General features: G+C 38.4%; 1 protein-coding gene across 14 annotated transcripts; it reads left to right on the plus strand.

The window, feature by feature from the left end:
- The first annotated feature begins 29,996 nt into the window (after positions 1-29,996).
- EFR3A (EFR3 homolog A) lies at positions 29,997-111,920 on the plus strand. 14 transcript variants are annotated; one of them, XM_074577846.1, is made up of 26 exons: positions 30,003-30,057; positions 35,089-35,142; positions 41,150-41,239; positions 51,345-51,421; positions 53,194-53,321; positions 55,294-55,444; positions 64,256-64,377; positions 68,102-68,251; positions 74,053-74,190; positions 78,930-79,008; positions 80,011-80,146; positions 81,745-81,909; positions 84,030-84,144; positions 86,030-86,081; positions 89,409-89,581; positions 90,026-90,101; positions 92,784-92,945; positions 94,142-94,273; positions 94,797-94,864; positions 96,037-96,164; positions 101,247-101,335; positions 105,398-105,446; positions 106,570-106,673; positions 107,645-107,694; positions 108,929-109,023; positions 110,726-111,920. In XM_074577846.1, the coding sequence occupies exons 3-26, from the start codon at positions 41,227-41,229 to the stop codon at positions 110,728-110,730; spliced, it is 2,457 nt and encodes an 818-aa protein (XP_074433947.1). In that variant the 5' UTR covers positions 30,003-30,057; positions 35,089-35,142; positions 41,150-41,226; the 3' UTR covers positions 110,731-111,920. The 14 variants fall into 14 exon arrangements, with proteins under 14 accessions (XP_074433943.1, XP_074433941.1, XP_074433947.1 ...); XM_074577840.1 differs by lacking the exon at positions 110,726-111,920 and having other exon boundaries at positions 30,000-30,057; positions 108,929-110,176; XM_074577849.1 differs by lacking the exon at positions 41,150-41,239.
- Positions 111,921-116,077: the final 4,157 nt, after the last annotated feature.

Below are 116,077 nucleotides of genomic sequence, written 5' to 3' on the forward strand. Positions count from 1 at the left end.
ATCTCGATTTCAGGGGAAGGCTGTCTTGAAATGCCTGACAAATAACCCATTGTATTGATATTCTGTCAGAGCCTTCCACTGGTGAAGATACAGAGGTAAAACAAATAAATCCCTTCACTAAGGAGCGAGCCGACGTCAATATGGTACAGAACGTTTGCAAGGTCAACTCCATGCTCTCTACAGGCAGGTCTGTTTATAACTGCTGTGTGCAGAACCAAAGCTCGCTGTCGATCCCCGTGTGCTGACAGCAGATACTGTCACATTGGAACCCAAATAACAAATTGTGCCAAGCATTCTTCAAAGGGAGACCTGTATTCTTCAGGGTTAACTAGAGAAGAGGAAAGCAATGTCAGCATGGAGGCGAACATTAAAACACACACTGGAGAAGCTTTGAAGATCACTTGGGCTCTGGGAGCGCAGAAGTCCAGAAGCCACACTGCTTTTTCCATCACTTTTCTCTTTCCAAAGAATTTCCATTTCTCTAGTTGTCGTTCATGCTTTCTGAACCCTTTGTTATATTGTTCCGTGCCTAAACTGGAAGAATCCCTTATCATAACTTTTTAGGATCTCTCCACTCTGTTTTTCCCCTTTCAAGCTACCTGAAGAGGGCAAAATTGAAGTGATGTGCTGCTCGAGGATGAGTGGATCCCCTATCATGTGCTGGATAACTGCTTCTATCCCACAGAGACAAGTTCACCCAGTGAATATACAGATTCAACCATGTGCGAGGCTCTGTTCAGCTACCAGACACTCACTCGTTACCTTCCCCACCACCCTGGAGGAGGCTGAATGATGTTCCCAGCCTGAGAGGTGTCTGTTCCAAGGGAAGGGGACACCGCAACTGGGTTGAGGGTTCCCAGTGACTCAAGAAAGCTGACGATCCTCCTCCTAGGACACCAATAAGCAGGTTATGGGAATCAGCCTTAAGCCCTGAACCCTCCCGAGCACATTTTCAGATCAAGGATAGAATAAATGATTCAGGCAGAGAGCAGATGTTTAGGCTGTGGCTGCTTAGTTTGAAAGAGAGAAAGACGTTTTCCTCTGTCGATGTCGATAAGGTTGAGTTGTTTCATTCTTTTATTTGAGAGAAACTAAAAGCTGTTTTGAAATGCTACCCCTGATTTGCGGTGGCACCCGCTGCTCTGCTGAGGAGTAGTCACGACCAGCCAACTGCAACACATTAACTGGGTAGGGCAAAATGGGCAAAACTATCAACCTCTGCTGTATGGAAGAAGTCAGTGTACACCTTGCGAGCCTTCTTCTCTCATTAAATTAAACTAAATTAAATCAAATCACCTCTGAGCTCTAGATGCTAGAAATGTGCACAACAGAGATCTATCTATGCTTTAAATTCTGCATGAAGTGCGGATAAGAGGAGTGTGCCTTTGCAGCTCAGTTTCATTGATGTGTGAGCTGGTATTCATGTCAGGTTTTCTTTTAAGGATACTTGAATGACTCTATTTTTAGATTTTACTGTGATCTTACTTCATCAGACATTGCATGCATAATGCATCATCAGCAACAAAAATTTTAATCATAGCATAAATCAGCCAAAAGATGCTAGGAGAAATCAAAGTCCAAATCGCTTTGCTTGAGGACTTGAGTAAATGGCTTCTGCTTTTTAATTCCTAACTTCAGAGAGGCTCTAATGGGGGACGCTCCCCAGATTTGTAGCTGTTTGGGGAATGTGTGTTGCAGGGCCCCTCAGGTTCAGTCCCAAAACAAGAAACATCATATTTCAATCTGAAAGCAGCTTTTACCTTTACCGTTTTTGCTAAAGAGAAATCGAGACCAGAATTTGGGTCTCTCATCTAAATAATTCAGATAAAGTACCGCTCCTGATTGATGGCAGAAAACCACTTGCTGATCATTCACAAATTCCACACCAAGAAAGAAAAACCTGCAAAGTAATTTCAGTGCAGTCCCCCATGACCCAGCAAGAAAACCCTTCACCAGCACAGGAGGCTCAAATACTTCCAGTTTCATTTCCAGCAGCAAAGAGTAATTACTTGGGGCTGTGTCCTGTTATTAATGTGTTAAGGAAATAGAATTAAAATCAGGCACCTTACAGAATACCAAAGAGCCCTGAAAGGGAATTAACAGACCTGTTTTTCAGCTGGGAAGGCTTTATACTTTTTGTTGCTGGTTTTGTTATGGACAACCCATTTGATCTATCTCGACAGCTTTAAAAGGTGGGTCAAATATGTTATTTGTGCAGGGCAGATTTGGGGAGGGAGGGCACATTCCTTTTCCTTGCAGGTGACATTGATGTGACAGCATCAGCCATTTCAGCTAGACAAGGGACTGCTTGTGCAAGCAGATGTCTGCTCCTTGTTTCACCCTCTCTGGGCAGCAGAGGCAGGACCAGCTCATGACATGCTCCGTAGAGGGACGTCCTGGGCCTGAAAGGAAGCGTTCAGGGATTCAGGCAGCTCTTGCTGTCTAAACAGACGCTCCAGGTTGGATGGATGAGCCAGATGTTGACAGCAGGTTAGCAGCTGGACCTCTCCATCTTAATGGGACGAGTGTCAAGTAAAGGTACCATTTAATCTGAGGGCCATAACTATGACAGCCAGAATATTTTTTCCTGACCTCAGTGACTTCATACAGTGTTTTATCTTTTACAGGGAAGAGCTTTCTCCTCCACAATGTCTGCAATCTGGAAGAGCCTTTTCCATTTCTCTGGTTCATGGTTCCATCACATTTTATCTTCAAGTTATCTCTTTCCTTTGATTAGGCCTTTTATTTCTTTTTCTCCTGGGTTATCTATCTCTGTTTCCATAGTATATAATTGAGCTGCTGAATATTCATTATTAGTCCCTAGAGTCACATAAAGATCTCCAGAGCATGATAAAATCCTCCTTGGGTGTGTTTTGGTTAGATTAGAGCCAAAGAACTAAATGGAACTGGGAGATGCAATACCTCCCATTAGTTTAAAAAGAATTGGAGAGGGAACATTTATCCTCTCATAAGGGAAAGGAGGGAAGGAAAGAGAATGGGGGAGTGAGAGGGAGGGGGGAAGGAGGAAGAAAGAAGGAGAAAGCAGATTAATTCAGTCCAGCCACCACGATGTGAAACCCCCTCTGCCCTGATGCCATCGTGTTTACTGAGGGTATTGCATCACTGCTTGGTAATGATGTCACAACACACAGACTTTCAAAGCAGCCGGGATAAAAACTTCAAGCAATTAAGTTCTTAGTCAGTGAAAGATACCTGTCAGAAGCATGCCCCCCACCATAAGCAGAGGAGCAGCAGTGCTCAGACAGCCCAGCTATTAATGAGAGAGGAGGTTATATGTGCCTGAGCAAAGCATCACGTATTATCGCCCTAGTTAGAGGCATGATTTAGTTCCCGGGGGATCCCAGCCCCACCAGGGCATGAATCTGTGTCAAGGGAAGGCTGCGTGCAGGCTGCTACCCTGCCCGTTTGAGCACCAGCAGGCGGATTTCCCCAGGCTGGGTATGGAGGCAGCAGGGAGAGCAGCATTCCCACAGGGCAGTTCAGAGCATCTGGAGGTCCCGTCCTCAGCACCGACTGCTTGATTTATCCTTGATGAATTCCCCATCCGATCCCGCAGCCTATTAGCTGAATAAACAGATCAGGAAAACACGTCAATTTGGAAAACCAAACCCATCTCTTTTTTCTTAATAAAATGATCGGCATGATAGAGGGATTTGAACAGTTTTGGATTTGTCAGGCAAATGCTATGTTTGGCTGTGGTAAATACTCCTAATATTCTCATTTAGTAGGATTTCAGTTTGACCTTTTTATACTTTGCACTATATGAAATACCCACCTGTGTCTGTGGGGACACTAACCTAGGGATATAACGAGTATTTAAAAGCATGAACAGGAGAGAATGAAAGAATCCAGCCTTTCTAGGAGGGCAGAAGGGCATATTCCAGAGCGGAATACAGCTGGACCAAAGTTCCCTCAAGTGCTGGGTAAAACTGAACCTGATCTTTGTCTTTACTCTCTATTGTAGTGCTTACACCATTGAACCTTCTGATGTCTTTGCCCAGGCTTTTCCCCTCAGCACAGGCCATAACCTCATGAAGTTCAACAAGGCCAAGTGCAAGGTCCTGCACTTGGGTCGGGACAATGCTCGTTATCAATACAGGCTGGGGAATGACGTGATAGAGAGCAGCCCTGCAGGAAAGGACCTGGGGGTACTCGTGCATGAAAAGCTGGACATGAACCAAAAACTTGCTTGCAGCTCAGAAGACCAATCACATTCTGGGCTGCATCAAAAGAAGCGTGGCCAGCAGATCGAGAGAGGTGATTCTCCCCGTCTACTCTGCTCTGGTGAGACCCCACCTGGAGTACTGTGTCCAGCTCTGGAGCCCTCAGCACAAGAAGGACATGGACCTGCTGGAGTGAGTCCAGAGGAGGGCCACGAAGATGGTCAAAGGGCTGGAGCACCTCTCCTGTGAAGACAGGCTGAGAGAGTTGGGGCGGTTCAGCCTGGAAAAGTGAAGGCTCCGGGGAGACCTTGTAGCGGCCTTCCAGTACCTGAAGGGGGCCTATAAGAAAGCTGGGAAGGGGCCGTTTGCAAGGGCATGTAGCAATAGGACGAGGGGCAATGGATTTAAACTAAAGCAGGGCAGGTTTAGATTAGACATTAGGAAGAAGTTCTTTACAATGAGGGTGGTGAGGCACTGGAACAGGTTGCCCAGAGAGGTGGTGGAGGCCCCATCCCTGGAGACATTCAAGGCCAGGCTTGATGAGGCTCTGAGCAACCTGATCTAGTTGAAGATGTCCCTGCTTACTGCAGGGGGGTTGGACTACATGACTTTTAGAGGTCCCTTCCAACCCAACACATTCTATGATTCTATGATTTATCCCATCAAGGCCCTGTGCAGTTGGCCAGTGTGCTACATGTGCTACAGTTATGTTAAACTCACCATGAAGGCTTGCAAACAGCTTCTTACATTTGTATACACGAAGTCCCACGTCAAACCTTTGCATTTACAAGTGCAGACATGCAGTATTTACATACTGAGAGGCAAGGACGGGATATATCCCCATGATCATCCCTTTCTGTGCATACCCAGAGCGGTTTCCAGCACTTCGAAGCTGTCTGTCATGCAGTTAAAAAAAAAAAAAAAAAGAAGTTTAGGAGACATTGTCAATTTGTCAATTAAAAAAAAATGAAGTTGTGTTATAAAAGTCATATTAATTGCAAAGCAGTGCCTTACAGATGATGATCTGTCTGTATGACATTTCATTTGCTGCCTTAGAGAGTTTTCAGAAACAATATATTTTAATGAGTCACTGTAATGACTTTAAATCAAGTTGGAAAAAGATATTTTCTGTAAAAGGCTACTTTTAATTGGGAACGTGAGATATTATTCAGGAAATATCAAATATCTGTTGCTTGTGTAATGATTTTTTTACAAACCTAATGCAAAACTTTTCCTTGGTAACTGCTGTGTTAATGGAAAATAGAAACCCTGGCCCAAGAAAATAATTGTTATTCTTACATTTTGAATTACAAAGGGAAATAATTTTCACTCAGATTCTTTACCACGTATCTTTAGAATCTTTCTTTCAAAAAAGACAAAATTAAAAATACTAAATGTCAGAACAAGTCTTCTAAAAAGCGGCAGTGCCCATGGGCTCATGCTGCTTGGCTTAAGCACCTTTTCTTCAATTCATCATTGGTTACACTGTGTCTGGGCTCAATGTGAAGCCCATGACAGAATGAATGTCATGAATTTAATGAAGTTATTAATAATAAAATGGGGTTTTTTTCAGTTATATGATTTCTACAAGGTGAGCATATATACTGTTGAGTTTTCAAAAGACTGTAAGAGGAAAAGGCAAGTGGGCAGGAAAAGCTGTGCAAAAGAGCAACATAACGGACCGTAAGAAGGACTGAGGAGAAGGAAACGAAAGGATATAACCACCTGCCTTACTGGGAGATATCCCAGTAATCAACTACTGAGACCAAGGGACATGTTTTTAGAACAGAAGCCTTCTCCGGGCTGAGGTATCAGAGGTAGTCAGAAAGCAGGAAGAGGCTTTCCCAAAGAAAAAGTCAGATAAAAAATTCATGTCGTTTACATGTTCTGAGACACCCTTTTGGACAGAACTGTGTCTCCCCAAATCTCCTGCAGCAACCCTAATGAAAAAAGCCTCTTAGCTTCAGGAAACAAAAGTTAAATGCATTAAATGGCATGATACAAAAATCCATTATGACTATCCTACACTTCGTTTACCCTTTCACCTGGAATTTTGCTGGCCAAAACCAGAGGTGCCCAGAGCTAGACATTTAGCTGGTCTGTGAGGAACGAAAGCACAGAATTTCACAAAATGGCTGTAGTTTTCTCTTTCTGTACTGGACCAGGCATAGCTATTTGGTGAAATTAAAACCAACTTGGAAAAAATCCTGGGGTTTTTTTCAATTTTCATTATAAAAATTTTGCACAGATCAAATAAGGCAACAGACATGTTACAGAAGGAAGCAAGGAAAGCACTTGAGGTAATTGTGTACAAAGTGTCCAGGAAGGAAAACAGGAGTCAGGATTCTTCCCAACCTCTCAGGAAACCACTTTGCACTCTGAAGCATTTACCAGTGTTTCTGAATTGATTTCAGTGAGCTTATTTTCATGAAAATCTGCATAGGTTTGGTCTTTCCAAATGATCCGTGTTAAATTTAAGTAGTAGAGCAAAAGACTGGTGATTCAAAAGAAAAAAGCAAGACAAGCAGGGAAAATTAAACATTACATGAAGTATCACTCTGATTCTCTTTAAGAGATAATTAAACTCAGGGTGCTTTTTGAATCTATGCATTAGTAGTCACATGAAAGAGACCATTATGAAAAGTATTGAAGTTGTTACAGAATCAAACAACAAAAGGAAAAAAAAACCAAGTCCTGAGACTTATGAATTGGAATTGCTCACAGACATCAAATCTCTGAATGAGCTATAATTAACTTCATTTTTCACCCACATGAAAACAAATAAAGTGTATCTTGAACTATTATACATAACCAGTTATAAAGGAATGTATTGTGGAAATGTAATGCATGGTAATTGCTTAAGTGTTGCTATAAATTAAAAAAAAAAATCAAACTGTGAAAGACACAGACCCCCCCCAAACACTTTGGTCAGGGAAGGTGGTTCTGTCGCTTTGTCTGATCTCGCTGCACCCAGATGCACATGGTGAATATTTATTTGTTCATGGCAAATACCCAAATAGGCAGCACTCGGTGCTGGTGTTTCCGAAGGTGGCACTGTGGAGCTGAATCAGACCTTCCCTGGGGGGCTGAGGACTGCAACTTTGACAACCAGCTTTACAAATTTTCTGAACCATAAAACATGGTGCATCATATCTGCCATTGAAGAAGGTCAGGAAGGTATGGAAAATTTTAGAAAAGGCATAGAAACTCAAGCTCCAGTGACTTCTCATCTTTAAAAGCCATGCAGTCGCTAATCTATTAGCCAAGTGCAGAAGTGCAAGTCCCAACAACCCAGGCATGTTCCAGTTTGGATAATTAAAGTCTGTGTAACTAAAACCCGTCTCCTGCTTAAGTGGACATCATCTGTGTGCCACCCTTTTCTTGGCCTCCTTTAGTACACTTGCTTTCCAGGTTTCCTCTTCTGTTTGCATCTCTTTGTTTTGAATTTCTTTCCCCACGCATGTGTTCACTTGAGTCTTTTTTCCATGCTGAGTTTCATTTTGTTATTTTCAGCTCCGCTTTGAATGAGTTAGATTATGCTCATGCTGTAGAGCATTGCCAATCTTGTCATACCATCTGTTTCAAAAATTAGAAAAGAAGTTGAATCCCTTAATGGGATGAAGTAACTGTACTTTGCTCTGGGAGTTTTCTTCATGGGTTATGTTTTTTGTTCACTTGTTGATAGTCCCATCCTTATGGCCCAGTGATTTAAATACCATTATGTTCTGTGCCATTATGCCTCCCTGAAAGCTTCATTTTGCCAAACACTGCTGACACTCCATACAATTCAATTTATTTTTCACTTCCAAACACAAAAGTCTTTACAGGTTTTCTAAAAACTTAAGTGCTAATGAAAAACAGCATGTTTTATGAGATGACAACTAGGTTGTTTTTCTACCGATATTTAAGGCCCTATAGATTTCTGCATTACTGCCTAAAACAATAAAAGGAAATCATTTTAGTATTCCTCTTTAAAAATGCTTGTGATTTTTACTTAAGCTGAACTTTATTCAGGTTTCTTTTGTGCATTCAATTGCTCCTGCCTTCAGTAAATTAGATCTGGGGGGTTTCGGAAGAGTCAGTGAGCATGTGCTCATCTACCCCCCCGGCAAACAAATGGAAAGCCCGCTGAAAAGAGTAAAATAAGAGGCACAGCAGCCTGATTAAAATGCGGCTATGGGAGCGAGTCAGAATTGTTCCTCCCCCGTGCACATCTGAGCATGAACTCGTTACGCATCGGTTACACTCCATCTTCCTGCTCATCTCAGCAAACCGTCAGTAAAGGTGAGCACGTAGGTCTGGAACAGCTAGACATGATCAGGATGATCAGGATGGGCATGTATAGTACAATTATAAACTATACTTTCTACTAATACAGTTTTATGTATATATGAGAGTAGGTTTTTTTAAAAAAAAAATTCGTTAATTTCAGCATTTTCTAGTCACTGATTTGGACCTGGTTTCTCCAGAGGACGGTATTTTCTTCACCTGAGGGAGAACAAGGGAGAAAGCAGAGCAGACAGAATCCTTCATGGCATGGGCTTTTCAGCAAAAGGGACACCAGGATATTTTCAAGTCCATGAATAATCTATTTTTTTCCCTGAGATTGAGGAAGAGTAGAGCAGTGTCAGAGGATTAAAAAGGAGCTGAAGACTTCCACTGTTGTGGGAAGTCGACGCAGCAGCTGTTGACAGATTTCTCTGTTTCATGCCCAGCCACAAGCTGCTATTGATGGGGAGCATCACAGGTCTGGTAGTCCTCACTCTCTGCTAACTAGGTTTATCTTCAGCACTTTAAGTTCTCTTCCTTCAATTGACTTTTGTCTTCTGCTGGACTTGATGGAGCTCTTCTGGGAAGATGGAAGCTGGCTGTGATTTAAGTGTAGAAACATGTCCTAGAACAGAAAAAGAGAATAGCTAGAAGCAAGTGAGTAGTAGGGGTCGGTGTTTTCTCCTGAGCACATAAGCTGTCTGCAGTCAGCGGCCCTGCAAAGCACTCATGGTGAGCATGGCCTTAGCGCATCACCTTTGGACAGCCGTGCATTTCTCTGTTCCCTGAAGCTGGGCAAGAAAAGTCACTAAACAGTTCTTATTTCCATCCTACCCCTTTGCTTTATGCAGGCAAAACAAAGATTAAAGTTATGGGCATGGATCCATTTTAAAAGAGTCAAGAGAACTTACAAGAGTAAAAATAGCAGGCTTTTATGGTATCATCTTCCTTTGCAAATCAGTATTCTTGTATTTCTTTCAAAGGATAAGGTACAAAAAACAGGATCAGAAAATAATCGTGTCTATTAGGAAGGATTAGGCTACTGCTTCAATTCAAGAAACGGTTTTTCAGATCAGATCATTTTTAATAAAATGCTTGTTCTTCCTTCAGCTAATCTCATCTCCTAAGCCCTGAATTCTTCTCTTCTTTCCCAAACTTCTTGTTTCTGTGGGAGTTTTGTTTGCATAAGGACTGCACATGTTCACACGATTTAAGTAACTTTTAGTTTTTTATATTCCTCTTTAAGATTAATTATTTATGTGCACTTTTTAGAAACTTTCAAGTTTGCTGTTACTAATTTAATGCATCTTTTCTTCTCTGGATCCTTTTGATAGCGTGTTGTTATGCAACTTAATTCAATGCATAATGAAGCTACATTTTTTTCATCCTAATTAGCCATCACATTTTTTTAATAGCCTACAAAATAAAAGTGACAAAGTGATTTATTTTTCTGAGACAATGACCAAAATTTTGGTACACATACTCTAAGCCACTGTTTACCCTTAAAGCACAAATCAGCCTGTGGCACTTTATTATGTTACCCACACAAAACTGTAATGTGATGTATAACACGCAAAGAATTTTGAATTCCTGCAGTGTCATATGTTTTGGTAACAGAATAAAATTATGATTATACCATAGACTTCATGCTAACTGAAAGCATGCATTTATGCCTTCCCCACGGCAGGCTCTGCACTGATGGAAAATATTCTTTTATTCTGTTCCTTAAATGAAAGTCAGCATAGAATTCAGTACTCAAAAAAAATCTGTTGCTGCTAGGACTTTCTCAGAAAAACAATGTTATTATGAGGATCTACTCAGGCAGCAGCTTGATTAGTTTAAACATCAGGTCCTCAAAGTTCTGAGCTCATGTTTCTTTGTGAAAGAAATAAGCCATACACGAATCAATTTTCTTCTGAACACGAACATTGTTGGTCATTTTTAGATAGCCTCATCAGCCTCATCATTGGTTTGGGTTTGTTTTTTTGTTTTTTTTTTTTTTTTTTATTTTGTCCAAGATGGATAACTAATTTGAAAGTATGTGAGAGCAGTAAATTGCCTGAAAATACCTATTTATGCCAGTCAGTCTGTGATGATACCTGTTAACCTTTGCTGCTTTAATGTCTGTTGGGGAAAAGTCCAGCTCAAAACAAGGATCAATTTTTACACCAAAACAGTGAAATTCAAGAAGAAAAAAAATCATATAAAAAAATAAAAGTGGTCTAACATCATCAGGATGACTTAATTATATAAAAAATACATACAAATACATACAAGGCTGCCACCCATGTTACTTTTTTGATGGTAGCAGATGAAATTTAAGAGATTCCTATCCCTGCTACATCCCCCTCCTTGTTAAAGCATCCAAATGTGGGTTCCTACCTCTCAGCAGAGGAAGTGACTCGGTTGCCCAATCCCAGTTTCATTTAAGATGCTGTACTGGTTTTGGCTGCGACTGAGTAACCACTGCTGTGTTTTGGATTTGTGACCAAAACAGTGTTGGTAACACAGGGTTGTTTTAGCTATCGCTGAGCAGGGCTTACACAGCGTCAAGACCTTTTCTGTTTCTCACACCACTGGGTTCAGCTGGCCCCAAATGACCAAAGGGATATTCCGTACACACCATATGACGTCGTGCTCAGCAATAAAAGCTCTGGGGAAGAGAGAGTAAGGCGGCAACATTCAGAGTTATGGCGTTTGTCTATCCAAGTAGCTGTTATGCATGATGGAGCCCTGGAGTTGGCCTGCCATAGGGAAGTAGCAAATGAATGCCTTATTTTGCTTTGCTTGTGTGCACAGCTTTTGCTTTACCTATTAAACTGTCTTTATCTCAATTCACGAGTCTTCTCACTTTTACTCTTCTGATTCTCTCCCCCATCCCAGTGGTGGGGAGAGAGCGAGCGGCTGTGTGGGGCTTAGTTGATGGCCAGGGTTAAACCACAACAGATGTCCTGGCATATCTGGAGTACTCCCGGGATGTCAGCATGCGGAGGTCTCCAGCAAGCAGTTTGCCCAAAGTGGATAGGTCTAACGTGAGGGTTGTCAATGGCAACTCTTTACAAGACTTGTGTGGGCAGCCTGCGGAAATGGCAGAATAATTGTACTTTTGCAGATTTGTAATAGCAAAATACAGTGTTACTTGTCCCAAATTCTGATTACATTTATCAAAGGGGTGGGGAGGAGGGAGGAGAGGAACTTGGCAACGATCACATTGCAGAAAGCAATCCCATCGAGAGGTGGAGCTGTACGCTCACTTTAGAGTTAGCAGTGGTACCTGATGCCCGGTGCTGGTTAGGAAAGAGGGGTAGGAAGGAAGTGTTATCCATCTACAACACGGCTGTTACAATCAAACCTTTGACTTCTTTCCAAGAGAATTACAATACTTTTTGCCCTACTGCCGCCGACAGATTTCATATCCACTCTCACAGAGAGATTTGTACAGTATCAAGTGTTCATGAATAGATTTTCCCTTGTACTTCACATCAGTTGTGGTTATAAATTCAAGATGACCTCTGAACCCTTCTTTTCAATTAAAGTGGCAGATGTTTTTACTATCAGTGATGCAAAAATTGAACCTCTGTTATTGAAATGACATTCCATAAGCATCTTGGCTCAGTTAAGCGTTATAGGCAGCTGTTTTACTACAAAACTTAGACATAGAAGGCTGGTCTTTAGGGATTTAAGTCACTATATTTCCCATGAAAACTGGAAGTTATTCTTAAAACATAGTGGATATGTCATTTGGCCTTGTTTGAACCAATGTCCTGAGTGTGATACTGAGCAGTAGATATGCTTCTGTCTTATTTTGTTGAAGACAGGCTCCTAGGACTGGATAAAGCATTAAGTATTCTGGAAAGATCGAGAAGAACTGGAAGCCACAGGCTGGTCAGCCTCACCTCAATCCCTGGGAAGGTGATGGAGCAAATATTCCTCAAAACCACCTCTAGATATATGAAGGACAAGAAGGTGACTGGGAATAGTCAGCATGGACTTACAAAAAAGAAATCATGCTTGACCAACCTAATTGATAGCGTTCTGTGACAAAATGACTAAGTGGTGGACAAGGCGAAAGCAGTGGATATAGTTCATCTTGACTTCAGCAATGCTTTTGCATCATCTCTTCATTGACAAACTGATGCAATATTGACTAGATAACGGACACTGAGGTGGAATGAAAACTGGCTGAACCGCTGGGCTCAGAGTTGTCAGCAGCAGTATGAAGTCTAGCTGGAGGCAAGTCAACAGGGGTGTACCAGAAGGGCCAACACTTTTTAAAAACTCCATTGATGATGTGGATGATGGGTCAGACAGCACCCTTCGCAATTTGCAGATGATACAAAACTGGAGGAGTGGCTGATACATGAGATATGTGTGCTGCTATTCAGAGGGACCTCAACAGTCTGCAGAAATGGGCTTGACAGAAATCTCATGAAAAAAAAGGAAAATGGAAAGTCCTGCACCTGGGAAGGAATAACCCCATGCTCCAATACAGGCTGGTAGCCAACTGGGTAGATAGTGGCTTGGCAGGAAAGTCTCTGAAGACCCTGGTGAACACTAAGTTGACCATGACACAGAAATGTGCCCTTATGCAAATAAGGTCAACAGCCTCCTGGGCTGCGTTACACTGGAACAGGTTGCCCAGAGAGGTGGTGGAGGCCCCATTCCTGGAGACATTCAAGGTCAGGCTTCATGAGGCTCTGAGCAACCTGATCTAGTTAAAGATGTCCCTGCTTACTGCAGGGGGGTTGGACTAGATGACCTTTAATGGTCCCTTCCAACTCAACACATTCTATGATTCTGTGATTACAAAGAGGGTTGCTGAGGTTGGCCAAGGAAACTGAACCCCTCCTCTACTCAGACCTTGCGAGTCACATCTGAAGACCTTGGTCCAGTTCTCATCTCTCCAGTCAAGAGAGACACTGAAGTGAGTCCAGCAGAAAGCCACAAAGATGATTAAGGACTGGAGCACCTGCCATATGAGAAGAAGCCGAGAGGGCTGTGACTGTTCATGCTGCAGCAGAAAAGGCTCAGGGGGATGTTATCAATGTCTATAAATACCTGATGGGGGCAGGAAAGTCAGAGCCAGAGTCTTATAAATAAAAAAATATTGGAAAAAATATTTTCCTTGAGATAAATTAATTTCTTGCCAATTAAAATAAAAAATAAATAAATACTGATTTGAGTAGTGGGAAAAAAAAAAGACAAAGTCACAGCACGTCCTCCGCCCTGGGGCTCCCTCTGCTGCTGCTCCCTCCTTGCCTTCCTCCTCCTCTGCCTGGGCCGCCTTCGGCCCTTTCGCAAACCTCTTTTCCCCCCGGCGCCCCCAGCTTGGCTGAGGGGCTCAGCTGTGTCCTGCGCTGGGGCCCTTGGAGCCGGCTGGGACCGGCTGTGTCCGGCGCGGGGCAGCCCCGGCCGCTCCACACACAGGCCACCCGGCACCCACACTGCCAGTGCCTGGGCACGGACACCCCTTGCGGTACCATACATACTTGTCCCCTTTCCCTCAACAAATGCAAATATACTCTAAATCATAGAATCACAGAATCACAGAATCGTTTAGGTTGCAAGGGATCTTTCAGATCATCAAGTCCAACCATTAGCCTAACACTGCCAAGTCCACCACTAAACCATGTCCCTCAGCTCTGCGTCTACCCATCTTTTAAATACCACCAGGGATGGTGGCTCAACAACTTCCCTGGGCAGCCTGTTCCAGGGCTTGATAACCCTGTCAGTGATGACTTTTTTTCCTAATATCCATCCTAAACTTCCCCTGGTGCAACTTGAGGCCATTTCCTCTTGTTCTATCGCTGTTACATGGGAGAAGAGACCAACCCACACCTCACCACAACCTCCTTTCAGGGAGTTGTAGAGAGCGATAAGGTCTCCCATCTGCCTCTTCTTCTCCAGGTTGAACAACCCCAGTTCCCTTGTAAGACTTGTGCTCTAGACCCCTCACCAGCTTCATTGCTGGTGACAATCACTCAGATATTGTTCAACATTTAGGTCAATGCCCCAGAGTCTGAAAAATCTAAACTGCCACCGACTGCCCCTGGCAAGAGGCATTACTGGGTACGGAACTTGCAAAGAGGAAACTAAGGAACAAGATTCTTCCTTCACCACACTTCTTAATCAGATACTGAGAAACAAGTTAAACTTGGCAACAGTGTATTAAGTTAAACGGAATAGACTGCAGATCATCTACCGAAAGAGGCTGACTTAACATCTTGACGATTCAGTTTTATATGAATTGTTTTCAGATCGGATCAGCCTCCAAAGAACATGCATACAACATTTTCTCTCGCTGCCTACTTCAAGATCAGTGTCTACTTGGGGCATTTAGAGATCTGATTATGATTTCATTAGTAAACTATTTCAAAAAGTACTTTAATTGGCTCATGAAAGGACTCCGTTGGAGGCAAAGTGAAGCAGCATGCATTGCAAGGTATAATTTGTGCTACAAAATATGGTTTCTGTAGTTTGTAATGTCCTTAGTTTCACAATACGTGGAATTTCTGGAAAAGTGGGTTGTTTTGCTATATTAAGGCAGTTTGAGCTGCCACAATTAATAGGTGAATTTTTCTAGGTATTAAGATAAATGTTCAGGATCAAGCTCTAGGAATTAAAATTCCTTCAGTTGTGAGGCGGGTTGACCCTGGCTGGCAGCCAGATGCCCACCCAGTTGCCCTTTCGCTCCCCTGTCCTCCTGAGGGGAACGGTGTTCAGGCTTCAAAAGGAATGTAGCAATTCAGAAAACAAGAATTCATCTGAAGCTAGGAGGGATGGACCTCCGAGAACTAAAATCTTACATAAAATATGAAACGAGAAATAATGTAAAATTACACTGTGGTGAAAAGCAGGCTGTGTACTAAGTGCTGTGATTTTAGACAACTCATGGTATTTTGTGTGCCAAAGCGCTGACAACTGGATTTTTAGAAATAAAATTTCACATAAGAAGCTAAGTCTCTGATTTCCACGCATAAAAACTTGAAATGAGACACAAGTGTAACTTCAAGTCTCAAATATCCAAAGGAAAGAAGAAAAACCTAATTCTTGTTATTATTGCTTAAGTCTTCCGTTAAGCCAGCCTCCTGGATTGGAAGAAGCAGGAAAATAAGTGGAGCAGATGAATACATTTTTAGTGCTTGGATTGCTGATACTATGTGTGTGGTAACAGGCCAAGATAGCAGGTGGGAGGATGGACAGTTTGCAATATTATCAGAACATCTTGCTCCAATACCAGTGCTTTGCATCAGTGGATGTTCTTTATAGAGAATGTAACAACTATCGATCCCATTTGGAATATGGGGAACAGGAGAACAGATGAAGTGTCGTGCCCCTAAACACACAGTAGGGCAAGGGCAGAGTCCCTGCTCATGGAGAATGCATCTATTTATGACAGAGTAGTTTATACAAACTAGATTTTTCAGCTAGCCAACAAGTTTAACAGGAAAAGTAAATTTGCAACAAAATGTGCTTATATAAGCTCTATTTCCTGCAGACACATTTATTAATCAGAACTGGAGAATGTGTAAAAACATTTCTGTAATCTGTGTAAGATACATCGTAAAGTAATGTAGGAGCTAGGCATCAGTGTCTCAGCATATCCCTAGAGATCCGGAAATTAATAGCTATATTTATAACTGAATTATATTCAGAATCTTAGCAATGGCAAGGGATGTTGTGTATGAACTGAACCATATTGTTATTCTAGTGAGATACTGCCTCACTAAAGGAAGAACAGAAGTGGGTCAGCCCTACCAAAGGCAGAATCTATGTCAGGGAGAGGGCTAGTCTTATCCCTTAATCATTTTTGAAACTTCAGTTTTCTCCCTTGTGGGCAAAACACATGGGGATTCATGCTGTGAAATGCAAATACTCAAAGACCAGCGACTCTTTCTTGCTTTTTGCCTCCCAGTTCCAAATGTACCTCACAGCCTGGGGACACAGCCTCCCGTCTGTCCCTTCCTGCACTTCCCTGACTCCCATCAATCCCATCACCCTTCCAGTCCCTGAAGGGTGGAAGTACCGTCGAGAATGGTCTTGCAGAGTCCCTGGTGCCTGAAACCTGCTGACAAAGATAAAGAGAAGCTTTTGCAGGATCAGTAGAAGTGGGTGACAAAAGAATGGTACTAACATTCCCTTCATCCTTTATGTTCCTCTCACCCCAGCTTCATCTTCCATGGGTCCTCTCCCGAGACAGAAGTTCCCAGAATAAGGGGATTTTCTGCGGTGCCAAAACACTTCACGTAACGCTGAACTGTGAGTTAGTGTACTACAAACGAGGAATCGTGTACCACTTACCATATATCTTCAAGTGTCCTATTCACTTCAGCAGATGTAACAATGGGTCTATAACAATTTATTTTATGTCTATAGTACAGCATTTGTTAACGCATCCCTCGCTATCCCGTATCACCTTGAACCTTAAGGGGATTTCATACGTTAGGGGGAAAGCTGTGTAACAGGTGACCTTTTTGAGCTATTTATCATTTGGAATGCAAAGTCACAATACAGCAGCCTGGGTGACATCAGTTACTGGCCTCAATTCTGTCATCATTAGACTGACAGCTGCATAGCAAATCGACCATCACGTCAACTAAACAGTGTGGCTGTTCACCTGAGATTTTTGTTTCCTATAGGAGTCTCCTGATCTGTTGGAAGTTCTTCCTCAGCAAGGCATGACATGGGAATGTTAGTAGGTTACCTTTCCAGCCAGCCATCACAGCTGGGGACACGGATGGGAGGAGATGCTGGGGCTGAGATAACACTGAGAGAGCAGCACTGAGAAATTATTCCTAGTCCTGAGGTTCTCCACCAACCTTTACCTCATCTCCTGTCTCCTTCCTTGTCCCTTCCATAATTTCACCCAGCTACAGTTTAGCTACTGGCATCACAATCATCTATGTAAAGAAAGCATCTTTTCAAGCTCTTCTGATCAGAAATTTTATCTGCCAAATGTTTCTAAGACAAGGAGAGTTCTGGGAAAATATTGCTAAAGCTCAAGTTGGACATGCAATTACATTAATCCATTCCTAATGAATACTATGGGAGAATAAAAGCAACCTAATAGGAAAAACCCACAAAATGCTACTAGTTCCACCTGCTCTGCAGAGCCATTTTGAAGCTCCCTAACAAAAGCCCAAGAGGTTGAAGGTGAGAGGCTGATGAAGTCCTTCAGTTTCTCAGTCTTCTTTGAGTAGAAGTAAAATTAAAGATAAAGTCAAGATAATTGTCATACAACAGTTGTTTTTTTTTCTCAATTTCAACTTCTTCAAAGACAGGTTACTGCCTCTCATTATTCTGATTTGTAAGTAAAGTTGCTTCTTGTCACTATACAAAGCTCCTGAAAAAAACTGTTCTTTCATTTATTTTTATTTATCTTTTTGCTTTAAGAAGATTTGCCCTATGCAAGAGAGCAAAAAGATAATCTGCTGCAAGCCAAGTGGAAAGGTACAATTTTATGGACCGCTTCTCTCTGGAATGGGACTGATGAGGTAGGAAGCAGTAAGTCTCTTGCTCAGGTACAGCACCAGAGCTGGGAGGGGAGAGAGGTTTCTGCAAGCCTGTTCCTCTAAAAAGGTCAAATAAGGGGACAAAGTCTTTCCTTCAAGATGGCTTTGATTATGTGACAGCAATGCTTTCTGCCCACCCTTTGAAAGAGTGTACAAAAAATACAGGGAATACTGAAGTATCTACTGAGCCAATAATAAGAAGATGTAACATTACAGTGACTGAGTAATCACATCAGAAGTTTGTAATCAATGACAAACATCTGGAGCCCTCAGCACAAGAAGGACATGGACCTGCTGGAATGGGTCCAGAGGAGGGCCACGAAGATGATCTGAGGGCTGGAGCACCTCTGCTATGAAGACAGGCTGAGAGAGTTGGGGTGGTTCGGCCTGGAGAAGAGAAGGCTCTGGGGAGACATTATAGCGGCCTTCCAGTACCTGAAGGGGGCTACAGGAAAGATGGGGAGGGACTGTTTGCAAGGGCATGTAGCAATAGGACGAGGGGCAATGGATTTAAACTACAGCAGGATAGGTTTAGATTAGGAAGAAGTTCTTTACAATGAGGGTGGTGAGGCACTGGAACAGGTTGCCCAGAGAGGTGGTGAGGCACTGGAACAGGTTGCCCAGAGAGGTGGTGGAGGCCCCATCCCTGGAGACATTCAAGGTCAGGCTTCATGAGGCTCTGAGCAACCTGATCTAGTTGAAGATGTCCCTGCTTACTGCAGGGGGGTTGGACTAGATGACCTTTAATGGTCCCTTCCAACCCAACACATTCTATGATTCCATGATTCCATGATTCAATGATTCTATGATCTGTCTAAAGTTAGAAGTAGGACAGGTTAATCTTCTGCATTTTATACATTACTGAAAAAAAAAAAAGGACATAGTCCTTGCCATTAAAAATTTTATTGTTAACACAATAAAAAACGTGTTTCACACAGTTGCCTTTCACTTAACAATCATGTATGCAAATACCAGTTGTAAACTAAGGACTCTTCTCGCTGCAGATTTTGTAAATAGAAAGAGAACAATGCCGATGACCACAGCCTGCCTGTGTGGGATCCCAACATGTTTCGATTCCCTGACCGTAGCCAGATCAGACATTCAAAGCAATGAATTCTTTGGACACTATCCAAAATGAGCTCCTGCATTTGGAGGTAACAGTATTGCCTGAGAAAATCATACCGAAGATGGCTTAAACTGTAAATGTTATGCTGATAAATCTGGTGGGTTATGCAGATCAACTATAAGCAGTAACAACCGACAACTTGATCCTACACCTGCAAAGGCTAAACCTGGACCGATTTATTTGCAAGCGTATCTATAGTTGCAAGACTTCTGGAGACGGTCAGAAAGTGCCCGAAATGGGTCTGAATTGCATCGTGGTACAGTATTTTTTGGTTGTAGACATAGGCTTCTCTGCACTACACATGTTGATAGTTGTGTTTTGTTTTGAATGACTGATTTAATTTTTTTTTAATTATTATTTGCATATTATAAGCAAAGCAAATGTTAGTATTAGGCCTAAGTAAGAAGCATTTCCCATTAGCAATTTTCTCCTTTTACTCTAGAATATAGATAACAAGATCCATCAGGCATAACATGAAAGGCCAGCTGAGCACAAGACAGAACTTCCACTCCATCAAGCCTTGTGAAATCAGCTCTTCTGTTTTCAAAAAACATAAGGAGATAGTACTGTCGTCCATGATGAGTCATATTGATGCAACACACAACGGAATTCTTTTCCAATTGCAGAGTGAATGTCATCACAGGTTCCGGAGAAGCTACCATGATACCCAGAAAGGGGAAGGAACAAAGGAATGAGGGAGGGAAAGAGGTGAATCTGACAGATCTCTCTACAGAACTGATTTGAAATTCTGAAGATTTGATTAATATTTGTAAAAGGAAAACAGAATGAAAATCAGATGCATCTCACTTTGGCCTTATTCTGCACAATCACCAAGGGAGTGATTATGTGGTAAATTAGATCCCCAGTCCTGTATCTTGACACCACAGAAGCATTTTAAATGGGCCTTTGTGTAACATTATGAAAGATTTTAATAAAGTCCTGAAGAAAAACCTTTAGCTCCAGGTGACCTGATTTTTTTCTTCACAGACTTTTGCCACATTGCATGCTTGGTATTAAAGTCTGTTTTGCCTTGGAACCACACACCTTAATGATGCATACAAAACACTGCACACCTGTAGTAAAAATACAGCACACAGTAAAAGATTTCCCAGTTGGATACCATTTTTGTCACAGTTCTATCAATGATTTGAACAATAAAACCATTTTAGTGGGAGGAAATAGATGACTGCTATTAGACTAACCCACTTATCCTTCCATAACTTAAGAGTAAAAAAAATACATGATATTGGAATAGTTACAACAGAATATACTACTTCTAGGAGTCTTCCGAGATAAAAGTAGAGATTTTCATTTACCTGGTTCTTTTCTTCTGAAGATTCAAAACATTACATATAGCAGCAGCTTGTGAATGAAATTGTCATTTTTCTAAAGTCAAGGAATCTCTTTCAGCAGGATCATGATTTCTTTCTGTTTACAGTCTTAATGGAAAGAGCATCTCCAACACTATGATACCAAGGATTAAAAAAATTATCTGCTGTTATTGCTGCAGGAGTTGGTAACTAGGTTTGAAGATCAGGCACAGCAATTCCTTTCATCAATGACTTTTTGCTGGGAGAAAGGAGTCCCATTATTATTTTAACTTAACTCATTTTTTTTTGTTTGTTTGTTTGTTTTATTTTCTTCCATACTATGAGGATTTGAATCTAGAAGATTAAAAATACATGCAAGCTCCCTTGCTTCAGAAACTCTGAAGTGGAAACTCTAAAGCACTGCAGAATAAGGTTTATTCCTCAGAAACAACAACTTGTAGTTATTTCTGAAATGAAAGTCATTTCTTCTGCAGGCTATTTCAAAAACCAAAAATAAAGCAACTATCTCTTTCATGCTTTCTTTAGAAGGACATTCATAAAGCCAGCAGAAAATAGAAACAATTGGAATACATAAGCAATTTAGAGGTGCTTGTTTAATCTCAGTAATTACCTATTCGGTAGAGAGAGGACTGGTTAGAAAGGGCTATAGGTATTTTTCTATTAAAATTTTAAAGAATTTCCTGAGGTGTGCTAAACACAGTATAAAGGTCACATCTGTCCTTCTGTCAAAATCATACCAGGATAAAGAACGTGGTCAAGCAACAGATAATATTTTCTACATAGCAGTCACAGCAAAAGAACAACTCTGAACTAAATTTTTACTCACATGTACACCATCTTGCTTACTTCAGAGAACTTCCCTAAGGCAAGGTGACGTGAGAAATCGACACTGTCGGTGATTTTCTGAATAGCATTTCTTGAAGTGGTTTTAGAAGTCAGCAATGCCAAAAAGCTGCATATTAACACTGTGCTCTCTTTACATTTTCTGCTTGTTTGGGTTTTTTTTAAGTCAGATGACTTAAACTCGTCACTCCTTCACTCTCTTATTGGGCATCCTAATCAGCTTGGAAAAGTCAGACGAATTTGAGAATCCCACCTGCTCCCAGAGAGCAGAGACAAGGTTTATCGGATTAAGAAGTACGTGTCAGGACATGGCACTTGGCTGTGCAAGTTCCAGATCACTTCAGGCAAACATCGGTAAATTCCAGTGCCTAAAGAAAAGGCATATGAATGACAGACGACATCAGGCTACTTTACTGACAGCAGTAACCTAGCTTTGGAAATGCTGGCCTTGCTGGCTGCCACCTTTTTCATCAGTTTTGGCCTTACGGAATTTTGTCTTCAGTGTAACATCTCCTGGGAATCCTTAATTAAGGACATAACGGCTCCCAGAATCGGGTTGTAGGCATGCAGGACCAGCCAGCGTACTTGAGAGCAAATCTGAAACTAGTGTTGATAGCCACGGATGTCACGTCAGGGCATGACCTCTTCCCCGGCTGCTGAATCCAACACAAACTAGATAAAGCAGCGCCTTTACCACAGTTTCATGTTTATAAACTTGGCATACCGGCATAACTAAATGTATGAAAAAGGGAAGGGAAGGGAAGGGAAGGGAAGGGAAGGGAAGGGAAGGGAAGGGAAGGGAAGGGAAGGGAAGGGAAGGGAAGGGAAGGGAAGGGAAGGGAAGGGAAGGGAAGGGAAGGGAAGGGAAGGGAAGGGAAAGGAAGGGAAGGGAAGGGAAGGGAAGGGAAGGGAAGGGAAGGGAAGGGAAGGGAAGGGAAGGGAAAAAAATTAATGATATTAAAGTTGGGAAATACTCCCTAATGTATGTCTTCAGTGACGGCAGCTTTTATTCAGCTTTTCAGCTCTGAAGGCAAAACTCAGCTTGCTGGCAGTGGCAATGTGGGTGGCAAACGGGTAAGAGGAAAGCCGGTAGGAGATGACTGAAGAAAAACATGAGAAATACATGCAAGGGCTGGGAAGACCAAGGGGCTGTGAGGGAAGCAGGTGAATTTGGGTGGGCTTTTGGTGAGGGATACTGAGTGATACCAGCATGGCTCTGGAAGGCTCTGACATAGACAAGGGCACAGGGTCTTTGCCTCCACCTATCCTCCTCCTCTCCCACCATCTCCCATACTTAGTCTCCCTCTTCTTGCTTTAGTTCCCCTGAACTATGGGACTCCCCACCTCTCCCATAACCCACAAACTCTTTCTTGCCCTTAGCAACATTTTTTCGCATTTTTCCAGGAAAGAAGCAACAACATCCACTCCTCTCCACCCATGTTGCTGCAGAGGGATTAAGAAAGGAAAAGAAGGACTTTAGTGGGAAACCACTGGAGCTACTAGAAGTGGGCAGGTATTGACAGTGACTGGTTCTGCAAGGGGCCTTTTCATATAGCAGCAGCAATTGCCCTTCTTGACAAATATTCCAGAAAAAAAACCCAAGTTTTCTGCATTGCAAACTCTATATCCCAAACCTTAATCTCTCTCTTCCTCAGTTCAAACGAGGTAAAAGTGTCTTATCTACTAATCTCAAAAAGGTGCTGTGTAAAGCAAACGAAGACATTACACTTTGTGAGGAACTCAGATAAGTATAGATGAGCACTAACACAAAAGTCCACAAGGAAATTAAGTTTCAAAAGCAAAATCTGAAGAGGTAACAAAAGCTCCCCTGTAACACATAGAACAGCGATGAGCAAACAAATTAGAGAATAGTTCCTCATTTGATAAACACTAATTGGTATGTACCTAAAATGTGGCAGAAGTCCAAGTAGAAGCAAATGCATATGATCAGGTACCTGCGGTGCAAAATTGTGCTCGAAACGGAGGGAAAAAATTAAGTAAGCACACGCCACCTCCTGGCATTTCTTAAATAGAACTCAGTGATTTATTTATGTATTTCCCACATTGTAAATTTGCAGAAAAATGCAAATCTGACATATATGCCAAATAATTATGACTAGAAAAAAAGTAGAAAAAATGTTGCATCTATATTGTTATTTTCCAAATTAAATCTACCAGGGGTTTTGCTCCATATAGCACTATTTCAAAATTGACCTAAAAAGAAAGAAAGGGTTAAAACATTATAAACCAGCTGAAGTCCAGTTCTGGACTTACCTGTCCAGGTAAGTGTCTGTGAATTTATTTTTTAAAATAAATGAAATTATGTAAGTTGATCCCAGTTATTTCTTAGCTACCTCTAACCCTCGCACTTCCAGTTAACCAGTACTACTTATAAGGATGAGCTAACAGTGGAGGGGCAGTGGGACTCCTGTGCCTCCAAATCTGTTCCTAGCACAGGAGAGGAGATGCCGTAGTGAGCACAGATGACCCCGTGCATTTCAACCAGGGGTGACTCCCAGGCTCCTGTCTCCTAATGCCACTCCGTGTGTCACCATGCCACTGGCTCCTTCTCACAGTTCCGGTGTCCTCTTTATATCCCATTCTTCAGGCTTTTATCTCAGCGCAGGTCTTCTTGCCAAACTAATACTACTTCCTGTAATGGGAAAAAAACCTCAGAAATGTTTTAGGATAGAAAGAGATGAATCTCCTACTTAGTTTTGATACTAGAGCTTAAAATAGTTAGTATTTTACCTCTCTACAATTTCCTATTACAAAGTAACAGCTTTCCATATTGTAATTTTATGTCCATTTTCGCTAAACATATTCCTGCCTAAATTTTTTGTTTATTTTCTGTATTCGCTTGGAAGTATTTTTAACATCCTAAAACAGTAGGCCAATTGGCATTATGTCAGCACAACTCAATTCATTTCAGATTAATCCTGACAATTTACACAAGCTAAGAATCTGGCCCACTGTGATAGGAAATTAAGTCTTTTTTCTTTCTCAGCAGAGGCTCTCACTCACAGGCCTTTAAGAAACTTATTTGGTTATTTTAATGGATCTGACATGTCTTTCTCCAAAAGGTATTAAGAGGAAAAACATATTTTTTTTTTTCCTGTGATCAGTGGAAGTAGTGAAACCTGACTTCCCATGGGTGTGCATCCCACGTACCTGTACCTCCACTGCAATAATCTCAGATCCTCTCTTATTTTCAGCATGACCTCATCCATCCCCTAATACTTTTAGTAGCAACCCCCATTCCCTCACTGCCATCTGGGAAGAAGGAAGCACACGTCAGGCCTGGCTTGGTGTTGTATCTGTGCGGACTGTTGTTGGTTGTATCTGTAGCACAGCACGCCTGAGAGCATAAGAAACTGTTGAGTTCCTGCGATGCTTTTTTCTCTCAAGTGAGGTCACTATTCCAGTTCGCTTTTGCCCAACCTTTTATAGATTTTCACAAACCCTCCAGTACCGTTTTACCTTTGAGACTTCTATTTGTGTCTCTCTGTGTCTGAAATTGGCCTGTTGATCCCCAAATTATTAGGGACCGACCAGTGTGATTGCAAAAGCCTTAGAAATCAAGGAAAAGGAAACAAAAAATAAAATGCATGGAACCTAATGTGCATTATTTGTTATCAGTATTTTAAATATTCTTTGCAGCAAAACTGGAGCATTCCTTCTTTTCTATAGGGTTTGAATTGTTTCTCATTAAAAAAAAAAAAAAATCTAGCTGGGACTGAAAATGGAAGAGAGTAATTAGATTCTATTTTTGGATGCTGTGGTAATCATAAATTTTAACATTACTCTCCTATTTTATAGCAGAGGGAAGAGAATGCTTCAAGTGAAGATAAACAGAGTGCGCTGAGCTACATCAGCAGCTCAGTGGAACGGATTGTGAACTTGACTAATACATAATATCAGTGATGTGGAGTACGTAAAACTGGTGTGATCAACTGGGACCCATACACACAGCCAGCTCTTTACAAACACCTGAGGAAATCTGAGTCTCACATTCAGTATTTGAGGCATCACATCGACACCCACTCTGTGTCGGTGAAAGTTCTGTACTTCATTCCCCTTCTGCCCCCAGTTGGACAAGTAAGTTAAATGTGAATAACACAGAACTCATTTAAATATAGTATTATAAATCCACCTACTTTACAGAAGCACTACCAACTCTAAAAATAAAATTTATCAAAATTGCTCCAATCTGCCAGAAAAATTATAATTGTAGACCTTCCTGAGGCCAGAGGAAAAGATGAAAATTATGTAATCCAATGGAATAAGAATGTCTCTTTCTCTGTTTGAATAAACTTGTTGTACTCTTTGACCTTAGGACAATTAATGACTTTAAACACAAGCATCTGTGAATCATTTATATTATAAACTACTTGTCTTCAAATACATAAATGTCTGTGTGTGTGTATATATATATCATATGGGAACTTTTCTTACACACATCAGGATTCTGTAATATGAATAACTTTAATTTTGATGTGGAATTTATTCTCCATTACATATGGCCATAGTTTTGAAAAGTATTTGGGGATTTTGGATGCAATTTTAAGATTCTTGTTCTGAGACATCTGCAAGACACTAACTTTTCTGACAGCGGCTGCTCAGCACTTTCTGAGAATTTCTAAAAAAAAAATGTTATCATTCCAATCTATTTTTGCTGTCCCCCTGACAGCTGTCTTCCTAGTGAGCATAACTGTCACTGAGAACTCTCGCTTGAGAAGAAACTGGGGGGAAAAAATCTACCAGAACTACTGGATGGTTTGAGGGGCCAAATTCGCATGAGCTCTCTGCTCTGCTTTCAGGGCTGGTTAATATCATCAGTTTGCATCCACTCTGCTTCCTGCCAAAATGAACAATGATGGAGTAAATGTCTTAACACAGGCCCTGAGTATTTTATCCCTGCAGTCTTACTATGCTTGGTAGAAACATCTTCTATCATCAACTACATTTGGATGTTCATAAAACATTGTAATTACCACCCACTCACAGAATCAACCATACACATATGAGGTTGGAAAAATACACCACTAAATAAGTATTAACACAATGATTATTTAATTGGCAACTGATTATAAAGACAAAAATATTTCAATGAAATGCATGTGAATGCTTTTCTTTACTGGTGACTCAGCAAGCCAGGAAGTCGCTGCTACGAAAAGTAGTTTTCTCACTATTGACAGCCAAAATTCAGCACACGGTGGTGAGCAGCTGTAAATCACTCACCAATCCAGCCTTTACTCGTTTCTGTTGATGAGTACTGTACATTTCCTTATCTGTTTTTCTTTATCTACAACATTTTAAACTTAACTGTATCTTTCCTACACAGATAAAAAAGTAACGTTAACTTTCTGCCATTCCTGCATTATACTGTTGTTGGGGTACATCAATTCCCCTGGGATTTTTTTACTTAATTCTTTTTCTTTAACACTCCTTGAAAAGAGTTCATACTCTTACACCATCTAAGGCTAACCAATAATTCCTGTTACCCTTTTGAACCTCCACTAGCATTTCAAACTAAGGTACTTTTTGCTGCTTTCTGCAGACACTGAACACTTGATGGTTCTTTTATGTGAATTAGTAATCTATTAGAAAATAGAACTGCTACTGCCAAATTACTAATGCAATTCATGTTTTATTATTGGCTACTAAACAGGACAATTCTGTCACACGCTTTAGATACTTCTAGAGTGAAAACTCTAAAAGCTGTACCCATGGAATGATTATTGTTTTTTTAAAAAAGAATTACAGGCAGGTCAGATGGGACACAGAGTTTTGTGCTTGTATGAACAGGTATGATCTGGAACTGTCACTCCAGAAGATTTAGGAGATGTTCAGGCAAAACTGGCCAATCCACTTAGATGGGCTTGGGATGAGGGGAAATAAAGTCAGTCAGTTTGGCTGCAAATTAGCCGCACAGCAATTTCATATGTGTGCAATTAAACTTGTTCTTAATCTTATTGGGTAATTTGACTGTCACACCAGATGCAGTCAAAGGATCAGGTCCATCTTTCATTGAAAGTAAATGAAAAATTGGTGTTGAACAGAAAGGTGGCTGTATACTCTTCTGACGTCCTCACTAAAACGAAAAATTCTTGTATTCCACAACGAAATTTGCTACCCATGACATAACACATAAGGAAGCTCACAGAGACCAACACATACATATTCATAGACTACAGCTGTTTGCTCTGTTTTGAAACTGAATTAGGAAAACAGTTGTTTTAAACAATAGCACTACAATTATGCTAAGGGCTTTACTGACTTTTATTGAATATTAGATACCACATGGTTTATGTAATAGTGTCATAAAATAGGCCTGCTCTAAAATATATCAACTCTCTTCAAACAAACCTCAATCCCAACACAGTATTTATTCTATGATTTGAGATTTGTAAGTCTACTCCATATTCACAGATGTCTGTAACACAATAAAAATGGAGGAAAACATTTAAAAAACCCTCAGTGAATAAAAGGTATTCATCCCAGACATGGGGGCTCTACCGTTGGACAGGTGAAACTTTGGTTTTAGACTGTTTTAGTGTTTCTTAAACCAAAAGAAAAATAAAGAAATCAGGATGTTACCCAGAGCGTTACCATTAAATCTGTGAATAGTGGCTGAGGGAACACTAACCTGGCTTGCTGCCTCTCTCATTCAGACAACTAGTAAGAACTAGTAGCTTCACTATTTGCCAGCATTTTCCTGAAACCATATGGCATGATAAGTACGGTGGAGCCTGCGCTCCCTCATGCACAGCTAATGGAAAAATGAGACAAATAGCTTGAATGAAACACTTCAATAGAGAGAGTCGGAAGAATGATCTTTGAACTAAAGCTGCATCTGACGGAATGAGTTGAGTTGAGACCATGATAATTTACATATTTTTTTGGCTGATGAAAAATTTATTAAAATTTTGTTCTATATTTCAGAGAAGAACTAAGAGCATTATTATCACCAGCTATACTTAAAGGACAAAGGACAAATGTAGCTACACAGAATTTCACAGTCCTGACCATAGTCGGCTGAAATATTAATAAATTGCACTCTAATCTCAACAGGTTATGCTTTATAAGCAGTGACTCAATACGCATATCTATGGAAGGCAGACTGTTCACTTTTTGTTATTACTTTCATGATGTTTGGCCCCCAGGGTTTAAAACCATAAGCTGTATTTCAGAAATCATATAAACAAATAAGAAGGATTTTAGTTTACTCTTTTAACTCCCCCAGTTGCACCCACACGTGATAGTCTTGCCAATTTTCCCCAATTAACATGTTTTGGATACTGCTGAAAATTGTGAGACGTGGAGTCATCTCACGTCCCCAGTTTCGCATTTTTAGGGATTATTTTCAAGGAACACAAGTCAGAAACACAGATCCTGTTTCTGCTACTGGTGAAAGGAAGGAAAATAGTTTCAAAAAGCCTAAGAAAATCAAATGCTAGTTTTTCACCAGATGTAACATAAGCAGACCTGAAGTCAGTGAAATACATAAACTCAGATGTGGAGAATACCTTATACTCATCCACCTAACTTGACAGCTGGACTGGCATGACTTCCTTCAGTGGCAACTATCTACAACAGGAAACAAACTTTTCCCCTTGCCTGTCTAGAAAATCACCCATCAAAGACATGAGATTTTGAAGCTGGTACTATTATTTCAAGGAAAACGGATTAAGAGATTATGCTGCTTTGGATCAGAAGCTGTTTCACGTGATTTCCATTTGGGTTATTCATTGCTGTCTGTACACAACTGAACGCTGGTCTCAGCAGACTCACCAAGACCAGCTCGGCCCCTTCCTTCAGTCCCTGGGTAACTGGAGCGCAGCACAACTGCAGCTCCTTCCCACTGCTCTGTTCTGGCTAATAATGGCAGAAACACACAGACAGACCAAAGATCCCAGGGAAACTGTGGATGCCCTATCCCTGGAGGTGTTCAAGGCCAGGCTTTGAGCAACGTGGTCTAGCAGGAGGTGTCCCTGCCCATGGCAGGGGGGTTGGAACTAAATGATCTCTAAGGTCCCTTCCAACCCAGAACATTCAATGATTCTATGATCTTTTGCCAGCACACTGTTGTGGGGTCCAACATTGACTTCGCATTGTTTAAAGAAAGAAAAGTCCTTTCCCCCTGGGGCACACCACCGTCCTTCACAGAGGCCACCACCTTTCCTCAGACACACTGCCCCTCCGGACCACTGCCACAGGAACAGGAGGGTTTTAGCGGCAGCACAGCCAAATCTCCCTCACACGGAGCCTCCCCATCAAGGCCCCACCTCCCCCGGGCTACCACAGCGGCTGCTTGGGCTTCCTGGAGCCGTGGCCCCCGCCCGGCAGCGCCAACCACCCGGTTCCGCCACGGCGGCCCACCGCCCTGTCACAGTGGCCACGTGACCCGGGGAGAGCGGGAAGGTGCACGCGGGGCGGGGCGGGGCGGGGCCTGGGGGCGGGGCGATCTGGCCCCGCCCCTCTGCCGCAGGCGGGTCTGCGCCGCAGAGGCTGACGGGAGTTGTGTCCGCCCGCTGCACCCCTCTCCCACCCAGCCGCCTTGGCGGCACCTCGCCCTGGGGCGACTGAGCTGTGTCCGGGGTGCTCCTTCCCCCGTCCTGACTCCTTGTCGTTGGTCGTGTGTGTGGGGAGGGATGGGAGGAGGAAGGAGGAAGGAGGAGGCGCGGCCCTTCACAGAACTACAACTCCCGGCGTGCATTGCGCCTCCGGTAGCAATGGGGGGGTGGGGGGGAAGATGGCGGCCGGTCAAGCGAGCCGGAGAGGTGGCTGAGGTGAGTCTGCGGCAGCCAGGAAGCGCTCCCTTTACTTGTCTTCACTTTCCCAGCCATCTCCTTTCCCCGTTATTCCGCTCCCTTCCCCGCTCTCCAGGGGCGGAGGGGCCGCGGCAGTGGACGGGCGCTGAGGGGGGCGGCGGGAGGGAGGCGGGAGGCCAAGCCGCAGGACATGGCCTCAGGCCGGACGGGCCCCGGTGGGCGCTGCTGAGCGCCGTTGCCGGCGGGCAGGCTCCCGCCCTCCCTCTGGGCGGGCCTCTCTCCATAGAAGTTGCCCCGGGAGGCTTGTGGTAGCGAGCGGGACCCCCGGCCTTCCCCAGCAGAGGACCTGGGGTCCCGCCACCCTCAAGTGGTGCCTGCACGACGCTCCTCCGGAGGTAGAGGCCTTCTGTGGGGCGATCATAAGTCAAAACCTTGTTGTCAGTAGTCAGCTGTGCCTGATATGGTCAGACATCCCTGTGGCATCAGCCTGAATGCAGCAAAACATGGGAGGACTCTGGCTTTGGGATTTCCCCAAGCTGGTGTCTTCAAATGGACCGTAACACAGTGAGGTTTTGCTAAGCGTTAACCGAACATAATGCAAATTTACAAAAGGACTACACTGTGAGCTTCATCTTTTACTTTAAAGTTAATTGTGCAGCACCACGCCTTACTTCAGATAATTGAGGTGTACATTCACAAATCCTGTTACTGAGAACTAATTTGGTACAGCTTCTCTTTCGTTAAGCTGGATACTTCTAGGGAGGTATCCCATGGTACTTTGATCTGAGATACTAGGAAGGCAAGATCCTGGTGTAGATTGAGAATTCTCTGTGCTCTGTTGGAGAATTGATGGGAGAGCCTGTAATTCAGAACCAGAGTTTTAATTCCTATATCAAAATCAAGTTTGCTAGGCCAGATGTTATACTTTGTAAAGCTATGTCAAATGTTTGCTGTGCAAGTTGATTAGGTAACCTAAAACCAGAGTAACAGCCAAGGCTTTGGGAAGCTATAGGTAATCCACTTCCTGGAGCCTTTGTAATGCATTCAAAATAATCTGAAATGGTTTCCTGAGTAACTTTAGTATTTAGGGCATCTTGCTGGAAGACTTGCATGGATTCTCTTAAACAGGTGGTAAAATTTCCCTGAGAAATTGATGGTTTGGAATTGAAGTCTTGATTGTAGTGCCCTGATACATGTAAAGGCTTGTGCATGTTATATTTAAGCCTTTTAATAACATTTTAAATATTTGTCTAAAAAAATGCTGCTAGAATGGGATTAATTTCTGATTCAGGAAAAACCTCACAAAAATGGGAATTAGAATGTACTTTGTAATTAAACAGCTGTTTTAAAATTAAATATTTAAGTTTGGCATCCTGTTATGAAAATGTTGTAGTTAATGTTGAACGGTAACTTCTCTACTTCTGATCCAAACTTGTGCAGGAGAAAAGAAAAACAAATTTTACATTACATACAAGTGGATGAAGGCATTAGAATATTAATCAGACTTGGCAATTGAACTTCAGGTATAATGAAAGGGGATTGCACTTCTAGTTATAAAATCTGAATTGTAAAATGTACAGGTTAGAAACAGCTTTGGTTGGTATCAGTGACTTAACTGCCCAGCCTAACTCTGTAATGAAGTACTTGTAAAAATTACTGTGCTGTTTTTAAATAACTTTGAGATTTATTTTTTTTTTTGAGTAAAAGCAAGTCATGTTTTCTGTAGTTGGAATAGAGCAAAAAAATATTAATCTGATGGATTTTTAACCCACCACTGGCATCATAGGAGCATTGCTTTTGATTTTACCGGTGAAATGGATGTTGGGTTAATCTAGCCTTTGAGGTGGTGGGAAGGGTTGCTAAGGAACACTTATTTAATGTGCAGGCTTTTTCTTGTCCTAAAACCATCTGCTCTTAGAATTCTCTAAGGTGAGCCAGGGCAAATGTCCTTTTAGATGGGCCTGTTTAGATGAACTCTCCATCGTGAGAGAACAGGGTAGCCTCATTAATACAGCCATGCTCGTGCATGGCATTGCATCTTTACCTGAGAAAGCTAAGCCAAACTGAATCAGGTACTTTCACAGAGTTGCACTATGCTAGGTAAATCCATTTTGTATTGCATGTTTTTGATCCTGGGAATTGTAGTTGGAGCCTAACTGTCTGTATTTAGGAATGAGCGTGTGACTTATTAATCTTGCATTGCATTGGCTGTTTGCCTACCTTCAAAACTAAAGGCACTGATTAATTTTTCAAATAGGAAGTATGAGTGGGGAACCAAGTGACATAAAAACTTAATGTGCAGTGTATTTTTAATTTTTCAGCTCATGCCTGCCCAGCCTTGGTTGCCTGACTGTCAGAGGTGCTTAAACCTGTACTCTTCTTTGGCTTAATTTGGAGGAATGGCTAGGTGCCCAGCTGGCAATTTCATTTTGAATACTCAAAATCAAGTTAATCATTTATAGTGTTACATAATAGAATAGCATAATGGTGGATTTACTGAAAGAAAATACAAAACCTCAGGTGTGCTGACCTGTATTTCTTTACCTTTAGCACAAGGGTATATACATTTTTCCGTTTTAGATCTTTTACAGAGTTTTAGGGCAGACAGGAAGATGATGTCTGCTCTTCTGTTTGGCTTTCAGTGCCATTTATGGAATCTTGTAATAATAAGAAATAGTTTCTGCTTATAAACTATACTTTAATTTCGGATCCCAGGTTATTTAAAGTAATGACAAAAAAAAAATCACATGTAAGCATACAATTGGAGGAATAAGATGATCAGAACTAATAAGTAGAACAAAGTCTGTTTTTCTTCCTGTGTTAGTGCTGCTTGAATCTGATAGAACAGTAGATTGACCATGGATGTCCTTATCCTAACCAAATTGTGTAGAATCTCCTTGAAACTAAACTGAAAGTTTTTGTTAAGAAAAATGACCCTTTTGTGTCATACAAGTGTTGATCTACCTTTTAAAGTACATTCACTAGCATTGTACTTTTATTATAATTGTGTTTAGAATTACTATTATATCCTTAGGAACACAAAATAACTTAGTCCGCCGCAGAAAAGTAGACGTGACTCTTATTTATCTCTTTAAAATCCAGGAGTCAGTTGCTTTGGTGCCAGAGACATTGTATAGGTACATAACATCCTTAACTTGCTTCTGGTGATCTGTCAAATATCACAAAATTATATGTAAAATCTTAAACAGTAAGCATTGGACTATTTAGGAAAACTAAATTATATCTCATGGTTTGCCATATCTCGTTTTTTTGTGTTTTTTTTTTTAATTGTAGCCAAGTTCTACTTTATCAAATTCTGGATTTATATTTTTTCCCCTCTCTTTATATGTAAAACTTAATTCAGTGACAAACAGCAGAGCAGACTCATGGTGGGAAGCTTCTTATTTTATTTTAGTTCTGCTGTAACAGATATCAGCATCTGTGGACTAAACTTTGCCTTAGGCATAATGAGCCAGTGACTGAACACTTTATGGAGAGGAAATTGTGTAGTCTGTTCTGTTGTAGAAGCCAGGCCACCTCCATATTGAATTTTTGGTTCTGTTACAGACGATAAAATGATTAGAAATCCAGTGAACTATTTAAAAATAAACCCCAAAATCTTCAATTTGAACACCTGTCTTAATTGCTTATACAACTGTTCTAGTAATTTCTGCATTAATATATTCTAAAGTTAGTTTACTTTGCTAGCAGTAATGGTGGTAATATTCTAGCAAAATTTATTGAATTCCTGATTGCTAGTGATGGTCAATAAAACGTTCTGAGTCTCTGGCACTTGACTCACTTGAGCCTTTCATCAGGCTCTTTGCATTTTTATGTTCTGTCAGTAAATCTGTCTTCTGTAATCTCTCAGCTAAATTCTTAACTGCACTCTAAATTACAGATTTCATTTTTCCATGTGTCTGCCGAATATCACAATCCACAGGACATGTTTCCTTTTATAAAATTACGCTGCTTCTAAACTCTGTCCTTGGAGAGGGACATACAGCCTTCTAATAGGATAAGATATTTTAAATAAATTACTTTGAAGCACTATTTTTAATCTTGGTTGCTATCATCAAATTGGAACCGTTGATTGAAATACATATACAATGAGAATAAAGTTTATTTTTAGCAACTGTGAACACTGCTTTAGTGTGTGATCATTAACCATATGTTTGTGACCAAATAAAATATTTATTCTCACATTATCAGTGTCTGGGATTATAGTTTTTTGGTGTTTGTATGAAAACAACTATTAGCTGGAGTTTTTTTATTTATTTTTTTTATTTTATCTTTGAACACAGCAACACAATCTCTTTAACTGAGATTTTTTTTTTTCTTATTTTGTAAAAGATATATTTAGAGGGAGGTTGCATTTGGCAGTTAATAAAACCCAAATGCACTGGTTTAATATAGAAAAATCTTAAAATTATTTGCATTTTAATACTAATTAATTAAATGGTAGATTAAGCTATTTTTATCGCCAAAATAGATTGTAACTTAATTTGAGTTAATTGTGTGAAAATATCTAATTGGATCAAAAAATCTTTGAGCAGCTATTGTTTATAGTCATTTGCTCTCTGATCTAAAAATCTGTATTTTCTGATACTGGGAGAAAAATGTCATAGGAAGTGCTGCACACAGATTTTACAGCATCGTTTTTCTCTGTATAGAGCAGAGACCTTTCACAGGCATTTTAAGGAAGAAGTGCTGTGATTTATATTTGAAGTGGAAGTATCCTGTAAAGCTGTACACCATTTACCGTCATGAACGGTGGCAGTTCGAGAGGTCATCCCAATAAATACACAGGAAAATGTTTGCTCAAGCATCAAGTGCAAGAACAGAATGACTAAATTTGAAGAACTGGAGAAAACTGCATACAGTCTGGTCAGATAAAATGATATCTGGGTTTCTGTGGTAACAGCCTCTGATATTGGAGCTGAAGTATGTGACTTTGGCTCATTCTGCATAAGTTTCTACATATATTTGGCTGTAAGTTGTCTAAAGCTATCGTCTTGACTGTTTTTTTTTTGTTTGTTTTCTTTATAGCTTATTGTATTTTTACAAAATTGAAGACAGATTCCTGCTTAACAATGCCTGGCAGTAAGTATTGTTACCTTAAGTGTGTTAAGACAGTATTTAGGGGTGTTTGATATTATGATGTGTTCTTTGGGGGCTAAAGATTCTAACAAAATTAGAAAGGAATAAACCCAAATTATGATACTTGCTGTCATTTTTAAGATATTTAGGGTCTCGGTATTATCCAGCCTCTACCTTTGTAGATCTCTATATTTTTTCAAAGGAACCTAGTAAGGGCTCTGCATTTTCCGTTTCAATAAGAAGTTCACAGTTTAACATTGATGAATTTTGTGATTTACAGTACATTCTGGAATAGTTGTATTCAGAAAATAAAAAGATATTTCAATATAGCTATAATCCCAGCTTTGGGAAATTACAAATATTTCTTATAGAAGATAGAATTACTATTTAGGATATAAAGTGATATTATCTTTAAAATTCAAAATTAAATGAGATTTTGATGTTTCTAAGAATCAAATTATTTACCTTGAAGAGTAGTAAATTTCTCTAACACAAAGGCTGAAATTATGAAAATGTTACACATACTAATAAATTATACTATGTTATAATACTATTAATTGCAACTTTTTTTTTTTATTTCTATTTAGAGAAATCCTGCATGGTCTCTAGTAAAAGTTACTAACAACAGTCTCTAGATAAAGCAGAGTGCTTTATCCAGGGGATAAAGAAGTCTTCATAAAGTTACAGCACCAATCATATTGAGTGCTCTTTAATTATAGGTTTGTAATGAGTTTCACAAATGTTTAATTTCATGAGCAAATGTTTGAGCATTTTTTTTTTTTGGGTGACTTAAGATTTGTTGTAAGCTGTGACTACAGGGTACTTAGAAAGGTCTTACAGTAATTCTAGGTTTTGTGTTACATGGTCACACTGACACAAGTGGCTATTCTATATCTGTGGAAGTACTTTGATGTGTTGTGTTGTTTGAACCACTGTCATGTAAAAGACCATATTTAGGTGCTTTCTGGTTTTGTGGTAAGTAGTTGAAATTATTCCTGTACATAGACACAAGTTTTTGTAATAAAATAGTGGCCAATGTGTAAGTGTTATATTGTATATTTACAAGAGAAGCAGCTGGCATAAATTATTCCAACTGTACTGTGGTTCAAGTTTTGTAATGCAATGAACTACGGCTGTGTTTTTGTTTGCAGTGTTTAGTACTATTAACGCCTCTATCATGATACTCACTTTTGCTGTGCAGGACTGTATGGGTTTTTTTAAAACAGTTAAATGGGAAAAGTAAGATACATGTTTTTTCTAACCCAGGTATGCTTATGTTCAGGGACATTATTAACGCTGTTTACCCTAATGCATGTAGAGTCTCCATTACTACAGAGTGAGATGGAACTTAAAGTAGACCAAAACAACTGGTTGCAATATTTATCTGTAGTGAGACATTGAGAACTACGCAGTATTTATTTCTCTTCTGTGTATATTAGATGTGTTTAAGTGTGTGGGTGAAGGGAAGGCAACCTAACAGATGTGTATTGTATTGTAATTCTTATGAAATAACTGTACTTGCTTAATATTTTCCTTCCAAAAATTGTGATGAAGAACAACTATGCTTATATTTTAATGCAAGCAAGCATCACTTTGTGGCTAGTTGTACGTTCTGTCAGTGTGCGTAAGGACAGCCTTCAAGACTTCAACTTTGTTGCGTGTGAAAGGGTTGGCTTCTGCCTGCTAATTTAGGCTTCTTTAGAGATACCAAAGGATTCTTTTCAGAGCATATTGATGAAACAGGTTGCTTCTATTTAGTGTTACTTTGAAATCTTAAAGCATTTCTCCTTGAAATCTGAAAAGCTCAGTTGTTTGTAAAGGCTGAGACCTTTTTTTTTTTTTTTTTACGTGGAGTTCTCTCATCCCACACATTGTTGCGTCGAGCATCTTTTGGAATAAAATGTGGAAAAGGCTGTTAGAGTGATTTGTTTTCCAAAAATGTTTTCTGTCATGCTAGAATGAGTTCTTTATAAACCAAGTAGAATAATAATATCTAGTTAGAAGGAAAGTTTGATGGAGTTCTGAGGTCATACCAACCAACTCCCTTTTCCAGTGTTGTCCTGCTTACTGTCCTGAGTCTCTGTATCAGTTCCTGGTAATATTTTTTACCCCTTTTTTTGCAGTACTTAGGGGACATCTGGGTCTAAAAGTGGTGGTTCGGAAGGTCAGGAGAGACCAAGATACTGGTATTATGGAAAGACTGGACAAGGAAACTTAATGAGTCTTTCCGGGGACTTTAGCTGTTCCTAGAGGCAATTTAGAAGTCAGCCTTGAAGTTGTTGTATATAAGAAGTGTATTCTCCTGTGAACTTTTTATCTCCCTCGATGTTATTTGTCCAAAATATAGGCATGTAGTCAGAACTGGCATGTGGTATTGAGAGGGAGAGAGATGAACACAGTGAGTTAACCAAAGATAAAGTTCTTCTCATTTAACCTCATCTCGGTCATGTGTGGGGGTCTCTGCGGTAGTTTTTTGTTACATATTGGATTATCTGATTTTCTATTGAAGTTGCTGTTTAGTGATCCCATTTAAGCATATGGGAATATAGCACTGCATTGAGTCCTTAATGAAATAATGTTAAGGTTTTAGTCTCAATACAGTAATAGCCCATATATAACAAAATTTTCAATCCTCCTCTCTTAATCTTAAGGTGTAAAAGCGCTTGGTTTTGACTAGTCATGGCATGGCATTTGTATTGACATCTGGTCTGAGGTGGAAGTGTAATGCTATGTAATTGCTGCAGCACTTGTAGCAACTTTGCCAAAGCATTGTTTTTCCCTGTATTCTTTGTGGCTATAACTTTTATGTATATAGCTCTTCTTGTGCAAATAACGTGGGCGTTGATGCAAGATATGCTTACAAACATGGTGTCTTCATCTAAAGTTGAAATGCAAGCTCCGAAATGTTGAGAAAGCAAATGTGCTTTCTCACTGCTAATATAATACAGTAGATTGATTTGAGCCACAGCTATTTTATTAACCAGTTTAGCTGCTACTTATCACAATGAAACCATGGTTTAAATGATTAATTAGTCCTTTTATTTAAAAACAAAACCAAAAAACTTGTAACCAGATAGCCTTTGCAGTACAGGCAGTATGGGTGGTTTTTTTTTATTTGTCACAAGTTTGCTCTCAATTTCCTGTTCAATAATTTGTACAGTTAATTTCGTTTAACATACTTCTGTTACGGAACATGGGTAGGTTTTGGTAGTTTTTTTTGTTGGCTGCATTTGGATTGAAATGGTACAAATGTTTCTGTTGAGGAAAAAAGCATAGCTAAATCCTATACCAAAACATTTGTTTAAGACTCTTTTCTTTTTGGACATTATGTTTTGGATATTCACACTTAATCAGATGCTTGAAACACAGTTTGGTAGATAATGAGTTTTTTCAGAAACAGCTAACCTACTTACTGGCTGAATTCCCTGACTTCAATTAAATATTTAACTTAAAGGTAGATTTTAAACTAAAATGTAATTGCTTGGACTAGAAAAATTGTGTGTGATACAGATCAGAACACCTGCTGACTGTAAGAGTGTATTGTAGTCATATGTGTGTGATTTTTTTTTTCTTTTTTTTCTTTTGCTTTTCTGTGGTTCTTACTTATGCCATTTGTATACCTAATTATAACTTTGCTTTTCAAGGTTTTGTTAATAATGATTGTTATGTTAAATTGATTTTAGCTGCTGATTAGCATGTTCTCGTATGACTGATTGTAACATAAATAGAGAGAACAAATAAATAAAAATAACGATTCTGACAAATGTAATTTTCCCACATTCTTCCTGTGAATTACTGCAGCAAAATTTAGAAATATGAACATCCCCTATGCTATTCTGTCAAATACTTGCCAGTTAGAAGGAGAGCACTCTGATTTAAGAAATACAGGTATCGGTTATGTGGAAAATCTTCCATGATTTGGCCTGTTCTTGGTTATAGTGAAGTGGCTGTTTTGGTACCTTCAAAGTACTTCTCCCAAGTATGCTCAATGCATTGATTGCTTTTCATTAAGCTACCTAACGGTTTGTTTCCTCAGCTTTCCAGGCACCATATGGCGCTTTGCCAGTTGTCTTTGCAGAGACAGCTAGTCTGCAGTTGGTGTGTACTGGTGGCTTCCCTAGTTTGGGTGAGGCAAAAGTGAATAAGGAAAGAACAATTGAATAGTGGTTCTCTTTTTTCATATATATTTTTTTGGTTCTTGGATGTTACTGCTTTCAGTTAAGTTTGCTTCATGGTCTTTAAACAAGCAACCAACCCATCCCTCCTTCTCAGAGCAAAAAAAAAAAAAACAAAAAAAAAAACACAAAACACAACAGACGTTTAAAAGTATAATTTTGTTTTTGAATAAAGCTTCCTTGCCAAGTGTAGGAAGGAAAATAGTACTTGATATGGAATTTGAAATGAGTGAATTCTTAACTCATATTTAATGTTCTTAATACATTTTATGAGGCAGATAATGGTCCTCATTTTGGGTTTCTTCCCTCGCAACAATTTTTGGAAATTCATTTATTTGTCTTTTGCAATTGTAGTTTTTATTCTGTATATAATAAGTAAGTAATAACAAGATTCTTAATGAGAAGGGAATATTTATTTCCCTGTGAAATACAGTTCTAAAATACCCATGGTGGCTGGAGATATATTCCTAAATCTGTCTATATAAATATTTCATGGGCTAAGCATCCTAATGTTTTTAGTGAAAATTAAGCCATAGTTCTAATTAATAACTTTCCCCATTCTTTCTATCTAGTATACTTTTTTCCTCATCTGGAGTGTGTTTGTCATGTACCCTTGATACTTTAAAACCCTAAATGGGACCTTCCACTTAATGAAGCAGTTTTTGTAATTGCTTTAATTTATTTTATATGCAGTAGAAACCTTATTAGTTTTCTGACATATTGTTGACTACTTAGAACGCTGTTAAAATAAATACTTTATAATCCTATAAAATGTTCATATTTTGGCTGTTACAGAATGGGGGAGTATCTTAAATCATTGTCTGCTGCTCTGTTCTAGTACTTAAAGGATAAGAAACACAAGCGGCCCTGGATCATGTCCATCTTTCAGCTACTAACCTAATCAACACGGGAACTTGAAAAACAGCTGCCAAGGGAATGTCGTGGTTTGGGCTACCTTTGGCAGTTTGCCATTTGCTAGTCCTAGGCCAGTAAAGGAAAGGAACTGTATTTCAGAATATCCGTAACTATTATAATACTATGGTCACAAAATATATAATTAATTCTTTACGTAATAATATACAATAAATGCTTTCAATATGTAAGCACTTAGATGCAGATTTTTTTTTCATCTGATTTTTAGGTGATTGTCTTTTCTACACTGAAAAGAAGTAGTAACTTCTCCAGATGTATTCTTTGATTAAGCTAAAAACCCACAGGAAAACTGTAGCTTTTTGTACATCTGTTTATTTCACTCACGATACTCTAAGTAGCTTGGTGTGCTAGTGGTGGCTTCCATATTCTTTGATGAATCTGCATGGATTTTTTTAAGACTTGAAAATTTTGAACAAGTGCTCATTTTGTTGTTTTCTGTTGGCTGTTAATTCTCTTTATGGACGCATCATCCTAACCCCATTTGGGAAAGAAAGTATTTAGGAGCAGTTCCATAGAAAGTGAAAATCACTCGTATTAACACGTTGCAAATAATGTCTAGTAACATCTTTAAGAATGTTCCTCCTTTCATTCCTCCCATTTGGTTTGGAACACACTTCAGTATAGCCCAGAAATGAACAATTTTGTTTCATGCATTTCTTGTCAAAACCTGAAGAATTTATTTTTTCAGCTCTTGTCATTTATGTGTGCATAATCTGCCCAGATTATGCATATAGGAATACAACATAGGAAATCGAATGCTTTGGAGACGAACTTAATTCTGTCCCCATCAAAGCCTTTATGTGTTTTTTTACGCTATACATGGATGGTTCACCGAATGCTAAAACATAGCTTAATAGCTTTTTCAGGTTTTATTAAAATGTGGCTGTCATTGTTATTTACAGAAATCACTTTGCAGATGGTTTTCCTGTCAGTCGATTAACCTTCATGTGCAGCATTGTTTGATATTGATTTCTCAATCATGGGACGAAAGGGTAAGAAGGCTCATGCTGATCATGCATGCAAGTGTCCTATTTTTTTATGCATGACAACAAAGAAAAATTGATTTTTGGGAGGGGGGTAAGTTTTCCGCTGTGTGTTTAAAAATGCATGTGTCTGTGGAAAGACCAAGAAAATTGCATTTAAAAATACATTGGTCTTCCCTTTACATGGTGTATGGACTGACTTTCCCATCATTGACCGCTAGGATCCCCCGTGGCTCTCTAGAGAATCAGGTACTTTGTGAATTGCTGAAGATGGACGTTAGCTGTGTACATGACTCTTGGCTTTCAGAGTGTGCTATTTCATTTCTAGAAAGTTACATCATTCAAAATTAGTTCATGCAGGAATTAGATGGGAAGAGCAGAAAGTCGGATTAAGTAGATGAATGAGACTCTTCCTCATCTACTAACTTGTAGATTTCGACTAATGGTCGTGTTCAAAGGTGAACAGCTCTGGATTTTGCTATTTTGAAGATGCTTCGCAGAACAGCCAAAGTTCTGCTTGATTCTGTAGTCTGGAGTGCCTATCTATGAAGTACGCTAGCAAATTCTGTTTGTAGCTGATGTGTTCAAGGCAATGGCCTGTGACTTACTGGTAACCCAGCTGGCTCAAACCATACAAGCCTTCTGGTAGAATACAAGCCATGTAGAGGTCAGTATGAGGTTTTTCTAACATAAAGGACACGCCATAATTGTTTACGTTGCAAAAGTTAATTATGGAGTTCTTGTCTTCCACATGTTTATTTAAGAATCTGGAGACTAGTAAGTCATTTGTAAACTAGGAAGCTTCTTAATTGGCCTAAGTACAAAATATAAAAAGCAAATTAGTTTTCTTGAACAAAAGTTTAAATCAATAAATGTATTTGTGGAGAGTGAATATTGCAGTAGTGTGACTTGCATGCTTTTAATTCAGAGCAGAAAGGTTTCATTGTAGGTAAAGAACTGTCTAGCCTTTGATAATTTACATTTGCAAATAATTGAGCTCATGAAATGAATGCTACTCAAGTACTGGTATTTTGTGTTTAAGAACTTTGGCTTCTTTCAAATATTGAATTGTTTTTCTAAACTAGAAACATGGCACTAAGAATTAATGTTTTGTAAAGACATGCAAAATCCCCAATAATTATGTGAGAAAAGGTAAATATTTGATTTAAAAATAAACATTTTCTTTGTTCTTTTAAAATTCAATGGCTTTTTAAAAAAATATATTTATACCATATAAAGTCTGAGTAGAATTCTAGACCCCAAGATCTTAAAAAATCATTGGTGCCTGTATAACTCAGCCTTTGTTTTCATGTCTGACTTGAGAATTGTGGTTCTAAACTGTACTTGGACATGTTACAGTATTTTGCTGATTAAGGTCTGTACTTTGGCTTGAAATGGGTACCCCAAGTATTTAATTGTGCCTTGAGAATGCTTACGCATTCCTTCGTAAGAGAATGAGTAAGGAATTTCAACTTAACACTTATCCATGGCATTATACTAAATCAGTACTCTTTCCTGATACTTTTTCTAAAGCTGTTAGTATGTAAGGAAATACGTGAAGATAAATTTGCGCAGATATTTTGTTGGTCTCCTTCTGTAGTTCTAACAAATATGAAATAATTTATGTGATTAGAACAGATTCTTTCATTTTCATTAAACTAGAACATAACTGTTTAATGATTAGAAAAGGACTTTGAGATGCTGACACCCTACTTTTGAACTTAATAGATAATAAAATATGAATAGTTACTACAATATAATTTATCTGGATCTGATACAGTTGAGTTAGCAGAGTTCTCTTGTCTTGTAAGACAAGAAGCTGCACTCTTTTGCACATCCAGGACTTTTTCTGTATGTGTGCGGTGTTTTTTTTAATGCATTTGTGATCTGTTACTGACACTAGTTTAGACATGAGCTTAAAGTTCTTCAAAACTGACAGAACATTATTTTTGCAAATTTAATCTGATGTTGGAATTGCAGCATGGTGAGAAGCGCTGGTTGTGGGGAAGAATGCTTGCATTGCTGTAGAGACCAATGAGTCTGTGTACCCATGGATGTCCTGTCTGGTTTCTACAGAGAGCTGCGACACCGAAGACTTGCTGGTTAACAATATGTGTATACATCTAACTACTTCTTTGTGTATAAATAGAAAGCTGTCTGTCTCCTAGACTGACTATCTCGTAGACTGACCAGTTTAGTTTGGTGGCAGTAGCAAAGGGACATAGCCTTTAGGTACTGAAGATGCACAGAAGACCAAGCAGCTGCATGTGTGTTCCTTGTGTAATCTGTGGCTGATTAGAAATTAAAGGAGGGCGGAAACTGCTTTTTAATTAGCTGGGACATGTGGTTCTAGATAGGCATATGTTCTACCCTTAAATCTCACTGTTATGAAAAGAAGAAGAGAATTCAGAATTTTGTAATTGCTGCTTTTCAATTATTCTGGGAAACCTGAATTCAAGCTGGAGCACTTTTTAGAACTAATGGGAAAGATAACAGCCGCAAAGATATTTTATAATTCAGATTAACCTAGAAGGAGGGGTTTTTTAGTGTAACTTCTGTCTTTCATATCTGTGTTTAAAACTGTTAGTATTGAAAAGATGTTGCATGAACTCCTGCTTGATTGTTGTAGCACAAAGCTGCTCTTACTAGATGATCTTCAAGGTCCATTCCAACCCTAACAATTCTATGATTCTTCTTTGAGGGCAGGATGAATTAGGTAACGCTGGCTGCAGAGAAAAGAATGGAGTGTATGGGCAGCTCTGACAACCTGTCAGAGCAGGTCCAGAGGAGGGCAACGAAGCTGGTGAGGGGTCTGGAGAACAAGTCTTGTGAGGAGTGGCTGAGGGAGCTGGGGTTGTTCAGCCTGGAGAAAAGGAGGCTGAGGGGAGACCTTCTCGCTCTCTACAACTACCTGAAAGGAGGGGGTAGCCAGGTGGGGGTTGGTCTCTTCTCCCAAGAGGCCGACGATAGGACAAGAGGAAACAGCCTCAAGTTGCACCAGGGAAGGTTTAGATTGGATATTAGGAAAAATTTTTACACTGGAAGGGTTATTAAGCATTGGAACAGGCTGCTCAGGGAAGTGGTTGAGGCACCATCCCTGGAGGTATTTATAAGACAGATAGACGTAGTGCTTAACGATATGGTTTAGTGATGGTTTTTGTCAGAGTTAGGTTGATGATCGAACTTGATGATCTGAAAGGTCCCTTCCAACCTAGGCAATTCTCTGATTCTACGCAGTATTCTGAAAATTGCGTCTCTGGGTTAGAGACTAGGTTAGGGGCAAGGTGAAGCCAGGTCTTGAACAGGGTAGTCTGTCTGGTACTGGGAGCTTCCTTCCATGCCAGGATCATCACTGTGCTGGGGAGACTCTGTTCTCCTGTACCCACAGATCTTGGGGTGAGACGGGTATTTGGACAGGGAGAGACGGATCATAGTATTTGCGTTAAGTAGTGAGAGAAGGAGGAGGCTGCTGCAATATTGTCAATCTTTCTTTGCTGTTTTATTCCAAATGAAATAGTGGGTAAAGGATGTCCTGCTGGCTAAGTGTGTTACTGGATGAGGCCTTTAAGTACTGTGGGGATTTTGTCAGTATTTGTTAGGAATCTGCTCCGTTCTCTGCTACTGGTCTGGGTGGAGGAATAATGCCAGTTCATCTACTTCAAAGATTATGCAAAGCACTACGAGCCTCCTTTTCCCTCCCCGTCTCCTGTAGTCCAGTACTTTGCCTATGTCCCTATTTTTCACTGATTTGTGAAGTCAGTATTTGCTTAAACATAGGAGTATCATGACACAAACCCTGGGTTTTTTTCCCCTCTTCTGGGTTTATCATGTAGAACTCATTTCCTGACTGCAAACCCAATATTGAAAGCAGGAATGAAACCTGGACTTCACGCAATTTTTTTACTGTGAACACGTTATCAGTGCCAGCTGTGATGGGGAGGGGTCAAGGAGATTTATGTGGATGTGTCTTTCCAGGTGTCTTTTGAAGTCAGAGTGACCAAATTTCCCTTTTGGGTTGCTTTAGTGATGAGAAGTAAATGACCTTGTTATGGCCAGCTTAGTAGAAAGATAAGGACAAGAACTGAGAAGCAAAATTCGTAATAAGCCATAGAGCTTCTTTCACTGGAATCAGTTTAATTTTAGGTATTGTTAATGCTATTAAAAATAGAGAGTGCTGGTACTATCTCAGAGCAGGAAAGGAGGAGGCGGTGTTGAAGAGAACCGAAATGAGCAAGTAAAACAAAGTTACTATGTGAAAACAACAAAGGTGGGAGAAAGAAGAGACAGTATGGAAACACTGCAGGCGGTGGAACTTGTGAAAAGAATGCAACTGGAGAACTTGATGTAATGGAAAACTTCCTTTTAATGGATTAGAAGTCTTTAAAAGGCACTGTCCCAAAGATAATATCTTCCCGGGGGATTTGTTTTAATTGCTAATGGTTCTGAAAAGAATACTTCATTGAAGAAGCTTAGTGGTAAGCCTTATTTGACTAGATTTTTCTCGTTCCCGCTTCTTAAGTAGTAGCTTGACATGCATTGTCCTTTCTCATTTTCACAAAAAGCTTATATTCAGATTATTTTTGCATGCTTTTCACTGTAGCATGCTATGCATCTCTCCATGTCGACTCAAGTACAGAACAACACACCTTGAGTCATATTGCACCAGAACAAGCTTTATAATTAGCTTTACTCTAAGAATAAATTCTTGGGAGAAAGTTGGGTTTTTTCAATTATTATTTTTTTTCATTTGTTTCAAATTAACTGAGCACCAAAATATTTTTTAAAAATAAATGTAAAATTGCCAAACTTAGGTAGTAGATGGAATTTTCCACATTGGCCGTTACTGAGGTTCTGCTGTCACAGGGGTCAGAAGTTGACATCAAGATGAACATTGTGTTCTCAAGACAGGAATTTCACTGCATGTTGGACCTTTTCTTTGCTGCATTTTGGTGGAGAGCGGCTAGAAATCAGTTCTTTCAAAGTCGAACGGCAGTAGGGCGGGAGGTGGAGGAGAGGCTTATCTGGGGCTGGGACTTCAGGCTGTGTCAACGATGAGTCCTCTGTTCTCTCTGGGAGTGCGTTACAGGGACGCTGCAATGGCTGATGAGCATGTCCCTACAGCAGCCGTTCTTTTTATAGCAGGTTGAATAATATTTTTAATTAACACCCTTATATGGTCAGAATAATTTTCTTGTTCCAAAATACTTGATCTGTTTTTTTTTTTATAGTGGAAGGGGAATGCCCTTGGAAACAATTTTAGTTCTGAATTAAATGCGTCAACTGATGTTAATGGTTTAGAACTAACCCGGTATTGTTAGTGTAGTTGTTGAAGTGTTATTTTATGCACTTTTCTCTGGATATTTGGAAAAAAAAAATCATTTTGTTTATATTTCTCATCTTAGATATAGGAAAATAAGTAAAATTAAATGTATAGAAGTACTCAATTTTTACATAGTAATATTTTAAGTACATTGAGCAACCAAATGTAATTTTAATATTGCACAGTTTCTTTCCTGATAGTAACAAAACACACATTTATCTGTAGATTTGAACTTTTATGATAATTACGCTAATATTTATAGAATAGGATATTTATTTTTTTTTATGAATCTTGGAAGATAGACAGCAAAGATATGGACAACTATATTCAAGCTTGGGACATAATACAAATATTCAGTGAGTGAACATGAAGTCTTCGTTCAGGTTGTTAGTGTTCTGCAAACAGTAGACAACAATATTAGGCAGCATGAAAAAATTTTGGCAGAAATTCTAGCATTAGATAAATAATTCGATCCATTTGCTTTCTGTTTTGCTGGGTTTTGATAAAGAGGAAAATAATCTGGCAATTTTAAGCTTCATGGGCAGACCTTGGTGTTTTATGTTTAAAGCCAGCTTGAAGGTTTTGGGTTTCTGTAATTCTGTATAAGTAAGATGTAGCAGTGAATATTCAGATAAACTCATTTGAAATAAAACTTTATTGTAATGTGTATTTTTCTAATTCGCACTGTAGGGTTTCTTTAAGTAAACTACGTGGCGATAGTTTCTGTGCAGCTGAGTGTTTTCACTGAATTTATTGGCAGTAAACGCTAGTTTATTAGCACTAGTCCCTTAAGTCTAGAATTGGTACAAAATTGTTATGCAGTAGAAATTATTAGTTATGAGTTTATTAAAAACAGTACTTTATATAACAGTACTAAACTCCAGGGTTTATTAAAATAGCTATATGAAAATCCTGTATTTGTGTTACCCAAGTGGATGTAATGTAGGAATTAAAGCGATAAAATGATGAGAAGTAGTGGGAAACCAGAAAGTGACTTCAGAGTTGCTTAACTCAATATTGATTCTCTGCCTGATGTATCATAATCTGTGTGACTAAGGATGCTACGGATTTAAGTTCTGTAATCCTTGCTGCTTAAATTCTGAAGTACTATTAGAGATAATGTTAATTTCATTAACCTATTAAGTTTTAAAGTGCTTCTCTAATCTTGGAGATACACTCTTCTGTTTAAAAAGCCTTTTTGGTCAGCAGTCTGACTTAAATAACTTTTTTCTGATTATTCTTCAACAAGATCAAGTGAGTAGGTTTTGCTAAAATATTTATCACTCTGTGGTGATATGTGGCAGCTCACTGAACATAGCTTTTTTTTTTCTGAAACTATACCCATATTTTGCATCTAGTCACAGAAATAATGAACTGCGTGTTCCAGGGAAGCTGATGTAAGGAAACGGGCTCTGTGCGGTTTCATCTGATGAGCTGTGAATCACGCATTGACAGTGTATCTTTTCTTTTCTCTTTTCTTGTGCCTGGCCTCGTTAACAGAATTTGATACTGAAGTTTTTCACGTGTTTGGTGGCTTTATGTAGATGTCACGGAGCTAATCAGATAAGCTTACAGTATCGCAGAGCCCTCGTGTGAAGCAACTGCTTCTATGCTAGTGTGAGAGGGGAAATTTCCGAAAAAGGAGAGAGTCCCAAATTTCTGAAAAAGGAGAGGATGAGGCAGTATGTTCAAGTTCCAACTGTTGAGCAAGAAAAAACCTATGATTATAATTCTGCTTTTGAACCAAGACCATGTATGTGTTTGGGTAGGTGAAATTACCATTTTCTGATAACGTGGACTGTTTCTTCTTACTGCTGTTGTGTAGAATAAGTGTGTGTAAAAAGAAGTACCCGTACAGCTGGTAAATATGTACAGTCTTAACATGGAAAATGCAGATTACAGGACTCCTGTAGCAGGAGAGAACATGCATGTTTGAACTTGGAAAATCCCACCATTGGAGAAGTAAACAATAAGTATTTTAAAATCTTTGATGTTGACTATCATGTAACAGTGTGAACTTCTCTGTAGATAATGCTTTAGCCTTTATATTTACTTGTATAATATGACGTAAAGATGTCTTCTAGGGGGAGACCATTAAAATGCAAATTTTGCCTGACATTGAAAGGGAATTGCCATAGGATTTTTCGTCGATAAAACTGCATAAAATGGAACAGGATCTTTTTACCTGGCTTAGTGACTGTGTTCGGTAGACCTACAAAACAGCTTATTTGTGTGAAGTGAATGTGTTTATTTAGATCAGCTTTTCTCTGGGTTCAGTTTGGATTCAAGAAGTAGAGAATGTGTTTTCAGTTGCTCAGCTTCTATCCATCTTTTACAAATTCATCTTTTCTGGTCTACATAGTGAGATGTTCCTTTCTTTTATTTTATTAAGTTCAATCTATTTTTAATGTATATTGTTAAGACTTGATTTTTGTGCAGGGTTTGGTTGTTTTTTTTTTTATATTCATTTTCTTTTTAAATCTATTCCTATGTTCCTATATTTTTATTAATCTTTCTTTGTTATATCAAAACACTAAACAATGATTAATAGTTTTTCCAGAAAATCTGTCTCATGACTGTTAATTGTTTTGGGTTTTGCTTTTGGCTTTCTTTTTTTTTCTGTGTTCTTTGGAGAGCCTGTCACTTAATTTTTTTTCTGATCGTGTTGTGTTTAAATTTCTCTACTCAAAAATATCTTTGGAGGCTGAGAGCTTTCATCAGTTAACTCTTGCTTTCTCATACTTGAATGTTCTGATTAATTTAGGAAGTTCTTTTAATGACATTAACATTCATATCAATTGTAGTTTTATATTTTGATGATAGAGAATACTTTGAAAAGTTTGGTTTAGTTTGGTTTGGTTTTTTTCATCTAAACTGTGCTATAATTAAATACATAACAATGTAAAGATACTACTGAAAATCCAGGATGGGGAGAAGAGAAAATTGTCAAATTTTATGCAATATACTTATTGTTAGGCCTTTTTTTTTTTTATGTCAAAATTCACTGTGTGCCATAAACTTGAAATGCCGTATTTGAACAATATTGAGTTTCCATTAACTGAAACCATCTGGTAAGGCTGACAGAATGAGTTGGTACAGTTACCTGATATTTTTTATCCTTCTCAAAGGAGTAACTGTAGCCAGGTTTTATGTTAAATTTATGTAATTAACACAGTTTTAAAACACCGTTTGAGGATGTAATTTGTGGGTTTTTGCAAGGATTTTCCCCTTCTGCGTTAAAGTGGGGGTTTACTATCATAGATCTAGCTTTCATAATTGTTTTTGATTAAATAAATTGCAATAATTAAATTGTCAGACTATGAGCAGAACATATTTTTTTTTCGTCCAAAAGACAAGTAGTAGTAGAAAACAGGTGGAATAGAGGGAGGATGTCTACTCGTGTAGAGTCTTGTAATAAAAACAAGTTGTCATGGTTTGGGCCATGTGGGAAAGTCTTTGTCATGAATCTCCCAGATGTTCTGATAAATATGGTTAAAAAACCCTAAGGTAACTTGGGTATCTTAAATAAATACTAGTGTATTTGTCTAGTATTTCTTCATAGCCTGAAAAATTTTGCAGATAAATTGTAATCATCAGAGTTACTGGCAAGATACCCTTTATTCTTTTCCCTGTTTTGATTTGCAGTGAAAGCTTTTGCAGCTTTTACTGCTGTTAGCAAAGTGTTTTATGATTTTTTGGAGTACATAAATTGATACCTTTGATATGATATTTATAAGATATTTAGCTATTTTGAATGCTCTAGGTGTTGAGATTTGAAAGACCAGAAAGCCACTGATCTGCATGCATACTTGATATATTATTATTCAGTGTATTGTTTTCTACTTAGTGACTCGTGTGCATCAGAGCTGCTTAATGTTGATCTGAGACCTGACCGTTGAGTTAGTCTGATAATACGTCCACTGAAACATTTAAAACCCAATTTGCCAAAATATTTAAATTCCTTGGGAATAAATCTGCTCTGATAGAACAGCTGGGTAGATATCTAGAAACTTTTAGTTTTCTTTCTGTGCCGAGTTTTTACTTCAGGTGCTATTTTTTTAATATAAACTGGAATTATCCCAAAGATCTAGTAGTCCTGAGTGCTAAAAAAACCAAACCGTACTTTGTAGGTTTCTATCTTTTTAGAGCAGGCAGTATGACTCTTTTTAAATGAATAAAATTGCAAGTTACATGTATTGTTCTGATTATATGAGTACAGTATTAGTAGTAGAGCAGAAATGAGATAAGAAAAATTCCTTTCTCCAAGTGAGTGTCTTTTGTCCAATGCCCAGTAAAATAGCAGGATAACGAAGGGAGACCTTGTTTTGTATATTACGGTTTATATTGCTTTAGAGCGATGCCTGTAGAACAGAAGATATCATAGTTGGCTCTTTTTTTGTAGAAAAGTGAACATAATGCACGTTTAGTTATGGTTTGAAATGGTCATTCTTGAATGAAGATAAAACAGCAAATGAAGTGGCGTTGTTTTAATATTACTAAATTATGAAATTTCTTGATTTTTCTGCATGTTTTTAAGTATGGCGGGATAACAGGTATGTTTCTAGTACCCAAGATGCTTGCATATTTTCTCATGTATAACATTATAATAGTAGTTTTGCTTATTTTATTTCTCAGTTATTTTCAATTACCTTAATTTTGCTTTATTGCTGATAGTAACAGGCGGCTGAATTCACTATACCTTTTTCCTCTTGCTTGTCAGCTAGTCACTTCAAATGAAGATACTGGAGTTCCTAAAACTTAATTCTAAATTCTGTTGGGTAAATCTCCTTGCAGGAGTGTGCTGTTGCTGTGCTGCTTTGCGACCTCGCTACAAGCGCCTGGTAGATAACATATTTCCTGAAGATCCAAAAGTGAGTGATGACTTTAAAATTTTAAGGGATGGCCATTTGAAAATTTTTGGTTAGTAACTAATGCTTTAGCAATTTTTTAAAATTTTTTATTTTCAATTTTAACATTTTACTGTAAATTCTGCTTTAGCGCTTTATAGCTTTAATAGAGGTTAGCAGAATAATTTAGCTGGAAAGGGAACTCAGCAGATCATCTGTTCTAATTCCCTTTGCAAAGCAAGGCTCTGCATATTGAAAGTGAAATTGTTATCTTTTGTTCAGAGAAACAGAGATTTAATTAGAAACACAAAGACTTGTTTTGTTATGTGTGCAGGTATGAACATATTCTGGTTTTCTGCAAAATTTTAATTTTCTAACTCTTGACATATTGACTGTGTAAGTTATTATAGTTCTGGTAGAGTGTTGTGATCCAAAGACGTGTTTTATTATTGTTGGTTTTTAATTTCTCCAGTTATTAATCTCCAATTTTTTTCATTTCACTTGAACATTCTTTGAGCTGTATTACAGCTCAGCTCTTACTCTCTGTGAAAATAAGTAACTTCTGCGTTAACCATTTAGTAATGCCTTTATCAATACATAATCACACAGTGGTTCAAACTAATTGAGAGCTTATATTTCTTCTGCTGTATTTTTTAAAATGTGTTACCAGACTTCGTTATCTTTTATTATAGTAGAAGTAAGTAGAACAGCCAGCATTTGTGTAACGTTTGGCTTACATCTTATAAAGTATGTGGGCTTTTCTTTAAAATATGTGCTACTTACTATATTAGTGTATGTTACTAGCTTCAAAGAAAATGTTTTCTCTGTATACGGTATGTTGAAAGCATGGAATGATACGGTTTTACAGATTTATTTGTTTTAATCTGCTTGTTTGATACAGGTGTAGAAACACCTGGAATTGCTACATTTGTAGTCTTGTAGCTTTAATTTCACTCAGTAGCTGGGAGTTGGCACTCCTTAGTCTCTGCTTTTCTTAATATTCATTGGCTTGGTGCAGGACACAAGCCAGTCCATGATGTTGCACTGAGTCACAGGCCTTTTCTAAAATATAAGAAGACGTGCTTGATAAAATGCATTAATAATAAAGAGTGTGTTAAAAGCTTCAAAGTCATTTATTTGAAAAAGACAATGTTTTTGTGCACTTCTAGGGAAAAAGGAAAAAAGAAGACAAAAAGCTTTATCCTTCTTACCTGATAGTTATAATTACAACCTCATCTGAGGGCATCCATATCGCAGTTCACGTTGGAACTAATATGTTAATCTTTGTTCTAGTTCTAACAACTAGCCTTCAGGTACCCCTATGTCAGCCTTGTCTAAGATATGACACTGATGAAATAAAATATTTAAACTACAGTCTTGTTTCTATATAGCGTCAGAATTATGCATGAAATATACTTTTTTGGGGGGAATGGGAAAAGAAAAAAATTACATTGTACCAGTTGGGAAAAAGTGTGTCTTAGAGCTGATGATATATCTCACTAAATACTTTCTTTTGGAGTACTTGTTCCGCCCCCGCCAAAGAAAAAAAAAAGATGGGGGAAGATAGTTGCTTAATTTCTTTAAAAAATATTTGACTTAATTTTTTTTATATTACTGATTTTTGCAGACAAGCTATTGACAATTTTGCTCAAAAGTTTTTTGGGTTTTTTTAGTAGCTTATTCGCATCTGTATGGCTCGGATCATTAAATGTTGAGTAGACAGAAGGAAACAAACTTCAAAAGCTTTATACTTTGTGTAAATTTTTTTATTCTGTATTTTGTGTGTCTGTGTTTAGGATGGTCTTGTTAAAGCTGATATGGAGAAGCTAACTTTCTATGCAGTTTCTGCACCAGAAAAGCTGGATCGAATTGGCGCTTACCTGGCAGAGAGACTGAGCAGAGATGTCGTCAGACATCGCTATGGGTAAGAAAATAAGTCACAGCATAAAAATAGATGCCAGGTAGATGCATTTCATTATTTCTTCTGATTGCATTTAGGACATAAGACCAACCCAGTCCCTTTGTGGTGAGTTAACCTTGGCTGGCTGCCAGGTGCCCACCCAGCCGCTACCTCACTCCCTCTACTTGGCAGGACAGGAGGAGAAAATAAGATGGAAAAGGCAGTAGATTGAGATAAGAACAGGGAGATCACTCGTCAATTACTGTCATGGACAAAACAGACTTGATTTGGGGAAGATTAATTTAGTTTATTGCCAGTTAAGAACAGAGTAAGATACTAATAAATAAAAACAAAGCTAAAAACACCCTCTCCTCACTCGCTGCCCTTCTTCCCACGCTCAACTTCACTCCTGAATCGTCTACCTCTTCCCTCCCAAGCAATGCAGGGGGACAGGGAATTGGGGTTGCGGTCAGCTCATAACACTTCATCTCTATCCCTCCTTCCTCCTCACGCTCTTCCCCTGCTCCAGCGTGGGGTCCCTCCCACAGGATACAGTCTTTCACAAACTTCTCCAACATCGGTCCTTCCTACGGGTTGAGTTCTTCACAAACTGCTCCAGCATGGATCTTTTCCACAGGATACTGTCCTTCAGGAACAGACTGCTCTGGCATGTGTCCCCCATAGGTCACAGGTCCTGTCAGAAAACCTTTCCAGCATGGGCTTCTTTCCATGGGCTTCAGCTCCTGCCAGGAGCCTTATCCAGTGTGGCCTTTCCATGAGCTGCAGCTTCCTTCAGGGCACATCCACCTGCTCCAGCGTAGAGTTCTCCACGGGCTGCAGTGTCGATATCTGCTCCGCTGTGGTTCTCCATTGGCTGCAGGGGGACAACCTGTGTCACCATGGTCTTATGGGCTGCAGGGGAATCTCTGCTTCAGTGCCTGAAGCACCTCCTCCCCCTCTGTCTTCATCAGCCTTAGTGTCTCCATAGTTGTTTGTCACTTTTTTTTTTTCCTCCTTTCTCACAGGTGCTGTGCAATGTTTTTTACTCATTTTTAAATATGCTCTCACGGGGGTGCTACCAGCATTTCTTATGGGCTCAGCTTTGGGCAGTGGTGGGTCCATCTTGGAGCCAGCTGGATCTGGCTCTGTCTGACATGGGAGCAGCTTCTGGTGTCTTCTCACAGAAGCCACCCCTGCAGCCTCCTCTCCACTACCAAAACCTTGCCGTGTAAACCCAGTACGCCCTTGAATGTCATTCAGGGTATTGGGAAGTGTGGGGATAGCTTTCTTTTCAGCCCTTTTGGCTAAATTGTATTTAAATGTGAACTATAAAACTCTGTCATACTCCTAAGTCCTGTTTGAGATAGAAATTTGAAAGTAGAGTCAAAAGAGAGAGAAGATTTTAAAGAATGTGGAAATGGAGTAGGAGAATACTGAGACTAGGAGGTGGCAATATCCATCGTAGGCCATCATTATTGGCCTTCATGATGTCAAAAGCTATTTTTATAACTTCATAGAATGGGTTAATGGCCATTCTTTAGGGTAGTTAATTTTGTTCCCTGCTTTTCTTTACTCTTTTTCATTTACTTAGCAAGTTGTCTGACTCTGCAGGAGCATGAATGAGTTGTTTGCTTTTCATACTGGGATTTGGATAGACAGAGGGGCTGTAGACTAGAAACCTGGGATTTATAGCTGGAAAATGTGCTAGAAAAGAAAACTGAACTATATTTACTCTGTTACCAAGTATTACGATACCTGTTCTAAAAATTCTCTGTTCCACTCCCTGCACACCAGCCCCGCCACCTCCCCCGCCCCCCAAAAAAAAAAAAGATGTATGTAGGAAATACCAGTAACTTCCATTTTTAGATAATGCAAAAATATATACCTTCCATGCCTTGTTTTCTAATTTTTGTAATAATAAGTACCTAAATTGAATGAATTGAGGTAATGATAAATGTAGCATGTGTTTATGTGAGTCTCTCTAATTAATTCTCAGGTATGTTTTAATTGCCATGGAGGCATTGGACCAACTTCTAATGGCTTGCCATTCTCAAAGCATAAAACCATTTGTGGAAAGTTTCCTCCATATGGTGGCCAAGCTTCTGGAATCAGGCGAACCAAAGCTGCAAGTGCTTGGAACTAATTCTGTGAGTAAACTCGGATACTAAATCAAATCAGAATAAATCTTTGCTTATTTGCTATGGGAAAGTAGTTTCAGAAGTCACAAAGTATCTGCCAGTTAACATGAATTGAGAAGAGTCTGTATGTGTCAGGTTATACCATTTGGGCCTAAACACAGAACAGATACCAGCTGGAGGCAGAAAAACTGTTTCCTTTCAATCTCTAAAATTCTTTTGATGGCTGCGCTCATCCCCTGCAGAAATAACTACTTCTTTTGGAACAACAGGAAAGTTTTTCTATGAATTCGTGTTTTGAATCTTTAAACAGATCTCCTGAAGCCATTGTGTAGGTAAGACAGTGTTTTCTTCCTCTCCAGCAGCGAGAGCAATGGTGTGAGACGGAGGAAATAACATCCTTCTCCGCAGCACTGATGCTACGCAGGAAGATTCCTATTAGCTGAAAAGTAGCCAGGAGGCAAAGCTTTTGGTATTGCAACCTCACCATCTATTAGCTTAAATATTTCAGGATTCAGATCCAGGCTTGAAGGGCATAACTAAAAGTGTCAAAATGAAGATTTGGAGGTCTAGTTTTCCAAATAGAGTGATGGGTGCAATCAGTATTAGAGTTCTGTCATACTTCCCTTCTAACCAGTATATTTCCAGCTGGTACAGTAGGAATCTCATAAATTCCAGGATGGTGATATGGTCTGTTTTCACTTAAAATGATTGCTTTTACATGAGTAAAGTAGTAATGTTTGCATTTCTTGTATATTGCCATTGTTAGCAGCGTGAGAGTTCATTGTGGATTCTGTAAAACTGTTGGGCTTTCCTTTGGACATGATTCCCAGTTGATGGAATTAAAAGGAGTTGCAGCTTAGGGAGTCAGGAGGGTGTAGTAGAGTGGAGTAGAATTTCTTATTCTTGCTCTGCTGGTGGGGAGGAGTGTCCCCTTATGCTCCAAACTAACAGGGCAGCTTTACTGAGGGTAATGAGGTAAATTAATGAATTTATTTATTTTAATATCTTTGAGCCAGACTATCCTGCTTCTTTTGATTTGTTTGTATAATAATGCCAGGGCAAAATCTCTTAGGGAAATAGCTTGGGAACTTATTTCCTGGCCTGCCAAATGGCAAGATGTGCGATCACTTCCCAATTGTTTAAAATCCTTGTCGGCAAACAGTTACTGCCAGCCTCCACTTTGATGTACAAGACACATGTCACTTCCAAACAAATGTCATTGAACAGAACTCCACCTTATGGTAATCTGTTTGATATCCCTGTCAGTTCCTAATGAAGCCTTTTATGAGCAAAGCAGATTGATGGATTTCCTAAATCAGGAGATGATTTGTGTTTGTCTGTCTCAGTAACCAAAAAGAAAAATTACGTTTTTTTAAATAAGATGTCAAATTCTGTGAGGAGGGTGAATCTATATGGCTCTTCAACAGTATTAGAAAGGCTAATTTTAGCCTAATTATGCTAATTTCCCTAGGTACCTTCTGTAATCAATAAAGAGAAAAGCTGGAGTCGTCCTCTGTTGACTCAAGAGGAGCAAAGTGTATTGGCACTGACAGCTTGTCTGTTACCAAGGTCACTGACCTCCTGTGTTCTTAAAGAAATTTTGCCAGACATGGAGAAAGTTTACCATCACATTTAGCCTTTTTTAGGTTTTCCTCTCCTCCTGAAGGAAATAAATGAGCAAAGAAACAAACAACCAACCCCCTCCCCCAAAAAAGAGTAGAGGAGGTGGAGTGGCTGACTAATGTTTCATGTGCTTTAGTTATTCGGATGTGCCACTTTGGGGTGGGAACTGGCATTGTCTGGAAGAGGAGAATGAATTATATATGACGTAAATGTCTTTAAACTAATGAAAAGTCAGGCAGCCTTTGGAAAAGTTTCCACAATATTTTTAGCTTAAACTCAATTTCAGGCCAGTACAAATTTGTAGTCTGCTTACATTTAAAAAGATAAGAACTATGATTGTGGCTATAAGCAGATCTTGATTATTTTCCATCCCCAAGCTGACTTTCAAAGCTTCACTGGGATACAAAGGCAGTGATGTCTTTCAAGTATGATTCAACTGTCTTGAGTTGTAGGGTTTTTTCAGCCTTACAAACAAATTTTGCTTCAGCTGTGGGGACTCCTGTGATTGCTCAGAAGTCAGGGTTTCAAACGAAACAAATCTGTGTACTGAATGACTCAGAGTAGTTTAAAGTCTTGGAAAGATCTGTAGGCTCCAGCTGTCTTCTGGGGTTTCTTCCCTGACTTCCAAATATCTGGGTTTGGATGCAGAATTTATTCTACTTAGTGCTCTATATCGTACAAAACCCCAAAAGTTTAATTCAGCTGTTTGACTTCTTAAATTCTCTTCTGAAGTTAAATTTCATTTTTTAAGTTGATTTACATCTCAAAAGCAAACACGAAGATTACTGGTTTGGAAAAAACAATTGTTTGTGTTTCATTTATGTTCTTTTATACCTGATCTTCAGGTTACATGTAATTAATTCCTATGAAGTTTTATGTGTTGTGTATGTAAATTATGTTAGCTTATTTCCTACAGCAGCAATGATTATTTTTTTTAATAACATAATTGTAAATCTACTTATATAGACAGATACTTGAAAACAGGTGAAATTCAATAGTGGATATATTGAATTGTATCTTTTTTTGAAGTAGACCAGATTTCAAATTGGCAGTGTCTATGAAGTTCAAAATGTCTTTTTCTGTCATGGAAGATATTTTTATTAACCATGTGCTAGGGTAGCATATGCTGGTGAGGAAGCTGAAAAAACGTGGGAAAAAGTGAGATTTCTTTGGCTTAAGTCTTACAGAATCTGAAGGCTGATTGCAATAAACTTTTACTTAGAAACTTATGGCCATGCTAAATTTCTCCCTCTAACCATTTTACAGAATTTCAGTAACAAGATATCATGTAAAACATCTCTATCTCATGTGCAAATAATTAAATGTATTGCTTAGATCCATAGTGGTTATTTGACTAGGATAGAATGAATGAATTATGCTTATTCTTCCTGTCTAGGGGTGAACAGTTTTAAAATCTTTGAACTTGGGGTCACATTTTTTTGGGACATGAGACCATTTTTAAAAACATTTTTAATTTTCTGTCAATTTATTTTAGAGAGCGTCCAGAAAATTTCTTTAGCGAGCAGCTGGTCAAAAACAATGGGGTGCGTAATTTAGTAAAACTTTCATCTTAAACTATGTTGACAAAACTCAGTTGAATACAAAACATTTTAAGCCAATTTGAAATGCTGACAGGGTGAATTCTTCTTTGTATTTTGACAGTACAACATTGCTTTTTCGTCTGAAAAATAGCAGACATACGTAGAATCCAGTATTACCACATTTTAAATTATTTACCACGAGTGCTTTCTTTAGTTTGTAGGACGCTTCATTTTAGAAGGGCAGTTCCTTCTCAGGAGCAGTGAAATAATAATACCATCAGTGACGGTGTGGGGCTTCCTGTGCATGAGAAGGTGACTGTTATTGTTAGTTGTCAGCATTTGTTATTTAAAAGAAGACAGGCAGTATCCCAAGTGGAAATGTCACCAGTCAGTGCCTGATATAACAACAAGATTTTTATATTTGTTAGTGTTGGCTTGTAAAAGGAGTTGGTTTTGGCAGAATTGAAGTGTACATATATGTAAAAATAGTATAAAATGTCAAGACTGTGAAATTAAAGAATGCCAGAATTAATATTCCCGGTAGAGTACTCATTTTGCTTGTCTGTCTTTCTGCAGCATGCTAATCTGGAAGTACGTGATGGAAACTTACCTTTATTATAAGATGCTTCTTTCATTCCATGTACCAATGTGGAATTATGTGCTAGCAGTGATTTAATACCCCATGAAATATTTCATCTCTAGGATCCCTGCTCTATCTTTTTTTATAGGAGTTAAAGGTACAGAGAGCCAGAATTACACAAAGCACTCTTTCCCATCCTGTAGGTTATTAAATTATCTTCTAAATTCTATGTCTGCATGTACTAGAATTTGAGTGATGCTGGATAAGTTGCTTTAGGCGGACCTTTTAGGGTCATTCGTAGTTAAGTATTGCTTCCCCCACCTCATGCTCTCGCTCTCTGGTCTTGCAGTTTTACAGCCACACTAATGGGGGCCTGTAAGCCAACATGCCATTACGGACTTTGTCACACAACTGCAGGTGTGGCGTTCAGGATAATTTTCATCAAAGTGGCATGAAGTAAAACAGAATATGAAGCTATCCATCCCATCCCAATGAAACTCAAAATGAGAAGTGTCAGGTGACCTTAACTATTAATAACTAAACTAAATCATCAGTTTCTGTTGCTGAGAACCTTATCTTGTTATTATTGTTTGTCATCATTTTAATACTGTGTTTGTGAAGTTCATGTATGAATCCAGTGTTTGAAACTTTTCTATTTAGAAAAGTTGAAGTGTTTGTCCTTTTTGCGTTTGTTTGGTGAAGTACATGCATACATTCACACACTTCTCATTAACACTGTACTGTGTATTTTACAAAAGTCTTATGTTTGTAGGATATTATGTCTTCCTACGTGATAGTTTCCTAATAATGAAATATAATAGCTTTGCCTATAAAACATGGTAACTATCAGCATCAGCACCCTCTTCCTCCCATCTGAAACATGAGAAAATTGCAGGCTGTAGCACAGAGACTGGGGAGCTCAAATATATAAAAAAATATTGCTCAGATCCAGCCTACAGTTTTTATGGGGAGACTCTTTAAATAACATAACTCAGACTTTTATGGGATGCATGCTGATTGTCTCGTCTTGAATTGCTGCAAAAACCTGACCTTCTTAATGCACCCTGGATGTGCTTAAAAAGTTACGGTTTTTCTTCTACTATATTGGCTACATAAGAGTGATAAAACAGCGTAAATATATCCGAGAAAGTATGTCCTTAGGAAGTTAAGTTGAGAACTTGTGTGATTTACTTGCGCAATCTCTCTCTTGCTGGTAAAATGAGCCAACTTTCTTGAAACAGTCTGGAACAAACATCTTCTGAATAGATAATATGTTCCTTCTTTATTTCATGACAGATTTATATGTTCTTATGCTGATTGAATTGTATTGTTTTCAAAATTAATGGAAATAAGATATTACCAATGTAAGTTCCTATTTGTACCATCTGTATTGTACAAATACAGAAGATGCGTGTACTGGCAAAACTTCCATAAATTACCAGTGGGTGATTGCAAGCATTTACTATGACCAAAGTACATGTTTACTTCTATAAAAGCTTTGTAAGTGTATTCCAGGCAAGTGCTTGGACTTTCATAAGACTTTTGTCCTTTTTTAGGTTGAATAGTTTTTATATTTGACGTATGCTTGAAAATATCTTAGATGCTTAGTAATAAAATATTCTTTACTTAACAACAATAACAGTTTAAGAGCAGTGCAGTTAAGCAAGGGGAAAGTACAGACTATGTACAGAGTGTGCTGTAATACATAGTATACAAAAGTCTAGACTGTGTACTGTAAAAACTTAAAATTTCTGTAACGAAATGGAATTGTATACTTTACTAAATGACAGTGCAAACTCAAACCAGTGTTATCACAGTTAGCTGTCCTGTGCCCTAAATGTTCAGTCGGCTGAACGCTAATCCTGGAATATGCTTCAGAAATGCTTTATCTTCAGTGGGTGAAATTCTTTTGTTGTACGCATGAGGAAATAAAAAAATTGTGTCCTTTCTGGATATTTTATTGTTTACTGCTATACCGTGAAATGTCCAGAGCGATGGGAGTGAGTCCCTGACACTTGCTTGGCCTGAATTTGTCATTCATTGTTACAAAGCAATTTCTTGGTACAATAAATCTTTCTTCTGGCAAAACAGTTATTAGAGTTATATTAAGTTTTCATCTTCGAAGATCTTGTCAATCAAATAATTGTATATTTTAGATAATATGTTAATATTAAATGCTAGATGAGTTAATATTCTCATGACCACTCCCATAATGTTTTGTGTTCTTTAAACTTTTTGTTTCTATTCTTTTACATGTTTTTATGGAAGTTAACTGTGTGAATCAGTTGTAGACTTGAACATTTGAACTTCTGGAAAATACTAAGATCATATTCACTTTTTTTTTTTTTTTTACCCTTGGACTTTATGCTTTATTACATTGTAAGGACTAATTAGGTTCCTGTCTTCCAAAAACTTTAGAAAATCTATTTATGTTTTGTAATTAAGGAGTCCATGAAACAAACCAGTGAGAGGTAAGACATTTAAAGCATTTTCCAGGGTCTCTTGGGAAGGAAATGATCATTTTTATAACTCACTGTATTGGAAAAAAAACGTATGGTTGCTTTTTGTGGATTGCCTTTCAGACTCTGGCAGTAGACTATACACAATTGTTTTTTGACTGTATGTCACTTTCTTATCACCTGACTGTACAGGATATTCTCTACAGAAGGACATCTAAAATGGACTAGTATTATACAATTTTGCTCCGTTTTCAGTCATTGCTGAGAATATAGTTTTATAAACTGTGATTTTTCAGCTTGCTCGTGGAACTTTCAGTGGATGAGCTGGTAGTGCAGTTGAAAATGATAAGTTTTCTAGATAAAACAGAAAAAAGACTTTAAAAACAGTGGAAAAAGTGGTGGTTTTTTTCTGAAATACACAACTTTCACTTTCAGCTTGAAAGCTACCTCAAAATGTCCAGAAATCAGTATGCTGTAGATTATGCTAAAGTGCTTTGGGCTTGTCTAGATGTATGGGGGTAACGCGCTGATAAAAGCAGGCTCTACATCTCGGAAAGAGTACAGGAAGTGCCTCAGCCGCTGCTTAGCAATTGGTGAGAAGAATACTGGGGTGGGAAAAAGCAGAGTGATTTTAATGGGACATCTCTCTGCTTCAGGGCAAAACCAGCACTATGTTAAGCTTTTCCCGACAACTTTGCTTTTCCCTTTTTTCTTCCTTCTGTAGTCTCTTCTTAAAGCTGTCAGAACGGAGCATCCAAAAGTTCTTTAGGCAGTGTGCTCACTTTAAAAAGCAGAGGGTTTTTAACATCTAACTTAGGTAGCCTTTGCTTCGGTGTAAGTCCATTATTGCTTTTCCTATTACCATTGGACAAAGAAAACCATTTATTTCTTTTCTTTTTATAGCTGTCTTCTATACTTTGTAAGACTAATATCTTCTAGGCAGCTCTAGACTAGATAATTTAATGGCTTTCAGTCTTTTTTAACAGGTGTTTATCTAAAGCTTTGTTCATCCCCTGAATAATTGAAGGACTGCACCAGTTAATCACCATCTTCAGCTGTGATGCTTCACCTAGATGCAGTGCTTCATCTAAGGGCTTATTAGTGCCAATTAGATGGCAAAAATTTCTTCATAGGTGTCACGGGTGATAGGGATGTATCACAATATATTGTTTCTTTTTCATGCCAGTATAACTACATTGACTTTTGTTGAATCTGCAGTTTATCATAACCCTAAGTTTCTTTTCTGCATTCAGCTGTGTCTGGCTTGTATTTGTACAGCTGTCTTAAAATGGTATTTTGCATTTGTCGTTCCTAAATTGCTTCCTTGATTTTTCGGGTCCTGTTTCCAGTTTGTCAAGAATCAGGCATCAAATGTGCCTACAGCTCTGGCCAGCTTAGTGTTCTTTGCAAATGTGATGAGCCCGCTCTGTCATCTGAGTCTCTAGTGAAACTCAAAAACTCCTGTATTCCAGACAGGCGCCTTGAGAAGTTCACTCAATAAGTTATTGTAGTTTGATGATTTACAAGTGTTTCTGTATTTTTTTCAAATCCTTTTTCATCTTTCTTATGGGGAGTGTTCTTCTGACAGTGTTTTTCTAGCTTCCCTTTGAGAATTTCATGTATTTTTTTGTCAGCAGCATCACTGAAGTTAAGATATGACAGATGCTGCTTCATCTGGATTCACAAAATGTATTTCCTTGTCACAGGAATAATTTAGGCTGGGTTGATGTGATTTGTTCTTGACAAATCCATGTTGACTGTTACTTACCCCTTCTTTACTGTATAGATGGCTGCAAATTGGATTTTTTTTTTTCAGAGTGTCTTTCTGTGAATGGAATTAAAGTTGACTGGATTATAATTCCCTGACTTCTCCTTTTTCCCTTTTGTAAAGGTAGACAGAATTGAAAGAATGCCTCCAAGTTTATTTCCCTTAAATTTTGATAAGTCAGAATGTTGCTAGTTAACGTGATAGTCTGCCATTTGATTGCTTGAACTGCTCTCTACAACTACCTAAAAGGAGGTTGTAGCCAGGTGTGAGTCAGTCTCTTCTCCCAAGGAACAAGCGATAGGACAAGAGGAAACGGCCTCAAATTGCACAGGGGAGGTTTAGATTGGATATCAGGAAAAATTTCTTCACTGAAAGGGTTATCAAGCACTGGAACAGGCTGCCCAGGGAAGTGGTGCAGTTGCCATCCCTGGAGGTATTTAAAAAATGGGTAGATGTGGTGCTTGAGAATGTGGTTTAGTGGTGGACTTGGTAGTCTCAGGTTAGTGGTTGGACTCAATCATCATAAGGGTCTTTTCCAACTTAAAAGATTCTGTGAATTGATGACACTCACTACTCAAGTATTGGATGTTTCCATATTGCATAGTGTGTTGTATTTCATGCAGTGGCACCGTTTCATAATGATCTAAATGGGGTTCTAGTGGAAAGACTTTAAAAAGAAGACTCTCCAATTTAACTTTTTCTTCTCTGAAGTTAAATATTTAACTATTGTCAAATGTGTATTCTTTCCTAATGTAATGTTTTATGTTACTTCTTAAATGAAGCTTAGTATTCATTATTGTCGTTTGGGATATGGTATCAAAAGCTTTTTTAATGTATTTCATTTTCCAGTTTGTCAAATTTGCCAACATTGAGGAAGACACACCTTCATATCACAGACGCTATGACTTCTTTGTGTCTCGATTCAGTGCCATGTGTCATTCATGTGACCACGATCCAGAAATACAAACCGAGTAAGTGCCATTCTGTATGTATTACAAAAAACTGTCTTAACACATTAATACAGCCTGTAATACAGCTTTTATTATGTTTTTAGTGGCATAGTTCATTCAATAGGAAGAAAATGAAAGTCTGACTTTTTAAATAGCATCTAATATTGCAAATCTTAGGTGTCTAGAACTCCTAGAATATCAAAGTGAAATTTTCCTGAATAATGCCTGCCAAATTGCATGGATTCTCTCCAGAAAGGCCGTATTTATTACTGTAAATGTGTGCGAGTTGCGTAACTTATTTGAGAAATTAATGGAGCTACTTACATTAATAGCAAAAGCATATTTTGAGTCTTCTATTTGAGAATTACTCATTAAAATTGGATTTTCTTAGATGTCTGCAGTATGATACTGTGTGTGAAACTGAAATGCCTTCCTGAATTAGTATTACAAATTTTTACATTATTATGTAAACACCACAATGTTTTTTACTTCAGCTCCCCCTAGCGATGTGTTCTTTATATGAATTGTTAATCGGCCTTTAACTCCTGAGCATTTTAGAAAATTTAAGGCTTTTCAGATTATACGATTTGTATCTCTGTTGTACTCGTCTTTTCTATTTCCATGCACTAAATTGTTCAGCCAACTAGGAAAAATCCATGTGCTGAACTTTTATTCAACCCTTTGGGTGTACTGTTGTGTTAGCTGCAATGCATAAGGATTTTTCTTAAAGCTTGCAGTTTCAAAAAAATGTGAACTGTAGTTTCAAAAAGAATGAATACTGTGTGCATCACTAAGGGGGCAAAAAAAAAGAAAATGAAAAATTCCATCCTCCTTTAGTCTTCTGGTTCATTCCTCCTTATTTTTGGTAATTTGTTGCCATCTTATTTGTAGCCCTGTTGCTGTGCGTAGGGTTCTGCTGTAAACTTTGCATCTAAAAGGGTTAGGATTAAATCTGCTTGATTTTCCTGTACTTTTCCCCCTGCCCCCACCACCCTTTCCCTTTCGGGAGATTTTTCCAGTGAATGCTTTTACGGGATGACCCCATGAATTGTTTGGGGAAGAACTTAGGGGATGGGAAATTGGACTCGGGGACCAAAGGGCAAAAGGGTGGAAACCTCTTAAGCAGGTGTCACTAGTGAAGCCAGTGGATCACGCAGCTACCTCTTAACTTAGGCTTACATCGGGGACAGTATATTTACCTGAAGCTGATGATCGCAATTAGTATTCCTGAATGTTTTAATGAGCTTTCTGAGATTTTTGCCTTTTTAGGCCTAGTGAAACTAAACCAGAATGTTGAACTGCTTACTTAGCATAAAACATTTCATGAGAGGTTAGGATATGAAGCTCAGCTCAGGATTTTAGTACTGCTTTCACCTTCGTTGTCCCTTGCAAATGAGAGGCAATATTAGTAATGCACTAGAACATGGAATGAATTAAGAGACTAGTAAATCCCTGATTCATTTATCAAATATGACCTACCACTCATAAGGATACCCCAAAGTAACATACCTCGAAGCTGTGATTGCTGTAGGAATAAGAGAACTGTGCTAATCTTTTGCTCTTCGGATTGTCAGCCTGCACCTTTGTCTGTGTTCCAGTTTGCAATGTTGATGTACCCTTATACAAGGAGGAATTTCATCTTAGTGACCTAGGACTGTACATGACCTTGATTTAAATGTAATCTGTGCTTTAATACCTGTCTGAGCCTTCTTTATAGAGGAATGAAACCTTTCCTGTGTGTGGTGAAATCTGATGCTGCACCTTCCTCAGTACTTCAACTCTCATTTTTCGATCTCCTGTACAAGACTAAGAGCGTGAAATTAGTGCTAGTGGCACTCCAATACAGAAAAGTGTGGCCTTTTTTCCATATGTGAAGCTGTTTTTACTCAGCTTAATGAAATGTGTAGCAATATGATTTTTTGCACATCATCCTAGACGGTTTGACTGTATCCCTTTCAGAAGAGATCTTTATTAACAGCATTCTTGGCGTTGGCGTACCAGCTTTGCTGTAGGTACTGAGGTAATTCAGCAAACCAGATGAGCTATGACTTCAGATTACAATTCTAAATGCAGATATCACAAGCAGTTGATACCGTTGATGGGGCTGGGGAGTAATTCAGCTCATCCTAAAACAGGCATCTGGAGTCGCTGTTTTCCTGTATAGCCTGAGGTTCCACTGAACTGACTGGCTTGAATGGGAGCTTGAACATCATCTGTGCACGTAGTCAGGTAATGCAGGCCTGAGTCTGAAATTGAATCTCACCTGGTAAGTGAGATTCCCCTTTCAGCAGGGGAGGTTGGTGCTAGTGTTTAATGTATCTAAAGCCCCAGTATCAGCAAAACCTGATTACCTTAGAAATTAACAATTAAAAAGCAAATATTCTGACAAAAAACTATTGCTTAATTTTATACATTAAATTAATGTATAAGTTATTTGTAGGTGACAGCAGTTGCCTGTGAAAAAGTGTTTCAGTGGTGGAATTTTGGAAGCTCTGTATCTTAAATGTCAATCTTAGATCCTTAATATTGAAAACTTAATATTAGATAATGCACTGCAGTTGTAGTACAGCAATAGCAAGTGCTTTTCAGCTCTTTGTGCATCCCTCTTCTTCCCTGTTTTATATGTAACCTTATTAAAACTGGCTTGAAAGGTCCAGAAGGACTAGATTCCTGGTATTGGATCCAGATTGAATGCACGTGGCCTTGTTCAGAAATATCTGAAAAATAGGGGGCTACGGTTTTATGTATTTCCAAATTGAAATCTAAACAATATTAATTACAGAGTTCAGTTAACTCTGTAGTTCATCTAACAAATGTTTTAATGCAGCAATTTTGATGGAACAAAGGCTACAGATGTGTTGTCCTTACCGAAGTTAAGATTTAAAAATTAAGGGATGGATTTTAATAGAAATAATTTCAAATTGTAGTGAAGCTTGTGCTTAGTTCACTTGATGGCTATATCGTCCTTTTTTCTACTTGTTTTTAGTAAGTAAAATTCTGTTGCTAGAATTTATAATAACAGCTAACTTGCGGTTACAGCTTCAGAAAATAATATTTTGCCATTCATTTGTTATGATTAATCCACAGCCTTAATTACAATTTTTAAGGACATGCTCACATGACTGTGGTAGATAATGCTTCAGCTTTCCTGTAATAACTTCACAACATTTTTTCTTCAGCGCTGGAATAGGTTGAGATTGTGCACAGTTTCAGCTGACGGGTAGTAAATTGCAGAGAGTGGATGGGTTTTTACCCATGTGATTTTCTTTCGGAGCTGGTATGCACGGTTTGAGTATTCATTGATCAGTGTCAGCATTATCCTTACAGATCATCTTCTGCTCAGTTGTTTCTTTTGTCAGCTTCATTATGAGCTATAAAGGTGTTTGAAGGCAAAATGTGCAACCTTAATGAATTGGCCAAATTTCCAAATTACTGCTTGTGAGAACCTAAGAAGTTCTTTACAATGAGGGTGGTGAGACACCGGAACAGGTTGCCCAGAGAGGTGGTGGAGGCCCCATCCCTGGAGACATTCAAGGCCAGGCTTGATGAGGCTCTGAGCAACCTGATCTAGTTGAAGATGTCCCTGCTGACTGCAGGGGGGGTTGGACTAGATGACCTTTAATGGTCCCTTCCAACCCAACACTTTCTGTGATTCTGTGATAATTACTACTGCCTAATAAGTAAACAGCCATACTGGGAGGTGCTGTGTCTCTCCTTTTCAGTAATTCCTTTTTTTCTTCCTTAGGATCCGAATTGCTGGAATCAGGGGGATTCAGGGAGTGGTTCGAAAAACAGTTAATGATGAACTTCGAGCAACTATATGGGAACCTCAGCACATGGACAAGATCGTACCATCATTGCTGTTCAACATGCACAAAATAGAAGATATTGACAGGTATTTTTATTCCTGGACACTGGCATGTTTTTTAATCTATTATTTGGCGTAGTTTTTATTATAGATATCTTTTTCTTTTCTTTTTATTGGAAATAACAACTGACACTTACTAGCTGAGTCTTCTCAAAACTGATAGCACAGCTCTGCTTAACTGCTCTTAATATTTCTTTTCAATAAGTCTTTTCAGCTGCCTGCATTTCACTTGTTCTAGATTTTTTCAGTCTAAAAATTGCTCCAGAAATTGTATATCCATGTTTAGACTTTTTAAAAATTGTAAACTCTTTGTTTTGTGATGTTGGATAGAGAGATTAGAAGGCACAGGTCTGTAGGTGACTCAAATGATTTTGCTAGTTATATATTAATAACAACTGTCTGTCCCGTCTGCAATGGTACTTAAAAGTGAGGATCTAAAATTTCTTTATATGTAGACACCTTTCTCTTTTTTAGCTTTCAAATGTCTTCTAGGCATATTACCTGCCAGGTATGCCTTCACAAAACCTCTGTGTGATAATTGGTGTTGAGGATATGCCAGTCACCTTACAATTGCAAAGTCGCTTTTTTTGTCCATGTCTGTATCTGTGGCTAAACGCTAAGTAGGTGTAAAAAGCGTTTATTGCTAGCGCTGAGAAATTTCCATAAAACCACTTTCAGCTGTGCAGACAAGCTTAGATGTTTGTCTCATGTCCAACCCTAGCTGCTTCAAAAATTGCTCGGTAAGTAGCCTCAGCAGCCTTCCTAGAACAACGTGCTTTTCATGCTTTCTCAGCTTGCTAAATCTGTCAGGTTTCTCTTTTTTTGGTTTGTTGGGTTTTGGTGGTTTTTTTTTTCCATTCCTCAGCCTTATTTTTCTTCTCTTATTTGTAACTGTTGATACCTGTCTCTTCTCTAGAGCAAATTTTTAGACTAAACGACTAAAATCATAGTTGTCTGTCTGTCCATGCTTTGTCTGTTTACTGCATATACCTGAGGGCCCACACTGTATGTACAGAAATACCCACGTGGATTTTACATCTGAAGAGTGATCTGCATAAGAGATAAAGGTTTCTGAAACTGCTCTTTGAACAAGGAGAGCCTATTTAGCATTTGCTCGCTCTTACAGGGCTTGTAGGTGCAGATGGACCCTTTCCTTTGTTACTCTTTACAGTGCCCCCAAGCATATACTTTCCTTTAGGTAGCAAAATTAAACTAACTACTGTTGGAAAAACTGACTGAAATAGGATCTGGATCAACCACTTAAAGCAGATCAGTTTATAAGTACTGCAGGACTAATTTTTATCATTTGTTGAGCAATGCAATAGTGGTGGTAGGAAAACAAATCTGTCAAAAAGCAACTGTTAGTTAAATATCTGAACTGGCTGCTTAAAACTTTTTCTATAATGCACGTTCAACAGAAAAAAAGACTAATGATTTTTCAAGTGGCAAGTATGGGCCTTGTATGATGCACATGTGACAGAAAAGCTGAAAACAATATTTATAAATTGTTGATCGGTTGGCCTTAAATGATGTTACAGAGAATTTCTCATCTTGTTTTATATGTGACTTCATATTTGTGGAGCATAAACAGAGGCATCTTGAAGAGTAGGAGGAAGAAGCATATTGTTCTGGCAGATGGAATCATTATTTGAGAAAGAGCAGAAATTCCAGAAAATACCCCCAACTTCAGTCTGTAGAAAATAACCATTTTTGGTTAAAGCTGAAGTACACATAGGTAAAACTTACCTAAAGGATCGGTTTTTTTTACTTGTGGAACCTTAATAGCTTAATTCAAGATTCTTCTGAATACATGTCAGATGAGACACTTTTTGGAGTTAAGAATTTAGTATTTAAGCAACATTTTTAGAAGATATTTGTATTTGTGGGTGTTATTATTTCTATATATATATCTCTGAGTGCATATTCTAGTTATGTGGCTATCAGACAAATTTGCAAGTGTAACGCATTCTAAAAAACAGATATTTTTTTTTTTTAGTTGTGCTTTACTACGATTCTGTATCACAAAATAATTGCCATGCATGCTTCAGTACAGTATAAGGCATTGCCTGAAAGACTGTCCCTTCCTCCATCAAGTTTTCTAGAAGAAAATTCAGAAGAGACAATCGTGTATGTCAGTTTATCTGCATCTCTAAAATTGGGAAGGGTCATATGAAATTGAAAATTGCAACGGTATTTCACTTGGTTTGTAACATGCTCTTCATGATAACTGCAAAGCTAAAAGTGCCAGCCTTATATAAGGCAGAAGGACACTCTAGCACTTGTTGACTTGACTTCAGATCCTTCTAATACATCTGTAATGTTCACGTAAATTCTGTTTTAGAGGTAGATTAGAATGTATTTCTTTCTCAGGGTGAGTCAATCAGAGTCAAACATTCCTGTAGCTAATCCGTTCAAAAGTAGTTATGAAGTCTTACTTCACATGTCCCTTCATATTTGATAGCCAGTCCTTGTTTTCTGGTGTTAGAGAAGTCCCATGCATGAGATGTTGAGTTGCTCTGAGCCAGTTTAAGCCATTTGCTCTTTACTAAACTGCTGTACTTCAAAACATTCCTCCTTACAGTTCCTTGTTGCCACCTTTTCTGATAGAGATTGCCCCCAAGAAAGCCGGTAGACCAGTTAAAGGGAGTAATTCTTGTCCATTTCATTGCAAAACACATTTCATGTTTCACTCTTCTGGACTTGTGGTAGTAGACAAAGTCTGGACATGGAGGAATAGTAGCATTTTTAAGAGTTGCACATTTTTAAGTGTTGGCAGTTGCATTTGTCAGAGCTTTTTCTGATCTTTGCTAAAAAACAATTCAGTGAAACAAAATGAGTGTAAATTGCTCATTTGAATGTAGAAACTTGAGAGGCTGAAAGCTTTTTCCTTTGAAACTAAGAAGTTTAAAGAGTAGTTTTATATTCATTGCCTTTCATCTGTTAATGCTAAGGAACATTTATCAGTGAAAAATATTTAGGTGCTGTTAAAGTTCAAAACAAAAATGTGAATCCTACAGCTAACTGGAGATAATTATTAACGTTCTGAAGCAGTCGAAGACTAACGTTGTAGACTAGGAAGAGCTGGATTGCAGTTTCTTCCTTTAACCTATTCTAAAAAAAGTCTCTAAGCAATGCTGAGAAATCACCTGCTCTGGGATTGCATATACAAACAGTAAAAAGATAACTTATTTTTACTGCATTTTAACTGGAATTCTTAACAGATAGCCTAGCGCTCTGTGTGTGTTCTGCACCCTGCTTTCTTTTTCTCCCACCCACCCGCTTTTGTAATGCTGCCGCGTTCCAGGGAATCTGTGTCAAAACAGCAATGGCAATGACAGTCTCGCAGTGTCAGTTGTACCTTCTCTGTGCTGAGAAGGATGCTCGTCTGTCTGGATCCGAGTCTAGGTAGTACAGGGGAAAAAAAATAGGGAGATTGAGGGGCACAGCAATTGGATAAAGCTGCAGTTTAGTAGCACTCATGGTGGATTACATACAAATTGTCATGCCTTTTAAAATTCTAATCATTGTCCATTTGTAAAAGTATTTCTCCTTACTTATCTAACAGGGTGCCTGGGGCTTTTTTGTTATTAAAATCCGACAAGCTAGCAATGTTATGGTAACTTCTGAAACACTGATGTTTCCAGAGGCAACAGGATTTTTGTATTACAACTTTTAGATTGCAGCAGTCTTGGATCTTTTGCTATCAGAAGATACTACAGCTATGATGTTAACGTGTTCAGTTGACTTGTGGCATTTCAGAATTTGACTTTTTATAATGCTCTAAAGCTACGGTTTTATGATGCTGAAGAGTGAGCGTGAACTAAAGCTGATGCCCTTAATGAACAGGTTTAAACGTATTTAATGCACAAGCTTGTGGAACGTAAGTATGTTTAAGGTTTTAGTGTACTGATTTTTGCAGTCTAAAATAGATCTCCTAATGTATAGGTGCATAATGTTACTGTAGGTGAAAGAATCCTCACTTAGGTTTCTGTAATGTGTTTTGTGCAAAAAAAATACTTGCCACCCATAGGTACAGTACTTCTCACTAAGTAATATTGCTCTTTAGGGGGAACTGTTTTCTTTGTTTCTTCCTCAGTCTCCCACCTCTTAACTGGTCAGTTTAAATGAAATATTAATAACAGCTTAATGAGATGATGTCGTGACGCACTTAAATTCAGAAATACATTTCAAACGCCTTTAATTTGCTGTAGTAATTCAGGTCTCTGTGGACTGAAAAGGAGGTGACTTTGAGCAAAAGAAAAAAAACAAAACAACAAAAAAACCCCCACAACCCAAAAAATGAACTAAAAAACATTGTCAAAGCTGCATGAAAATTGAGAAGTGGGAAATGGGAAGCTCTTCTGGAAAGGCTCGACCTTTCGCTGTTTATGGTGCAGGTGCTGATTTTAGTTATTCCAAGGTGAGGACAGGCTCTTCCCTTCAAAATTCAGTGGCAGAATTCAGGCATCAGTGGGTTTCAGTTTGTACAAAACAGTCTGTAGTTCCGCTTTTCTGGTGTCTGGATTCGGTCTTTAATTCAGTACTTTTACCTTCTTTTTGTACCATGTCAAATAGCCTAATTCCCAGTCACCAAGAGAAAAGAAATAATTGCAGATGACAGTATTTAAACTTTACAAAAATTTAGTCATTGCTGCTGTCATTAGACTAAAATGTTAAAGCCTTGCATTGCACTGCGTGATTTATTAAGTCAGAAGTTAAAATTTCCATATGAAATTAAGTTGATATTTAAATGCTGATTTTAATTCCTTCTTAATTTAAAAGAATTTCTGTTTTAGTTTAAGTCATTCATTGGTGCATTTTAGCACCTGATGAAATAGTAGCTGTGGTAGCAATAAATTCTTCCCCAACCCATTGCTTTTTTCCTCACCCTCCCATCGTGTCATCATTTTTTATTGTTCTTTACTATCAGTAGTACATTTCTACGATTGAAAGAACTGTAATATTCTTGTAAAAGGAGAAACTCCTCAGCAAAATTTGTGCAGGTTATCACGGTGTATTTATCTGATGCAAAGTTTCACAATCTGTATTTTTTCATTATTTTCTGACGAACGCAGTTGCAGTGTTTCTTTTTCAGAGTAATGCTTTTAGGGAAAGAAGAATCCTCCTTCAACAAGGGCCACCTTTATAAATATAGTATGGGTGAATTAACATCAATATCTACATCTTGAAAATATATTTCCAAATGTGAAAGGTGGGCACGGGCACTCGGTACAGTCCTCTCCACAGTAATGTTGGGGGACAGTCAGATAGATGGTGACTAACGTGTACACTAGCTAGTTGGAGGTAAGTATGTGGGTGATAGTGTTCTAATTAGTTCAATCAGAATTTGTTTGAAACTCCCCAGCCATCTGTTTCTGCAGAAGTATTGGAGCTTTATTTAACACTCACCCCCGCAGTGTGGATTCAGTAGTGGGCAGGTGAATGAGATCATTAGTCTGAACAAAATGACTAAGATTCTGCCTAACTTTTTGCGTGGTTTCATGGCCTTCGTTCATTGTTAGTAATGGGTAATAGTTTGTCAAAATACAGTGGTTAACAAGTCCAATCAGTATTGACAGCCATTGTTTTCGTCACATATGTATTTACTAATACAGTGGTCAGTACTGAGTGAGCAGATGAAGATCTATAGGTCTTCTGTACGAAAATAAAATATTTTATTCAGAGTTCCGGTTTGATGCATATTGGAGATACACTCCAGATCTAGGCAAGAATTGTGACTCGTGAACATTGTAGAACCAAGGATCTGTAGAGTAAGGAAGACGAATATTAATCAGTAGTAAAATCAATGTATTTTTGTCTTCTTTCAGCAGAATAGGCCCTCCGTCCTCTCCTACAGGAGGAGAGAAAGAGGAAAATCCTGCTCTGCTGGCCGAGAATTGTTTCAGGGAACTACTAGGACGAGCAACCTATGGAAATATGAATAATGCTGTCAGACCAGTTTTCGCGTAAGTTGAAAATCCATGGAAGGTCCCATAGATCACAGCTGAAGTCAGTGAAGAGACAAGCCAAGTAAAATACAAGTAACACAAAGGAATGCTGTGCCCAGATTAATATATGAAGTTAAGGTTTCTACTTTCTTGCAGTTTTCTTCCAAGACCTGTTTTGATATTCTGTGAGGAGTATCTTTAACAGCTCATTGAGTAGTGAATGGCAGGTGTGCACACAGTATGCAGGTTATGCACAAGTGCACACAGTACAGATTACAGTTGATGTATTAACTATCAAGTCCAGCGTTTTTCAGTTCTCTGCATTGCCTCAGTTGCTTCGCTACAAAATACGACGTGAAAGAAGCTACAAGCGTTGAGATAACTTAAATCTGCTTCTTTCACCTCTTCTAGTGTCTACAAATAGACATGGTCTCAGGACAAATCTTTGCAGGAAGCCCTAAACTCAGTGATACTAATTTCAAACCATGGGTTTTCCTGGTGATGAGGAAGATGCTGCTTCTTGTTGTAGATTTTCAAGATACCCACCCGTTACGGGAACATCTTCTCTTAGGTGGCCTAGTTCTTCCCACAAAGACTAAAAATTCCATTCATGCTTTCAAAGACTTCAAGGTACTGAAAGCCATTTTTAAGTTGCTACTGTTAAGTAAGAACAGAAATGCAAAAAGAAGATAGGGCAGGAATTGAGGGCCAGAAAACTTTTGTAGCCCTTTGTGTTTCACCCCAAAGAATTAAATGCAAGGAACTGTGCTATTATTTATCTGTTACTTTCCAGGTGCACCTATGATAGCAATCTGATTTGAGTTTAACTATTGCAAACTTGAGTGTTTTATTAGAAAAAATTCATCCTTCCTACATTTTAAATTTGCAGTCCTCCAAAATACCTGCCACTAGAGTGAGCGTTTGGGTGGATTATTTGGAACTATATTGCATCTGCTTTCATACCACTTTTAAGTTCCTTTTTAGGGTCTTATCTCAAAATTTTATCAGCATGTGGAGTTACTTCAGTCTTTTGAATCATTTCAGGATCAGGGAATTTTCCCACAAATAATTGCTGATTTCCTAGAATAAAGTTAGTACCTGGTTTGGGATTTGAGGTGGTGTCGTACCTGCATTTCCTGTGGCAGATCCAAAGCTTTATGTATTCAAGCTAGTATTTCCAGCTTAATTTCTTTTCTTATTCAATATGATTCTAAGGAACTTTTTGAGTCTTTGTGCACCTTTACATGCCGCATACTGTGTGTGTGCACTGAAATCGGCAGATAATGACCAGTTACTCAGTATGTATTGTCTCTTCTGAATAGAGAGGCTTTGTGGTCACCATTTTTGTGTTCCATTTTGAGGAAGAATTGCCAAATAAATATATCTTTCCATAAATAACTGTTGTAAAGGTTTAGTAGTTTTGAAGAACAGGAGATGCAGAAAATGCAATTTCCAAGCTACTTTTCCTAAACAAAAAGTGAGTGCTCTGTCTAATCTAATTCACTTTGTGAATGAGCAGAACTGGTAGAAAGTTTGAGATAGTGAGTCCGTTGCACTTTATCTGATTCAAAAACCTGACTTAGTTTATGTATAGTTGATTAGAAAACAGTTTTTCCTAACAATTTTAAACAATTTCACAGCTTTTAAGAAAGCTCTGGAAATAAAGATAAGGCCATTTATTACAGTACTAACACTGAAGATGCAGGTCCAGTTCCCCACTTGAAGGCTTGCTTCCTGTGGCATGGGAATATCAGTCAGCACGCATCACTTCCTTGCAAAACTGAGGGAAGAGTGCGTCTTGCATCGTGAGGCTGAGTACATTTCAAGGATCGAAGGATTTTAATATAATGAAGATAGCTGAAATCTGCTCAGTCTCCTGGTATAGGTTTGGATTGACCTTAATTCTCCTTGCCTTTGGCAGAAAATCTCCATGGTTATAAGTGTCTCTACATGTAGTAGCTAGAAACTCTCAAATTCTCATTTTTAATGAAATCTGGCAGATCAGTCTGGCAACCTGCTTAATGACAGTCAAAAATTTTATGTTAATATGATACGAAAAAAATCTGTATTTGGTGTCAAGTCACAAGCTATTTAGACTTACTTAGCATGAATTTGCAATGTTGAATAGATTAGGCAGATCCAGAGGGATACATAAATCTAGTGAATATAAACAACTTCCCAAGTCTAACAAGTTACACCCTATTTGTCTCACTATTTCCATTCTTGTGAGTTGTCACGTAATCTGTGCGAGGGTTCTGAATATGAAAAGGCTGGTGTTTAATATTCTTTCAGCGAACGCGATGCATGAGAAGATTATTTTATATATTCCCATACGTACCTCAGTTCTGCTTTCTAATCATCAGTATCGATGTATCATTTAGTACTGTAAGGATTGCTTGCATGTGTGGCAATGTGAGAATTCGGGGACTGTTAGTGACTCTTGCTCCATAAAGTAGCAATTTGCACCATTGGTTCTGCTGTTCCATTTCATTTGAGAAACCTAGTTTTGCACACTTGCTACGTATATGAAGCAGGTCTTAATGGAAGGCAGAGTTTGGCATTTGTAAATCCAGCGATAATATGTTTTGCAATCTTACTTACATATTCTTTATTAAAAGAAATGTAATTGGAAAAACACAGGCAAGATGTGACTTGATTTTAAGTAAACTAAATGCACCATGCTGAAAATACCATTTACCATCTTTTACAAAAACAAAACTACGTTGAATACACTGCCTGCATTATGAGAAGTAAAATATATCACCTACAGTAATCTACTACTCTCTTTCTTAGGAGGAAAATTCCAGTATATGAAGTAAGCTGCTCATTGAGCTATTACACAAAACATTAACCTCAGCTGTCATCTTCCCCCTGCTCTCTTCCCATCAGTTCAGCTACCTGAAGCAGCTAATATTTTGCCTTTTTGGAAAAAGAAAACCGTATGTCTTGTTTTGAGAGGAAAGGTTTTTAAAAAATAAACTTGATATGAGATGTAGTTGACCATAATCTGCCTGAATGGATCTTTGGGGCAGATAAAGAGGAAATGTCAAAGGTGACAGAGAACACATGCTGCCCTGAAAGACTGAAGGATCAGTTCCAATCAGGAGAAGATAGCGGAGAGTATGATTTTGTATTTGGTGAGAAAAGAAAATAGGTTAGCTAAAATAAGCTGTCATGTACAAGAAATGATGGACTGTTCTGGAATGATATTAGGGAGAAAGAAAACACGAATAAATACATTATGAGCTGCTAAGCCTTGAAGGATTTAAAGAGGCAATTTTGTTTGTCTTTCTACCTCAAGGCAGGATTAAATATAGCTGTGGAATGTGCACAAGAAAAGCAGCTGTCCCCAACAGGTAGTCCAGTTTTAATATTTAGTAATGCAAATGTGCTGTTATCTTGGCAGACAAACTTACACCTTTAAAATTCCTGAAAAATCTCTAGGGGTTTCTATTAAAGGTATGGAATGCGTCAAAATGGCAGTACGTTTTCTTAGCTCTGCAATGGACCGCAGGATAATTCAGGGCACAGGAGAGGGCAGTTTTATGGCAGCTGTTCTAATCAACCTTGAAGGAGACCTGTGTTCCCAGCTGGGTCACTAGGCTGGTGGCAGCTGGCCGGTGAGTTAATTGAGACCTGGAGATTTTAGGCAAAGTGAGTTAAGGCATTCAGTCAGTCCTTCTCTGCTCAGAGTACTGACTTCTTTCATCTGTATGCTTTCAAATTTGTTATTTGGAACATCTTTTTGTCTTTACTACATTATTTGGGAAAGGACAGATCAATAGTGATTCTGTAGGCGAGACACCTATTTAGTGACACTAGCTAAATTCAGTTTCTGTAAGAAAGTATTTCATTGGTTTGGGTTGGTTTGTTTTTGTTGCTTGTTGGTGGGTTTGTTTTTGTTTTTCTCTTTGTTAACCTAAATCATACTGATTAAAAGGTATCCAAAATTACTTTTTCAATCTCCAAGAAGTAATAATACTCAGTATCTCATCCAAGTACTCAGATTTCCTTTTTGGAAAATTTGATGTGTGCTCTATTCGTAGTTTTCAGCATGGTGCTTAAGCAGAATTTCTTGTCTTTGCTTGAAACTCTCACAAAGTTTTTCATTGGTGGTTCCTGTACCATTTAAAGAGAAACCGACACATTTATTGTTCTGATTCTGTTTTGTTGTTTCTTGGAGAAAGTGTTGAAATGCTTCAGAGTGATAAAGGAGTAGATACACAGAGTAGCTCTTTTTTGTTTTCCGTATATGTTAGTCACGAAACCACTGTGAAAATGAAAATAGTTCTTAGAGCCTCTATTCTGAATGTAACGTTCAGCCTTAATTGTTCTGTAGCTCCTGATTCAAACCAAATTCTGCATATTTAGAGTAAAAGTCTGTCAAGGTATTATAACCATCCCCTTCAGTGTGTCTCTTTCATGTAAATAATGTCACAGCCATTTTATGCATGCACTTTGTACAGAAACAGTATATTCTTAAGTGTATATCTTTGGTATGACTAGATTCCTTAAAATCCTGAATCTGGAAAACTGGGAATTTCTGTTACAGACAAATATTTTGTGATCACATCCTAAACCTTGAAAATGAATGCTTTTCGGAAGTTGTGTTTTTCTGATCTAGGTAATAAATCATTGTTTAGAAGATTTATGTAAGGAAATAATCCCTTTGAGGTGAATTTTGAGAAAACTGTAAGGTGCCATTTATTATATCTGTGGAATGTCATTATTTCAAATCCCTTAATTTTTGGTTACAGGCATTTAGACCATCATAGACTATGGGATCCCAATGAATTTGCTGTTTCCTGCTTCAAAATCATAATGTATTCTATACAGGTAGGATTTTCTCCAGGGTTTGTTTTCCTTAGATACATGTTTCAAGCACATGAGACAGGGTTAAATGCTCACTTCACCCATGAGGATGATAGGCAGTAGGTGAAGTCAAAAGAATCCAGGTCACTTTCCATAACTCCTTAGCCTTATTCTTTAAACTTTTCAAATAGTAACCTAGCTGTGGTTTGTAATCAGAGGTTATCATCTGATTTACTTTCAATTAATGCACACTTATAGAAGAGAAAAATACATTCCAGAATTCTCAAAGGAATGTAGTGCGGAGGTCCTTCAGCAAGCTTCGGAACAAGGAGCAGGATAGCCGTGCTCATCTGACATTGTGCTTGATAAATAAATCACTCTTAAGTTGGTCATGTCTCCATGCCAGTACAGCTGTACTGCCTTTACAACCCAACAAACGAACTTCACATGGAACTGTGTTGTGCTGATTGATTTTTTACTAGTGGGCAACCGCTAGTGTCTGTTGTAAACATGATCAAAGTCTGGTTCTTGGATTGAGTCAAGCACAGACACCCAAAAGATAAAGTCATCAAATTCCTGGTTTGTGGAAGCAAGCTGAGTTTTCTCAGCATTTGTATCAATAGCCCTTTTTTTGTAAGACCAGCTGAAGTCTTTGAACGGCAGTTAGCGGAATGAGGTACCACTTCATGCTGCTTCTGTTCTTGTAGATGTTCCTAGATATTTTAATACTGTAAGCTTTTAAGTCCCGGGCTGGATGTACCTGTGTGGCTTCATCTTTCATGGTAGTTTTAAAAAAAACTTACTTAAAAATTTTTTAAAAATTTTTAAAAATCCATATTTAATCATGAATTGATTGAAATTTAGATAAATCTATGAGTTTATGTTGCAGAATAGGAACAGCTATAATTAGGAACACCTATATTAGCTATAACAGCTAATAGGAACTACAGCTGAAAGGTTTATGAGTTTATTCTTATTTAAAGTCACAGATGAAGCTTTTCTTTCTGCTTGTTTGTGTTTTAATAGGCACAATATTCCCATCATGTAATACAAGAAATTCTTGGACACCTTGATGTTCGCAAAAGGGACTCGCCACGAGTTCGTGCTGGCATTATTCAGGTTCTTTTGGAAGCAGTTGCAATAGCAGCTAAAGGATCGATAGGTAAGTCCTCTTAAATTAAGGGCGTCAGGTCAAAGGATAGATTTGAAGAGTGGTGCTCATTTTCACTTTATTTTCAGACTGAATGAAAGCATACATTTTGAGAATGTTTTGTACTTATTAATTTTTTTTCTCATTTGTGCTGATAAAATGCTTGAAATTTTACTTGGTTTACAACTACTGAAACGTACTTGGTCGTTTGACTGTTTTATATTCCTTTGCATTGAAAAGATGAGTAGATGTATTTTTACAGCCTCGTGAAAATAAAAATTCACAAAGTCTGAGAGAAATGTGTGTGACTACAAAATGTCACAAGCACTGTCACTTTGTGATACAGCTGCTGTGAGATGAGTGGTAATATGGGAGTCAAGAGTAGAATGATCTTTGAGAAATTTTACCTTAGTAACTGTGAAGCAGCTGAAATAAGGTGAATTATGTCATTTAAGGTAGCATAGTTCCTTGAAAGAAGAGTAGTTACGAGGATGTGTACACACATGTGCTCTGCTGTTGTTTTTCTTTGGTCTCCTGCTGAAACATTACTGCTTTGCTTCATTAGCTTGACTCTCAACCTGTCTTTTCTCTTTATATGAAATCTACTTGCATTCACAGTCTTGTGAAGTCTTTTACCATATTATGAAAAGAGCTCATTATTTGATCCAATATATAGAACTGGATTTTAGTAGCAGGTTTTGAAATAACTGAAATTAAGGTGCAAGTACCTGCACTTTAACCCATTGTTTAGACTTAATTTCAGCAACCACTCGTATTTTCTATGTAAAACTTGCATGCTGGGTTGACTCTGGTCAACAGCTGTTTGCACAGTCCCCTTTCCCACAGGACAGGGAGAAGGTAGAGAGAAGGTGAGAAGTCTCATGGATCAAGATAAAGATAATTTAATGGGTGAAGCAAAAGCTGGTGCACCAGGAAAGCAAAGGAATTTATTCACTACTTCCCATTGACAGCCAGATGTTTAACTGCTTCTTGGACAGCAGGGCCTCAGCATGCATAACAGTTCCTTGGGAAGACAAATGCCATACAAACATCCCCCCCTTCCTTCTCCTTTCCTTGAGCTTTTATTGCTGAGCATGACATTATATGGTATGGAATAGCCCTTTGGTCAGTCTGGGTCCGCTGGCCCAGTCTGTGTCTCCTCCCAGCTTCTTGCACACTCCCAGCCTACTGCTCTCTGTAGGGACAGAGTGGGAAAAAGAAAAAGCCTTGACACTTGCTGGCACTGTTCAGCAGCAGCTGAAACACTGGTGTGTTGTCAACGCTATTTTAGTCACAAATCCAGAGCACAGCGGCAGCCGAGAGGCGAGGAAGAAAGTTAACTCCATCCCAGCCAGACCCAGTACAACTTGATAGTAATGGATCACACATACATGCCTGATTACGTTTCCTGATAGCACAATAATTTCTAAAATATCAAGGTGTAGGCACACTTCAAAAGTTTATCCCTAGGCCATATCCCTCAAATAGTGAATTTCACTTGTTTCAGCTTAATCTGATTTCTTTTGAGAAGGGGTTGAAAAGGTTAGTTTTCATTTTCTTAAAGCGTCTTTCCCTTGACGGCTGCAATCATTGTTGCGTGTTGTTTCCAGGCCCAACAGTTCTGGAGGTTTTTAATACCTTGTTGAAGCACTTGCGCATCAGTGTTGACTTTGAGCTGGGTGACAGGCGCAGTTCAGCAGGAAGTGCCACTTTCAGCACAAGCTCCAAGGAGAGTGATGAGAGGATTGTCCAGAATGCGATTATTCAAACAATTGGTGAGTAACAACTGTAGCATAGGCTCACTTAAATTTGCTCCCCTTCTTCCCCTTCCTCAACGGGATGGTGTTAAAACAGCTGAACTCAAAAAGGGAAAGTGGCAGGTGTGGTAGCTTTGATTGTACTTCCTTCTAAATCTCAGTCTCACTTTACGTTATTTGATTTCTGAAAGACCTTTCTTTTAATTGTTAACTGAGAAGACAGCCAGGAATCTCAATGAAAATTAAAAATGCTGGTGGACAATAAATTTGTTGGTTATATTATTATCTGGCCCTTCAAATATAGACATTATTCTGTACCCCTGGTACAGAACAAATATTAATCCTTTCATGAAAGTCATATTGCAAGCAATCATACACCGTAATATATTTTAGTAGGTACTACTTGAAAATTTGTAGAAAACAATGTTAAACGTAGTGTCAACGATGACACCTAATGGCCAGTTGTGCTACCACGACTTAACTGAAGTACTTTTAAGCGCAATAATGAAAACGAGAGCAACGATTTCTGTAAATTATTTCATTCAATCGGTTTTTTTCAGATTTTCTCTTTATGGTAGTGATGTTATATATTGCAGTGCGTTTATCAGGTGTGTTCCTTTACTTAAAGAACAAGGGGGAATGTAAGTTAAATATTCACTAATCTGTACCTTTGCTTATGCCTTGAAGCTTTCTGGAGCAGTAGCAAATACGTAGTAGATTAACTTGGATTTTTACTGTAATGGTGAGAAATAAAATGTTAAAAAAAGCTCCCCCAAAACTCCTACAACACAACCCTTTAAAGTAAAGCTTCTTTCTAGGAAAGTTACATTTACACTATTGCACAGCAATAGAACAGACTGTCTCAAGTTGGAAGGGGCCCGTAAAGATGATCAAGTCCAGCTCCCTGCAGGACTACCTAAAACTAAACCATACAACTAAGAGTGTTGTCTAGACACTCCTTGAACTCTGTCAGGCTTGGTGCTGTGACCACTTCCATGGGGAGCCTGTTCCACTGACCGACCACCCTCTCAGTAAAGAAGCTTTTCCTTTTGTCCAATCTGAACTTGCCCTGAGGCAGCTTCATTCCATTTGCTCCTGTCCTATCGCTGGTCACCAGAGAGAGGAGATCAGCACCTCCTCCTCTGCAGCCCGCCTTGAGGAAGGTGTAGGCTGCCATGAGGTCACCCCTCAGCCTTCTCTTCTCCAAGCTGAACAAGCCAAATGACCTCAGCTGCTCCTTGTAAGTCTTGCCCTCCAGGCCTTTCACCATCTTGGTCGCTTTCCTCTGGACCCACTCCAATAGTTTGATGTCCTTATATTGAGGCGCCCAAAACTGCACACCGTACATGAGGTGGGGCCACAGCAGTGCAGTGCAGAGTGGGACAATCTAGCTGTGCTGTGCTTGATGCCTCCCGGGACACGGTTGGCCCTTTTGGCTGCCAGGGCACACTGTTGACTCATATTCAACTTGCCGTCAACCCAGACCCCCAGATCTCTTTCCCCAGGGCTGCCCTCCAGCCTCTCATCCCCCAATTTGTATGGATAACTGAGGACTACCCCAACCCAGGTGCAGAATCCGGCACTTGTTCTTGTTAAATTTCATACGGTTGGTGATTGGCCAGCTCTCTAGTCTATCCAGATCTCTCTTTAAGGCCTCTCTACCCTCAAGGGAGTCCATAGCTCCTACTAATTTTGTATCATCATCAAATTTACTTAATGTACGTTCAATTCCTGCACTCGGATCATTTATAAAAACATGAAAGAGCACTGGCCCTAAAATTGAGCCCTGGGGAACCCCACTGGTGACTGGCCGCCAGCCTGATGTAACCCCATTTACTATAACTCTTTGAGCCCGACCTGTCAGCCAATTGCTCACATAATGTATTATCGACTTGTCTAGCTAAATTAGAAAGTTTAAGGATTCAAAGAAGAAAGTGACTGTCATGAAAAGACTCTGTAAAGCCATTCAGCAGAAAGGAACATTTAAATATTATGCCCTAAAACAAATCAGAGTTTTATTCTCCGGCTATTCTGACCTTGTAAATGTATTCCTTGTATTTATAAGGCTTTTCTTACAAAGAGAATGGCCCTGTATCTCTTCCATTCTGTGATTTCTTTCCCTTTTTTTTTTTTTTAAGGATTTTTTGGAAGCAATCTCCCAGATTACCAAAGATCAGAGATCATGATGTTCATTATGGGAAAAGTACCCGTTTTGGGCATGACTTCACAATCACTGGATACCAGTCACCTTGGGTTTGTATATCCTACGTTCTCTAATTTCAAATTAAAAACTAAAAAATTCCTTCACTTAAAAAGTGAAGGAAATTAAGAAAAATGAAATGCAGGTTCTCGCTCACGAGGGGCTATATTAAATGCTATACAGAATAAAGACAAGCACAGTGTCAGTGGTAGGAAATCAATCTCCGAACACATTATGGATAGAAAATACCTCATTGGAATGCAGCTCTTTTTTTCACTAAAACATTTCTTCTCTCCACATTTGTACAGATGTTTCTGAAATTATTTACTTAATGGTGGCAAATTCCGTGACTTCTTATATGTGTGTTTTGTGAATGAAGGAAATTGAACTATGACTATATTTTTTCAAATGGCTGCATGATTTACAAATGGTTTTTGTTTTTTGTTCATTCTGTACAAGCTGCCTTCAGATTAAGAAATAAACTGCAGAAATTCCAGTGAATTAATTTTGGTTTAGATTTTCCCTGTTTATTTAGAAATTGGAAAAAGCTGTAGGTGTGCAGACTCCTGTAATAAACTCATAATTAAAAAGCCGCCATACATTGAAGTAATATTTTTAACTGTAACATGAATAATTATGTTTAAAGCCTGCCTTTCCTCAGTCTGGGGAAAGTCACTGAAAAAGGCTGCAGCTATTTTTCTTTGTATGCGTGGATACTTTGTACCACATATGTCTGATGACCTGCAAGCTTAAGTAGGAAGTCATTGTCATTCTCCTGGCTTCTTGGTGGCTTTTTGATATAGTATTGTGTCCAGGCACTATTGGGGACTATTCCATGGGAGATAGAAATCTGTCTGCCAAGCAGTTACTGCTCATTAAGAAGGTATTTGAAATACAGATCCATTTAGAATTCTGAACTTGGATTACCAGTTAGTGTGGGGGTTTTTTTGTTTGTTTGCTTGTTTTTTAGCTATACAATTTTCCTTTATGGGATTCTCTGTAAACATGGGACTGAGTAGTTTGTTAGTATGATGTGCATACGTCATTTGGCTTTCTGACTGCTGGTACAGTCTTGCAACACTTACCTGAAAATTTGGTGTCTGCTACACAAGACATTTGAATGCTGCTGCTAACTGGATCTAGCCGGGATTAGAGCCCATGAAGGTGGAATTTTTCGCTGTTATGTAGGGGCCAGCTTTTGTGAAGAGACTTGCTCTCTCCTTACGCTATTTGGTGAGCAAAAGGGTTTGTACGTTTTTTACTTTCTTGAAAGAGTCTGTTTGAATGGAGCAATTTATTCCAAGTGTACTTTTATCTTCCAAGGTCTTGCAAGAACAGTGCGTATGTGACTATATACCAATAGTTATTTAACTTCTTCTAGTAGCAGCAGATGGAAAATGAGAACAGATGAACAGCAGGTTAAGTGGTGTTCCGTGTACATTCCTGTGATCTGGAAACGGAGGGTTCTTTCAGTTGTTCTGGCAGATAACTTTTTTCCAGTCTTGAAGTTTTGGGGTCTGACTGAAACAAGAAGTGTCCTGGTTTCTTAAAAGACTCAATTACTTTTTAAGCCAGAAGAACTTCTGAGCGCTGATGCTTGTGAAAATTGTCAAGCTTTTAGCGGTTGAACGTTTCAGCTACAAAGAGATTTCTGAATGAAACATGAAGATTTAGATCTGCTTCACATGTGTCATTTACTGTTTCTTTCAACTGATGTTCTTCACTTTTTAAGCCTTCCTATAAATATCCCTTTCAAAAACAATTACTTATTGCATCTCATTTGCAAACATTTACCCCTTATTTGTGGTCATCTAGCATCCCTTCCCAGACTGCTGTATTCAGTTGTCAAACCCACAGTTGTTAGAATGGTGTCTGAAGTAGAATAATATTTTGAAGGTATGCAAAGAAACTAATTCTCAGCTTTTTTTCTGATTTTAGAGACTTGGGAACTAGGAGAATTCAAATCATGTTATTGAGATCATTACTTATGGTAAGCCTTCTGTGTTCAGTATGTTATGTTGTAAGCACACAGCGTTTCACTTTATGTATATGTTTATACATATAAGTACAGTATTACAACTCTGTAATATGAAATGAAACATAATTTCATATCACATAGATCTGTAGTTCTACTGGGTAAACCTGTGACAGCATTTTCCCCAGTTACATTACAAGAAATATTCCTCCATCTCTTAGAGCAAGCATTTTAGTGAATATCACTTATAATTGGATCTGCAGATCCAAAAGAATATCATAGAATAGGTTAAGTTGACTAGTTCTGCCAGCAGTGCTAACAACATGAAAGTGAAATCACTTTTGTCTCTGACACCAGAAAAGCTGTAATTTTTACATATTTTTAAAACTGTAGGAATGAATGCCTATCTCCAAGCCTTTAAAGCCTCAAGCACCGTTATTCTTTCCTTCCTAGTATTTCCCAAGTTTCTTGTAAGGTATAATTTGTAATTAACTGTTTAATCACAAATACGTTTTTCAACTTTAAAGAGTTTTTTCTGGAAATACCTCCTGATGGTAAGAATCAGAAGCGGGTAGTAAAGGGGGCTCTTGCCTGTAGAATCCTGGCCCATCCTGTTGCAGAAGCTGAAAACTGTTTAGTGACTGAAATAGGGGAAATAGCGTAAAGAATGATATCATGACTAAAGTGGTAGGTTGCTGTCCCGGCAAATGAGTTTCTGTCCCTGCTTTGACAAGAAATTTGTGTGGGGGGTTAGGCAAATCAGTTGAACCGTTCTGTGCTTGTAAGAATATGAAATCCTAGATTCTGGCTTGCGGAAAAGCTGAGCATTCACAGTCGCAATTTAAGGGTAGAAAACATGTTAGAAAGGACTGCAGAGGGTCATTTTTTCACATTGTCTTCATTAAAGATAAACTCAGCTATGCCTAAACTCTTCTTCACGGAATCACGGAATTTTTCAGAGTTGGAAGGGACCTCTAGAGATCATCTAGTCCAACTCCCCTGCTAAAGCAGGATTGCCTAGAGCACATTACTCAGGACTGCATCCAGGCGGGTCTTGAAAGTCTCCAGAGAATGGGACTCCACAACCTCCCTGGGCAGCCTGTTCCAGTGCTCTCTCACCCTCACCGTAAAGAAGTTTTTTCTCATATTTGATCGGAACTTGACAGTTCTTGTCAAGTCTGGTCAGTTCTTGTCTTGATCGGAACTTGAATATTCTTGACAATATTCATCTCACCAGTTTTAAAAATTTCCATTGAAGTCAGGGAGAATTGTTCTAATTATTTGGGGTGCTGCATAGCCTATAAGTATGCTTTACGGGATTCCAGTTGTGCATGTGGAAGGAATTTAACATTTTTGACACTGAATTTTGTTGTGGATCCTCTTTTAGAATATGGAAGTAAAATCCTATCATGGCACAAAGATGTGAAAATGAGTGTTTTGGTGTTTAATAAGTTACTCAGACAGTGATGAATATTGTGGAAAAACTGTGAGAAGGAATTTGCGTTCAGAGCAAAGCTTTTATTGTGGTATATCAGATGTAATCTGCACACATAGTAAAGAACTAGAAACTGGTGAACCTTGCCTGCTCTGTGTACTGAACCGAGCATTCTACATCATGTGTTCTTTACAAAAGAATAATACTTCATGACATTAATTAGTCTGTTGTCATGCGTACACAGGCAGAGAACTTAATACTGTATAGGCAGTTAAAATCTGTCACTTCATTAATTTGCAGCCTTGCATTTTGTAACATTAGTAATTTTCTATTTTCAAAATGACTGATTAGATACCTTCACATGCCCTTCTGCTCCTCTGCCAAACAATTTCCTTTCAACCAGTTGTGCTGCAGGAATAGTGCTGGCTCACATGGTGTGTTTTAACCCCGGCAGGCAGCAAAGCATCACCCAGCCACGTACTCGCTCTTCCCTGGTGGGATCGGGGAAAGAATCGGAAGGGTACAAGTGAGAAAAGTGGGTTGAGATGAAGACAGTTTAGTAAGTAAAAAAAGGAAAGAGAACAAAACCAAGAAAAACAAATAATTAAAAAAAAAAAAACAAACCAACCCACAATGAATAAACACCAATAAACCAAAAAAGAAAAACACAGATCCCAATGGCTTCCCACCCAGCTGGTCCCTGAGCGATGGCAGCCCTGGCAAACTTCCCCCCCACCAGTTTTATTGTTGAGCGTAACATCACATGTTATGGAATATGCCTTTGGTCACTTGGGGTCAGCTGTCCCTGCTCTGTCCCCTCCCAGCTTCTTGACCACCCCCTTGCTGTCAGGGCAGTGTGAGAAACAGAATAGTCCTTGTCGCTGTGTAAGCGCTGCCCAGCAATACCCAAACCCTCCATGCGTTACCCACACTGTTCTGGTCACAGATCCAGAATGCAGCAGCATGTGTGCTACTATGAAGAAAATTAACTCGATCCCAGACAAAACCAGTACAACACGGTTCACGTGTAAAAGGTGTAATAGTATGGAATGTGCATAATGATGATATAATTATTATGTAAAGTCTTAGATGAAAATATGACTGCTTTTATTATAGTTAAATTCTGGATAATTTTGCTCCCCTCATCCTCAACAGTTCATACTTGTGAGTTTCTGAACCCTGTTTTGATTTCGAGATTGTAATATTCTGGTACCCTCCATTTTAAGGGACAGTAAATTTTAAATATTTCTGACTGGTTTAAATGTTCAGCTGATTAATATTTAAATTGACAGAAGCTAACTTTTCCTTATGTACCTACAGAGCTTGTTTAAATAAAAGTAATTGAATGAGGCAAGTCAGTGGTAGTATTAGTTTAAAAAAATAAAAAAAAAAAGAAAAAACAACACCGTGGTACCAGATTTCTAAGAAAGTGATGTTTGCTGTTTGCTTTCTTTTTTGCAATAAAGTAGTATCCGTAAACATTGAAGATGTACATATAGGCCCCGATTTCTCTCAGTACCATATATGAGCAGCTCAGAGCCTGAAATGGAAAAATCTCTATTAAATTATTGCTGTCTACGTTTCATGCCCTGCAGCTTTTCATGGGCCATTTTGATTAAAAAAAAAAAAATCATAAATGATACCCTTATTTTTTTCTTTTGGGTGTGTTGGTAGAGGAAGGACCCTGAGAAATACCACTTTAAAAGTGATGAGGGAGTTTATTTGAATATGAGTGTTAAAATCCTTCGGAATTCTCAGTGAGGTTAAGAATTTTCAAAACTAACAAAATCCATTTGAATCCAGCTTTCAGATACCAAAGCAAGCCCACTGAAAAGTGAGGGACAGCTGCAAGTAATTCTTACAGTGCAGTAATGACACGCATTAATTTTACTTCCAACAATGAACAGGTGACTTCAGGATACAAAGCGACAACGATAACTAATGCACTTCCTCCCCCATTTCTGGACCCGTTATTGTCTCCTTCACTCATGGAAGACTCTGAGCTAAGGCAGCTGGTCTTGGAAATCCTGCATAATCTCATTGATCGGCATGACAACAGAGCAAAGCTCAGAGGGATACGGTAATTCTTTTTGTTTGCTTTCACCTGCTTTAAATTCTAGTTCAATATTTGAATGAGAAATGCTGTTGATTTTTAAACATTTTTCCTAATATGAAATGTTAATGTACTGTTTTCATAAATGCACAGTGCTCAGTGTCTTTTACTGATGGCAAGAGTTTTACAGGTGAGCCTCAGTGCATGATACCTTGTATGATCATTGCAAATACCTGCTAGTTTAACTGTGGAAGACAGAATATGGTATTTTATGTAGAGAAAAAAATATGTGGTTGTCATAATTCTGTTTATGTTTTTTCCCTCTTCAACTGAAATGTGAATGTCATTGTTAAACATAGATATAATTAAAATGGAAATGGCTTCAAGTTTTGTTTGAATCGTTCGTATATTTCACATCCTCTTCCCTTTCAACTTGTTTTTGCTAAAACGACGTTTTTGTTTCCTTTGTAGAATAATACCAGATGTTTCTGATCTAAAGATAAAACGAGACAAAATTTCAAGGCAAGATGTGAGCTTCATGAAAAAGGTAATAGATGAAAAAGTTAACTTTTCTAGCTAGAAAAAAGATAAAGTAAATGAACCAGTTGCTTTACTTTTCCACAACTGTGTTTTTGCAACAAGTTGCAAAGATCACTATTGAGTGATTTTATTTCAAATTAGTGATTTCAAGGTTGAGGTGTTCTAGACACTTGAGAGGTAGTTCCATGGAATAAACTTTTAATTTATGCCTTCAGTGAAACTCCTTCTGTGCATGAAATTAGAACAGTGTGTATCTAAACCATGATTCTGAAAAATGCACCTTTTTATAGGGCATTGTGCCAGTTGACTTCTGGGTATGTTTGATTCTAAAGAAAACCAGATATTTTATTTTTTTAAAGGATGCCTATTTGGAGTAAACTTACTTCTTTACTATAAACACCTTATTTTCTATGGGGGAAAAAATGCATATAGTTGTTAGTGTGCTTTGTCATTCCTGACTATAGTTTATCTGTGTAGGTATGTTTGTAAAGAAAAAAAATAAAAATTACCAAAGTTAGCTCAAGCAGGCTTTAGAAGGTTTATCACTGTTATCTGCCTAAGAACATATATTAATTTCTCACAGCTATCCCATACTGTTTTGGTTTTGTTTCCTGTTAGCTGTGAAATAATAAATGTGTGTCATCAGAGTGCTGCCTTAATTTATTATTCTAATTACAAAAATCAGCAGAATCGCAATTTAACTTGTCTAGAGATAAAAATGCTACATATATAATCATATGCAAAATAGAGTTGTGCAGCTTTCAAGTACCATTGCAAGATAAATGTTCTTGCTAACTTGGTACAGTTGATATTCCTTGTGGTATATTTATACCTGTTTTGATTAATACTGGAATAATGCAAATAGAAAGAATACTCCAACATTGGCAATTATTAGTAATGTATCTTTGTAAAAACTGAATTAAATTTTAATTGATTGATTTAATGTCTAGGATTTAAAACATTTTGGATAAGTTGTATTTACTGATTTTTGCTAGATTAAAATTTTAATTGTCAAACTAAATATTTGAATTGTTAACACTGTCATCTGAAAAAGAGGGCAGGACAGGAACAGAGACTCTTATCAGGTCAAGAAAAGATAATACAATCTTCTAAAAAAAATATTTTAACCCTGGGGAATGAAGTTATTCTATAATTATCCATGTCATAGTGTTTCAGGTGCGTATCGTAAACCTAATGTTTCTCATCTACTTTAGATAAGTGTGTTAGCAGCCTACTCTTCCTAGATTCCTTGCATTGTCAAAGGAGAGAGGTGAAGCACCTCCAGAAGTCCATTACGACCTGAATTGACCACCTAGACTTGTTTGATGTTAGGTGGGGATCCTAAGGCCATTCTGTGTCATACTTAGGAATTTCTGTACCTAGAATTAGGTGGAATTAAACCAGACAGGCACAAAGCTCTTTCCATCTCAGTCCACCTTCTCAAAGCCAGGAGGCTTATTTCTATCCTTTCTTTAAAGGGAAATGTTGAACTTCTTACATTTTGCAATCTTCTAGAAAGATAGTACGTGTCAAGAAAATCCACATAATAATTTATTTTCATATTGAAGTGCAATTCTTTATCAGTGGGATGAATAATTTCATTACTTTTACTTTCCTGTCTTTAAACAGCTAATATTCACTGTGTGTATTTTATAGTAGCTTGTGTGCTTTGCTAATAGCTCTGTTTCCTTCTTTTCTAAATAAAGCAGATATTTGAAAAATTATATATTTTATTTTAGAGATAATAAAAAGACTGAAAACATCTTTATTACTTCTTAAATGAATATGTCCTGCTTGAAAAACAGATGTATGTTTCTTGATTCTAAAGCTGAACTAGTACTTCCAGAGGTAAAGCATCGGTCCTTAGATCTTGAAAATTAACTGTGTCAGCTGATACAGACCTGTATCCTGTACAGGTTAAGAATGCGGGGCTGGTATTGCATGCAAAACCTGCTTCTTAACCTGCCTTGCTGTGTTTTCATTGTTTTTCATTGAAATAGTAGTTTCTTTGCAAAGATTTGGTTACGCACAGTGTTAGGAGGAAAGAAAAGTCACTTACGAAGTTGAGGCTCTTTCATTAGATAACCCGTTCTTCACTAGAGATAGAGCCTTCCTCTGCGCGGTGATAGATGAGCCGCACTCATCTCCTGAAACACTCTCCAGAAGAATTTCTTCTCCGTTTGCTATTCGAGGAGACTTGCTTAATGAACAGATTTGATGTCTTCACAAGGATCAGCCTTGGAGCTCCTCAGTTACTTGAACGTTCTTGAGAATGTTTCAAGATTTACATTTTATTTTCTCCTTTTCATAAATGGGCAATTTTTAAAAAATATTTCAGTAGGAAATGAACGCCAGTGCCTGACACGCAGTCCAGTATTCGTGTGCAATTCTCTGTATCATCTTCCCTATCTGTACGCTTCTACATAAAATAGAAGAGTTCTGTATTTATAAAGAAGCAGCTGTTACGGTAGTAAACTAGCGATCTTCTTGATTGATCCTGTACTTGTTTGTGTATGTATATGTATACATGTATTTTATCCTTTTTTATTTTTTTTAATTATGTATCATCTAACATCAAAGTTGGCCCTGCTTAGAGGAGTGAGTTGGACTACAGAATCTTAAATTATCCTTTCTAGCCTAAGTTATTATATGATCTTAATACTCATTTTCCCTTTTTTGTCTTTAATAGCATGGCCAGCAATTGTACAGACACATCTACTTAGGCTGTAAAGAAGAAGACAATGTCCAAAAAAACTTTGAACTGCTGTTTACATCTCTAGCTCTTACCACAATTGAACTTGCCAATGAAGAGGTGGTTATTGACCTCATTCGATTAGCTATTGCTTTGCAGGTATGAGTCTGAAGCAGTGTTGGGTTCACTGATTGACAATTTATATTTGTTTTTCACATATTGATCTTCAAATTGGAAGTCGCATCAGTCAGTCCTAATGTGATCGATCCATTAAGGAAACGCACTTTATACACAACACTTATTAATAGGGAAGCTTCAACTAATCAGATTTGTTACACGCTTCTACAGCATGTTCTCTTCAGGAAATATAGCAGATGTGGAAATCTGTTGAAACATTCCCTAGAATTGCTGATGTATTCATTAGCAGATCGACGAGATATTCTTACGACCTGTGATCTTGTGTCAGTGTTCCGTATAAAATATATGGACTGTCCTCACCTTGGAAGAAAGTTTATGGTTAATTGATTTGTTGGACATACTTATCAAACCAGGCTATTTAATCTTACCTTAGAGTAAAATTCTCTCACTGTGTTGACAGGCTTTATTCCTTAACGTTTCCTTTACAGGATCAAACATGATTTCATACTTGCATACATTCCTCAATGAAACCGTATAACTTAGTAGCTTTATCTGTGTCAAAATTTAAGCATTCAAATAAATAGCGCTAGCATGTGCAGTGGAAATTTGATGAAATTGTGTTCCGTATTCCCAGTTCACTCTGTCATTAGCCTCATTCCCCAATGTGCATCTGCATTATGAAACCTCTGAAATGCAGAGTGCATCCTTAATTTTAAAATATGTCAATGAACCAAATCCTTACTTGATCAAAATATTGTTCTGTTTTATTGGAACAAAAATAATACAATCTAAATAAACACATAAAAGCTAATAAGCATTAAATAATTCCCTTTATGGTACTGTACCCGTGACTTCCAAGAATTATTTTTATTATTAAACTACTGTTTCTAATTTTCCAGAAAAAAGTTATGACGAGCAGGTGGTAGGGACAAGAGACTACCAGTCATTAATCTGTACTCTGTTTCTGAGAAACATAAGTTTGAGTTGAGTAGACTTATTTCTCTTCATAGGCGTCGAATCCTTCAAGCTAACTTCAGATTAATATATACCTAATTTAGGAGTGACCTGAAAGACCAGGATTTTAAGATGAGAGGTATTAAATGCTGCGTATTACCAGATAGTCATCGTATGTCAGCTAGTGTTGCTAATAGTAATAATATTTTGACTTTCATATATTCAGAACTTGGGAGAGTATAATGCTATCCTATATATTTCAGGACGTTGCCATCATCAATGAGGATAATCTGCCCATGTTTAATCGTTGTGGTGTCATGGCACTGGTTGCAGCATATCTGAACTTTCTGAGTCAGATGATTGCAGTTCCTGCCTTTTGTCAGCATGTCAGCAAGGTAACACATAATTAAGTAATTTAAGTCATTTAGAACAGTACGCATTCTGCTGTAAAATGAGTAAATAATTTCTGTCACGTAATTACTTTTGGTGTTGATCTCCTGTATTTGTGTCTACCAACATTGCTCTTTGTCTTTGGTCTCTGATGGCATTGTTTGCTGAGTCTTAAAATTACGCACAGAATATTCTTCTCTCGAGGTATAGCATTTTTCATTTTGTTTATGGTACCATATATAATGGGCTAAATCCCCATCTGGTATAAGACTTTACAGCCTCACTGGTTTTGGTAAAACAGTACTGACATGCGCAAGACCATGAGAAACAGATTTTTAGGCTAAAGCGTGAGTGCAACAGTCTCTTTCTCTGGTTAAAAGAAATTCTAAAGGCCTCATTTGTGCTGAGGCAGGTGTTAGTGAAGGATTGGTAATCTGCTACAGCAGAACCTCTTTAAGCAATTTAGTCATTGGAGAAAATAGCTATGGAGCTGCTCCATTTGTACTGTTTGTCTTGGGTTTTTTTCAGGTCATCGAAACTAGAAGTCTGGAAGCATCTTATTTTCTACCAGAAACAATTTTCAAAGACAAATGCAAGTGAGTAGATACAGAATGTGAATTAATGAACAGTGAAGTACCTATTTTACTATTAAAAATTGGATATCATTGAAATACATTTCATATGTGAAAAATAATTTAGAGGTTTAAGAGTGTACAGAATAGGCAGAAGAAAACCAAGCAGTAAAAGCATATGTGAAAAAAATCTGGTTTTCAGGCTTTTTTTAATTGTAGTCAGAAGCACTTACATCTGCAAAGTCTGCTGCTCATTATAAGTGCTAACACAGCAAAATGCAGTTTCACTGAATCACAGAATGGGTGAGGTTGGAAGGCACCTCTGGAGATCATCTGGTCCAACCTCCCCGATCAAGCTGGGTCACCTAGAGCAGGCTGTCCAGGCCCACATCCAGATGGCTTTGGACTTTTGGACAACGTCTCTGGGCAACCTGTGCAGCGCTTGGTCACCCTCGCAGTAAAGAAGCGTTTCCTGATGTTCAAACAGGTGAACTGTTTTTCAGTTTGTGCCCATTGCTTCTGGCCTTGTTACTGGGCACCACTGAAAAGAGCCTGGCTCTATTGATTTTCCACCCTCTCTCCCTTAATGTAGTTCTACGCATTGATAAGATCCACATTCTTTTCTCCATGCTGAACTGTCCCAGCTCTCTCAGACTTTTTTCACTGGGGAGATGCCACAGTCCCTTAATCCGTCTTAGTGGTCCTTTGTTGGACTCTCTACAGTAAGTCCACGTCTCTCCTGTCCTGGGGAGCCCAGCAGTTGACACAGTACTCCAGGTGTGGCCTTACCAGCGCTGAGTAGAGGGGAAGGATCACTCCCGTCGACCTTCCTAACACAGCCCAGGGATACCTTTAGCCTTTTTGTCCCCAGGAACACGTTGCTGGCAAATGGCAAACACTATTACTCTGCAGTTTTTTCTATTTAACAGAGACCATATGCTCTCAAGATGTAGCAAAAAAGGTGAGGAAGATATTTCAGATAACGAAGAAGTGTTAAAGTAATTTAAAATATTGCAGAGGCATTTGGTGGACCCATTTTGGGGTGTATATTCATCCTTAAAAAACTGAGCAAGTTTTATTTCCATCAAATCATTAACATTGACCCTTTTTGGTTGCTTGCAGACATTGGAAAAAATATTTTATTTAATGAACAAATCTCTATTTGTAGATAATAACTCCAATATATATTTTCACAGTCTTCCAAAATCCTTAGAGAAGCATGAAAAAGATTTATTTTTCCTGACAAACAAGATTGCCGAATCATTAGGAGGCAGTGGATACAGTGTGGAAAGACTGTCCGTTCCGTATGTGCCCCAGGTAACAGGTAAGCGGTGATTAGTGGCGATACTGCTAAGTGCCAGTTACTAAGAATGCTTTCTTGATGTGTTTTGTGACAATGAAATGTAATGTGACTACTTGCCAAAAAGATCTAATTATTGCATAATTTTGTTTTCTCAAGTTTTTTTTTTCTCATTAGCTCATCTATTATTGCTAAGAAGTTTCAACTTCGTGTCCTTTTAAGAGATTTTTTTTTTCCTTAAATTCAGAAGGTGGGGCAGAAAGTTCTTGAACCCACTTCAACTCTTTTTAATGAAGTCTTTGCTGTTGAAAAAATACCTTAAGAAGATAATGGTGATTATTAATGTTTTTCTGTATTAATTTGAATTAGCAGGTGAGGAAGGATTACACAAGTCAGCATACTTTATCCTTTTTATGTAAACGCTGGATGGAACATATCCCATCCTTTTGCCATCTGGCCTTATGCTGACTTCAGTTGTTTGCCTTAGTCAAATTCTCAATGAGCAGATATTAATTTAATCAAGAATGTTACGTTTTCCTCCATCAGATACCTAGGCTAGCTTAATGTCAGGTAAGACAAGGAAAGTGCCTGAGGAAGATTTTTGAGAGTTCGTGCTACCAAGATGCAGGAATAGTGTGTGGATAACTAGCTTAGTATGTGACATTGTGTGTTTTCTGCTTTTAATATATTTTCAACAGCCAATTGAGCAACTTACTGGAAAAAAAACTGTTTGAAGCATTTGTTTTATTAACTGTGTGTGTTTTGTGGCTGTGCTTAACTGTTCTTATTGTAAGACTCTGGGAAACCCCAGTCTGACCTTTTTGAGAAATAAAAGTTCCTAGGAAATATGATTCCAGTCTTTTGTAGCTCGTGTATAGAAAGAAACATGATATGTATGGACAGTGAATGCCAGATCTGTCACACTTGCAGCACGATTCCGTTGCCGCCTGCTCTTGAATAAGCTTTTTTGGACGGCTGCTATGGGAGGGGATGAGTTCTCCAGAACAGCAGATGTGGGTTTGTCCCATGTGCTAGCAGGCAAACCAGTGATATATGCGCGACACAGCTGCGATGTCTGTTTGCTGTTGCTGGTTGTCATCTTTTAAAAAGGAAAATGTTACTATACTTGACAGATTATTTCTTCTGGCATCCAAAAAAACCAGTTATCATTAAATTTTAGTATTGGCAGAAGAGGTAGGTAGCAAGTAAGGAAATGTTATGTTTCCAGTTTTTACTGTCTTTGTCTGAGTGAATGAGAAAGACAGTCTGGTTGGAAATTCAGATTAAGCCTCTCTGAGAAAATGAGATGTATTTATACCCAAATGACCCTACTAGGGTTTTGTTGGATACTTTGATAAAAATGCATTCCTCCACAAAAAGATATGTAAATTTTGAGAAGGTTAAGCAAGTTTAGCTGCAAGTATGTGATTAACTGCTTCTTCAGGTGATGAGAAACAGCCATATTTAATGCTAAATCTTAGAGTATGTGAATCAGATGGCGGGGGGGGGGGGGGGGGTTGTGTTGCAGTATCTTGAAAAGAGCAGTAACCAAAACTGGTGTCATGCCTATTATCGTAGCTGATTAGGATCATTAATCTCTGATCCTGTGAGATACTGAGCTTCCAAGGTTTTCATTTAACAAAATCAAGAGCAAAGTGAATATTTTGGAATTCCAAAACTTTTCATTTTTATTTAGATGTTTAATTTCTACTGTTAATACATATAATGCTAGAATAAAGTGTTTCAAAATATATCAATAATTTTAGTAAAAGATGGATCAGTTTTTTATATATTCCTGTGAAAGTTATGTTTGGAACTAAAAAGCCAGTAAAGATTTTATCCTAAGTATTTGGAGTATTTCTGAATATTAAGGACGTAATGCTTAACAATGATTTATAGACATAAAATCATGATCCTCTCTTTGTTTCAGTTTTTTATGCTTGTCAGTTTGAAAGACATTCCTATTTGCCGCTTTTTGTACCTTGTTCTCTTCCTTATTTGGGGTAGAAGGGAAGCCGATAATTTAAATGTACATTTAATTAAATTTTTTTTGGCTGTACATACATAATTTGTTTTAATTTAGCTCTGTTTCCATCAGGCAAAAAACCTCATAAATGCAGACACAAGTCAAAAGGTAAAAATGAGTTGTAGGTCAGCCTGCTCTCCTGCTAGCTGTGGTGTGTGTATAGGATGTGCACAGTCAAAAAAAAAAAAAAAAAAAAGCTTTTAGAAGGCCTTTAGACCTTTAGGCCAAAAATTGTGTTGTACTTAGTGTTTCCTTCTGCTTTTTTTTGTTTATCTCCTTGATATACCTGTAGCAATGTTAGCTGCTGCAAGGTTTGCCTTTGTGTTTACTCTTGATTTGTGACTCTACGATATGGTAACTTCCTATTTTCTTTTCCTGAGGAGGTAGCAGGGCTATAGGTATCATTTTTGTGATAGAACTAATTACCTCTTCGAGTGACATTACAGGAACTTGGTAGAAAGTTGGGAGAAGCTCGGAGTTGTTCACAGAGCGATGATTCCTCTCACTCGCTGGCTGTTCAGGATAAAGGTCCGTCAGCGGGACACGTATATGCGCATATGTTCTGTGTGCATCTCGCCAGTAGCTGGGCTTTGACGCTGTCTGCCCACAGCTGTCTTCTGGTTCCCAGTCTTCCCAGTCACTGTCACGTGAGTCCCCAGGGTCCACAGCCCCAGTCCAGCTGCTGGCACAGATCCCTCTGGTGCACAGTAGCGCCCTTGCGTGTGCTCACACGGGTCTTAGTCAGTCCCCCAGGCTCCATGGTCTTTCTGACAGTTGGCCTGGACCTCCTGGTCCTGCCAGGTGCTTCTACCCTCAGAGACACACGGACACCCTCTGCTCCCAGGCCGCTTCACCTGCTCACCTGCTGCTCCAACTTGCTATTCCCTCGCGATCACACACGGATGCACCTTTGCTTGCTCCAGATGCACGGGCCCTCTGACCCATGGTCTGACTCCAGTCCCTGCACTCAGACCCCATGGACACACCTCACCCAGGGAAAGAGAAATGGGATTTAATGAGAAGACGGGACAGGCTGCACTGACGAAGCTCAGGACATGGCCAGATGTGTGTACTGATCAGCGACTGGTTAACATGGGATTGATGCCTTCATCCCCTTGTCCCTCTCTTTTCTTTACTTCCTCCTCTCAAACCGTCTCAGTCCTCCTTTTCCCCACCCTTGATTTCTCCCCTAAACATCCCACACTAAGCCTTGTGTGATCCCAAGATGCAGTTCCCCTCCATCCCGCTATGTGTCTCATACCCCAGTCACCTCCGTCAATGAGGTGACCCAGAGAGCTGCTCCCGTTGTCCCATGGGGTGGGTGCCATTCTCAGATTTGGTGGGGCCAAAACTCCTGGGACAGCCCTGTCAGGGACTGGGGCAGATGGGTATTGGGGCTCCACCACCGCCCTCGTTCCTCTGAGCTGCTTCATGTGCGTGGGGTCAAGCTTTATATCATATAACAGAAAAAAATGCAATTTTCACAGGTTTTTCCCACTTAATATGTTGAAATTAGAGACAAATGGACATTTTTATTAGGCAAGTATAGTGAGGCATCCATTACAAAAATTAATTCTATCCAAAGTAGTCCCAAAAATGTCCCTTTCGGTGTTTGGATGTCAGTTACAGAGAGAGCAGCAAGATGGCAGCAAAGATGTAGGTTTGTCTTGTGTTTACTCTTGAGGGCTAAGGTGCTTTCCTCAGGCTCTGTATGTATTGGGTCAGGTACCAGTGAGCCATCAGGGATTAAAAATTAAGTAAATCCTTCAAAATGCCACTTGAAGTGCTCAGAGACTCTGAGAACCTGGCAAAGATAGCTGGAATTCAGGTGCTTTTCACTAATCTTGTTCTTTCACTGCCTCTTGCTCTTAAAATAGCCTTTCATTGATATAACTTCTGAAAGTTATTTCTTGATTTTTTTAAAAGCTGAGTGTGTTTAGCTCTGCTGGAATGAATTCTGTTTGTTCGTGCTCAATATTTGCACTGCAAAAGCGCTTTGCTGGAAGTGATTTAAACAAAGGTTGCAGAAGAACCAGCATAAATTACCTTGTAGTGGAGATTTACAGGCGTTCTCCTTATCTTTGTCTTAGTATCAAGTGCCTGTAGGTGCTTCAGTGTGCAGTGTGAGTCATCAAGGAATAATGGCCTGACCCAAATGGCTTGATCTCAACTAAAATCTAAAATGTGACATTGCAACTCATGGTTTTGTAAATGAGATGCACGAAAGTCAGGCCACTCAAGTCTCCATTTGCCAGAGGATCTTCATGATGCATCTGTAAATGTGTTTTTACTGTTTTTTTTAATCTTATGTTAGTATATTAAATGTCAAAAATGAGAAAAGATTAGTGGTGTATTGTCTCAGGAATGCAGTCGCAAAAGGAAAATCCATTAACTGATGGATCATGTGTTCGTGTCTGCGTAAGCGTTAGTGAAATCGTTGTGTTGCTGTTAGTATCAGCACAGTTGATCTTATTCTGACTACTTTTTAGGCCAGCTGGACTTGCTAAAATGTTTGTAGGAAGTTAGCAATGGAGAGATTTTTTTTCACCAAGTAGAGTTTTAGACTCACTGAATACGGTACTTGGAGCAACAAGAATAAAGAAGGATCGTTGCTCATTTCCATTTGGAAATCTATTTCTTCTGTCAATGAATCAACTTCCAAGAAGCCCTTTTCTCTTTCAGAATACCTTCAAATTAAGACCTTAATATTTTACTTTCACAACACAAAAAATAAGTTCAGGCTTTTGTAAATTACTCTGCAGCAATATGTCATCATATACTATGCTATTTATTATGCATTTGAATAAGATCTCGTCTAATTTTTTTGAATCCTGGGCTTTCAAGGGAAAGTTGGCAAGATCTGGGATGAGAGGGGGAAGGGACAATATAAAGCTTATTTTCCTTCATATTTAATAATTTAGGGCAGTAACTGATCATTTTTCACAACGGTCCAAATGATAAACTAGGTGTTCTTGAGTTTAACAGGCATGTAGAAACAAATCTGCATCTGATGTGTGGAAATTTGATGGATTGTGTTTCAGCTCTATTACAAAAAGTGAGATAAGTGGTTTTTCTTCTAGATGAGGACAGACTCTCCAGGAGGAAGAGCATTGTGGACACAGTATCTATTCAGGTGGATATTCTGCCTGGCAACAGCACAGAGGATAAGGTATGAAAATCACAGGATGTTTTAAAGCAGCATGTTCATGGTGGCAGGGGGTGAATGCAAATGAAGTTTTCCCAGAAAGTCTAATATCTGATTGTTCTAGCAATGTTAAATGCGTTGGGGTTTTGATGTTTTTAATGCCTATTTTTGTAGAAATGTGTTGTCAAAGGCTCTGATCTTGCTGTATAAAAATGTAAAGTATTTTGTCACTATAGTTTTTTACAGATAGTGCTGCAGAATATGGGGTGGCAATACATATACACAACTACTATTTCATGAGTAAACACTCTAAAATATTTTCTTTGCATTTTGAGGGATCAAATAAAAATCCTGCATCTGTATCCCTGCATCATTTGAAGTATCTGAGAGTCTCGTTCATCAAAATGGGGCTGACAGATATCAGACTAGTGGGAGACCTGCTGTCTTTCAGAGGGGCAGGTAAAAACTAGGCAGGTTACATACACCACGGTGTTACAGTATTACTCTTCCCTTCCAGAAGAGTTTAGCACACAGTGCTTTAAAGACACGGGAAGGATAAAGTAGCAACAAAAAGTTCATGTGTAAGGTACAGGAGCTGATGCTAATTATCCCTTAGGAAGACTGCATTATAATTAAAATTATCCCGCATCTTTTGACACTTAATTTGAAGTATTTCTTAAAATAAATTTTCATTTCTACTGAATGTTTTTCAAGGTTCTGCTGATTTTTATTAACCCGATTTCTGCTGGCTGTGATGGAGATTGGCTGTTGAAATTGAGGTGTTTGTACATGCAAATGAATCCTACCTTTAGCACCTTAAAGCACAAACCAGCTGGGGACGTGAAACAGAATGTGGGGACAGAGTCAAGCTGAATGTTAGTTAAAAGTGCAGTATTAAGCTATCGCAAAGGAGTAAGTCTCATTTTAGAATGACAGAAGTGATTTATGTTTTGCATCATTATTATTATTCCTTTCTGCTTTGTGTTGATGCTACCTCAGGTGATATTCTGTGTTCAGTTCCTGCCATTGTGCTTTAACAAGGGTACAGATAAACTAGGTAAAGGTTTAGGACAAAGAAGAAAGAAATGTTTGAAAAATGAACCAGATTATCACAATCTTTAGCTTTCTGAAGAAAGTAAATGCTCCTAGTAGGAATGGAGTTGTTTGCCATTAGTATACTTTTTTAATCTTATGCATTATATGTGATTGAACATCTTTCTTGAAGGTAGAATCAAATGAGAGAAGCTTCCTTTTCAGGTTTCAAACAATTATGCTGATGTTATGTTAAGCATTGACACATTGACATTTTTTGAACAGGATATAGCAGTTGTAGATAAATCAAAATCTGTGTATGGGTTCTCAGTTTAATGTGGTACAGTGTCTTGGATAATTAATTACTGTTTGCCTGTCTTAAAAACAAGAATTTTATTAATCAGAAACACATGAAACAAAGATTCCTCCTTTAGTTGCTTTACAGTGCTTGTTTACAATGCAAAGGGAAAACTGATATTTTCCAGTTTGTTGATTGCAAATTGGTCTTGATACCTAAATAATGAACAGCTGAAAAATTTTCATAGAATCATTGAATCATAGAATTATTTAGGTTGGAAAAGACCATTAAGATCATTAACCTAACACCGCCAAGTCCACCACTAACCCATGTCCCTGAGTGCTACATCTTTTAAATACCTCCAGGAATGGTGACTCAACCGCTTCCCTGAGCAGCCTGTTCCTTCAGTAATGGTGCTTTGTAATTTTTGCTAATTCTTGTCCCCTCATAATGCGTGTTTTTGGCCACTTGGAACACGGGATGATACTGTGGATGTCACTCAAGAGCAGGAAAAAAGAAAAAAAAACTCTATGAGGATATAAAATCTGGTTCTCTTGCTATGTAGATTAGTAAATATAACATAATCCATAACTGTCAGCAGAATTAAACTGCAAAAAAAGGAGCATAAGGCTTTATGATTGAGAGGATAAACTACCTAATTAATGTAATTCTTAGGATTAATGATCTATGGTGTCATTTCTACACTGAGGTAGAAGACTGTTTATCCATAAAATATCTGCTATTGTACACAATATGAATGCAATTCTTTTGTCAGCACAATCAAAGTTTTTTGTTGCGGGAAGTCTGTTAGTGAATCCTGTTTAGGAAGATGGTTTATTCCATAGTTATCTTCATTTATAAGATGAAAGCACTTGTAAAAGTAGCTAGTGCTTCTGTGATATTAATAACCGTATACAGTGCTGGCTAATATTAGCAGCTACTATGGATGTTAATTAGAAATCTTAAAAGGCTGACATAAGCAAGCAATTTTCACCAAATATGAATTGTATAAAAGATGATTATTTCGAAACCTGAATACTTTTTATGTCTAGCTATATCCACAAATATTTGACATAAAGGGTGTTTTGATGTTTGTTTATTAACCTTTTATATATTCCGAGGTAGAGAATACAATGCTAACGTAGTAAAATCTGTTAGAAAAATATTATTTACAGCTCCATCTCCTGAAATAACACTGATGGAAAAAGGAAACGGCTGCTACTTCTGGCTTTTCCATTTACAGTAGGTCGAGTCAATTAATTAAAAAATAGAAAGAAAGCAGGGTCTTCTGAATTGGGTGAAACAACTTTGTGCTACCTTACAGATCTTTCATCTTAAATCATATTAGACCATTCTAAACAATTAGTGTTCATAAGGAAAAATAAAAGTGCTGCCTGTTTACAGGTAGTTAGTTTTGAAGGATTAAAGTAAGGCAGTCCAAGCCAAGAAAGCATGTTATGCTCAGGTGAACACTGTTCTGCTATCTAGGCAGCTTCCCCTAATATTATCACAGTCGTTTCACTGTAAATATACTTCATGACATAGAAACTGTAGGTGTATAAAGAATTGAAACACAGAAATCCATGAGCTGGAGCTCTTCAGAGAAATGTTCCTGTGTCTTTGGTAATTTTGCAGCCCCAAGCAATTCCTAATGAAGTACATCTGCAGCGGCAAATGTATATATTCTTATTACTAAACGAATAAATTTTCTCAGTGCATCAGACATAGCTTGTTCTGAAGAGCCCTTTAGCTCCGAAACTTATGCCATAAGCACCAAATTATAGAATCATAGAATCATCTAGTTTGGAAGGGACCTTTCATATCATCGAGTCCAACCATCAACATAACACTGACAAAAACCATCACTAGACCATATCCCTCAGCAGTATGTCTGCCCGTCTTTTAAATACCTCCAGGGATGGCGACTCAACCACTTCCCTGGGCAGCCTGTTCCAACGCTTAATAACCCTTTCAGTGTAAAAATTTTTCCTAATATCCAGTCTAAACCTCCTCTGGCACAACTTGAGGCCGTTTCCTCTTGTCCTGTTACTTGGGAGAAGAGACCGACCCCCACCTGGCTACACCCTCCTTTCAGGTAGCTGTAGAGAGCGAGAAGGTCTCCCCTCAGCCCCCTTTTCTCCAGGCTGAACACCCCCAGCTCCCTCAGCTGATCCTCATCAGACTTGTTCTCTAGATCCCTCACCAGCTTTGTTGCTCTTCTCTGGACCCGCTCCAGCACCTCAGTGTCTTACTTGTAGTGAGGGGAGCCCATACTGGTATGAAGTTAGCCTAAAGCCAAAAAACATTTTCCATTCTAGCCGCTACTACCATCTCTTCCTTTAGCGTCACGTTGCTGGTAGCTCAGTCCCCCGGAGCGGTTGCTATTATTCGCAATAGCTGTCTAAGAACCAGTACTGAGGCTTAGCTGTATAGAAGCACCACAGCATATTCCTGACCCAAAGGAGCGTTCTGACGAAATGCACCTTCTTTTTCCAAAGTATTATTGCCATAGAGCATCTTGACCAGAATTTGGAAAATTTTCCTTGATCTCGTTTGATAAAAATGCTAATTGCAGTGGATTAAACCTGTGAATTAGCGATCTGTCGGCTGTCATGGGAACTCCAGGTACAGCTATAAGGAACTTGTAAGGCAGAAAATTTGTGTGGCCATTTTGACCTTCTGTATTTATCACATTCCTTGTTTTTTAGAAGCTTGTTATATGTGAGGTTTAAGGAGTTTTGTTTCTTTGTGTTTAGATTGATAATACTGAAGAAATCACCTTTGAAGCTTTGAAGAAAGCAATTGGTAAGACTTATTACAATTGTGTTTATGCAGCATAGTTTTCAATTACTGTGGAACTGCCAGAGAAAAAGCTATTGCTGGAATAACATAGTTAAAATATTGCATTTGTTTCTCTTCAGCTAGTAAACTTATTAAAAACCTCATTTATTTATATCTAAATTTCTGAAATGATAGCTGGATAATTTTAGTGAATTCATTTTCTGACTGAATGAAAAGCATCTGGAAGTGCCTGTCATCTATTAAATTTGCCCTTACAGGCCAAGCTATAAATAATGTGAGATTTTCAAATTCCATTGAGTGATTCTTTATAAAGCAACTGAAATATTTTTACATATTAAGATTTTCAGGTCTGCGATGCATTCAGAAAATAGATTGTAAGGCACACATTGTAGACTTCAAAAACACTCCATTTTTTTATTTAGTGTATTGATACACATTTGTCTGATTTGTTTAAAAAAATATTATTCTGACAAGTGACGCACCTACCAGAACTCAGAATTATCCAGTTTCCTTATTTCTTATCACTATAAGTATGTACTAATTAATGCTGTCCAGTCCACCAAAATCCTGAAAAAAACATGAATTAGACATGGATGTGTTAAACAGTAGACGCTGATATTTTAAACAGTGATCCAATCTGACAGTTTTCCAAAGCTGCCTGATCACTGAGGTACTTAAATTCATTAGATACTGGGAAGTTCCAGCTGGTTGTAGGTTCAGTCAGCCTGTGGAGGCCGAACTTGCTTTTCCCAAATTCTAATAGAAAATCCTGTCTGCGTGGTACTGGGAGGGAGGATACTGCCTTCTTTGTCCCTTGAAGCTGAACTTGCGTGCAGTGAGTGAGAAATGCAATCTTGAGTCTGGATAATAAAGCGAAAGGGAGCCTGCATGTACTCCTAATTAAAGCACGTAGTAAGAAAGAGGCAAAACTGGGAACCTCAAACCAGTTCCCTGAAATTGTACCTGCATTTTGCTTTGGAACGACAGATGACAGCGCGCTTTACTACAGTTGCATCACTTCAAATACAGTGCTTGTTTGCTTCTGCAGTCTGCATTTGAAGGTTGATATCACTTCTACTTGACACACAAAAGTTACATTTGGTTTTATTTTTATAATTTTTTTAAGATAACAATGGACTTGAAGAACAGGAAAAAGAAAAAAGGCGTCTTGTGATTGAAAAGTTCCAAAAAGCGCCATTCGAAGAAATAGCAGCACAATGTGAAACCAAAGTGAGTTTCTGAAAAATGTTTTGCGGCATTGAAGATACCAGTATAAGCAGTAATGGGGATGTGCTAGCTAAAGGTGGTTTATGTTACCATGTCACTGCTGCTGTTACTTCTAAAGAAGTTGTCGCCACTATTATCAATGTTGAGAAATTCCAGTTATTTAAAGCGTGCTTTTGATTGCTCTCAGACCATTTGAAAAGGAATGGAAATCTCATACACTCTTCACCTTAATGTTTTCCTTACTGTCTTTGAAATCTAGATCATAGAATCATAGAATGGTTTAGGTTGGAAGGGACCTTAAAGATCATCCAGTTCTAACCCCCCTGCCATGGGCAGGGACACCTCCCACTAGACCAGGCTGCTCAAAGCCTCATCCAGCCTGGCCTTGAACACCTCCAGGGATGGGGCATCCACAGCTTCTCTGGGCAACCTGTTCCAGTGCCTCACCACCCTCACAGTAAAGAATTTCTTCCTAATATCTAATCTAAATCTCCCCTCCTTCAGTTTAAAACCATTGCCCCTCGTCCTGTCGCTCCATAAAGAGTCCCTCCCCATCTTTCCTGTAGGCCCCTTTAGGTACTGGAAGGCTGCTATAAAGTCTCCTCAGAGCCTTCTCTTCTCTAGGCTAGTTTTACAGCCCGTTCCTATTTCATCCTAGGATAACTGGAGCTGTATTTACCCCATTGTATATTTTTGAATAACTAAGTGTATTTCAGGTTTGTTAAACTCTGTCTACAACAGCAAAATTTGTTATATAGTTCCTTGCACTCCAAGACGGGCTCACTCAATCTCACATGCCTCTCCAGGGCTCCGAATCCTTGCAGCAGTGAGAAAAGAAATTGAGATAGGAAACGCTGCCTAGATTTGCCATGTGGTGATGTGGAATACACTCACTGAGTATGGCCCAGCATATTCATTTTAGCCTGATTAAATATATAGTAGTTAATAATTCAATTTTAATTTCTTTTTCCTAGGCAAACTTGCTTCATGATAGACTTGCCCAGATACTGGAACTCACCATTCGGTAAGGCTTTATGCAAGAAGAATATGAGGAATGAAATATGAGTTATAAAGCAATTGTGACTACTTTCAGGTGCTCATGTCACAGTGTTCACATGTAATAGGCAGAAAATAATTGATTTAGCTGAATGTTGTGGTGTAACCCTGGTATGCGTTTAAGCCCGACACAGCCACTGGCTCATTCCCCCTCCATGGGATGGGGAAGAGAATTGGAAGGGTGAAAGTGAGAAAACTCATGGGTTGAGATGAAGACAGTTTAATAGGTAAAGCAGAAGGTATATGTGCAAGCAAAGCAAAATAAAAATTCATTCACAATTTCCCATCAGGTGTTCACAATATTCACAATTCCCCAGCCAGGGCAAGTAGGGCTCCATCACGCATAACGGTTACTTTGGAAGACAAATGCCATCACTCCAAACGTCCCCCTCTTCCTTCTCTGTCCGTAAAGTTATTATTGCTGAGCACGGAATCATATGGTATGGAATATCCGTTTGGTCAGTTGGGGTCAGCTGTCCCAGCTGTGTCCCCTCCCAGCTTCTGGTGCACCCCCAGTGGTGTGAGAAACAGAAGAGGTCTTTACGCTGTGTAAGCCCTGCTCAGCAATAACTAAACCATTCCTGTGTTGTCAACAGTGTTTTGGTCACAAATCCAAATCACAGCACCATATAAGCTACCGTAAAAAAAATTACTCCAGACAAAACCAGTACAATGGAAAAGAGCAGTCTTCATCTAAAACAGTCACTTTGTTTTTCTTATTTTGAATCTTTTAGATAGTGAAGAATATCCAGAAACCATGTTATAGTATACTTCTATTCTTATATTATTTCTGTGTATATCAGTAGTATTGAAGAATGCTGGGGTTTTTCCCATTGCTGTATCTGTTTGAGAAAGTAATTAGATACTGAACAGTCAAAATAGTACATGACATTATTATAGAGAGTTGTGCACATCTGTTGAGCAGCATAAATAGTATTTATTAGTAATTAAATGTATTTTCATAGTTCTGTAACATTCATGAAGTCGATGATTCAGACCAGAGTACAAAAAAAAAAACCACCTGAGGCATGATAATTTCATTAGAATTTCAGGAATAGGATAAAATACTGATGGTTGGGGTGGGGGCTGGGGTGGGGTGGATAGTTTGCTCTTCGTTTTCAGCTATTAATGCGTAAAGTTATAAAAAAGAAAGCCGTCCATATAATTATAAATTCTGTATATTAATTGTTCTTCTCACACAGTCCTCCGCCTAGCCCCTCAGGAACGATGACCATTACTGCCGGACACGCTCATTACCAGTCTGTTCCAGTCTATGAGATGAAGTTTCCAGATCTTTGTGTGTATTAAGTGTCTTCTGAAGTCTGCTGGACATTATTTAGAGTAGAGTACAATAGAAAGAACAAGATGAGTTTTCAAATTTTATTGTTTATTTCCTTTAAAATAATGGTGGACATGAGCCAAATACAAATTACTCTAGCCAAACTCATGAGACTATCCTGAGTTGTTTTCTTCTGTAATATATTTGAAGCTAGGTTTTTCATATATCCTGTTTCTTCATTTTCATATTTGAGTACATGTAAATGATTTAAAACTTGTCTTGCCATATAGATGAATATTTCAGTTACTCTAGGAATTTGTATTTCTGTAAATTCCTTTAAATTGAGGCATTGTAACTGAAAAACCTGTTAAAGCTTTTTCTTTTTTTTGTTTGTTGGGTTTTTTTATTCATTTCCACCTCAATTATATGTCTAAATAGAATGCTTTTGGCTTGCTTCATCTTAATAAATGTAACCAGTGGAGCGCTACCTTAGCTCCCTTTCGTCCGTGCTGTCATAGCTAGTCAACTGGTTTATGTTGGAATATATGGAAAAAACAATACCTTACATGTGTTCAAGTACAGTAAATGAATTAATGGACACTTGTTAAGTGTTTTTTTGATGCATCACATAACATGCTTTTTAGATATATACGCCCGGTATATGTCCTGTATTTCTTGCTAAAAGTTAAATGCTTTGCCTAAAGAGGAGAATTCTCCTCTTGAAGCACTGAACTGTGCAATATTTTTCATGTCTTAAGGTGTATGGTTTACAGACTGTACTTTGGAAAACGCAGTAGTGTTTTACTGTCTGCTTTAGTATAAATACATGAGAGATATATTTAGTATAGCAGAAAATAAACTGAGGGCATTTTAAATCATAAATACAGAAATTACAAATATATTCTATGAGGTATTTCTCTGTAGTTTATTACAGCTTTTTAATGATATTTTAGAATTTGAAAGAAAACTGGATGTAACTGTTTAAAGACCAAGAATTTATTACATATGTTTTCAAGCAAAAGCATTTTTAGAGATGCATCTCTGTGTTCATTTTCGTTTCATTTCTCAAACCATAAGGAAAATGTGGTAACTTTCATAGGTTTATGTATCTGAGTATACTATTCAAATGTAAATAAAGTAAAACTGATACAGTAAATCACTGAGCTTTTGCTGATAATTGTCAGTGCTGTCTTTATGACTCACCAAATTCTGCAGGCAAAAGGAAAAAACTGCTTTCGCTGATGCCATGAATAGTAAGTTTGAAGCATCTGAATCTGACTGAAGCAGCATAAACATGAACGAATGATCTCAACTATCTATAATAAATGTAAGACATTAAGTTAGCCAGCAGTTTAGGTAAACAGCATTCAGGCCGTGAACAAAGTAATCTAACTTCACTTAGCCCTGCTTTGAGCAGGAGCTTGGTTTAGATGACCTTCAGAAGTCCCAACCTAAATTAATCTATGATTGCATAATTGTGAGATCTGAATGGTTATCAGGCCAGCTAATTTTTCTGACTGTTTTGAGCATTAGCAAACCCACCGTAAAACAGATTTTAAGTTTTTCAAACTATAAATCACTATTCCACTGGAATACTTTTAAAAGCCTGATGTGACATAACATCCGAGAAATTTCAGGTACTTAAACCTATGAGATATCATGCTGAGACTTTCAGAAAGCATTCACAAAGCTCAAAAGGTAATTGAGACCTTCTTTTCAGTTTAACAGTGCAATCACAGCTGTTAGTGGATGACGAAACAGCCCCTTATCTACAGCATTCCGTTGTGATTTTTACTGCTGCAGCGTATCAGCCTGATCAGACCACAGTCTACACATAAATAGGACTCTAGCTTTTAGTTTTCACTTTTGGGGTTTTTTTTTAAGGTAAGACATAATAGTTTTTGGCCTATATGAAGAGTGTAATTTTTTAAATAATAAATCTAACCTAGGAATACAATGTAAAACACTTATCCACTCTGTCATTTTTTAAGAATAACACTGTGCACTTTTGTACAAAAAGAAAATAAGGAGTCTAAGAAATAAAGAATGTACTTCTGTTTGCACTCTTGCAGTACGGAGACTGTTGCTGTAAATACAGGATTGTTTCTGTGATTGAATTCTGTTGCATGAATGCTGCATGTGAAAATAACTAGATTCAGCATTTCATTTTCTGTTCTGTTTATGAAGTATTTTTCATATATGCTGGTGGTAGGTTTCCATGTTTTCAGTGTTCAAATGAGCTTTGTTTGGGAAATGCAGGTGTTGTGCAGGTGTTGTGCAGGGGATGAAGAGCTTGTAACACTCCGTGTGTTCGCAGGGTATTTAATTTCTTCCTTTCTGGAAATTCAGGGAGTCTGTAAGTTGGTGATTGGTTCACTCTGGCCTTTCTAGACAGCTGGGAGATGGGAGGGGCTGTAAAATGTATTGTTTTGGTAGCTATTGTAATAAGTAGCTAATGAATGAAACCAAATGAATTGAGAATGCTGTTGTACCGTATAAAGCTGCTGTGTTTCACTGAATTTTTTTATGTTCTTCAGACAAGTTGCAGAACTGAAAAGCCCTGTTTGCAAACTGGCCCTGTGTTATCTGCAACACACCGAGTACTGTCACATGATTATAAATCGGTTTCCAGCTGTTTAAATGTATTCCAGCTTTTGCTTTGGGTTCTCTTTCCCATTGTGTCACTTTGAAAAATTAGAGCTTTTAGTAGTAGGTCACTTCAAAATAAATTAAATCCTTCTTAATTTCAAAAGATAGAAATAGCTGGTTGTCTAAAATCAGAGTAGGGCTAATTTGTCCGTTGTTCTGATGGTCATATATTCTGTACTGTACGTAATGAACCAGTTTCAATAAATGTAAGAAAACACTGTGCAATCTATATTTAAGCAATAAAATAAACCAAAATTTAAAATTAATCTTTTCTAGAGGTGTCAGTACATTTTTACTGCTCACAATTAAAATGTCAATGACATAAGTTTTTTGCCATTTAAAATAGACCTCATTTTACATGCTTTCCCCCCCCGTCCCCCCAAATGTTATAGCATTGCAGCAAAAGTTGAGAATGCAACATTACAAAAGTCAGTTCCTAATAGCGTACAAGCTTCAGGAAGATAAATAAGTTACGCTTTTCGGACCTGCCTCCCTGGTTAAGGAACGTATTGAGGTTTGTAGTATCGATTTCAAGGAATAAAGTTGTTGGGGTGTGTGATCTCATCCACAGGGAGTGTCTTTCAGACAGTGATGCCATCTAATGGGGCTGAGTATTATACTGTTGTTTGTGACTCTTTTTTGGTAGCATTCGTTTAAATGGTTTTTCATAGTACACGCTGAAAGAAGCATGAAAAACAATTCTTTGTTTCTATTTTGAGGAAGTTGGGACCTTCTCTAGCTCACGTGAGACATATCCTAATATAGAGAGGATTATATTGTCGTCATCTTTTCCCTTGCTCCTCTGTTCCAAACTTTTGTAGATGTTCAAACTTTGTGTGTGTGTTTAGGAAATTTTAGAGGGTAGGTATCTTCTTTCTGTAATCTGTGGCTTACCGTGGGTCTCAGAACTTGCTATTGAGATCTGTAGTCATCAACCTTTTTTGTTGCTCTGGTTGGTCTGAGCAGGATTTTGACAACGGATACCTCAAACCAATCCAGGGAGAAAACAGTAGCCACCCTTGGGAGATTATTTTAAATCATATCTAAAGAGAAGGTGTAAAGGTGAATAAGGCTCTGTTACCCTACCACATGAAACCAGTCAAGGAGGGACAAAAGCGGCAGCCACTGCAGTCAGACGAAACCAAGGTGACCTGTTAAGAGCTACTTTCTGGGTAACTGGGGGAGTTTCTGTCCTGGGAGTTTTTGCTTCTTCACAGCCTTGCCTTTATTTGGAAGACTTAACTCACTCAGTGCTCACGGTTTGAACGATACTGTGGTGAAGATGCCCAGTACACCTGAATTATGTCAGGTTGTTTATGAAATCATATTGCCAAATCTTTAATCCTTTATCAGCTTACAGGCAAAGAACAAGTGCTTAAAATAAGTAAATCTGTATCTAATAAAGTAGGAAATCTTTTTACATTAGTAATTAGTAGATTAGTTGTTCACTTTCAGGAAACAACTAGGTTTTGGCCAGCTATGCCCCAAAATCTGAAAAAACATAGTGTAAAGCTACTGTGAGAATGAGGGAAGAAAAAAGCAATGTCTCGTCTTGCAGCTGCTGCAGGCAGTGGGATTCACGTGGCCAAATACCTTCTGGGTTTGTTTTTTTATTTGGGGTGGTTTTTTGGTGCTTTTCCTTTTTTCTGCACTGCTTTAATGTTTCACACTTTTAACGTGGGAAAAATGCTGAAAGGGGGAATACTATCAGCCACAGAGGTTTATAGAATATTAACTGCTCATCCAAAAAAAGATGTCTCATTTTTTCTGCTTATTGGGTTGTTTTTTCTTTTTTTATTTTAGCACTGATCTCTGAGAATGAATAAATATAGTTAATCATAGCTAGATTATTTAAGACTTCTCTTTATCAACACAGTTCACGTGGCAGTAATTACTCTACAGAGCAACTTTTATGTTAGAGTCTTCCTGAAATAAGAGATACTGGAAAAAAGCCCGAAGTAATAGCAACATTGCCTGAGTAACAGCTTATTGATATTGTAAGTTCTCTGTTAGTTTATCGGTTCGAATGATCTATCTCTGCAATCAGAAAATTCAGCTTGTCCCTGAGTGAATATATGCATGTGTTATTTGCATAACCATGAATGTAATACTAGTTTCTAATAATTAGCAGAAAAGGATGGGTTTTTTATCTGAAGCATGTATTATAAGCGCAGGCTTCACAGCAGCAGCGCCGCTATCATCAATCAGAGAAATGAGCTTGTGGTATTATTAAGCAGCAACGCACTTAGTTCACTTGTTTAAAGGCCAATTTTTCCCATTTCAGCTAATTAGCTATCTGACCTTTTCATTATCATTTTTATTTATAAACGTGGTGAAATATAAAATAGTTTTTTTCATCACTTACGATACAAGGCTGATAAAAGCTCCAATTCTGAAATAAGTAAATGTACCAGTGTAATGCAGATCTCATCCTCAGCACTGGACAAAAATGGGCTTTTAATGGATTTGTAGCATTTTTTTCAAGTACTGAAATGCCCTCTTTCTGTATAGCATAATGCGTGGGGGAAACAAAAATAATCAAAGTTAATTAAAATTTTGTCTGCTGATGGAATTTCTCCCATCACGTAGCTATCCTCTCTGCCTTCCCTTAAAGAAAAAGTCTTTATGTTCTCCTGGCTTTTTTTCACTAGTGTTAATGGTGCAGCCACTGCAGGCAGTGGGATTCATGGGGCTAAATACCTTTTGGGTTTGGTTTTTATTTGCTTTTTTGGTGTTTTTCTTTCTTTCTGCACTGCTTTAATCCTTTGCAGAATACCACTAGCCAGAGGTCTAGAGAATATTAACTGCTCATCAGAGAACATCCACTGGCATTTTCACCTGCTGGTCTCACAAAGTTCTGTTTGCCCAAGGAGATCAAGTGATGCGATTTAGGTAACTGCTTCCTGATCTGGAAGAACACGGGTAGCGTTTCTGTATCCAGCATTAGGATATGGTGATTGATCTGTAAGGAGCACTTTTGTGACAAAGTTCAACCCTGTAGGAGGTTATAGAGAAGAAATCCAGACCTTTCAGAGCAGCTGAATCGCTAGAAAGTTTGTAGCAATCCAGGACTTGTTAGTGAATCATAGAATCATAGAACAGTTTGGGTTGGAAGGGACCTTTAAAGGTCACCTAGTCCAACTCCCCTGCAGTGAGCAGGGACATCTTCAACTAGATCACGTTGCTCAAAGCCCATGAATGTTTCCAGGGATGGGGCATCTACCACCTCTCTGGGAAACCTGGGCCAGTGTTTCATCACCCTCATTGTAAAAAATCTCTCGTCTAAATCTACCTGCTTTTAGTTTAAAGACATTACCCTTTGTCCTATCACAACAGGCCCTGCTAAAAAGTTTGTCCCCATCTTTCTTATAAGCCCCTTTTACTTACAAGCCCTGTGAAAGGCCGCAATAAGGTCTCCCCGGAGCCTTCTCTTCTCCAGGCTGAACAACCCCAGCTCTCTCAGCCTGTCTTCATAGGAGAGGGGCTCCAGCCCTCTCGTCAGCTTTGTGATCATTTTTGTTGACTTCTTTCGATCAAGAAGTCAAACCTTCCTTCGCAATTAGATGTGCTTACAGAGAAAGTTCTGTATTAGTATGGTTTTCCTTTTGCAAAGACATGCTCAGCAAAAGTATGGAAATATTGGTGATCTCATTGAATAAGAGCTTATCTGCCATTTTGCCCAGGTCAGCTTTTGGGGGGGGTTTAAGCTGTGTGTTTGCACGGTTGTGTGCTGTACAACTGAAGTCAAATCAGAAAGCCATAGAAAGATTATACCTTTGTGTGCACCTTTCATATCAAAGTAACAAGGGTGCTAGTGATTTTGACCCTGGATGGGTTTATTTTGTTGTTTAGCTTTCTTATCAGTAGTCATGTTGTAGTAATTTTATTTCTTGTGGCAATATTTTATGGTCAAAGCGTAGTCTAAATTAGTGTCTTATCAAGTAAAAGGATGTACATATCCTTTTATACTGCTCTTGTCTGATAGCTGGTGAACCTTATGAGTGGTGAATTTGGAAACAAAAAAAAAGCAAACAAACTTGGGTTCAGTAAAAAGAAAAAAGCACAATTCCAGCTTTATATTACACACTTCAGAATACATTAGTTTTAGTTGATCCCAGGAAGCAGAACCTTTAAAATATTCCCTTTAGCATCCTGAAATCTCTCAAAACGAGATAGCTAACCACGCGTAGTATGCAGCTTTGGGGCAAGGAGTGTGTCTTTTACTGTCATGATCTGTTTGACCAGCAGAAACTCTGCGCGTTGAAAATTGCTGTTTGATGAGAATGGAAGAAGGAACCCATTTTTATATAATTATCTTACTTTTTCTTTTGGATGTCTTGTGCTTAGCTCAATAAAGGAAGACCATCTGCAAAAAGAGTTGGAGTAGTTGCAGTTTGGTTTAATTAAACACCTGAAATACTTA

The sequence above is a fragment of the Larus michahellis genome, chromosome 2 (genome assembly GCF_964199755.1).
Source record: "Larus michahellis chromosome 2, bLarMic1.1, whole genome shotgun sequence".
In the NCBI taxonomy this organism is placed as follows: Eukaryota; Metazoa; Chordata; class Aves; order Charadriiformes; family Laridae; genus Larus; species Larus michahellis.

Bases quoted from the DNA above. Each gene is read 5' to 3' on its own strand.
- EFR3A (XM_074577835.1), top strand. From the start codon at position 48,225: ATGAGGCAGTATGTTCAAGTTCCAACTGTTGAGCAAGAAAAAACCTAT. The intron at 51,422-53,193 runs GTGAGTGATGAC...GTCTGTGTTTAG, and splicing joins TATTTCCTGAAGATCCAAAA to GATGGTCTTGTTAAAGCTGA. The intron at 68,252-74,052 runs GTATTTTTATTC...GTCTTCTTTCAG, and splicing joins AAAATAGAAGATATTGACAG to CAGAATAGGCCCTCCGTCCT.